The sequence below is a fragment of the Lingula anatina genome, chromosome 5 (genome assembly GCF_051362555.1).
Source record: "Lingula anatina isolate TDL-2025a chromosome 5, LinAna3.0, whole genome shotgun sequence".
NCBI classification, from domain to species: domain Eukaryota; kingdom Metazoa; phylum Brachiopoda; class Lingulata; order Lingulida; family Lingulidae; genus Lingula; species Lingula anatina.
This window is the reverse complement of record NC_141771.1, coordinates 8,007,840-8,124,686: the sequence shown is the minus strand read 5'-3', so window position 1 is coordinate 8,124,686 and position 116,847 is coordinate 8,007,840. Positions and strand designations below refer to the sequence as shown.

The window sequence follows — 116,847 nt, the reverse complement described above, 5'->3', positions numbered from 1 at the left end:
GTTGTAAATTTACCTCAACCAGCAACCTTTTTTTTCTCAACAAAACCAAAAGATAATACCGGAAAGTGTTTCTATTAAAGACCTTGTGTTGTCTATACTGTATATGTTAATGCCTATATTCAAATCCAGACACTTGCCTAACGTTTTGGAGTTTTGGTATTGATTATTTTGACAAGTTCATAAACGTCAAAATTAGCATGAAAATGTATTTCATTCAGAACAACTGAGCCACTCTCTGCACCAAATTCGTTTATATGATTTAATATGCGCTACTCGATGGGTGTCAGAATTCCAATAAAGTCAAGGAATGCTGATGCAACGTTGGACCATAGGGTTTGATATTAACGAAGCTCAAGGTACATTCCAAACCCGCAAAAAGATGCCTTTCTCCTAAAGTTGGTGAAAGCAAGTGGGTGCGATACAAACAGATGCCAATTGACATGTGTATTCTGTATGTAAAGTAGGCTATACAGAGAGAGTGTAGTGTCCAAACACGTCATAAATATTGTAGAAATGGTGCTTTCTAGAACAATACATAAAAATAAATAGAGTACATATACATGTACTTGTAGCATAAAACTTCAGAGCACGAGCTGTACATTAGGCCTAGGTTATTTGGTGTGAAATTAAAAAGATCGTGTTTTTCAGAAAAAAAACCGACACTATCAAATTTTTAAGGATTTTTAAACTGGCATCTCATAAACTGTGACACTTTAATACTTCGGTTTTGTGAACATATCGGTATATGGAGCAAAAGTTCGGTTGATTTCATTGGATTTTGACTTCGAATACTTGTTTCAATTTTCAGGAGAACAACTATAAAACAACAATCTTACGTTTAAACCATACTGAAATTTCTTTAAGAGCCTTTATGAAGCAGACAAAATAGAATCACTTTTTGGTGCAATCTACATGGTCTCACTTTCAATGATACACAATGCCAACAGTGTTACTGGGTATCTCGCTCCAGCAAACAATTAAATAATCGATATATTATAACTACTTTAGATACATAATGTCCCATGTTTATTCTTTTACTTTCTTTTGATATAACAGAACGAACATTAGTCAGAGTCACTCTAACAAGGGGTGCTAAGCAGCCTGTATAAGTCCCAGGTCTTTTAATGTATTATTCCGAACAATCCCCGCGTTTCAGCTTCACCTCAAAGTCCAGCCAGGTACATCACCGATCAAAAGCCATGACGATTTCACTACATCGGAGATACTCTACGCGTGTACCTTTCAGAGTCCGCGAAGTCATTGGCATAAGCCAAAGCACCACCAAGCTTTTTCTCCTCAGGTCCATCAAAGGGCCTGGCCTCGTTCTGGTGCACGGAAGGATGGTCGCCATTGACATGAGGCCGCGGGATCTTCAAGCTCCGTGATCGCTCTGAATGGTGTTGTTGGACGTGAAGTTCATCGACGCTCAGGCTCAGGGGCCGTCCCATGAAGTCATGGCGTCCAACGTAGCGGTGTTCGCTGGGGTCGAACGGCTCGGAGACGGGATAGTCCACAGAGGGCGGGGAATGGGGGTGGCCATCGTAAAGAGATGTTTCGGCGTAGTGGCTCGAACGCATGTGGCCCGCGGCGTAACGCATTCGTTCCCCTGTGTAGTTTGCGTAAGGGTTTTCGCTAGCTCGCCGTCCGGGGACGCTCCTTGTCGTACCGTAGTAAGGGTTTTGTTGAACCAGTCCGTAGTCCGACCTCTGCGTTATGTCAGACTTATGGCGCTCGATTCTACGAACGCCGCCCTCGTCGCTTCGCTTTGTCACGGAGCCTGGCGGTGAAATCGCCTTCCAAAAGGCGTAGGTTTTGGCGGTCTGAAGGGTGTAATCTTTCATCCACGTCGACGGATCGGTTGGATTGGTAACCGAGGACTTGCTTTTCTTTTTCTTTTTTTGCTGGCGGCGGCGATGGCAGAAAAAGACCACAACGACGCCAATCGCGATCAGAAACACGGCAAGACAGCCCAGCAAAATAATGATGGTGGTCTCCGTCATTTCTAGTGAACCTGCTTTCTTGGGTTCATTGGCCGTTTCACCTTTCTCTGCAATGTTTGTATGTTAATTTTATTAAGAGTCCGTATCCTTTACTTTCTTATCGACTATATCCACTTGTTTGAAACATAACTTAAGTTTTTCTTTTACTTTGAATTACTGTGAATCATTATGATTGATCATGCCTTTTATTGCGTAGCTAACTTTCACCCCTTAAATTCTAAAAAGCGTTCCTTCATGCGATTGCTCTGATGTCTGTTAGTTTCCATTGAATAAGGACTTCCGTGGCAGTGCGTGCTTAAAACTGCCATTTAGACAGTCTTTATCTCTCTACAATTTACAGTAGTTTCTTTTTTCATCAAAACTGAATCTTGCTAAGACTCCAATGGGGAAACTGCTCTTACTTACCGTTCGTATCTATATTAAAAATGTCCCACAAATTTTCGATTGTTGTTGTGGTCATTCCTGGTACAATTGTGGTGGTGGTAGTTGTCGTCGTCGTGACGGCAAGGTCTGGATCTTTGTCTGAAATCAATTAATAATAAACTGACAATTAAAAAGGAGAAATTTGCAAGTTACATGTACTCTAAACGGACTCCCAGTCAATATAGGCAATCGAAAGCAAGGATCCAGGAATATAATATAATATTTTTAATGTACATTTGAATGTGGTATCAAAAAAGCCATCGTTCCACTACTACCATAACCAAAAGTTTTATTAAGAAGGGCTGACCTAAAGGAGTTACTCAGCGTGTTTATGTCAGATATAAGTTAAAATCCAGGCTATTTGAGTGAAGGAGGCAAAAAATTATTACATTTACTTTTGGGACACTCAGTGCGTTTAAGAAGACCATCCTCACCTAAACAGATGCCTTTCTTGGCATGGCTGCAACACGAGTCCACGGTGCGGGCGGTGCGATTGTAGTCCAGTTCTTTGTGGATCCTGAAAAAGGTGGATGAAATGGACTTTACTGTGAGTTGCCACACTGGCCTTCTTTCCAAAATAAAGTTACCTGCATGGACCGTAATACAGATTGACATATTTCATAGATTATGACACAACTGTGGATAAGGCATGTACTGGTATCACAGTTATGATAACAAAATAAATAAATAAATAAATAAATAATCTTCTTGAGGAGTTAGTATGAACTGTATGGAGGTAAAAAACAACAATTACCATACAATATGTACTAAAACATTGTATTGCGCATTGATAATAAAATGCACGGCTGGGTTCACAATTACTGTGAATATGCCTTCTGTATGCCCCTACCTGCATGTCGAGTCTGTGTAGTTGTAGGTGAAGGCAGCACATTCGCCAATCTTAATGCACTCTTCCCTGCAGCTGAACTCCGTCTGATTGGCCACGAGATCGCCGCCCGGGTGGGTTATGTCTAGATGGGTCTGGAAACAGGCGGCTGAAATTGGAATATTCAGGAAATAAGCGGAGAGATGAAAAATGTGTATGTTAGCCATAGTTTTTATTAATCAATTAATTAGTTAAAAATAAATGTATTATTTTTAAGTGGAATCAAACTTTCTGCAAAACTTTAATACTTTTATTTCTCATCCGATTATATTTTCTAAAAAAATTCTCGAAAGAAAATGATTGGCGTGGCACTTTTCATTCTGTACGTACATTCGCATTCTTCAACCTTCTTATAGTGAGTGCAGCATGGGTTGGTCGTGTGAATGTATGGGTCCGTTCTACTGTGAAGAAAGCACACATTTTGAAAAGAGTCAAAGTCACTTGCCGCGCAAGCGCTCTTTCTCATACATTCCGCCTTGCATTGCGCAGCCGTGAACGTTCCAATCTGCTTGAGTCCGTTTAACTGGGAGCTGCCGAAGTAAGTTCGCATGGCTTGTACCCGTCTTGTACATGCTGCAAATAAAATGGGGCAGATTGAATTAATTGGCTGAATTAATGTTGGACATAACGCCAGACGCTCATGTAACAGAATCAAGCAGAAAAAAAAACATACAAACGCTCACATATTAACTAGATCAATTTAGAACTTTGCTAGAGACGAAACTCTAGAAAAAATTTGAAAATGTTGTCAAAGCAGTAGGGTGCAATACCATTTTATTTATCTGAAGACCTGTAATACATACCTTTTGTTTTTAGGAAATGCATGTAATTTTGCCCAGTTAGAAAATTTGTGAAATAAATGATGTATTACGTTTCTGCCACCGAAAAATAGCTCTTACTTTTAGGTAACTGTGTCGTTGATACTCCCTTTTCGCTCTTAAATCTTTCACGAATATCTTCTGGCAGATCCACTGAATAAAAATACAGAGAGAATAAATCGGAGAAGTGTAGTTAAGTGATAGACAAACTAACCCTATGTGAAATAGAAACACGTTTATGCTTACCGGTACTGTTCTTTTTTTTTAATATAGAGAACACTTTTATAAAGTATCATGTACTGATATATGTAAAATGAACATTTAATACATATTTTATAAGATTTTATCAATGTGCGTTTGACATTTAGGAAATAATTAGTAATTAGATGATAATATTGCAGCAGTGAAATAAAAATAGGTTGAAATACATTAAGATTAGGGGCTCTACTTCAAACAATAAATGATAAAAGGGACGAATTGCTGAGAAGAACCCACGTTTGCACTTCGTCTTCTTGAAATGCTGACAGCACTTGTCCCTCGTGTGACTAGTTTCAGACGACCAGAGGTGGAGCATGCACTCTTTGGTCTCCCTGTTGAAATCCATCGCCTTACAGTCGGCCTGCAGCAGGCACACGGCCTGACACTCCATCTTGGACAGACTTTTCACCTGGTAGCCGCCATTTTGTTTGGCGTCATAGTACTGCTGTAGGCAGTCAACTTAAATGAACACATACAGTTTATTTTATTACTTTATGCAACACAATAGCCTTATTTCTAATATAGGTTTGATCTGGTTAAATTTGTACTTTAATCAAGGCAGAACCAGGGCAGGGCAAAGAATTAAGTCACGTGCCTCTCCCTAAGGTTTTGTATAAAGCCCTTTTTAGTTTATCGAGTAAAAAGAACCAAAAACAAGCCATTCCCATCCCTGGCCTTACACCTAGGCCTACATGTACATGCATCTTTCACATTAAAAAATAGTCCGCTGTTTTATATTTTGCATATTTATCTCTGAGTAATTAAGTAATGTGTTTTCTGAAAACATCTTAAAATAATATTTTGAAGGCAGTGCTACGTACTTTGTTCGCTATCTTCTGTGGTATCAGTTGGGACTACTTTTGTCGTAGTAAATACATCAGCGTCCTTTGGTTTGCTCTTGCCTCTCTCACTATGCAGAGGAGTACGGATGGCAGGTGTCGTCTGTTTTGATATCATATTTGAAGCAGTTTCCATTCTGTCGATGTCGTCCGTTTCTTCTGTCGTTGTCATTTTAGCGACTGAAACATCCGTGGTGGGTTTAATTGTGTTCAAATAAAAAGTTGTAGGAGATGTAAAAGGGATTTCTGTGACCGATGTTTCATTTTGTCCGAACATTTTTTCATATTCATCTGATCTAGACGTGTCGGGATTTTTCGTAAAGGCTGTTCCGTTTGGAGCAGTCCGCATTTCGGTAACATCTCCGCTATTGTTTACCCCGGAAGTCACTTTACTATCACTTCCTTCCTGTTGAGACAGACAGGGGACTTTCCGGAAGTGATAACAACACGTGTCATTCTTCACATCCTCTGCGTTTCTAAGCGCGTTGTACTTTTCACATGTTTGAGTTACCCTGTGATAGCTCACTGCTGCACAGTTGACGTCTCTGAGACAGAAGTCTTGGCATTCTTCCAAAGATCCGTGGGTCCCGATCACTGGGACCCCGCCCTCTTGTTTTGCATAATTGCGCCTCTCCAGACATACTGAAAAGTGCACAATAATATCATTTTGACCCGATGAAGTGGATTCTATTTGAAGTTGAAAAATAATAGTTCCATGCTGTGTGAATTTCATTGGAAAAAATGGTGCGTTTGTAATGCTTTTCATTACCAGATTACCTATTTTAACAGACTTAACTTTTTTTCATGACACATGAATATGCACCTTTCTTGCACACCAGGCAGGTAAGTCTTTTTTCTATCATACTAAACAAAATTTATTTGGATACATATTCAAATTTGACAGATGGCAGGGAATACACACTTGTTCATTCCCTGCTATTTTTTTTATTCAAAAAGAAATTGACCGGGCTAAATTCTGAGTTAACTAAATGAATTATGAAGACGACGTTTAATAGGTGATCGCTTAATTGGCCATTGATAACCTTTGCATAAACACAACAATGAAGATTTATGTTGTGTAAAAAAAAAGCTCTAAAAGATTAATTTAACCCTTCACAGCTAAAACAAACGATGGCTCTCCGTAACGATTGGCGACCGCCTCTATGAGCGTATCGCTTCCATACAACAGGGGTAGCGTGAAACGAGTTTTTGATTTTTCAGTAAATTTTTTCTTCATAGGTAATGATTTTAAAAATTCAACAACCTTACCTTGTGGATCCGAGGCCAATACAGTTGCTATACAAGAAATAAGAACCCAGATAAACATCCCGCACACTGGCTGCATCAAATTCCAAGAACTCCCTTCACAGCCACAGTAATTTCACCGCCATATGTGAGAGAGAAAGGTAAAAAATTGAGAGCGGCACCCGACTCTTTAGAACGATAAAACTGCCACGCTGTAGGCGCTACTGTACCGGTAGTGTGTGATAGCAGTGTCTCCCCCCAGGCCATCGAGCTATATTAACTATACACACACACACACACATTTCAACATTTCAGAAATTCAGCAGATTACCGTTTTTTCCTTGCAACCCACATAACCATATCGTGCGCACATATGAAGAAAAGAGCACATGCTCACAAACACACACACACACAAAGAAAGAAAAAATTATAAAAGCATTATACAATAACAAATAAAAAATACGATTGCACCGGTAATATCAATGTGCTTAACTTATCTCGCTTGCTTGGATAAAAATGCCATGGTTGAAATACAGTGTGCCGAACTTGACGATTGTTGCCAAGAAAAAGGGTGATATAGCGCACTGGTCGGGTGTCTTTGGACACTTTCTAAACACAAGTTCATGTGGCCCACAGCATTCTGAATGAAAAAGGTGCTATAATAACATAGTAAGATAAAGTAAAGCCTAGATGACATTTGAAATGCGATGCTTGTAATACTCTTTACTTACAGCGTCTGAGCGGAGTCGTACGGATTGAAAGCCATGTAATGTTAGCATGCGCGGCGTAGCAAGTACCTCCTTGCGATTAAAAGAAAATCGTACGGACAATTTCATCGCACGGCGCCCGTGTAAATGTAATCTAGGCTTAACATGTACGCAGTAGCGTGATTTATCTTTCTAACTACTATGCAGCGTAACTGTGCACTATGTTTCATTTTAACTGCCACAGAACTATACAGTGAGTTCTACATTTGACACCCCCACATTGTACTTCATTATGAAAACGCGTCGAGGCGTTTAGAATGCCAAATAAAGTCGCTTATTAGAACATCGATCTTTTTATTGAAATCGGAAAGGCTAAACTGATCTTTAGAAAGATTTGTGCTAGAGAATATCTTTTTCATTGACACATTTCTGTTAGGAAAATGGCTGTTCATTCAAGTCGCTCGCAAATGACACCCTGAAAACCTACCCTCTATCATGGCCGCAGATTAATTACGTGCTCTTCTCTCCAGCGCTCACAGTAGAGCAGTAGAGAATCGTGTCATGAACGAGCCAGAGACAAATCTGTGAACATGTAGTGACCCTGGAAGAGGGTACAGAAAACCAACGTTTTGTATTGAAGATCTGTGCGTGTGATTTGGTACAAAAATCACTTTCAATCATTCTTATGCTGACAGTTGTAATTTTATTGATTTATATGTATTTTTTTACTATAATAATATAGGAAGCTTATATTCATGTTAGTTTATATCATACATAAATACACTCACAGAACAAAAGACAACGGAAATGGAGTCATCATAAAATACATCTATACTCTGCCCGAGGCAATGAAACCGTTACTCTCAGCAGACATTAACAGAGGTCACAAAAAGGGACCACTTCCTCTGGTGCCTCTGGGCCTGAGCAGTATTAATACGGTGAGATTCAATATAAAATTTGATGATTGCACTGTCTATTTGTATTTGTTGATGAACCGAAATGTTTATTATTATTATTATTATTATTATTATTATTATTATTATTAGTCAATTGTCGGTTTTATGTTGTGAATGGTGAAACTGATCTAAATTAAAAAATGCATTTAAAGTGGATCGAACAATAGAAAAACATAATGCGGGTGTCCATTTGATTGTTCAGGTTCAGTAATTACCGAAAAAATTATATGTACAAGTAGTTCGACAGCCTATCTCTCTCTCTCTTTTTCTCTCTTTCTCTCTCTCTCTCTGTCCTAGTGCAATTACTTCCCAGTGCACAAAACCTGGCTGTGGATTTTGTTCTCAGCAAACACAATTTGGCATATCTATGCAATCATCACTACCGGCTGGGCTTGCACCTTAAATACAACAGGCCTTTTGCAGTTAGACGTCTGGATGTCGACTCCTTTTTTTTCTGAAGAGCTTACTCTCCAGAAAACAAAAGAATGCTGGAGGGCAAGCTCTTCAGTAAAAAAAAAAGACATCTAGTGATCTAGCTGCAAAGGCTCACTTGTGACTACTAAATAGAGACTCAGCTATTCATGGCTTTCAAAGGTTATTAATTTCGATTTTGTCTGTGACTTATGTACCGAGTCGAGACATGATTTCTCCACGTAATACTAGTGGAAAACAAAGAAATGCATTAACTCACTTTATATCATAAAAAGAAAAAATAAAAGTTGAATGATTACGTGTATTAAGAGATGCAAATAATTTGAATAAATAAATAAATACTAAAATCTACGCTTAAATCTACCTTTGTATACAGATTAATACTGACATGGTAACATCTGCATAATACTGTATAAACACATTGCTGTGTCTTGTTTAAATTCTTAAGAATAGTTTATAATAAATATGGTTAAATATAACGATAAATACACTAATTTTGGCACTCGATGAAGTTACATTTGAAACCGAGACAGACATTCTGATAAAACTATGCAACAATAAAAACCAGTACACTACAATAACATGATTTTGGTTAGACTGAAACAAATATGTGACTAGTCATATATTAAGTTGACAGAGCAAAACAACCTCGGTGATATTTCTACTTTAAAAAAACTCTTCCTAGCGAATTCAAAACGAAGTATCTGCCAGCATTTATACTTAATAATTTTCTAAATTAAACAATAAATAATTAACAATCTAATGATATACCAAGCTCTTAATGCCGTTTAAAATATTAATATCTACCAGCATGAATATGATAGATATAGACAGCTGTTAGCAACATTACGGCGAAATGTTGACATAATTTTATATCAGTTAAACACAGTGACGATTTGAAATGTGCTTTTCCCTCTGCAACCATAAGTCGACTTTGAGGCCAGTTTTTCCGCTGTTGCTGCCATCGATAACATGCAAAAACAGCACCATTTCCATTTCTACCGTTTCTGAATTATCTATCGCGCCACCTGATAATGATACAATAAGTGTTCATACTTACTACACTGTACCTTTACTGCTGCCTGGTGTGTAATTAACAAAGCTGTTGAATCTTCTATCACATCCAGCAATGCTGCGACAACCATCGCTACCACAACCATCATTGTTACAGTTTCTTCTGGTACAGCTACTGCAACTTCAATTGACGCCAGACCTACCGCAACAATAACTACTACTTCTACTACTTCTACTTATTTTTCATTTTAATCTGCCAGCTGTTGAAATAACCAGAGCAATAATTTACAACATACACCTCTGAGACAAACATACCAATCACTTTTGGTGATTATATGATAAAATTATGGCTGGATGTAGAAATAATAATAATAATAATAATAATAATAATAATAATAATAACACAGCACTCCCCCTGCGTAGGTTAGCTTGGTAAATAAACTATACCAGTGTATTTGATTAGCATTAAAAATTAAACTCTAAATGAATTAATTAAAAAAAAAATTCACGTGGCATTTAAATTCACCCGTGATGTTCAATCATGCAGTCCCCGAACTGTTCATTCAGTAAATAGTCTGGCGTACTGAGAACTTCTTGCATAAATGTGATATACTCAACAGTCAATTTAAGGGTCTGTATTCGAGACATTTTGTTCTCGTAGGGGAAGCTAGGCACGTGAAGGCGAAGCTGATCGAAGGCAGAGTTAAGGTGAACCATTCGCCGTCTTTCACGCATGTTGGCTTGAAGTCTTTGCGGGCGAGTAATGCGCCTCTTCCGCTTGCTACTTCCTCCGCAAGATTGTTGGTTCAGCCACTCCACGACACTATCATAATTCTTCGATCCGTCCCCCGAAATCTCCCCCGGGGTGGGATACGTGTCTGCACTGGGGAGGTTAGAAGCCTCTTCGCCAACCTTTGAAGATAACGCAGGTGGTTCTTCTGATGACTGAAAGTCCAGTAGCTGAAACGATCTCTCGGGAGAATGAACTCCGTCGCCTCTCGAGCAGGGGCTCAGGGAGTTGCTACTTGGAGAGTACACGAAGCGTCCGAATTCTTGCAAAGAGGCCTGAGTCTGAGCGCACGCGGAGTCGCTGAAATCTGACCAATACGTGGCGCTGCAATCGTAACTATCAAGAAGAGCGCTTAAACTGTCTTTGGCGCCAAAATCTTCCAAACTGAAATGGCCTTGACCTTGAGGACGAATGTCGTTATTAGACAACATACTGTTTGGTTCTCACTGTGGTCACACTAGGAGAGTGGTTAACTCAGTGTTAACCCTGTAAATCGCGATCGGTTTGGTATTTGCTGACTTTTGTGTACAAAAATCTGTAAAGAAAATATTTATCCGTCTTAAAAATATGTGCTTATACCTTTAAAACTGAATCAAGTTTAGATACAACAATGCTATTGGGCAATAAGGCTTAGTTGCTAAAGTCATTGCTTACTGTAAAACGTGTCGTATTTATCGAATATAAATTGTTTTAGGATTGTTTATATAAAATATTAGTGCATATTATGAAACAGCCAGCGTTCGCTCCATACAGCACGTTTTATATATTTAATTATTCAGAGGAAACGTCACTTTGTGATATAACTTATTATCTTCTTTGTAATAAGTTGTCATTGAGAGGAAATGTTGGATTGAATGATTTATAATAAATACAGGTACATTCTTAACAAGACATGATAGCCAGCAATTTGCATTAATTCACAAATACAGTCAAATCTGCTAGCAATGCAAATATAAAAAAAATCATCACAGCTATTATGGTTCAACACACAAAAAATTTTCATGTTCACCACAAACTGCTAAAAGCTTAAAGTCAAGGTGCATTTTACCGATCAATCTTTATAGGACAGGCAAAAAAGAAATGCCAGCATTAAAATTTAAGTTACACACTATCTTTCCCATTGTGAGCTAAGTGGTTTAATTTTGGTTTATAAATACTCTTCTTTAGAGGTTTTGAATCAATGAAGTCACCCCTTCGCATTTACCCTCTACAGTTCCCCATAAATACATCCGCAACTCTACGTTATTCGTGTTGGCATGTTCTTCATTGTCATCCCAAGCAAATCGTTTATCGAGCTTGGTTTTTCTACTGTCTTTTTTTCCTACCACAGTATTGGTATACTTTTGAAATGTCATAATCAATGTTCCATTTACCCATACTAATTTTACTTACCGGTAATAAACGTCGTGTTTTCTTGGACGGGAAGCACAACTGTTTAACTTCTGATGAATACGCCGTGCTAACAGGTATACTTTGTAGAGCTTCGCCGGCTCACGGATCACTCCTCGTGTCCACGCGATGCACTCATTTCATTAAACGCTCTGTATCTTCTAAAATTACGTCTTATCTCTGAGCCTTAATCAAGTCAACTGCGCTTTATATACCGTGTGTCATGGTTCATTACGCCGTGTCACCTTCGGTGCCCTAATCGTTCAACCCCGTTAACTTGTTGCACGCGCTAGGCCCATTAAAATGTCACGGGCCACGAGCAGCTGTCCCGGTGACAGACAGGTAACGGCTTCTTTACGGTCAACTTTAAGCGGTCATTATGTGGGGCTTGGAGCTGGAGGCGAGTTGGGGTGTTAAAGAAAGACCTTAAAAAAATTGCTACATGGTGAACCTCCGGTCATAAATGTGACGATTAAAAATGGACAAGATCGGGTGATCAGTCTTGGCATTTCGGTAATGCGCCTTGACTTTTGCTGGACAAGGCGCTGACCCCCTAAACCAATATTTCTATATTCTGATGAATGGTGATCCGCAAGAGCGTACAGACATATTCTGATTTCGTTATGGGGAAACTCAGTTTCTTAGCACCGGGTTTTTGCAATGTGATATTGCTTAAGTCTAGAAATACGACCATGCCAGCCAGTTTTTGTTCAATAAAACCAACTGCATTCCACTCCACATCCAACTGCAGCCGAAATAAAAAGAGATCTTAAAATGACGATAGATCAAATATATTATCCAATTTTTTTATTTTAAAAATTTAGACTTTTTAAAATAACCATGGAAAAGGCGTTTGAATTAGAAAAAAACTTTCGAATCGGGTATCGCTCAGGAAGTAACTGTACTTTCCATTACAGTGGCCACACCTCCGTCGCGTGCTCTACCTGTCAATCATTTTGTACCACCTCTTTCCTCCTCCGCCATGTGGAGACCTAGATCACACTTGTTAACAACCGTGTTTCTCTGAAGCATAAAAGTCTGTACATTAAAAATGATTAAATTCCGCACGTGTTCGAAATTACTTTAAATGAAGCGCCCTGGGCGATGACAGCTTTCCCGTTGATGTACTTGAATTTTCAAGATATCTGTTGTGATTCCCTATAGTATTAATGTATGGACATGGCGATTCGATTGAAGAAACATTTTTCTTGCAGACGGGTTTGAAAAAAATCTTTAATTTCACAACTCGAAACCTTCATTCCAAACACACATTGAATAATCTGGTGGGGATTTTTTTTAGATACTGATCATTTCAAGTCATTGTGCGGAAATTATTTTATAATGCTTTCCTACTGTAGATTCTCTATTTATTCATTTATTTATTTATTATTATTATTATTATTTTTTTTTTTTGAATGAAGTTTACTTAATCATTCATCATGATTCTTAGGCATTTCTATGATTTTCGCAAAACTGAGATCGAAATGATAAATATCCGATGTTCTTATGGCGTTCTTATGATGATTTCATTCCTATGATGATCATCATTCCTTTTAGAAAAAGGTCTAAACAGTTATTTTTGCCAATAATTGAGTGCACTGTATTGTTTTGACTTAGAAATACCATAGGTAGCTGATGTATGACAGACAGAAAACAAAAGGAAGGGAACGTTTATCTATCAATTTTATTAAAGAATCGATCGTCTGACAAACGCTTGGAAAGTTTATTGAGGAAGTGCGTTCCACTTGATTTGAACGCATCACCTGGAATGTCGTTTTTAATTAGTGGTAGTAATCACTTAACGGCATCATCATCTGTTACCGCGTCTCTTTCTCACCTGGCACGAAAGGGGCGTGCATCTTCCACCGCTCTTTTGTTTTAATGCAAATATCTTTTAATCGCTTAGCTTAACATCTCAAAAAACATAAATTTTTGCAAAAATGGTCGGGTGTCAACCGAGGAATTGAACGGTACAGTGTCACTACATCGGACGAATTTATCAGAAGGAAAATAATAAACCATGCATATTTTGCGTTTTTTAGAAAGTTAATGATTCGGGTGTGACAGCGCGTGGTGTTTACAAAGTATAATTTGAAGCAATTAAGACAGATGAAACGACATTAAGCAATTCTGATAATTGTAAAATTTCTTTTTGATATTTCCCTGAAGTATATTGGTAAAAGTTCGCCTTGCTTACAATGGATCTAAGGTCAGAATGAGGAAGATTCATTTAGCATTTAAACAGTCCAAATCATCATCGTATGTTGCTGGGCTGTTCACGCTGTTTAGCCTTTGCCTTTTTATAGACTTTGGTGTGTGCCTTTCCGAATTCGCTCGTAGCAAAACGCCTGAAACAGCATTTTTCAAATACTTGTAAAAATGCACTGATATACTTTTGTGAGGCAAATAATTGAAAACCGCAGAATCCAGAATAACAACCTGTAAAGCAAGGTGAAATTTGTGAGAAGACGTCTTCAAAGGGGTCAGAAGAGGAGAAAAAAAACGTAACCAAGAAACGGTGCTATTTTAAGCATGTCTTTTGGCCATGGTGAAAATATTTACAATCCTTATCCTGGAAGTTACGCGACGGACCAGTATGGAGTGGGACATTACAGCAATTGGGGCAACCAGTTATACGGAAATGAGTACAATAACCAAACTTTTTCTGGGCAAGAACATAACAGTTACAGTATGAATATAACCTACCCCGATACCACTACAAATGCCATTTTGCAATGGGGATTCGACTCTGGCACAACCAACACAATGCCTGTCTCAACTAACACAGCCGTTACAGAAGAAGTACCAACAACAGCGGGGCAAATCCCGTATAATTCTGCAATCACGCACACGGACTTTAGCCCGCAATTTCAACTCGGGGGGCAGAATTTGAAGCCACCAACGACACGCCGAAAGAGAAAAATCAACAAAATTCAAAGAGTGGCCGCAAACATGCGCGAGAGGCGGCGCATGACCCATTTAAACGCCGCCTTTGAAGAGCTAAAGGAAGCAGTGCCCACCCTCCCCCACGAGAAAAAACTATCACGGATACAAACACTGAAACTGGCCATGTATTACATTGAGTTTATGACGAGAACTTTACACGGGACGCCTTATCCGCCCTTTCCTACGACACGGTTGACAGAGAGTGGACTGCAAGGTGCTTCTACAACTAATTCGGAATCCTTCGATGGGTATAAAGAGTGGGAGGAAAATATAGACGACGAGCAACTTTAGTTTTTTCTTCATCAAAGAAAGAGCTACATGTAGCTCCCGCAGCACAAAAGGCATGTTTAATTCACACGGGGCATTCCTTCTTTCAAGTCTAAAAGTTGTCCGGCAGTATTTCGGTAAGAGCTCGCCTGCATTACAGATTATGGATTGGAAGTCACTTATTATGGCATTGTTGCATGAAATTGAATGCATGTCTGCATTTACTACTGGTAAATCTGTCACAGCGACTATAGAGCCACTCATTTGCTATTATTTTACACTGGATTACTATAATGCATTCTAACTACATCCGATACGAGTTGGCAAATGAGTTGGTAAAGGATAGGCATATACAGAGTATATCGTCTATAACATGTATTAACAATACTTGCATCTATTGTGAGTTTTTTTCTTAATTTAATCTACCTCTCTCTCTATGCTTATAAACTTTGCTTATAACTCAAGGAACTTGGGCGCGATTACAAAATTAGTTAAATTTCTTGGTGTTCCTGACATTGGTATCTTTAAGTTCAAAAGTACTGCTGTAGAACAGTTTCATTAGCTATGTTATTGTAATAGACTTGTGAAGATTCTTTTGTCTATAGCTACTTATATTTGTCTGATCTTACCATCCAATAACTTATCTGCTTGCAGTCAGACTTCATCAGGGAATGAGGTTGTGACAGGTGTGACAACCCATCACTCCCTCTGGTGTGCTATTTGGTCAGATCACCCTCCCCCCTTGCCTGCCCCTCCCTTAGGAGTGGGAGGTAGAGGTTGGGTAGATCACGAAGAGGACACCTGTCACAACCTCATTCCCTGATTAAGTCTGACTGCAAGCAGATGAAATATTGGATGGCAAGATCAGACAAATAGAAGTAGCTATAGACAAAAAATCTTCACAAGTCTAAAAGTACTTCTGATTTAAGAGTGATTCCCAAAAGTTTTATATTACCGAGACCAAATAATCATTCAATTGCTTGTAAGTATGTCCTTTAAACACATTTTTGAAGATATTGGTTTGGAGCTGCGCAGGCAGGTTCATAGTGATTTGGTACGGAATAGAAGTGTAAGAGAGCATGCTACAGTCCCGTAGCCAGCAATTTCAAAAAGCGGTGTTCTTTTTCCAAAAAAGTGGACCTTTTAAAACATATATCAAATATTATACCCAGAATGGACCTTTTCCCGATAAAAAGGGGGATTCTTTCGAAACCCATACCCCCCCCCCCCCCCCCCAATCTCTTGGCTACGGGCCTGTGCTATTAACGGCAACTGGCAAAGCATTCAGTCATTATAAGTCCAAGTGTGAAATGAGAAATAGCAGACTATTATAGAACTTTTTGTGTGGCACAGTAGCTGTTCCGCACGTGCTGCCGATGGATTTATTCCCCGCGCACGTGTTCAACATAAGCCCGACGCGATAGTTCTTTGGAAATGCGAAAGGAATCCGAATTTTTATAATGTTTTTTACGTATGTGACTACAACAGACTGTGTATCTGTGTCAGGGTCGCAATAAAAAAGAATCGGTACTCGTAACTGGTTATTATTTTTGTGCTTTAAATTCCTGTATCAAATATTGTGTTAAATATCCGTCAATATTATGTACATTGTTATTCCCCAGTATACAAAGCTAGAGTAAAATATAGTCCATATGGCTGTGAATTCAAATCACCTAGAAACCGAATGGGCTGTAAATTGTATAATTTGAAGTAAGGCTATTTCATATGTTTGTTCATATGCAATTTCAATCTGACCACTTTCTTGAAAGTTTCCTGTTTTAACTGAAATTGTCCCATATGTTAAAAGAGAGTTGCAATCTTTTCCCGCTCAGCTGACTTCTCTTGATATTATTTTAACGAGTTTAGCTGCATCAGTATAAAATACAACAGTGCCACACATTAACTTTCTCCCTGACTTGCACAATAAATCTCGTTAAATGAGTCATAATTGTAACAAAATATGTTCCCTTAAAAACCATTCACTTCAAGCAACAGTTTTAAAACGCCGCAAGCGCAAAATTACCCTGTGAGCGAAAGATTTCGGAAAGATTTTTAAGGACAAGTGAACGTCAAACTTTGGCCTCCTTCTTGGTAAAGGATTGAAACGGCTTGTCTGAAACGAGCACTTTGTAACAGTTTGGTTTCTCTTCGTGATCTGTGGACAAGCATCCACCCAGCAGTCGATTTTCATTTTATACATCTACTTAATATGGCTGATTCCTTGCTGAGTTAGACTTAAATAGCGTTTAATAGAAGAAATGGTCATGATGTCAGGGACTATGGGTCGAACTAGTGTCTTGATAACAATCACGGCAGTGCTTTCAGTGTGCACTCTTTCTTGGACACGTATTAACAGTCAAGAGGTGAGTGAAAAGTTTCTTCATTTATTGGTTGGTCAGTGTTTGAGAAATGTATAGGGTTCCTTATACGATCCATGCAATACGTATATGAACCAAAGTTAAATGGTTTTCGTATCATGATCAAGTGGAACTGAGACAGTTTGAAGGCATCTTAAAATAGAGTAAACCACATCAAAGTATATTGTCAATTTTGTATATACAGAATGTATTTATTAATTCATTTGTATTGTTGAAGTACGGATTTTACTCATATTAAGCAAAATACAATTTTACCGAATTAGGGGACCATTTCTTATCAATTCATACCGGTGTGTTTTCAGATTGATAATCTCACCACTCAGTGCAAAAACTATCAAGATTTGACTCCAATGCTGATTCATCTGCAAGCCATCTCGCAGCTTCTGTCCGCCCAAAACATGCAACTGAACGCTCAAAACGGATTACTTCGTCTCCTGCAGCAGCAGCTTTCTTCACACAGCTCCACCACGGAACACATATCCCAGAATTCCAACGCCGATATGGCGGCAATTCAAAAGCACGTGCTCTTAGTAGAAGAGAGACTAGGAATAACTTTGAAGCAAATGAATGCAGATATGATGATGTCCTTTGAGATACTTGAAGAAAAACTCAATAAAACTTTATCTTTGAATATCAACAAGAATAAAAACATCATCAAACCCATAGGAACTACAGAGTACCATACTTCCTTAAAGGAGGGCCAAGAATCCTGTGTTAGTGTGTGTACCAAAAGTAAGTATTCAGTGGAAAAAGTGAAAATACAACATGACAGGCCTAAGCATCTTTATCTTTTTTTTATTTTTTTCATTAAATATATATATAACACTTTATTTTTGTCTTTGGTGACAGACGTTATGGGTCTGTATAGAATGAATACTGGCTGAAGTTCATTACACTATATTTTTGCACCATGCCTTGTAATTGACCTCTAACGTGCTTTATTTTTTGTCCATTAGCTCCAGTTTTCCATGTCGAATCAGAACATGGACAATACAAGCTGACGTTCGCCAAAGCGCAAGCGCAGTGTGAGCTCTTAGGCGCGACTATAGCGACACCTATCCAACTGCAGGCGGCTCATGATGACGGTCTGGACGTGTGTAGATGGGGCTGGGTGTCAGACGGGACGCTGCGCATGCCTATACGTTATCCGCGCCCGGGGTGCGCCGATGAGGAGTCAAGGGCCGTTGTCGTGGCAGACGCCAGAAATGCTACCTCGGTAGTGCCACTGAATGGTTTGGCGGACGTCTTTTGTTTCAGACTTCAGATATAATAACTGTTTCCCATTCTCTCATTCTTATGTTTCAATATACTGTAAGAGGATATGACAGTTCTACTTACGCGCTCAGTTGGGGGTTTTATATTCAAGCCGTATGCTGTGGAAACAATTCGACCAAAACCATCCCTAATATTTTGTGTTTACCAGTGGGACATCTACTCCATTTGTTTTGAAAAGGCCTATTTCAGTTGTAGTCACATACATGTACACTGATAGCAATACATGTAGGCCTACAGTGCATTTAACATCAAGTCTAATGCGCAGTCAAATTTAGATTTATCTACAGAACTGGGACAAATTAGCTCGTGGCAATATTGCTATATCATTAAGCACACTTTCGTTCAGTCATATAGGCTATCTGGAAATTGTCTGCAATTAAGTCTCTGTTCAAAGCTCCTTTTTAAGCACAAGACACCTACAGCTGTTTTTGAATAAAACCCAAATGCGATAGAGGTGCCGTGTGTTTCTTTTTCTCCGTCTTCTCTGTGCTGACATTTAACACTTGGCTGAACGTAAGCCTATTCTATGGAGCATGTTTTGATAGCGTTTTAGATACTTTTCCAGAAATATTTGACTTTAACTTCGCCATGTTTCATTATTTCCTTAATAAGTCTGGATTTTTAAAAACATTTTCTTCAGTTGGCTATTTGAAAAGCATTTGTACGAGTGTCAATTTGCTCATATGCTGTACCTCATTCGTCAAAAGGAAAACGGCTTAAAATTCTCGAAGATAAGAGACATAGGAAGGTCTAGAAAGCTCACTTACAATCTTATTTATATGCTTTATTATCCGATAAGTAAAAATATGTTGGCAACGACTCAAAATTGCAATAGGTTTAATCTTTGTCATTACCCATATGCATAATCAATATTTCATTTAATAAAGCACTCTGTTTTCCAGAACAGGTCATGCTAAGTGATTTTCCTGTGCAAAGCACCATCTGTTCACTTTTCTTGACAAAATCTTCAAATTAATCTCAGCAAGTATTTCCATGTACTGGTAACTGTATGTTATGAAATAAACACAATCATGGGGTTTTCCTCTGAGTTTCTATCACTGAGAAAGAAAAATGGCCATAATCGTCTGTTGTTGACTTGGAAATAAACCCCGATAGATAACAAAAAGGACAAAGTTATTAAATACAGGTATTTATTAATTATGTAGCTTACGAGTTGTTCTAATTGTCCTATACGCATAAACAGTATTTTACGGCCCTTTTATCCTTAACAATAAGATATGTAGAATTATCATAAATTTGTTGATACAAGTATAATATTATTCTAATTCATTATAACTGGTAGAACAGTACTTCAAACAGAAAATACGAACAAGAGATAAATAATAATTAAGATTGTCTTGAATAATGGTACTGCAGGCCCGTAGCCAGCAATTTCAAAAGGGGGGGGGGGTTCTTTTTCTGAAAAAGTGGACCTTTTCCCAGAAACACTTCATGTACTTAGATCAAATTTTAACCAAAGTGGACCTTTTCCCAGCAAAAGGGGCGGTTTTTTCGAACCCCCCGAACCCCCTGGCTACGGGCCTGTACTGTTTAATAACTTGGATTGAGCAACTGTATTTTGTTTGGATTTCGTGGAAGGATTGTCGCACGCTTGAGGCAGTAATGGTTCCTTTATAACGGTAAGGAGGAGCAGCGTTTGGCGCTTCAGTAGAGATATGCATTTGTCTTTCTTCCAAATTTCTCCTTGATTATGTTGACCAAGAGCTGCTGCCCATTTAATTTGATTTCGTTGATAGAATCTGATCTCTACCATTTATTTTTAGTCAAAATGAATAAAAAATAAGATTGTCGAGAGGCTATATCCCGTAGTTTTTTTTTCAAATATATATAATCAGATAATTATAAAGGGCCTCCGTCTAAGGAATCCTCTAAAAACGAATCACTAGATGTCGCTGCGGGGCTGACGCACTCATAAGGTTGCCAGACAACAGGTTTATGACCCTGCTCCTGTTCCTTCTGTTGGAGAAGAGTGTGTATGTCTTGACCCGATAATAACTCGGTCATGAATGAAATGTACAAGATAGCCAATCGGAGCGTCTGTATCCTTGACAGTCGTTTCTCGTGGGGGAAGCTGGGAACTCTGCGCCGCAGACGATCAAATGCTGTGTTCAGATTTATCATTCCTAGGGTGAAGATGAGAGAATTAAGGGAAATTTTCATTACACATGCACTGGAAAAAATTATTTACTGTCCTACCTTCTCTGACTTACAACTTTGTCACTGTGCTTTGTATAATGTTCTTTTCCACAAGCAAAGCGTTAAAGGATTATATATACACAAAATTCTCAATGAACGTTTTATTATTATTATCATTAACGGTAACTAAAATGATATATCGTTGAAACAACACAAATAGCTAACTCTGTATAATCAATTCATGGGGATACAGATATCTAGGACACTTAATATCTTCAATATATATAGCATAAAATTATTGCTTGTATAAATAGACATGCAATGGTAACGTTTCATAAACAGTGCCACCATATATCATGTATAAATAAAGAGGCAGTGAATATAAACCTTGACTAAAAATCAGATCGCGTCAAAAAGGCTCAGCTACATCTAGGCGTTTGTCTTTGAGACTGAATTTCAATCTATATTATAAATCAATTTGTGTTGGATTCAACACTGTAGGAGATGGAAAACCGAAGAAATGTGGGATGCGTAGTGTCAAATAAGTCTCTTTCTCTCACGCACACAAGCACACAAAACTACACACACACACACACACTCACACACACACACACTCACACACACACACTCACGCATTTCTTCTTACTTCGTCTTTCCCTAATGTTCGCCGCTAAGCGTTGTGCGGGTGTCGTCTTCCGTTTCCTTTTAATAGCCTGTGTCGAGAGACCGCCGTTCAGTGCCCCGGGAATTTGTGTGAGACCAAAGTCACCTGGTCGTCCTAGGGCCCTGGTTACAAGTAATAATAATAATAATAATAATAATAATAATAAATAAATAAATAAAAACAAATCATTTTTATGGAGCATTGCGTGCCCAATTAGCAACCTTTATTTTGTATCACCTTTATTTTGTGTCACTTGATGAAGGCAACATTGTTACCACACCAAATCAGTTTTCCATTTTAAAATCGTTTCGCCATACAGATCACCAGTTTTGATTTTCCTTGAATAAGGATTTCTCCGCCAAAACAACAGTGACCTGATTTTTTCAATAGGAAAAATGCAAATCACCTATATTTATGCAAATGGAAATATATCACATAACAGCAAAGGCTACACTATCCCAAATTTATTAGCAGTCTAAATTAGCAAAGGCTACCCCAAATTTATTAGCAGTCTAAATTAACTAAGTTTCCGTCTTCATGGTTATCGTTTAATACTATTTCGTTATTTTTCAATCAATCCCGTTTTAAAAAGACACTTGTCAGTAGATTTAAGATAAAAAAAGTGTTGATATATAAAATAATAGATTGAAAGTACTTTTAAGGCAAACAGTGCTTTATTCATGAAGAATTTCATATCTTTACATAGAAAACAAAAAGGAATTAGTACATCTTGGTGTTTAAATGATAGGGAATTTCAAAAAAAAAAAAAAATTAGAATTTAGCTATACGATAGTCAAACGCTCACTGTGTGCGTTAAACTGTATAATTCAACTTACCATGAGAACATGCTGCCGTCAGACTTGCCGTCCCATATCATTGGCGTAGACGGCGTAACGTTAACGTTAATATTCTGCCACGGCGGTGAGGCGTACCCCTCCGTTCCCAGCGTCAGTGGCGTCTTCCCGTAGGCTGTCTCTGGCCCTGGCGTCGACATGAGGCGCGGTGGTGGTCTAGCGTGGTAGTCGTAGGTAGGAGCGTAGTTTGAAGACCGTGCGTAGTCAGGTGTCGTTACATTGCTTATATAGGAGTTCGTATTCACATAATACGGGTTTGTCGTTTGCGTGGAGAAGTATTCTGAGAAAGCGCTGCTTCCTGTATAATTCGAGCGGGCAGCGAGTGGATCCATATCGAAATATTGCACGTTAAATACTGGTTGTTAAATTTTTATTTCTTCTCGCTTAATTATTTAAGAAAGTTTACTGCGCAAATTCGTGCTTGCGCGAGAAAGATACGGGTGCTTAAAGACTTCTACATTCAGCGATACTCCAGTTAATCCATAAGATTTCTAGGTGCTTTTTAAACATAAGGGATATTTACTTTTAAGGTCGTGATGTGGGAGACCCCTAACCAATTCTTTGAAATGAACAAAAGGTATTATTAATGCTGTAGAGTAAACCGATCTGATAAACGCACGATTTCGGCAAATGAGGAAAATGACCCCTCTGTCGACTAGGATGCCATATTTTTTCCTGATTTCGTAAATGTGAAATATCTTCGCCTATATATTATTTTCAGCTTATAATGAGCACGTGATATCAGATGCAATTCTCACCATCCAATGACGACATCACCGGGTGCGTTTATTTTCTTTGCATTTTCCTTTCGATTGAAATTGTTTTTTTTTTCTTTGTTATGAACTTCACTAGTTGCTATCACAATGGTTCGTATTATTAGTGTGCGCTGTATTGTGACATAAAATTATGTCGACAAAAGGCAATAAACAATAAAGGCCGAAAGCATAGCAGGCAGTGTTCGTAAGATGCGGGTAGCACTCACACGCTGGCCAGCGGCGTCCCTTACCCAATTACAAGTCACCGCTGCGGTTGAGAAGTGTCAATTGCCTGGAATTGTTCCTGACTCCAATCTCGCTCTTCTTTTAATGTTAATGTTTACACAGGGCAAAGGCTGGTGCAGACTTGTGGTTTTTCCTCACGCAAACGTATAGAAAGAAGAATCATTGTTTGGAGTTAACTTGAACGTATAATTCAAATCACTGCCGATCAAGTTAAGATTTCGGGAAAAAAAGTCATCTAATTTTGTGATAAAAATGTGTAGAGGCCTATAGGAGTTTTCCTTTGTTGTGCGATGTCTTCTTACAGCAAGAAAATAATTCTCTCGGGGTATACGCCCATTGAGTGGAATCAAGGAGAAATTTCCTGCTGGTGCAAGGGTTTCCTTATATTTCGTCTCCCGTTTTCTTCAATACATTTTTCATTGTTCAAGTGTATCCTGCGTTTAGCGGGATAAACTGGAAAAATAGTGTTTGTCTGAGGCGAAACAGTCAGTCTTTTTCTTCTGCTTTATTTAATTAAATCTTATGTACATGCTGACAAAATTGTTTCGAAATACTCCCACCTTTTTATACTTTAATCGTAGAGCATCAGCGTGAAGAACGGGATAAGGAATGACCTGAAAAAATATATTTCAGATTATCTTAGCTCTTTGCTGATTTTCAGTCGTTCGTGATGACAATAAAATAATTCCTATGGTTAAGTTCTTCGGCTTCCTTCCACCGATCCTCTTTGTGTATTCTTTGTTTCGTACTTCTGCGCCAATCTTGAATTTCGTCTGTACTGACGGATTAGATAGTTATCAATTTATTATCACGTCTTCGCTTTCTTTTCGTCTCTCCCTCCGTATCATCTTTCTTCGCACAAATTAGCTCGTTGGCATTTTGAACCGATTCTGGCATAACTTGTTATTCTTATTTCTTGCGAAGGTTGCGGAGTATACCGAAAACTGAACTTATTTTGCCATCATCTCAACCATTTTATCTCATGTGTAACACGGCACGACTCCTTCCACCATTTTCACCATAAAAAAACCTCAACGTTCGACTCGCCTCAACTTATCAGTCGCACGTGCTATTGTAATGGAGGGCATATCTTTCCTTAATTTTTTGTTTCACGTCATTTAATTCCTCACAAGCGTCATATTCTATTCCCAGGACATATTTCTGTGTGTCACATGTGTTCTGTGGCGACTTATGTGCCCTAACTACATCACCACACCCTGGGCTGGACGCTAATCTACACACAGATGCATCTCGCTAGGCTGGATGTGTGGCGCAGTGGTTTTACTTTTCACAGTGTTAAGTTTCGAGAGAAAAAAATAATGAACGAATAAATTTAACAAAACTGAATAAAAATGGAGTTTAATTATGAGAAATACTTCATACAAGAATTACTTTCTAAGCAATTTTCGATGTCGTTACTTTAATACCAGTATTAACTTTTAATTTTCTCATAGATTTAAAAGACTGCATATTCATCAATCTGGCCCTCGTCAATATTTTATCAGTTCAAGGTTTCTCACGGCAATTTACTAGTGCCGATATGAGCTCAGGCAGCTTCAAAACTTATTAGAACGTGTAAAAGTCTAAATACAGTCAATAATAAAATTCGTCTGTTCTTTTGCCATTGTGATAAAGGCTAATACGTGCTACCCCCATATACTACCATGAGATGTGTGATACACTCAAAATGTGCTCACGCGAAAATCTGACGAGCGGAGTACGGTCTTTTTTTTATTATTCACAGCGTGTGGCGCTTTTCTGGTATAATTTTTGTTAGGTTTGTTGAAATACCTGTGTTTGATAGTGTCCGTCTTTTATTTTTCAAACTTAAGGAGCTTAAAGAAATGAATCCATCATAGGGGCGGATCCAGGGATATTTTCTGACAGTCTTCCAAATTATCTTTGCTGATCCATCCTACATTTTTGACCGTCTTCCGACAGAAAAAATAGATACCCGTCGACGTAAACTTGGAAATCTGACCGTCTTCTGGAAGACCCAGAAGACGGTCTAAATCCGCCTCTGCATGATCATTGAGCTTCATATTCTCTCTCTCTCTCCTTTTTCGATATACTGGTCTACGAAAACACTGAAGTGAAATTGAAAACTTTATTATCAACAGAGGACAATAAACAGATAATGACCCCTATAACGGCTTTGCCTGAACAATTATCACTATTCACACAGTGTCATTCACCTGGTAACAGGCTGACATCGCTATTTCTTTGATGTGAACAGCCTGCTGTAGCTCGATCAGGCAAGGTTAAAAAAGACTAATTATTTAACACAGCGACGCCGCAGTAGTTCAAATATACTGTACCAGCACTGCGCATGTGATATACAGTATAACTCTGCATAGATGAAACAATCGTGTAAATCCCCAAGAAAAAGACTTAACACATTCAAGTAACAGAGTATCAACATCTTTCAAACACTTTATAAAGGTCTGGAAGGTTCGCGATTTGTAGAAATGAGGCATTTTCTGCAAATAATTTTGGTGGGTATAAACTAGTTCGTATGGCAGGGTAGATGACATGTTCTGTGGTCCACTTCCAGGATTCACTGGAGTCTTCCTGGAAAATGAAAACAAAATGAATAAATGCTGTTCTTTTAAAACTAAAAGACGTGTGTGAAACATGTAATAGATTTTTTAATAAATGCAATGGGAGGACTCTTTTAGACTCAATATTGTTGAGACTGTGTAATAACCATAATGGCTTAAATGCGCCATACTTATAACAATTTTATTTTCATAGTTGTGCAACTGGTTATCAGTAGGGTGAAATGCAAAGTTACTGATGTGGAAGATGTGAGGTAATGGGAGTATACAATGTGCATTACAAAATGATTAAGATGGACATTCAAAATCTATTTCACTGAGTATTTCACAGCACTCTGTAATACCTTATATTTTTTATGAAATCTCAGAATGTCTACATGACTTATCTTCTTTAACAGTTACTGTAGAAATGTGAAAGCTGTGTGATTATTGAATTTTGTTTTATTTTGAGGGATTAAAGAGAGTAAATGACTTTTGCATCTAACCTTTAATAGCTGGAAAGAGTCCTTCTTCATAGCATAGAATTCACTGGTTTCTCTGGCAAAAGTTTCAAAGCATTCTTTTTCTGTATCCCATTCCACCTGAAATAACAAGAAAATTACTACAATTCCAATAATGGTGACAGGACAAATTAAACTATGTATTGTATCTATTTAACAATTACAGTTTACCTAAAGCAAAATAAGGTCAAAGAAGAAATCTGTATGGAATCTCTCTCTCTTTCTCTCTCTCTCTCTCTAGAAACTCATCAGAGAGAAAAACAAATGAAATACAAAAATACACAAATTAAAAGCATAAAATACAATTTTTGAATAAGTTAAATATTTAATTTAAAAGACCACTTTTGCTTGTTAAATAGCAGGCACCAGCAAATTCAACATAGACTCTGTTGCTCAGTGAGTTTTACAGGGCCCTTTTTCAAATGCCTGAACCACATTAAAAATAACTACAACCTGTCTTAAATAACTACAACCAGTCGTCAATACTTGTGAGCTGTCTAAAATATTTGAAAGCAGTCATAAATGTGCAACCAGCAGGGGCGGATCCAGGAATATTTTGTGACAGGCTTCCGAATTATCTTTATTGTTCCACCCTCCACTTTTGACCGTCTTCCGACAGAAAAAAATAGATAGCCGTCAATGTAAACTTGAAAATCTGACCGTCTTCCGGAAGACCCAGAAGACGGCCTAAATCCGCCCCTGACCAGTCTTTAAAACCCTAGAGAGATGGTCTTGAATCTTCAAACTTGCCTCAGTGGCCAGTCTTAAGATGTACATGGGGAGTCCATCCATGGAGGGGACATATTTGTCCAGCAACAGAGGAAGGGTGTGAAGATGGCCATCCTATAAAGAAATGTTAATTGTAATGATTATTATAATAACTGTGGGGCCTTTTTCTCCATTCTGTGCTCCTTACCATGAGAATCTCAGTACTATACCAAGTAAGCATATTTTTTTCAAGCTGCAGCAATCCTGACTGCCCCCCCCCCCCCATGATGTAATTATGTTAGGAGCAGTTCAAGTGCTTTTATAGCGATACTGTAACATGTAATAAACAATAGGGTCCTAGATGCTATATATTATTTCAGCCGACTGAGACAGTGTACAATAATTACTACACATTTTCAAACACCACTTTTTCTCATATTTTCCTTTCCTTTTTTAAGAGTAATTATTTACACAGAATCATAACAGTTTTCTTTCTGACATGAAGCAACCCTAACTTTTCAAAACTTTTGAATCACAACAGATCTCAATGTTTCTAACCATACATTTTTGAAAAAAACATTATGCTATTTCATGTTGTTCAAAATTTGAGGAATTATCCTAAATATCTTGTTACTAAAATTAAGCTGTCACAAGAAGACTATAAACACACCTCAATTCTGATAAAGTCCAGTGTAAATCCAACCTGGCAAGGACATAACCTACCTACCTCACTGATCTCCATGGAGAAATAATCTTCCAACATTTCAGCTCTGCTGACCAGGAAGTCCTTCACATAGCTGGCCAGGTCTTCCTTTGGTCCATCTGTCTCCGTCCACCCACTCTCTGGACTGTCCAGGGCCAGCATGGCCAGCTCATACAGAGAGGCAGGCTCCTATATTATGAAGTTTAACATACAGTTAGATGGGTGGCCAACAAAATGATTTAAATTTGACAAATTATCAAACAGGGGTGGATTGAGGCCGTCTTCTGGGTCTTCCGGAAGATGGTCAGATTTTCCAGCTTACATTGATTGGTGTCTATTTTTTTCTGTCGGATGACGGTCAAAAATGGAAGATGGAACAAAAAGGATAATTTAGAAAACTGTCAGAAAATTGGATCCCCCCAAACATTTTTAATCGTATTATAATAATAATATTTATTCTTGCAACTCTAAGTTGGATAGTATATGATGTTGTACTATAAGAGAGCGATAAAAGTAACTTAAACACACTGTGACGTTATCTACTAAAAAAAAACAAATATATCTAATCAATCAGCCTGGAAATGTTCTCATTTACAAATCAATTAATATTTCAAAATGTGTGAATCCTACACAGCCATATAAGGTGAAGAACTTTTCAAAAATTTTCAAACTTGATGAAAATTTTAAAGTAAAAAATTTACTTTAAATAGTACTTACAGACAATCTCAAACATCCAAAGTTTCCAAAATCCAATATGATCAGTTGGTAAAACAACTCTTTGCTGAAATAAAAGAACAAACATTTACACATAATGGGATGAAATTCAATTTATACTTCTTACGTTTGAAAACAGATTTTTCTTATTCAGTGTGATTTTGTTGATTTGGATGACAGAGATTCAGTAATTTTTTCTAAATGCTTCACAGTGAATGTCATTATTTCACAAATAAAACATTTTTTCAAAAGAAAATGACACAAAATTACCTTAATGTTGTGGTGTTAACCAGGTACAGTTTTGTCTGATGTTGTAACAATGCCCGTTCCTCATTGACACACCCAACAAATGTGTGATGCTGAACCAGTTCTTGGAGACCTTGAAGAAAGAAAGACATGGAAAACAATAAAAGCTGTTTTTTACCAGATATTATGTCTATTTTCTAACCTAGGGCCTGTGCCTACAGCCAAATTGTGAAGTTTAAATTTCAAATGCCACAAAACAGCATTGTTTTAAACTCAAATGACTAAATCTGAAAACATTTTACTGGTGGAAAACATTTATTTTTACATTTTCTGTTTCTTGGATATGCTGGTCTCTATGCCAGCCAAGTGAAAATGACAAATCTATTATGAAGATTGGACAATAAACAGGGACTGGGATAAGGTTTTGTACTTCTCATACTCCGTTCTATTGGATAGCATTATTCAAAGTTTGTGAGTGCTGATCAAGAGTTAATGGAAAACTGAAATTAATCTTTCAAATTCACATTTTGAAGCTGAAAGCCATGCACATCTGTAATAAAAAAGGAATGTGCTGATAGTGCACTTTTTTTATCAATTTTAATGTGCATTTATAACTATAGCTGGATAGTAGCTAGTTGTACAGTGTTGTTTATCCAGTTAAGGTGCCCAAAAAGAGCAAAGTTTTGGTGCTGCTGACTCCTGCTGCCTTGGAAACTCTGTCTGATGACCATGAAATAACTACTGCAGAACCTGTAACAAATTGTGGGAAGACTACCTGATAGCAACTGTAGTCGGTAAATGTGAGAGTTGTGTCATCTGTCAACTACCACAGTAAGTTAGGGTCAGGCATCATGCACTGCAAATACGTAGTACAACTACCACAGCGACTAGAAGTTCTCCTCTCATTTACAAGAGAGGAGGTTTTTGCAAAGAGCATTATCTAGGAATTTATGTTTTTCTTTCATAATAAAAACATCCATTTTTATTTAGTTTAATTTTTTAGTTAGCTGTCAATATTAAGTGGACACTTTAGTTCAAAACTTACCTGAGTGGACATTGTCTTTGATATCTTTTCTCAGTGCTAGGACACTGGTCAGTTTGATTTCCCTTCTTTGGGTTGTCTCAGTGACAGCACTGCCCTCTGGTGGTTCTGTCTCCACATCGTCTCCTTCTTCTTCTTCTTCTAGCACCCTTTTTCTGCAATAAAAACTAAATATCTTGAACTCTGTATTAAAACATATTGGAAATTAACATACAAGACCTCAAAGGTTGCATGTACTATACAGCAAATGGCACCATACATAAATTATTCTTAAGTAAGAAAAAAACCCCACAAAACTGCAGTGTCTTTACCAGGTACATTAAAAATAGAATCACTCACTGACAGGATAATAAACAAACATGAACTGATGTTTTATTAATTCAATATGAAATGATATATTCAACTGTACAAATCACCTTGATGGAGCATCTGTTGCCTTAGTCACCCCCACATCACCTGCCGAGTTATCTCTTCTGGCAACCTGACCATTGCTTCCTGTTTTTTGAAAGAAAGCATCCAGTTTCCTCTCTCTGCTGTCTGTGCGAACCATTTGGTGTGCATAAACTTTGGGTGCCCCTGTAATGTATTTTTTAATAGTAAAAACAATAAAAATTGTAATAAGCACCTTTTTTTGACATAATACCTCTTTTCTACCATGCTGTTTATGCAAGCTTTGTTTTTTCACCCTCTTCTCTTCCCACATTTTCTCTCTTTTCTCTTTTGATACAAAAACTGTTTTATATAATTATTTATATTACATGTGTGTGTCTGATATGACAAAAGTCTGAGGCATGTTTGCTGGTACACTTTGGCTCCATTACATAGCAGAAGACTTAACTGGAAGTTGAAAATTGTTTTTATGAATGACACAGAAGCATGTTGACATCTGGTAGATTACATGTGCCAAGAATGGTAACTGCAGATAATGTCCATAACGCACATATCAAGTGGGTCTGAACATGCTTAGATGCCATTTTCACTTCTCCAAGTATTTCGTGATTTTTTCATTTGTGAAAGGATCACAAGTGTTTACAAGTAATATCTGTAAACCATATGAGATGTAATCATCACATTTTCAGTCAGTGTGAAAACACCAGTGTGAAAACAATATTATACCTCAGATTTTTTATTATTCATTATTCTCCTTATTTATCACCCTCAGAAGCCAGCAAACAATCGAAGAAAAAAATAAATTCCATGTTGTTTTCATTTATTACAAAAATGGGGAGATAATTCTGTAACATAACTCTTTTTCATAACATAAAGGTTACAGAAAGATCAATACTGATAACTGAACTTTCCGATATTATGACTGACTATGGAAACTGTTGACACTCAGAAAGCTGCTATTTACATAAACTTGTAGATTGATTATCATGAGTTTAGATTTCATTACCAAGCTGTTCTGCGATTGTAAAACCTTTTTTTGTTATGGTTTTTCTTTTCTCAGTGTATCCAATGGCTCTACCATGTAATCTATGCCTATGTCTATGCCAGCGTGGTATATCTCGTCTATGAATAATTTATCAATCCTAAAATACCAAATTGGCCACTCCTGGATTTGATCAAGAAGTTAACATCAACCTTTGGTTTAAAATTTTCTTTTGAAAAATAAAAATAAAAAGAGACACCTAGTATAAGAGCAAACAAAAAGACTGCAATGATTATCATACAATCTCCTAAAACAAACTTCTAGTCATGTCAGCAAAATATAAAGCACTATTGTTTTGATTTTTCTTTGATCCATTGCAATTCAATAATGATTTACGTACAGAGAAGCCATTTATTCTCTGCATTTTTCCATTTCCTGAAATTAATACCTAGAACCAGGCAATCTATCAGATACTCGTCAGTCAGGAAAAAACTCTTGACCTATGTACATTGTTATCTAAGAAATATAATGTCAACATGTTCAAGGGCAACAGGTGCTCCTAGATTTTTTTATACTCATTTAATATGTGCTTATATTTTATTTATCTAATAGTCAAACTGTATTTATTTACTTGTTTTTTCATTTACTGATTCATTTATTTACTCAAAATTATCTAACTGTGGTATTCACCTAGATTTTTTTCCTTCTTCTTTTTTTTTTTTTTTGCTTTATCAATCCATTCTTTTCCTAATTTCCTCTTCCCTTAAAGTCATAAACAAATGACTTGAAAGAAGCAATTAATACCACTTTTTTCAATCAAGTGTCTGGAAAGGTAGGCACGCTGTTGCCTCATACATCATTTGTCTAACACAATGTAGAAACTCTTTTACCACTTTGTTATCAGATGAAATGGCCCAGGTAAAATCCATACAATTTTGACAAACATGTTAACAAAAAATGCTGGTATTAAAACGATATAATATCATGTTGAATCAGAGATGTTTTTTTATCTGCTACATGGGCTAAAGAGCACTGCAAGTCTGAGCTTTACATTAACAGAATACAATTTTCTATGATCAAAGCCTACTGAAAATGCTCATCTAAGTATTGCAGAACAAATCCTGTTCTCATCAGTTGGGCACTAAGTGCATGTCAAAAGCTAGGCTAAGTCTCAGGACAAATAAGTGATTGTTGTATCACTAAAAATATGTATATAAATCATTGGTCTAAAAAACCAAGCACTTTATCATTTATTTTTGTAATGCAGGCTCAAAAACCCCCTTTATCTGCACTTGTAGACTACTAATAATACAACTTTGATATATAAGTGTTAAAATCAACCAAAGAGGCTATAAGCTTTCTGTCAATTCAATGACCACTTTTCACAGACTTTTTCAAATTAATACCATATTGATTACTAAATTGTTGGAAAGAAAGCATGATAACGGGTGCCCTTCCCCCTCCCTCCAAAAAAGCACTCACTCTTTCACCCCATTTCCATAAATTTTTAGATCGATCTATCCCTGTGGGGAGTCTCACTAGATTACTGTCAGCTTGGCTGGCTTAAGCGTCTGTCCCGCCTACTAAAAGCTGTAAGGGGGTAATTAACTACGGTGCCCGCTTGGCTGACTGCAATTTAGCGTGAACCCCCAGGGAGTTAAGTTGATCTAAAAATTAATCTTTAGATCGATCTAAATCTCTGGGAAAGCACCCTTTGACTGGCCTTTATGCTCATAAATACTGTATCATTTTTATCATTGTTGTTGTTTATGAGAACATTTATATATTTACATGAAATTAATAATATGTTACATGCTATTTTCTTTAAATTATTTCTGTAACACTTGTATCTATGTCAATTAAACATCAATAAATAAATTCAGTCAGTGAGTGAATACATATTTTGGACACTTTGTATAATGAGTGAAGTACCTGTGTCCTCCTCTGTTTTCTTCTTCTCAGAGATCACTTCTCCAACAGAAACAGGGGCTCCTGGCAGCAGTGCCTACAACATGGTAATTACTTCTTTAAAATCAATTCCCCTAAATCACAAAACATTTTGGATTTACAAGGTAATTACTTCTTTAAAATCAATTTGTTTTAATCACAAAACATTTTGGATTTACAGGGTAATTACTCCTTTAAAATCAATTTGTCAAAATCACAACATATTTTAAATTTACAAGGTAATTACTTTTTCAAAATCAATTTGTCAAAATCACAAAATATATATTTTTTAATTTACAGGGTAATTACTTCTTTAAAATCAACTTGTCAAAATCACAAGACATTTTGGATTTACACTATCCTAAAAAAAAAAAAAATGAAACGGAAATTAAGCAATTTTTTGGTCACCAGTCAAAGTGGTGGCACTATTTAACAAAAAATAGTACTACTGTAACATATACATCTCTGTAATATCTTCAGTTTTAACATTAAAAACTGACTTGTCTTTTACTTGTCAGATTACCTTCTAGCAAAATTTTTTGAAAATCACTTTAAGGACCTAAAACCTTTTAAAGAATATTTTCTAGTAATTCTGAACTAAACCTCTAAGACTGGGTTCCCATGCCTAGATCGAACCAGCTGGATCAATCTAACTCCCTGGGGAGTCTCACAAAACTGCTGTCAATTAACCAGCTTAAATGTCTGTCACGCCTACTGAATAAGCTAAGGTGTAAAGATTATTACCCCCTAACAGCTTTACTAGGCATGACAGACATTTAAGCCATCAAGTTGAAAGCAATTTAGTGGGAATGTGGGAATGGTCCCTAATATTTACCTGGGCAAAGTATGTTCTTGATGCATTGGAGCCAAGTAGTTTGGTTTCGACACATTTCTGTATGCTTTCTATGATGGCGTCTTCATGGAGAAAATGGACCTCATGCTTGGTAGGATGAACGTTTACGTCCACATTGTGTGGGGCGATTTCCAGACTAAAATGAAAAAGAATGTGTATATGAAACCAATATTAATGGATGTATGGATAGACTGATGTATGTGCAAATGAATGAATGAATAAATGAAAAGATGGACAGATGAATAGAAGGATGAATGAAAAAATGCATGAATGATGGATGGACAAAAAAAAAAAGGTCGATGAACAATTGACCAAAACTGGATGGATGAATTGAAAGTGTTTTCCTAGGCTAATTCTTGAATTAAGCCCATTTTGTTTTCATTTTTTTTTTTCATGTTTTCATTAATCTAGTTATTATTGGGTTGCTTTTGGTTTGTTGTTGAATAGAAAATGTTTCTTGCTGATGAGACTTCAAAAACAACTACATGTATGATGAAATCAATGTAATCCTATATCAATCTATGCATGATTCTTCTCAGAGGTATTTTCATTTCATTCAGTTGGCTGTTTATTCAATGACATTACATAAGCTAGAGGATAAATTGATGTTTCAAAGACTTAAGAGACCAGCACACAGTATAATGTCATTGACTGATTGCCCAGAGGAAAACACAAAAACCTTTGAGTACTAACCGTGAGTGCCGTAAAGACAAAATGTTTTACTGATAAATACACCACCTTTAATCTTTCTCAAATAAACCACACCTTGGCAAAAAATCTCAAGCTCAGCACTAAATATTAATGAGTGTGAAAGTACTATTTACAAAGCCATGATGGATATCCTGAATGCTTCAGATCTAGGTGCTACTAACACTAACATCCCTGTACAGCACCAGGAGCTTGAGAATGTAATCAAGACATTGTTTTGTTCTTTAGCAACGCAATTGTACTATTAGTATATCAAAATCTGACATTCAAAGAATGAAATTTTACATATTATTAAATTAAATTTACGCAGTGTTTATATTACAAAAAAAAAAAAACTTCATAAATTTAAGATGATTTTCTCTTTTTTTTTAAATTTTGAGATGATGTCAGGTAGGTGGCCACATTTGATTACTACAAGTATAAACTTAAGGCATCTGAGAATTAAGGAATGTTCTATGGAATATTAACTTGTCAATGACTTCACATCCACATGTATCAATCTTTGTGTTACAGTGTTGTGTGACTGAAGTCTGTCACTCAGGGTGCTTTACAGACAATTAATCATCAGAGAAACTCTGTCGAGCTCAGATTCATTTGAGATTCATTTCTATTTCCACTGTTGGGTTCCAGTGACTTGTTCTCTTGTCTGCTTCCTGTAGCTTTGATCTGTTCTTTTCATCCCCTGACAGTAACTGTCTACCACCTCAAGCTTAATTATACTTAAAGAAAGATTAATTTTGGAGAGAGACATAGAATATCTTAGTATGATGGCCATTTTTGACTTGATCATATTTGACACTCCGATAGGATACTGAATGGCTCTATGACTGGCTGCCACCTTTAGCTATAGTCTTTGATTAGGAATATCATGCTCCACACACTGGATATTTTGGGAATGAACAGTTTGTTATACACATAGGTAACATTTTAAATCCTCCTCATCTATCTATTTATGGCAACTATGTTTTTTAAAATCTGATCCAAACGGATAAGGTTTCCCAAATGTTCAACTTGTTTGTATCTGATTCAACACAAAGACTTTGGATTTGGAGGCTAGTTTTAAAACATGAGACATATTCTTGGGTTCTAAGAGAAAAGTGGGTAGAAATGGCCTGGCAACTGGGGGTTTGTGGTCCCATAAGGCAAAAAAAATGCAAACAAATTTGTTTAATCATGTCTGAAGATCCAATTCAAGAACTCAATAGCAAGAGCCTGATATCAAAAATGCAAATATAAATCCATTTATTCATGTGAACACAACACAATATCATAAAATAAACAAAAAAATAATAATAATTTCTGTATGTTTGTATACCACTTTGAGTTAGTTGACTTGTAAACTGAAAATGAAGTTTAGAATTTCCCCCCCCCCCCCAAAAAAAAAAAATGTTGACTTTTTTCCCTTTAATTTTTTCCTTGAAATATATCGTAATCAAATATTAAATCTATCAAATAATAATAATAATAATAATAATAATAATATTTTCATTTCCCTCCTACTTTTATAAAAGATTGCAAACTCAACCAGTTTTGCTACAAGTTATTTTAATCCTTTATCATTATTTACACAGCAACTGTAATCTTAGCCTTTTTTATTTCTTCTTCCTCTGACATTTTATTTCATTTAAATAATTATTTTCCATGTACATCAACATTAGGTACCGTACATATCTCAATTGTGGGGCAAAGTGAAGACCATAATGCACTCAGTTTACCTGTTTATCTCTACTGATAGTGATCCAACCTCTCACTAGCAAGTTACAAACAGTGTAACATATTCGCATAAAAATAACTATTTTCTATTTAAAAATCTTTTCCAAAATATCATTTATGAGAGTACACTTGATCTAAGGCCTGCAACCATTCTAAATTGGTTATTATCTTTTTCTGGCTCATATCCTTCCAACCTATGCTCAGGGAAATAAACATGAGCCAGGGCAAAAATGTAACCTGAAATTATCTATTTTTTACACCTGAACAAACAGGAATGCTCATAAATATGTGTCCCCTGCTGATTGTGTGGGTTTCTAACACTTTGGCTTTTGCATAAAAACTTTTTTCTTTGTAAAAGGATGTTTTCAGGTAATAGCCTTTAAACTGTAATGGTTTGAGCCTAAAGCACACCACCAGGAAAACATCACTGGGTAACCAGATCACTTGTCAACCATATCACCAGTCAACCGCATCACCAGTCAACTGCATCACCAGGCAACCATACTACCAGCGTTTAAACTGTACTGCTCTGAGTCTGAAGTGCATCACCAGGCAACCACATCGCCAGGCAACCATATTACTAGGCAACCACATCAACAGTCTTCAAACTGCACTGGTTTGAATCTAAAGTGCATCAATAGGAAACAACATCCCTTGGCAACTACAACAACACCAGTCAACTACATCACTGGGCAACCATATCACCCATCAACAAAATCACCAGTCTTTAAACCATACCGATTTGAGTCTGAAACCCATCACCAGGCAACCACAACACCAGGCAACCATATAGATGACCACATCACCAGGCAACCCAGTGAAATAGCTGTCTGGGCTGCGGTGGGACATCTTAGGGTACATACTGGACGGCCCCCTTCACAGGTAAGCTTTAATATTACAGGTATCCTTTCTGGAATTTCCCAGCCACATTTAAGAAGCAACAATGAAAAAAAGGAGAATATAACATTTTGTTATTTGGTTACTCACTTATTAGTCAATACTAAAAGAAGTGACATGTTTAAATAACCAATTCATCACACAACTTATGAGTCACTATGTCATACTAGCACCAAACACAACTGATCTCAAGATAATCCTATCTGTAATTTTCACGCCAAACAGAAACTTCTTCAAGAAAAAAATTTCCTACTCATGAATCAGCTCATGGCCAGTCGCATCACTTGGTTTTGATGTTTTAAATTGTAATACCATATCTAACTTTGCTCATCTGCTAAATCTTATATAAAATGTCTAGTAAGATTCACTCTGAGATTCTTTCTATGAAAAACAAAGGGAAAGAAAAGAAAGATAAAAAAGAAAACCTAATCAATATGCATTCATGCTCTAGTTGATGTCTTGCAATGTTGCAATGATAAGATTTCCATGGCAGACTCAAATAAAACCCATAACAACATTTATTTTCTGACATTTATACATTTCTCAGATTGACTGACAAAAAACTAGCACCTGATCATAAACTCTGTTGACTGTTTACTTTGTGCATTACTATAATTACAGCAGCTACATTTCTTTTCAAAAACTTCTGTCCACCAAATAATTTTTACTAGACTATTTTAGACAAAATTACCAGATGGTTGCATGTAAAAGAAATCAAAACCCATGTCGGTATCCTTCTGTACACCTTTCTTTCCCAATACCAAGTGTTTGTTTTTTCTATATTTTTTTTTTCATTTTCTTTGGTGTAGTTTTACTGTCACGTAAAATAATAGTCAGCAAAGCTTAAGAATTATGGAGATTGTGTAAGTAATAAATTACAGTAAAGGGTGTTTCGCAAATACTTATGAGTGTTTTTTCTTTCTGTTATTTAAGATGTGCTTTCATAAATGTACTGGCTAGTATTATGTAGTCTACTGTTAGATAAAAGTCATTGTTCCAGTATTGAAATACACCATAATCAATAAAGGAATGAATGTAATAAAAATAAGACTTGATAAAGGGAATGTAACATTACCTACTGTGAACGGGAAGAAAAACTTTCTTTTCTTGTTGGATTGGAAAATGTCATCAAGAAGGTAACAAGATATTAAGCTATCACAGATAAAGTCAAGGCAATTCTGTGGTAAAGTTCTCTGGAATCATTGTTGGTATACATGCAAATGTGTTTAGGCTTGTATTACCAAGATAACAATGAAAAAGTTTCAGATGGGACAAAGTTTTATAAAATACTGACTGATTCAATTGAAATTAATAGAACCAGCAATGGTGAACTGTATCATACTGATGAAATGCAAAATTTGTGCAACTTTAAACACACACACACATTAAAAAAAAACAACTTCACCATGTAGTTACATGTATTATGAAGCTTATGCACCAGCACACACACACAAAAAAATTCACCTCAACCCTATCAAGCCATACACAAATACAAATGATAAAAAACTGAGTGAACATTTGCCTACGTCACCTTGGATTTCAAGATATCTGCCTTCAGCTGCTATCAGTTCTCAAGGTCTTTAATCTTTTGGGTCAATCTGCCATCGTTCATTAGCTAGGTTGCTCAAAATGAATAATACATGTATCTGTAACAGACTAAACGTGTCATTCCAAAATAAATGTGTCATTCCAAAATGGGTCTAAATGTACATGTAATGATCAACATGTTTATCAAATATGAGGATCTGAGTCCACATTTAATCCATCTCAATTCAAAATTATACCTTCAAAGTCATGTTTCTCAAACTTGTGTTTTAGAACTTCATATTATCATTGTGGTATTTTTGGATGAGGTTTCATTTTATTTGATACTTATCAGTCGAATGCACATCTGAGATGTATAGGAATGCTTACTTTGGCAATACACCAGCAATACCAACTGAGCACAAAAGTGTACAACTAATAAAAATTTGCATGGTGGTCAACTTTAAAGTGCAAAGTCAATACTGCAACTGAAAGAAAAATTAAGGTAGCATAATGTGCAACAGTTGTTATTTATCACTGATAGCACTTCTGTCTGTATCTCTGTACATCAGTGGCTTACATGTTTGCCACCAGGTGTCACTGGCATACAGAACACAGTATCGACAAGACTACTCCACACGGTAAGCAGAAACAGTAGTCTTAAGTATTTATAATGACACCACTGACAGCAAATAAGAAAGAAATTTGTTAGAAAAACTATGATTATTTTGATTATTTTTGTCAAATGACTTAACAGTTTATTAGACATTTTAAAGCTGATCTGAGCAATTACTTTTCAGTGCAACAGAAACCTGCAAACACTTTCATATATTTAAGTGATCTTCACAAGAAATAATCACACTGAAGAACAGATCTCCAATGGTAAAAGTTGACGTAGGCAATCTTTAGAAATATCCACTATAGAAGCCATTTGTTGAAGGAGCGTGTATATCTGCTGGATTTGGCATTCTGTGGTCTTGTGGTAAAGTTACATGTAACCAACTGGAAGATAAATTTCACAACTTCATGTTTCTAGACACCCACTTTTGTTGTAATTTTCACTGTAATTTCACTCCTCCAACTACAGCTTGGACTAGATCAATACTTCAAGAGCAGCAGCAGAGATCTCAATTTAAGGCACTAGAACAGATCTGGCTGAAAGTACCAGTAAGTATTTTTTTCTTTTATGCAATAAATGCCTATATATCAGTACAGGCCCATAGCTTGGGGGGGGGGGGGGGGTTGAAAGAATGTCCCTTCTGGGTAAAATTTTATCTAGGTACATGAAGGTTTCATTCTACATATACAAGGTCTACTTTTTCAAGAAAAGAACCCCTTTTTAAAATTGCTGCTTAGCGCCTGCGGTATTTGATAGTGGGCCAATATAAGAGATAATGCACCTCACTGGACAGTTGTCCCAATGGAGTGTACATGTACAGTGTGCAATGAGATGATTCTCTGGAGAAGTGCCCTGTTGGGTATAATGCTCCACAGTATGTACTCTGGGAGGAGCATCTTGTTGGGTTACAATACTTTGTAGGTCAGAGGACAGGATATTAGCCAATCAGGTGGAACGTTTCAAGACTACAGTGGAGCATGTGTGGGTGTGGGTGCTTCATGAGAATGTGCATGTACCACTATAGGGGGCACTGGTAGCTCGAGCATAGCACCCCTGCAAAAAATTTGTCTCATTTAATGCTCACTTTCGGTTCTCAATCTGTCCTATAACATAATGTTTTTCTCTTTTACTGAAAAATGTTTGTAATCTGTTCTCAGACATTCTAAAGGACTTCCCAAAAACAGTTGTTGAACTGTTACATTCATTACAGAACAACATTAGAACTGTAAAAAAATACACCAAATGTTCTAGAATAGATTGAGAACCGTAAGTGAACGTTAAATGAGACAAATTTTTGCAGGGGCACGCTGGGTCAATACCCTTCTGGAACCTCTCCATGATTTGGCTGGCTGTCCTGCTCCTGTTGATCAGGGGGTCAGATTAATAAGCAAGGGAGTGAACAGAAAACTGAAGCCTTTATTATCTATTGGTCTACTGAGAAATGAAGACAACCAAATCATATATTTTTCTTTGGTACTGATCAATTTTCTAATTAGTGCTCTTCTAATTTTATCCCATGGTACTTCTAAAATGTTTCATCATTTCTTCCACAGACGTTCACCAAAATCTAAGCTCCTTGTTTATTCTTTTTACTGCTTTTGTACTATAAGGCTTTGTGGAAACTATTGATCCGTTTGCAACAAAATTAGCAATGAGAAATTATTATTATTTTAATGACATCATCTGATGGTTTGGTTTATCAATTAGCTGAAAACACACCTTTGTAATTAAAAATAAGCTACTCAAAACATTTCTCTATCAAAATAAAGAAAAATGATCATTAGCTACCTGCCAACCATAAACAGGGGTGGGGGATGGGCAGGGGTGTTGATCTACCTGGTCCTTGCCGTTATTCCTCCTAGCAGCCAGTTAGTAAAAAACATCTGCTCAAATCAGTCTGATGAAAGCTTACATCCAGGTTGGCTATAACCTAATGGTATGAAAACATTTCAACTTGTGTTTTATAATTATCGTATATGTTCTATCGAAAAAAAAAAATTAATCACCCTTACTAAGATTTCCATCACAAAACTTTTAAAGTACATGTACACCACAAAACAGAAACTTAAGGCATTTACTAGAATTTTTTCCACAGTTAAAGTACTATTCTATATGTGAAGACATGCTAGGACAATTGCAAATTTATTGCCTAAGATTATTCATAATTATATACTTAATGCACGCAAGCAGTGCCTTTGTGAATCAAATTAACTCAATTCACAGTCTTGCTCCAATGTTCTAATCTCCCAATTAGACCCATCTTAACGGCAAGGCACAAGCACTGTAAAACGAAGCTAATAAAAGAAGCATTAATTTTTCTTAATGATTTTCTTAAATTCATGGACGTCACACATCCTCTAAAATGATAGAGATTCTGGAACTAATATGTATGTGGTCTTTATCTACAGCTCCCTCATTACCTCCATTGATTTCAAATTGGACACTTTTTACAGTAATGAAGAAGCGTTTGACATGTTCCACTGGGTCCAGTGGTGCCACCTTTTGTGCAGCTGGGATCCACCATGAATTTTAGGACTCAATCCCAATGAAACTATCGTTCTACATCAATCCAACCTCAAGGGGACTCATGCTGAATGCAGTCAGATGTAACAGATTAACACACCTAGCTCTTGTTCAATGGAAGGAGGAGGCATGTTAATCTGTAAATCTGATTGCATTTATTGAGAGTTCCTGCAGAGTTTGGCCAATCTATGTTGAAAGATAAGTTTTGTTGGGAATGAGCCTTTACTGTTTATCCATGATTATGTGTGTTGCAATAAAAAAATACATATAGGCCCTAAGTGGTAGAACACTAGTGTAGGTACAAACAGAATATACTTCTTAGTTCAGTTGAGCATATAATTCTTATTTTCTTCCTTTCATTCACTTTTTAAAGTTAAAATAATAACAAAAACAACAACAACAGTAATTATAACAATAATTATAAATAAATAAATAAATAAATAAATAAATAAAATGCAATGTTATTAACTTGACAAATCTTTTCTTGAAAATACTGATCCTGCAATGTATGCGTGATCACCTTTTATTGCTATAAAATAAGTAGCACACCTCAAGATCATGCTATGTTTGGTATTTTGCATATCTATTAAGTACTCACAGGTCCTGGAACAATTTTAGTTGGTAAAATAAATACAGGAGAATGATATTTGAAAACTTAATATTACATTTTTGTCATGAGATGTTGTTTTCTAGCTCCATTTGGGTAAGCTGTAGCAGTATAGTGCTCTTGATCTTAGGTTTTTCAATTGAATAAAAAAATGCAACAGTTTTAAAAATAGCCTGTCAGTAACATGTGTTTGGCAGTTGTCCTGTGGCATAAGGTGCCAGGTTATTTAGTGCAGTCTCAGTATGGCCTTTCTATCATGGTACAGAAGATGCCCTGTGTGTATTAATATCAACAAGATCACATTTCTATCATAGTTGATGAGTTATGTAGGAATACAAGTAAATACTAGTATGTACATAAACACAAAATTTCATTAAAAAAAGAGATTTTTAGATAATTTTGCAGCAGGGCAATCTTAAGATCTCCAGATGTCTATTAATGATTTTTTTATCCAAAACTAATAAATGATAAAAGATTACCATGATTATTTTCCGTAATTTATCAAAAAAGACAGGATGTCATCAAGTTTCTTAAGGGAAATTAGTTGCTGTAGCACATTAGATCTAGAAACTAAAGAGTTTAATTTCTTTTCACTTAGCACTAAGAACCACCTGGTGCATTTCATCGCTCTCTTTCATTATTTTTCCGTGCAAAATTGATTGCCAATGAAGAAATTCATATTCAAAACAGGACTGGCAAGCTTGAAAGTTGAACTGAATTGTTATAAATAAAAATCCAATATACTGACATACGGAAACATATTTAGCAATATGTGAGGGAATGAATGTGTTACAATGATCGAAATATTGCAACTCATAACATACCAAATCTTTGAATGAGAAGTAAATGCCCAGTAATACCCTCCAGTGCAATTATCTTATGTTCATCTTTTTTTTTTTCTGCCATATCTCAGTCAGAATACAGGCATCCATTAATAAGGACTCACACAACTGCTGTCATTATTATAATTATCAATACATGTATATATACCCATGTTCCACAAAAGTAAAGCTGCATACAAGTTAATGAAAAAAAAATCTAAGAATTGATTAAGAAATAAGATGCTAATCTCTTAATCAGAATAGTCTTTGAATGTTCAAAGTCCTTATTAGATGAAGGACAACATTTCATCACCTCACAGTCTTCACATGCCCACGTTATGAATAACTTTCAGACTAGAAAGAATAGTATCTTCCAAATTGTCAGGAAATCAGACCCATGTTACCATGTTATGTTCATGGTAAAAAAGCAAAATTTGTAAATGTTACGAAATATACAGCAGAGTTTGCTGTCAATGCACTGGACACATTCTGAAGAAGCCTTTGGTGAAAGGAAGTTATCAATCAACTGAACTGGGCTGCATCCACTCACCTTCCATTAAAAGGAAATGTGAAAATGAGCTGCATGTTGTACTTGTCAAGTTTATTATCAGGTTTTATAGTGGTGCAATGCCATCTTTTATAAGTCTAGTATCATTTTGTTCAGTACATGCTGACTTGTGGATCAGTTGCAATAAATATTGTGTTACAGTGTATACATATATTATTGAAATCTAAATTCAGCTTCTATTTAATAAGAAATAAGATGTTCATCAATAACCTACAAGTATATCACAGGCCCTTATGTCCTTGCGTTAACAGTCTTTGAATCTCCAATATCTTATTAATAAAGTAAATCCCACAATATCAGTTTATTACATTTTCTTGCAAATATCCTGTTGTGATTATTTGGCACTTCAGTAAAGCAGGGGCAGATCCAGAGATATTTTCTGACAAGTCTTCCAAATTATCTTTGTTGGCCCATCCTCCATTTCTGACCATCTTCCAACAGAAAAAATTAGATGCCCATCACTGTAAACTTAAAAAATTTTGACTGTCTTCCAGAAGACCCAGAAGACGGCCTCCATCCACCTCTGCTAACAGAGCAGAACATAAAATCAATTTAACAAGAGGTGTTTGTCAAGCACACATGCCCCTGGGTGGGCCAAATTGTTCTCTATATATTTGTTGAAAAAGTTTTTTCTGTTAAATGTCACTGTGACCTTGACCTTTGACCTTCTGACATCAAACAATACAGGGGTCATCTGTGCATGATGATAAGCATCTCTACCAAAAAAATATCAGAACCCAACCTGACCAAACCATTTTCTATTCATTGGTCAGATAAGGTTTTAGTGTACAAGGTCAATGTGGGATTGAACTTTGACCCACTGCCCTCAAAATCCATAGGGGTCATCCACAAATGATGACAAACCTCCCTACCACATATGAGGGCCATAGACTAAATGGTTATTACGTACTGGACCAATCGATACACCAACACTTGAAATTTGAAAGCAATATACACTGCTTCTTCCAAGGGGGGGGATTATTACTTATCACTTGAATTTTATGTCATAACTTCTACTTTTGAACTGTAGTAAAAAATAACATATTTGAAGCCTTGATCGAGATAAAAACATTTTGTAATACTGCACAATGCAATTGCATGACATTGCGTAACTGTTATCTTGTAAGTACATGTACATCCACATGTCAGAGACCATTCCCACAGATATTTAGATTGATCTATCCCCCTGGGGAGTCTCACTAAATTGCTGTCAACTTGTCCGGCTTAAATGTCTGTCACGCCTAGTAAAGCTGTTAGGGGCTAATTATCTTTACCCTAGCTGATTCAGTAGGCGTGACAGACATTTAAGCCTCTTGAGCTGACAGCAATTTAGCGTGAACCCCCAAGGAGTTAGGTCGATCCAGATGGATCGATCTAAATCTGTGGGAATGCAGCCTTAGACTTATATGGTCAGGAATATACTCAGTCAGACTTCATGCAGTCACATGTACAGTTTGTCATTTATCTTTTTCACAGGAACTGTGTAATCAGAAGTGAAAAACCAAGACTGAAAAAGAAAGGAAGTTTCAGAAATAACCAGTCTGGAGTGGTGCCTTCTTCCTGTTTAGAGGTATGTATGGTAATTATACTAGACTAAGTACATATTCCAATCACATCACTTATTCAATTATGGTCTCTTATTTTAATTTTCAAGAAGTACCATTTCCGGTCACTCATCGAAATGTACATGTATTAGCCAAAGGATGAAATCCACTACCTCACTTTTGACACAAATCCATCTATTTTTTCAAAACTTTTGAACCAATTTCTTTTTAAGTAAAATGGAAAAGCAAAACACTGTTTTGTGGAAAACTGGAAATAAATTTTGTTCAAATAAATAATGTGAAATGGTAATTACCAGTACAAATGGTAATTACAAATTAATTTTTTATAACACCTCTAGATGACATATTTTTTTCTTTTACTTGCCATAGGAGAATCAGGGGCGGATCCAGAGTTATTTTCTGACAGTCTTCCAAATTATCTTTGTAGATCCATCCTCCATTTTTGACCGTCTTCCGACAGAAAAATTTAGATACCCGTCAATGTAAACTTGAAAATCTGACCGTCTTCCGGAAGGCCCAGAAGACGCCCTAAATCCGCCCCTGAGAATATTACACATTCAATTAACTTTGACTAAGGCCTGCAAACCAGCATTTACTGATCAACCTCACTCTGAGTCAATAATTGTATAGCATTAAGTAATTGCCTCGGGACATATCTTTTTTTTCTTCTTTTTTTAGAACACATGTTCTGGTGCAGTAATGTAGGAAAAAATGTCTTGTAATGGTATTAGATTAACCTTTGACAGAACGTGCATGAACCAAATTAAATCTTGTTTGGTTTTCAGTTCAATAAACAAGCCTGTGTAGCTGATGTATTAAAAAAATGTAACTTAATTTTCTCCATGTTGTACTAAGTCTGGTACATGTAGCTATTCATGAACAATAATATGACGCATAATGCCACAAGTCTATTAGCTTATGGAATATCTGATGGATACAATCTATCTTTGCTTCCTTGCAGCTTACTGAATTTAGAACAGTCACTATAGGCCGCATTCAGAACAAGTCCACAGATCGCATTACACAGTATCAGACGCGACACCGCTCTTGCCTAGTACACGATGTAATAGTGACGATTCTCAGCGGGGTTGAAAAGCATTGCATCACCACTCAAAATTTGTTCAGGGTATGATACTGTGTAATGCGATCTGATACACACCTTGAAAACGGGTAGTGTGGTCTGATCAACCGGTGAATTCTGGATCATTCGGTGCTGAGTCTGGTAGTTGGGTAGGCCTGCAGACTGTATATGGCTGACCAACTTCAAAGCAATGTCACCTAATCCCCTACTGGATTCCCTGCCACCCACACTTAAAATCTCTGCAGAGACTTGCAATTTAAACTCCGAGCCGATATTTAATTTGTTTAGTTGCTAGGCCCTTTCAGGCCTGGCATGTGTGGTAGGCGGGGAGAACATAAGGGGTTATGAGGCTTAGCTTTTAAGTGGGGTCAGCCACATTTAATTCACAGACCAATTAGTTTGTGGATCATCTGTTCAGAATGCAGCCATAGTCTTGTTAAATTAATGGTTTACGTCAAAACCAGTCTAACCATAGCTTTAAGGCCAAGATGTCCTTTAGGAAGCCCTTAATTTTTAAACAACTCTTTGTAGCTCAGGTTGTTATGTGCAGTATTAAATTCCTTGTTCTTAAGCTTAATAACTTTCAAAGCATATGAGCTCTCAGGCTTTGAAAGTGTTGAGGAGAATCATCATCTCCTAAATCAACCAAATTTATCACTGACTGCAATAAATCTTGAAACATTCAAGGCAAAACAAACGCCTCTTCTTCCCCTTGCTGGCGAGAGACCCGAGGAAAGATGGTTTATAATTTCTGAAAACTTGCACACTTCTGACTTCCTACATGGGACTGTATTTGTCAGCAACATGATAGTTTTGTTTCTTTTCCTTAAAACTACTGAACCACTTTCTAATCAAAATAATTAACTGATCTATAAAAACGTGTACCTCTCGAAGGTATAAATATAGTGTAAACTGCAATTCCAGAACAGTTATCACAGCATGCCAAGAACAATTTTTTTGTAAAATGTTGAGGTATCTAGGGTCATAATTCAAAAGCAATTTTAGAAAAGACTTATAATATATTACTTCTGGGAATGGCAATAGGAACTGATGTGCAGGGCACATTCCAGTTTTATCAAGAAGTGTTTTCTGAATGAAAGATCTCAGGGTAACAGGTACATGCAGAAATAAAATGAAAGGTTATACAAGGTAAAAATGATGACTTGTCCAGTATGATTACTCTCAACATAAAGAGTATTAATATTAGTGCATCATGTAATGGTAGCAGTTCTATTGTCAATCCTTCTAGAAAAAAAAAGTATCATAAATCTAAGTAAATTATTTAGAACATTTTTGGGTTCATTCAAACACAGGTAAATGGGTAAAATGAAAATGCAGACCTTTTATCATTTCAGATAAATGCTTCTTAATTCCCATGTCTCAAAATCTAAGAATTAAAACAATTCAATCATCCATTCTATCAAGTGCCTAATTTCCTGTCACAAGAGCCCACTGAGATCAAGGACTTCCACATGTTTTATTCCGCATACATACTACCTTCCAAGCATCACTGAGGGAAATGTATCAAGTACCTAAATGATTGCAGAAATTATTTTTCATATTTTTTTTAGTTGCCAATTCACATAATTACCATGATTCATGATCATACTAGAGATTTACTGGCAGATGACATTAGCAAGAGAGAAAGGCTTATACATTTTTGCAACATACTGTCTGTGTTTCTTCAGAGATGGCAGATTACAAAGACACACCATAAAACCACACACATCCAAATTTGTGGTGACTAAAAATTTGATGAACTACTTAATTTCTATCAAACTAAATGTATTCCAGACTGGTCCCATATATCAGACTGAGTATACCTCACTGCCAACAAAGTGTTATACATGACTGTATACTTATTAACCAGTTCCTACAATACATCATTCTATTTTTCTTGCAAAAGAGCCAATGGTGCTTATCTCAAAACGGTCCTTTTCTGGACATGCACAGTTTAGCACCATTTTTCATATGCTCATATACAGATACAAGTACTTACAGTATCATGTTCACTGACAAAATGATGACAAAGCAAAATTTTATGGAACAAATTTTGCATTTAGAATGTTCCACAGAACTGTTCTCTCTTTTCTCCTTTCTACTGGTAATGGAAAGCCATTGATTTTATACCAGATTAAATCAAAGAAAACTGTTTTCAAGAAACTGGTAATTTTATGTTCTTTTCTGCCAGGTGACATGGAGGTTTGGGGCCAATGGTGCCAGCTTCTACTGTGTACATGCATATTTTCGACCCTCCATATTTACACGACTTTTCGGATCAAATCTGATAAAGGGTACTACACCTATAACAAATGCTCATTTGGGTAATATCCAGATTTAAATTTGTGGTTCATAAGATTGGTATGTGGCATAGTCACAGACCAGCGAAACATTAAATTTTGTGAATGGTTTAGAAAACTTCAATCAAATGCTGCTAATTTAAAAGTTTTGATGTGACAATTGTAAACAGGCATGAAAATTAACAAACTGGTTCCAGACACCTCTGAAACTTAAGCACTAGTAATGATGTATCAATTTCATTTTTTTTTTTTTTATAAATATGGATTTAATTTACACACTACACATGCATGCACACACACCCAAAGCTACCGATATCTCCAATCACTGCAGGTTTCATTTATTTTTTCTTTCTTCCCTTTTGGAATTCCAAGTGTTTGTCCAGTGACTATAATAAGATCAGTCACAACAATTAGCTCTCAGCTATAGGCTGCAAGATAGAGCAAATAGCCGTTTGAAATGAGGATTGCTTTATATTTGTATTAACTGTCTTAAAGTTAACATTAAAAATGGCTGATGCTCATCAAAATGCTTAACCAAATGTTTTTTTTTTTTTCGTTGCCAAGGGCAATGCCAGATAATACGAAAGTCATGTTATAACAAATATAATGACAAAAGGGTCACCTTGAATCATCTGACAGTATACCACATATTCTCATCATTTTGATAAAGAGATCTTTATAACATTAAGGGTGGCAGTAATATAACATGCAAGTCATAGTTTTTTTGGGTATTTTTTATGTACAGACACAGATACAGCCGTCACCTGTGTCTGTTGTTGCTGTCTTCATTGTCGTCGTTGCCGTACACTTTAACCAGCAATAACACAATAACTGGAAAACTGTTTTACCTTTTGGCTTGAAACTTACAGAACTGAAGAATATTCATAATACCCTGGTCAAGTTTGAAAACCAGCATGGTCGGTCCATTTTTATAGAAGTTACGCTGTTTTTTCACTTTTTTCAGCATATATGCAATACCAATAACATGATAAATGGAAAACCATTTTACCTTTTGGTTTGAAACTCACAGAAATGATGAATATTCATAATACGCAGGTCCAGTTCGAAAATCAGCTTGATCGGATCATTTTCACAAAAGTTATACTGTTTTTTTTTTTTTTTTTTGCTTTTTTCTGCATGATTAAAATTCAGTGTTAACTGACTGTGCTATTATAACCATTATTTATTATTGCATCAAAATTGACAAAATGACCTATTTTTGCTTCTTTATTTTCTGTTTTTTGTCTGTACATTTGACAGCCTTGCTGACTTGTTTTTTTTTTTTTTTTTCAAATAAGAATATTTGCTGCATACAGAATTGTTTCTGAAGAAAGGACAGATGACGCATGTACATACTCCAGCAGCACGAGTACAGCCCCAAACAATTAAAATGCAGCAAGCAGTTGACTCCTTCACAAGATTTATTTGAATTTCCACTGTATTGAGAAACCCTAATGATTTTTTTTTTTCTGTGTTTACGCAGTAACCGATTTGTCAACAAATCAATGACCGCCAAACAGTAATAATAAATATTTCCTTTGAGTAAGTATTCTGTTATCTATTTTGCAAAGAAATCAATATGTCACTATGAGCTTATAGGCCATGCAATAATAATGTTCCTCATCTGTCAACCAATGCAGCCTGAAAAACAGATTGCTTATAACTTGGGCTTTGTTGATTGTTCTTTCCATGTTTTCCTGTTCTCTCCAGTATCTACATTAATGGTGGTAATACAATAGAAACATATACTTCAAAAGATCTGAGAGGATCTATTCCTCTGAAGAATATAATTTTGTTTCAATACAACCTTTTGCCTTCAATTTGATACTTTTGGTTAAAACTGATACCTTATGCATTGTGTAGGAACTGAGATTCATGCCATGTTTCTGTTTTCATTCCAGAACTGTTTGTTGACTTATCACGCTACCGGAAGTCACTGAGGTTTCTATAAAAGATCGCATTTAAAAACATTCAAAATTGTGAAACTATTTCTTATGAGGTTGCCATTTACAAGAAATTATCCAACCTTAAGATTAATGACCTTTTTTAAATGTTTTATATTGGCAATGCTTATGCATAAGGTTCTATGTCTCATCAAAGGAATTAAATGTTAGCTAACTGACAGTATGTACATGTAGCACATATATCAGGGGTGGATCCAGAGATATTTTCCGACAGTTCCAAATTATCTTTGTTGATCCATCTTCCATTTTTTGACCGCCTTCTGATTGAAAAAAATTAAATACCCGTCAATGTAAACCTGAAAATCTGACCATCTTCTGGAAGACCCAGAAGATGGCCTAAATCTGCCCCTGCATATATACCTACTAGTACCAGGCTGATTTCTACATTTTTTAGGGGAAAAAAAGATACTGAATTCCTCAAACATATGAGTGGGAAAATGTTTATGCCTCTAGCTGGGCAACAGCTGAAATGGCACCCATCCAACATACTCAGTCTGTTTACTCTCTAAGTGACTTTTTTTATTTTTTGAGAGTTGACTCTTTTTTTATACTGACTGTACTTCAAACATAATTTCAAAAAGGATTCAACATCATGATGAAAGTGTTGATATCTATTTAAACTTTTGGCACAAATGCAGAACAGTATGGCATTGGGTGACATTTAGTTTATGTCAATGGGGGCGGCCTTTCTAGACTTCTCTGAAAGCAGTCCAATTACAGTAACTGTCACACTAAAATCTTTTTTTCCCAGTCAACCAATCTTAGCATGACCCATGTCAATGAGCTATCTAATGACAATCATGCATCAAGTCAAAATCCTTACAGTGTCATCTCAAGGTCATTTTAAATGACAGAAGTAATTAAGACCCTTGACATTTAATTGGCACCAAATGGTGACAGAGCTGATCATATTCCATGGCAACGCCCCACTGAGATGGGTCATACCCAGTAGGTTGGACATGACTTGACCAGAGACTAAATTTGTTTTATTTATTGGTTTTAGGTTCCCATGTTCCAAATCTACAAAAAGAAAAAAAAAAAGTCTTTGTCCAATATCCAAATGAGAACGTGCAAGATGATCAGGTGCTGTCACACGATAATGATAGATTAATCTATTGGGCTTCATGCTGTCACACACACAATTTGATTTTGGTAATTCCTTCTTGGCGTGTTATTCCCTTCAGTATTTTTCCTAGAGAGTCTCTTTGATTCAATTATAATAACTCATTTTCTACACAGAGAATCATATCACAACAGGGAAGACAAGGCTCATCCAGGGGCTGAGCTCACAATATAGGCTGACAGTCTTCCAAAAGCCATGATTTTATTATCACATCAGGGGTGGGTAGCTAAGTTGATAAATAGAAAAAAAAAACATCTTTCTCTGAAGAACCCTACCTCTCACCTCCCATTTAATACAAAACTGAAGACTTCCTAATTAAAGTTCCTTTCTTGCATAAAAAGTGTCTATACAAGGAGTCCCAAGTCCTATCCCAGTGTCCTATTGATTATTAATATTAATCTAAAAGAGTTCATGCAGCTTTTTATCGTAGTTGTCCAGAAGTGACAGTCACTGTTATGTGAATGAAAGCATACAGGAGACGCAGACATTTGTATGTGCATGGAACACAACAAACATACTGCATGTGCATAGGTTCATATGATTGTGTGTAGCTACCAGTATGTCATAATAATAGTTGCAGTTTATTGTAGAAGGTACTGGTATGATATGCTGGATCTTTATGTCTTGGCAAATCTCTCATCCTATACCAGACCATAGTTTTCACCATGACATATAAATACATGTTAGTGCAACACATACATTCACGCATGTAAACATGCACACACACATGCACTGACACACATACAAACACACACACATATTAAGACATTCATGGAATCACCAAAGAATGATTTTGGCATTAAACAGTTTACTGTCATCTTGGAAAGACACACCTGTCGCAGAGACACGTTTTCATGGTCATGTGATTCCATGGCCATGTATCGTTAGCATCATGCCTGTAACTGATCAACCCACCTGAGGTATATAAAGGGATGCATGTTCTTTGGGAGGTAAGCCACATACACAGCTTCAATTGCCTTGCGTAGAGCACTGGAATCAACCAGACGGTCTGAAATGAGAAGTCAAATATAAATAAGCAAGAAAGGCAAATATTATCTCTTGCCAATTATTTGGTGATTGATTTCATATTATTATAGATAATTAAGGCAAAGTTGAGCAGAGATCTTGTACGTAAATTACTCTTCCCACTTCATTGACAGAGGTATACTAAATAAAGCCAACTGTCACCAAGAGGTTTTACTAGTAATATTTGTAACCTTTTTAACAAGTAAATGCCTGTTATAACCTGACAGAGGTTATTTTTAGTGAATGACCACAAGGTAATTTGTAGAAGAGGGGGGTCCAAGATCCCCCCCCCCCTTCCATTGATAGAGTGCATTTCAATATATCTGGTAGTATATCTCTGTAAAAGAAGCATGTACATGCAGTGGTTTATTCCCTCTGGATGGCCTTGTGGTCAGAGCATGTGCCTCCAGAGTGGGAGAGGATGGTGAGTTCAACCTGTCCAGGGATATACCAGTCCTTAGTTGGTGGTACCTGGTATATCCCCGCTTGGCACTCAGCACTTATGGGTTGAAACAGGGGTAAAGTTCCTGGTCTTTTATTCATTTGGTAGCTATCAAAACCTCCTACTCCAGCTGGGCTGGACTGTATGCTCCCCAGGGAGATAAGAACTAGTCTGTATCATGGCCTAAAATTTCCTGATCTAATGTAAGGGACCATTCCCAGACCCTATCGTACTAACTCTGAATCAATCTATCTCCGAGAGGATTCTTGCTTAATTGCTTTCAGCTTAAGCAGCTTAGATGTCTGGCATGCCTACTGCTAAGGGGTAATTAATTATTGTTTAGTTGCTTCAGCAGGCGTACCAGACATCTAAGCTTCTCAAGCTGAAAGCAATTTAGTGAAAAACCCTCAGAGATGGATCAATCCTTTTAGATGGATCTAGGTATAGGAACCCAGCCACACTGAGAGGGATGTGGTGCGCAGTATACCAGGAACTTTGACTTTTTACTTTTGATTGTCTTGGTAAATTACCAAACCATAAATATTATAATTAATTCATAATAACTACTAGTATTAGATACTTGGCTGGGACTGGACTTCATCAGATATTTTCATTCACCTCAGCTGTTAACAATTAAGACAGGCTGCCATAAAATGCATTCATCACTCCAACAAGTAAATTGAAATATGAAATGAACAAAACTGCATTGATTGCAACCCACATACCATTCAGGTGGGGGGTCTTTATGTTCGACAGACATACCTGAACATTAATTGTGGAAGCACTGCCAGCTTTAATTTATTGTGTTCAAGAACTGCAACTAAAAAGGTCAAACTGGAATGGAACTCCGTAAAAAAGCCATCTGGACCTGTCATTTCCTGGGCCTATTTTTCTTAATTTGTGCAAATATCAAGCACTTTCTTGATCTTAGACTAGAAGTATGCTCCTTCTGTTGAAAGTCACTGACACAGGTACTTTTTAAGTATAGTTTATAAAGGAACCATCAGTCTAGAGGTGATATGTTAATCAAATAAATTTATATCTTTCTCTGGTTATGCAAATAACCAAAAAGCTCATATATGATATTATTTGAAAGTAAAAAAGTCCTGAGAAACTATACAGTACATGTATTAGGAGGCTGTTTACTATCTCTGCCACTGTGTTTACAGCAACCTTTCAGTGATTTTGAAGTTAATGATCTGCAACTTACTTCAGCAAATTGTTTTCCTGAGAAATCATTCCTAATTTGTTTTTTAAACATGCATGAAGTTACTGCTCCGCCAAGTACAATTTCTCTAAATAAAAATAGAATTACATTTGCTTGATATAGAAAGATGTAGTTATTTTTTTTCCATCAAGACTAACAAAATTTGATATTTTCTTTCTTTAAGATGCAATTTTCAATTTGTCTTTATTAGGAAAAAATGGATAGAACAAGAATTCAAATGTGACATGCCATGTAAAATGTGAAATGAAAAATAGTGGAAAATAAGAATGATTCACAATAAAGATGAGCAGAGAGGGCTAGTTTGGGGCCAACCAGAAATGGCCGATTCCCCTTATAAAGTACATTCCCAGATAAGAAACAAACATGGAATCTGACTTTATGACCACAAAAGATTACTCTGCTATGGCAGATGGGTGTCAAAACAATTGTTTTGTTTTCACTCTCTGAAATTTTGAAAAAATGCCCTTAAAGGAGGATAGACTTTTACATGAGAAAGCAGAAAGAAAGAAAGACTTGGACCATTACATATAATTCAATAATATAGCTCTATTCTATAGAAATATTTTTGACACTGATTTTACTTTTAATAAACAAGTCCGATAGTTTCAATATTAAGTGCAAAAGTTAACAGCAAAAGACACTTACGATTGATGAACAGCAAAAATATGCATTTTTTCACTGAGTAGTTGGCATTGCTGATGTATCCATCAACTTTAAACGTAAGTTTGGAGTCCTCATGGTGTACTTCAAGGAGTTCTCTGAAGAAAATATATATAATTGGTGAAAAAGATGAAACTATGATCACGTAGCACTTCTATATATATATATATATATATATATATATATATATATATATATATATATATATATATATATATATATATATATATATATATATATATTTTTTTTTAAATGAAATTAGAATAGATTTGTAATACATTTTAGGAAATCTATTTTAAATTTGACTATGATAAATTATGGTTACTACCAACACTTTCTGAATAACACAAATAATTTCTTCAAAGGCTACTCCATATTATAGCAAAAGAATTATGCAATTTTTACAGTAACTATAATCATTATGGTTACTAATTTGCTTTGTAAAAAAAAAAAAAATAAATAAATTAATTAATTAATTAATTAATTAATTAATAGTTTTACTTTTTACCTTAATATTCTTACATGAGATTTTCTTTTCTTTTATTTATTCATTTATCACTATATTTTTTATTTATTTATTGCATGAAAAAAAGACATTTTAATACTAAAGCACAGAATATAAAAATATTGTTATAAAACCCAAAAAAGTCCCCCTTTTTCCAAGAAGCACTTGATAGCATTGACATTTAACTTCATGTTGATGTGATATTCTTCAAAATCATCAAGTCCGACAGTCCTTTGATATACCGTATTTCTATAGCAATGTCATGCGGAAATTCATCAATCTTACAAACATCACATAGGCAAGTTCTCAGCTGTTCTTTCTAAAGTCGTCTAATTTTAAATAGGCCAGGTTATAAAACTGAGAACAGTCACACCATCTACATATCAATTTCTCTTTCAGTTGACAGTTAATTGCTTAGTTATCATCCTTCGCCTACAGGTGTGTCCACATAGAATGGATTCTATACGTGCCTCCTCCATTTTAAAATCATCAATCAACCACGCTTGTAATATTAGGGCTCATTTCCAATTAAATCTTCATTCAAAGTACATCGATCTAACTCAGCAAGACTCTCGCTGAATGTAAGCAGTTTAACAGATTAACATGGCCCCTGTTGTTTCCAACGTACTCGTGTAATCACCATCTTTTGGGTATTCTACTCCATATGTGTTAATCTGTTAATCTGAGTGCATTCAGCAAGAGTCCCTGCAGAGTTGGATCAATGTAGAAAAAGTATCATTGGGAATGAACCCTTAGACATTGTCAAGTAAGAATATTTAAAGTGCCATTACTTTATTTTTTATGTTTTATTCTTCCATTGGCATCACAGTTGCCAGCAGAACATGCTCGAAATGTTTAGATATGTGTGTAAATGCACAAAGTTGGCAAATCTGTGTTATATGTACAGTCTAATGGCATTTCTGCCTTTCTTTCATTTTTCTTCCTATCTTGCCTTGGACATACATTGCAAGTACCCATTCCCTGCACATAACTTTTTTTTTTCTTCTTGTGCCATTTTATTTTTATTTCAATGTCTGATTATATGTTTGCTTTAAGAAATCTTATAATGTATTGTGAATTGCCTTCTTTCCTTTCTGTATGGATTTAACAAAACCCTGACCACTCTTGTTAATTTCCAAATTTAATAAATATACAAAATACACATTACAATTTCCAGACTACAATTTCCTTCAGCTTCAGTTTATGAACAACTTATACTTGTAATAATTATCCCCAACACCACTTAAAGAACCAAGGGCACTGAAGGCATATTGAATCTAAATCAAGGGAAGTTTCCTTCAATACATTGCTACGACCTGACAAATCCCTTCAAAACAGAGTCCCTGGGTACAGTTATGAACGAATGAATGGATCCATTTCAGAAAATTGGGATCTGACATAAAAATAAAACCCCAAGATGGCACTTGAAAAACCTCAGATTTATTCCCAATGTGTTCCTTATTTCCAATATGGTCTTATTAAATTCTTAAAATTATATCTAGTTTCTCCACAATTGGTTTCTTCTTTTTTTCCCCTATTTTATAAGGCTAACTATACATTTAGGCACAAAAAAGCAGAGTAAAAGCAAAATAGTTTAATCAAAATGTTGCAGCTAGATGACGTTTATAAATATCTAAGGAACACTGCACATGCCGCTGTGTTATATCAGATGCAATGATATAATGAAAAAAGCAGAGACAATATGTTGCATGACTTCCAAAGTTAAATCAAAAGTGTAATTATGATATTAAGGCCAATCCAGGGCAACAAACCAGCTGTGTGCTTTGCCACGTGCTTTGGTGCAAAGAAATTAAGCAATTTACGATTAGCTTGTTGTAATATCAGAACTTGGCACAAGACATAAAACGACTTGAAATGCAACAGCGTACAATGCTATTCAAGATACCAACAGTCTGTTGTCTTGTGTGAAAACATTCACGACGCATATTTTTTATGGTGATAATTGTCATTAATGAGAATGATAAAGAAGCATGCTGGATACTCAGCCACTGAGTTGTACTGTTAAAGCATGTATAACAAGCACAAGCTTATTAGACTTTCAAATTTCAAACAGTTTATTTATGTACAACTTTTTTTTTTAATTTTAACATTATTATCCTATTTTGTCAAACTTCTGGGAGAAAAACTCACTTTTTGGAGTTTTATAATAATATCAACTTTAATCAGGTATTATTATCAAAATTTTGTTGGGTAAGATACACAACATCTAAAATCAAAAGTTTATTATTATTATTATTATTATTATTGACAGTTAAGGGCATCCTTTATTTTTATAGTCAAGCAAAGGAGTCGAAAAAAAATGCTGCTCCTCAAGAAAAAAATCACTTTGACATGAGAATCCCATACAGAATACCTTTAAAAGGCTTTAATATTCTTCTGGGGCAAAATACTTCTTTATATAAATAGCCTATAATCTGTATCATGAGAAGAAACACTTCAATACTCAAAAGCAGTCCTTTTAAGTATTTCCCCAAAGAGTTTTTAAGTTGTCATTTGGACTACCAGTCTTCTCAGAAGACAACCAAATCAATATTTTCAATGATGGCCATAAGGCTTAAATTTTTTTGCATAACAGAATGTTTATAATTGCTTCATTAGCCAGGACAGGTTGAAGGGCTAGAGGATTTCTAGAAATTATTTTATGTGCCCAGATTATTTGATGAGTCAAGAAAAAACCAATTATACTAACTTTCTCCAAGCCATCATTAAACACTGGCCACTTAATACGCAAAAAAAAATCCAAAGTGCGTCACCAACCCCACATAACAAAGGGGCACCTCCTCCTCATACTTCCTACTGGCACTGAGTAAAATATAGAAAAGCTGGTGATTATATGAGTTAGAAACAAGGAGGCATTTTAGTCTGCCAATCTGATTGCATTCAGCGAGAGTCCCTGCACATTAGCTAGGTTGACAAAACCCATCGTGAACAGTCCCTAAGACCTGTTAAGTAACAAATTAAGAAACAAGATTCAGATTGCTTCAGTTTCTACACTGTGCTTTAATGAACACCTGTAGCTCAGATGCCTAGTTAAGATTGCATGGTTCATTGTTTACTCTTTGAATTCAGAATGCACAGCCAATCTCAAGAGAACACTCTATTGGCTCATATTCCTGCAAATTGTAAGGATGATTTTCAGTTAAAATATCGATATCTCAGTAACAGCAGGGCATGGTGCATTTTGCCTTCAAATATACACAATAGAGCAAGGTGGGCATTAATGTACAGAGTCAGCCTTTTTCATACAAAAAGCTGCATCCCAGCTATTCAAATCATTTTCTACATGATCACATGTATAGTGAGATCCTTTGAGAAAATGCACGCAACACATAAAGTCTTGCATTTCCACGTTGAGAGTGCAGCTACCAGCTGTTTACAGACCGAGTGCCATTTTTAACATGGAAAAGGTACAACCTCAATGCTTATCATAGCCATTTATGAAGCAACGAAAACTGTGATGTTACGTTTTACATTAAACACCCTTAAATTATTAATCAAGCATGGAACATTAATTTCTTGGTGAAAAAAAAAAAGAGAGAGAGAGAGAGAAAGGCCTTCTCTGCAGTCTTAGTGTCTATGTTTGTAAAAAAGCGGCATACCTGGCTTACCAAAGAATTCAATTTTGAGTGTTTAGTCCTTATGAAAGAAAAATAAACTAGGCATTTAAGGAGAAAAGGTTATTGACTAAAAATAAACTAACTTGGTATAACGCCATCCCCCCACCAGTCACAATATTTCAACTTTTTAGACTCTCTTGAAAATTGATTAAACATTCAATCTTGCTAATTTGGTTGCCCTGTAAATACAATCCTGGGTAAATTATTGATTTTGGCAAAGGTCAATATGTTGTTTTACAGCTGGCTTTAAAAAAGTGAAATCAGCCAAGACTCTGTTATGGCCAGAGTCTACAACACAACGTAAAGTCAATAACTGTTTAAATATTTGAATGTCAATGCCCTCCAATTAAGGACCGCATCTATTCAAAAGTTTGTCATTTGACTGATCATTTGAGTTATTTGATTGGTCGAACAATCTGCCAATAGGCCATTAGTGAGCATCAAGTTTCGTGAGGACGCCTTCAGTGAGTTTGATTGTACTCCTCACATTCCTGCATATTAGATCATATTTTATGCCTATTAAATAATGACAATAATATTAATAATATCACATATAGTGACCTATATCAGTCCAAATCTGTCATGGTATGAACACACCTTTGTAGTAAAAATCCCATTAAAAATATGTCTCATATAAAGAGCACATCCCTTAAATGTCTCCCCATCTGATACCTTTATGTGTGGGACTACTGAACAAATAACCCACTGAAATCAAGCACTCGTGTTACCTTAGTCTCACCTGAAAGTATGCACCTTAAGAGTGCCATAAAGCAGTGAAACGGAACCAACCGGCATACTGCATATAGGGCATATGTAAGTTCACATCTGAATTACAACATTATTATAGACATCTTTTAATAGTTTCAATTTTTTTTTTCAGGAAAATTTGTGTGCATTAACCATAGAAAAAATTCCTCTTCTCCACCTCTGTTTTGGTTTAACTGTTGCCTATTAACTTTTGTCTGGTGTATAGTTTCATATCACTGCTTACTTGGAAGCAAGCCCAATTGCAACAACGCAGCAGCAACAAAATATGTAACTGCATGCTGAATAACGGTTATATATATTTTATGTCATTTCAGGTAATTGTCTGGAAAATCTCTCTGTAAATTTGCGACAGGAAACACTCTGCACCACCTTTGTTACCAACCTACACTGACTTCAACTGTTGAGGAAAAATAGCTAGAGGACACCACTTACTGTTGCGGACAAAAAGAGCTTTTGTGAAGAAAGGCCTCCAAACTACAGGAAATACAAGGTTTGTACAATGTATGCGCTTACGGGCTAAATCCATGTTAAGAGGGTTTTATAATGTTACCACTCAGAAAGCATTTCATTTATTTACTCTTTCACATATTCAATGCCTTGATTGAAAAGACGTTCTCGCCTAGTCCAGATTTAAACTTCACTCTGGGGCAGGCAGACTTAAAATCAGTCCAGGTAAGATACACTGATAATTCAATCTTGCATTGGCACATTCAAAATCAGCCTCGGCATTTATTCTCCATCACTGAGTATTTAGGTCAACTAATGACTGTATTTTAGAAGGAAAAAATGATAATGAGCTTTAAAAAATTGGTTGTCAAATTACATATAGACAGGACTAACAGTTCAAAAGAATCCCTACAATATATGTAGGATAAAATGCTCTGTAATCCCTTTTATGCAAGATAGGATGCACTTATCGATAGATGCAAATGGCTTTATTATGGATGTTATTAATCTATTCATAATTTAAAATTGTCTGTGACTTAGATTTCAGTTTGGCATAGGCCGATTTTAAATCTGTCTGGATTTCAATATGGCCTGCAAGACATAAAAAACATTTTGATCTTACTAGAAAATTGTTTTTCTTGTTTTATTATTTTGTTTTTTAGCAGTATTTCACTTGTGACAAACCAGTACATGATTGCGTGATGGCACCTTGGGCATTGGTAAAATAAAAGCTATTAATAAAATGGTTTCGTGCCGTAAAGAGCAGATGGTACAGTCTGTTGTCTGAAAAAAAAAAAAAAAAAAAAAAAGATGTTACAAACACTTGTTTAAAATCCAGTGCTAGCTAGTCTAAGATTAGGACCTAGTTTAGCAAAATTAATCTAATGCTAGCTAGATCAGGAACTAGTTTTAATTAGCAAAATTAATCTAATGGTAGCTAGACCAGGATCTCATTTAGCAAAATGAATCCAATGCTAGCTAGATCAGGACCTTGTTTAGCAAATTTAATCCAATGTCAGCTAGATCAGGACCTCATTTAGCAAAATGAATCCAATACTAGCTAGATCAGGACCTTGTTTAGCAAAATGAATCTAATGCTAGCTAGATCTGGACCTAGTTTAGCAAAATTAATCCAATGCTAGGTAGAACAGGGGGTTGTTTAGCAAAATGAATCCAATGCTAGCCAGATCAGGATCTCATTTAGCAAAATGAATCTAATACTAGCTAGATCAGGACCTTGTTTAGCAAAATGAATCCAACAGCACTGTCTTATAGCCTAACTTTACAAGCTACCGGTACCTGTGCAACTCAAAACTAAAGGAGGGTGACGGAGATTGCTATATTAGCTGTGACATATTTAGAGAGAGCATCTGGAACATAAACACATGGTCGCATGCATGCACGAACATTGCATTATATAATGTGTGATTTTATTAGAAGCAGCTCTGCTAGAAATTAACAGCATTCACCACACACTGACACATCCATAAAGATACTCCATATAACAAAGAAATATGGAGAATTAACTGTATCTCAGAAACCCTGAAAGTAAGTTCAGACACACTTAAGCCCTGTTGAAATTGTGGCAATCACAGTTGTCCCAGCGGCATGTTGAATTGATCTTGCATGTGAACCTACCATCATTGCAATTATCCATACATTTTAATTAATTTTTCAAAGCTTAGTAAGTTGTACTGAACCACTTATGAAAAATTGTCATGTCTTTAAATATCAATGGGGCTATCCAGATTAGATGACCCGAGAACTGACACACACACACACACACACACACATACACACACACACAAACACACACACACACACACATAAATTGATGACGAAGGTGCTGGGCCCTCAACATGAATTTTGGTTAGCTGGCTATCTTCTTAAAAATAAGTATCAGATTCTGCAATTCTAGTTGTGAGCATTTTATGAACAAGTAATCGACCCACACTAAATGAAGTTGACAAACCTAAATTGGCAATTAACACCACCCAGAACACAAACCATTGTTAAGAAAGTCACATTTCCTCAGAGGCTTAGATAAAAGGCAATAAAAAAGATATAAGCCTTTTAGATTCTTGGAGAATTCTTTCACATGACTACGCTAAAAGTGACTCAATGGAGCCCAAATCTGCTTTTGATTGCAATCTGATATGCTTATCTAAGTGGTTCAGAGTTGGTAATATTCTGGTTCCTTAAATCTATATATTTTGTTATATATATAAACCAATGTGTGTGTGTGTGTTTATGTGCACTACATTATTGAATTGCTAACTTTTAAGTTATATTAAAATATTAAATATTAAAATATTTATATTAAAATATGTTAAAAACACACTCACTTGTACAAAACCACAAAAGTACAATCTACTATAAACATAGACCCCATTCCTAGAGATTAGATTGATCCAACTAGATCGACCTAACTCCCTGGGGGTTCACTCTAAATAGCTGTCAGCCGAGCAGGCACGAGTTAATTACCCCCTTACAGCTTGTAGTAGGCGGGACGGACATTTGAGCCGGATTATCTGACAGTAATCTAGTGAGACTCCCCACGGGGATAGATCGATCTAAAATCTATCGGAATGCGCCCATAAAGGGATACATATTCCCTCCATCACCTCATTGGAGTGCTGTACATGTACACTAATTAATATTTAATGCCATTACCATTACAAAATGTAGCAGCAGCTTTAGATTCTGATAATAATTTACAAATAGAAGTAGAACCAGTGGGATCATGGAAAGGAGTGATGCTTCCAAATATGCCATCAAACTTTATGATCCTATTCACATACCTAGATCAATCTAGCAGGATCAACCCATCTCAGAAGGGTTTCTCACTAAATTACATTAATACCCCGTTCACACTATGCTCAGTTATCCGGATAAATTGCGAATTAGGTCACAATTCGAATAAATGCAGTAGTGTGAACGCAAAAGGATTTTTGTAATGCGCATTTTCAAAATCCTGCAAGCGAGATGGATTTCTAAGCGCGATCCGGATAACTTACCGGAATAGACACCTGTACAGATCTAACTGCGCATGTGTGCAGATAAGTGCGGGTATCTATGAATGCTTGTTTATTACTTTAGCGATTGCACCAAACGTATTTGGAGGTCACCACTCAATACAACATGAGGAAACAAACTTATTTTGCCATCTTATACTTCTCAAGAATGCTGGAATGTCTTTAGAGTTGCATTTGTCGTCACAAATTTTTGTTGGTATTTAAAGATTTCCTGTGCGGCGCATGCGCGAGTGTTCAAAACAGGAAGTTAAACCTGAAATTTTCAACGTGTAATTCGGTTTCGCATTAGTGTGTGTGAATGCAATACTGAATCGAATTCCTCACGAAAAATTCGGATTATAGAAATGCGCATTTTTGCAACTGTAGTGTGAATGGAGTATAAGCAGCTCTGATGTCTGGCACATCTACTGAAGCTGTAAATTAAGGGGCTAATTAACCATTATTTAGCAGCTTCAATAGGCATGTCAGACATCTAAGCCGCTTAAGCTGAAAGCAATTTAGCAAGAATCCCCTCGGAGATGGGTCGATCCTGCTAGATCAGTCTAGGTATGGAAATGGGGTCTATGACATTGAAAGTGTAGAAGCTATAGCTAGAGGCCAAATCACGTTCCCACTAATGGACACATTGGGTTGCCCATATGCAGAACACATCAGGTTCCTAACACTTATTGAAATAATGACCTCACCTGTACAACCCCTTCACCTTATCAACAGCTGATCGATTTTTATGTACTGAAACATTTTAACTAATTGAGGCCAATGCTATGGAGATGCAAGTCCAATTGCTTACACTAGTGTAGCAGGTGTGCCTGATATGGTCTGAATCTGCAACTGTGGATCAGAAATGGTCTTATATGGCCATAAACATTACAGAAATTGTCTTAACATGACTGAATCTGTTCTTCAGATCAAAATTGAACTTTGTCCTGATGAGTAAAATCATTATTGGATTGACTGAAGTAGTTAAGCCATTATCTTCCCTCACATATTCAGACCAAACAGGGACTGGCTTCCCATCCAGACGCCAAGGAATCAAGCAGAAGGTCATTGTGTGAGTAGCAAAGGGTGCTCTCCTGCCTGTTAAGTGTTAACTGCCTAATTGCTGAGAGGTGCTTCAGATACTGTGATAAGCTTACGAAGCATTCAGATAAATCCATGGTACCAGCTGGATCAAACCAACTCTGTGGGAGGTTCTCCCTAAGTGCAATCACTGTAATCGGCTGAAATGTCTGACACGCCTCCTCTAGTTGCTATGGGGTAATTAACTCAAGTTACTCAAGGAGGCATGTCAGACAATTAAGCTTATTAAAATGATTGCACTTTAGTGAGAACCCCCAAAGAGTTGAATCGATCCAGTTGGTACGATGTTTGAACCTGGATGAATTCTTTGATAACTTCTGAGAAAAAGAGTGACCTGAAGTTGCACATTCAGACCGTTTCAGGTGCACAAGTTTTGAAAAAATTCTGAACCTGGATGGAATCTCTTGCACCAGTGTCTGCCAGAATTGGTCTGGCCTAAGAGTCACATGCAACACTGTATGCTGTACTGTAGAGGGGTATGACAATGATTGATGCTGCAGTTTTCAATTGAGATGGTGATTTATACAATTTATTAATCCTATCGTATCACCTTTCAAGATGTGTTACGAGATCTTTCCAAACATGATATGGTCTGCTAGTGAACAACAGAATCTACAGTTTTACATTTCTGCCTCACTTGTAAAATTTATATCCAGGTATGATGGCTATCACAGACAAAGAACAATTAGGAAAAATAGGTGGGGTCATTTGGTCAGATGGTCAACTTGAATGCAAAAACAACGTAGTGTAGGTTTGTGATTTTTTTTTTTTTTTTTTTTTTTTTTGTAAAACTCATCCACAAGTGACTTGGTACAAAGTCTGTATGTTAGCTTACTCAGATTGCTTTTAATTAAGACTTCATTTCAACTTCAGACATTTTGTGAAACAGGAGACTGAATTTTTTCTCTTTTTTTTCTGTCACAATACGTGTTCAGCACCTGTGTCACTGTGTGTTCTTATTTCAAACAGTCATGTATTACCAAAAGTCTTTCAACAATAGTTTTATATGATCCTACTGAAAATATCTATTTTTAAATTTCCTTTGGTACAAACCCCTTAGGTATAAGTATCAAATTTAACACTCTCATGAATAATTCCTGGTAGCTTCATGTGAAAAAAGTTTTGCAACAATTGTACACGTGAGATGAAAACACATACCCCACATTTTTTTTTTTTTTGGGGGGGGGGGATAGAAGAGCCCCTAATTATGACATTTCATTAAACCAAGGCATTTTTCCCTCTTTATTGATAAAATCAGAAGGAAGCCTTTCAAGATAATGTTTGTGGCACTGATTCCCAGTACCAAGTCTTACTGTAACAGTTATGACAGAATAGGCATGAAAACAGTGTTGATAGATGTTCAGAAAGAGGAAGACCTGTTAGATATCATTATCACGGTTTTCACTCCCATAATCCTTTCTGTTACATCATCAGCTCAAATGAACAGATTGGCATAGACATATTTCTGAAGTGACAGCACTATCTCATAACACGACTGTCATGATGTTTATTTCCGCATCTTTCACCAATTATATAATGCCTACAGAGCTCTTTTAAGGGCCTTTTTTTTTCAAAATGAGAATATTGTTTTCCTCTTTTTTGGCCTGCCTGCTATGAATAGTAAATTACCAAATATGTGTGAACCTTTGAAAAAAAACTAGAATTTTTTTTTCTTTTTTTTAAATTTAAATTAGTAAAAGTCAGACTGTATTCAATAAATTTATGTCACAAATGAAAACTAAATCTTGGAATGAGACAGAAAAAACATAGCAATCTGGAGATTCTGTTACTGACACAAGAAACTGGGACATGGTCTAAAACCTGGAGGCTATGTGGCAGTACATGTTATTTTGCAGGAAACCTGCGCAAAAATGTTTACTGTGGTATCACTTCATGCATAAGATCATCCAAGCATATGTGTAATCTAAGGTATCCATGCCTTTCTTTCCATGTGGATACACTCGGTGATATGTGAGGAGCTTCAGGGAAAACATCAAGCGTAAAAATATTGGATTACTTGAAAAAAGTTAATTTCACTTGAAGGCACTCTATGCGGGATTTACCTGCCAAAATGAATTTTCCTCCATTAGGCAAAAACCACTTTTTTCCTACTTACAAATTGTTGCTAGACCCATCCCTGTACTTAAATTCAATGTTTTATTCTTCTTTTAATGTACTGATTTGGCTTTAAATGAGATGGAGGTTGCAGAAGTGAAGGTGTACTTGGACTTTTTGTAATAAACCTTTTCATACATATGGAATGAATGTCCTAAACTAATATAATTTTATTGCACTTAATTCAAGCTTGGGCCTGAAATATATATACAGGACCTTACGTTTTTTTTACTTACTTAGCGGATAATGCAATTTAGAGATTCCAAGGTTCGTGTCAGATTTATGTAAGGTCACACAAAGAAAAGTCCACATAATGACCAGTTAAACAATTTATTCACTGACACTCTGTAGCTACACAGGGGCGGATCTAGGGCTATTTTCTGACTGTCTTCCAAATTATATTTGTTGATCCGTCCTCCAATTTTGACTGTCTTCCAACAGAAAACAAACTAGAGGATCAGAGAGGTGATACCGCCTCCGGATATTGTACCACCAGCTGGAGTAAGCGCGTTTGTATGGACCCCCCCCCCCCCAAAAAAAAAAAAAAAAAAAAAGGGACACCACCACCAGTCTTGTGCTTGACAAGCTTTATAAAATGCAATCTAGAAGAGTTCTCAAATTATGCAAAAAATGCGAAAAAATATAACTAAAAATGGTACAATCAAGCAGATTTTCGAATTGACCCGTGTTTTCCTAACATTGATCACTCCTGTGATTTTCTAGACAATAGGCCTATTAGGCCAATGTTTTGTCAGTGTTGCATATATGCTGACAAAAGAGAAAACCTAGTGGCAACACTGGGCATATCTCTGCTAGTTTTGAAGATATGAGGGGCAGGAAAATATGCAGTTCAGTTCAGTTCATGGTGAAAAATTAGGCCAAAGGTCAATTTCAATGTGTCACAGTATATGACCTCCTATTCTAGTCCAATAGTAACCATGGGCATTTCTTTGACAATTTTGGAGATTTAAAGGCCAGAAAACATGCAAAGTGCAGTGCATCATAAAAAGTAGGTCAAAGGTCAATTTCAAGGTCACAGTTAGATAGCCAGTATATGACTTTCTGTTTAAGTTCAACAGTAACTTTGGGTGTATCTTTGCCAGTTTTTGAGATATAAGGGAAAGGAAATTTGCAAAGTTCAGATTATGGTGAAAATGAGGTCGAAGGTCAATTTCAGGGTCACAGTTAGATTGCCAGTATATGACTTCCTATGCAAGTTCAATAGTAACTATGAGCATTTCCTTGACAGTTTTGGAGATATAAGGGATAGAAAAGTTGCAAAGTTCAGTTCATGGTGAAAAGAAGGTCAAAGGTCAATTTCAAGGTCACGATTAAATTGCCAGTATATGACTTCCTATTCAACTTCAATAGTAACTATAGACCTAACTCTTCTAGTTTTGGAGATATAAGAGACTAAAATGTTTCAAACTTCAGTTAATGGTGAAAAGTAGGTCAAAGGTCAATTTCAAGGTCACAATTAAATTGCCAGTATATGACTTCCTATTCAACTTCAGTAGTAACTTTGGACCCATCTCTTCTAGTTTTGGAGGTATAAGGGGCTAAATGTTACAGTTTTAGAGTACAGTAATGTGCCATAAATTTCCTACAAAAGAAATTAATAGAAATAAAGAAAAGGTCATTTTGGTTGAAATTCTTGAAATGGGAGGTGCTCAGAAGTTCCACCGACTGAGACAAAAAAAAAAACAGGGGGTTCAAGTTGAGACTATATGTGACCTAAATACAAGAGATGGGCACTCAGGGCCATGCAGTCTAGGAGGAGAAGCGGTAACGATGACTTGTATCCCACCCTGCAGAGCCGGCGGAGCCGTACAATACGGGTCGGGACTAAAACCATGATACCGCCAGCATACACGCTGGTGGTACTAATTAGATACCTATCAATGTAAACTTGGAAATCTGATCATCTTCTGAAAGACCAAGAAGACGGCCCAAATCCACCCCTGCTACATATTCTAAGTGAAGTCTCCAAATCCTAACCCCCCAAAATACTTCTTCTCTGTGCTCCCAAGATCGTTTTTCCCAGTCTCCCCCTTCTCTCTTTCCCCTAAGGTATCAATTCTGCTTGCTTATATACTAATTTCTTATCTAAGGTGGATGCACGCAAATCTTTATTACTTATAATTATATGGTTAATTTCTTACATTGGCATTATACAAAGAGGCCGCAACATTACTCAAGAACTATTGGACCACAACACGTTACAACATACAGCCTCATAAAATATCTTTTTGATCTTTATGTCAGACACAATACTTTGACCTTTGATAAAAAAATAAGCACCATTACATCTGTCTTCTGTACTAATTCTTTACCAACATTTTTCCCCTTAAGTAATAACACGAATTGTGTGCAAACGCACTTTCCACCTCTTTAGAATGCCAAGTAATTTGTGTTAGTAATACTAAAAATCTGAAGCAACAAGATTTTTTGCAGTCGGATCATATGCATGCATGTGGAAAAGTTAGTTGCCAATAATTCAGTATTTCTATCCTGTATTTTTTTTTTTCTTTTTTTTTTTTGTGCTGTAAACTTTATACTTGGGCATAAGCCAGGCAATGGTTATGCTTTTGCCTTTTTTTTTTTTCTTTTCTTCCTCTATAATTTCAATTTTGGACTGCCAATACTTCAGATTTCTATTATTGTATATGACAATAAGTGTATTATTGTGTATGGGCCTAAAAGATCCATCTCAAAATGAAAATGAATTTGGTCTCCCAATCTCAAATCCTGACAAACCTCTGATAAGGACTTCTCCTTGTTCCTTTTGTGTCTTCCTGTTTTCAACCACATCGACCCCTCTCTTCTTCCTGCTAACATTTCCAATTTAATCTTAACAAGTGATTAATTATGTTGATTTTGAAGTTGATATGAAGAATAATTGTGTATTTCACAGCAGATAACTTAATACATGCAAAAACTATGGGTCTTACTGGTCATGATAAAATGATAAAATTTCCAAGGACAGGAAGAAAAAATTGTGTTCAGTTAGTCCAAGGGACCAACAAAAATTTAAGGAGCTACCATCACTGGATATGGATTAACAGTCAGTTTGGCAAAAAGTCCTTTCAACAAACGTTTCAACAAATGTGTCATTACTACTGGTCTGAAAATTTGTCTGTCTGCTTTTTTTTCTTTCCTTCTTTTTTCTTCAGTTTTCATCGTGTCTGCTACTAACAACAACACACGCATGGACTGAGAAAAAAAAATGCCCTTGCCAGATCACACCATATTTCATGCTTTACGTAATTTAAGTACTGCCCCTTAGCACTATAATATCCACATACAACAACTCTTGGCAAAATAACAACAAAAAGGTTGCTATTGTGGGTCAATTTTCTGTAACTTCAACCATTTTTCTTGAGGAAGTTATTATTATATCACACTTTCTGAAGGAAGTGTAATTTGATTCTACATATTTTAAAGAATGGATGAAGTATTCTATAACCCCACTAGGTAGCTTTTTTCTCTTCCCTTGGTGAAAAACTAATTGGTTTCAGAAGGATATCGGTATGGAGAAAGTTCTGTGTGTTCTCAGTCAGGGACCATTCCCAGACCGTATCATACTAACTGTGGATCGATCCATCTCCTAGAGGATAATCTCGTAAATTGCAATCAACTTAAGCGGCTTAGATGTCTGTCATGCCTACTGAAGCTGCTAGGGGGAAATTAATTATTGTTTATCAGCTTTAGTAGGCATGCCAGACATCTAAGCTGCTTAAGCTAAAAGCAATTTAGCGAGAAACCCCCTGGAGATGGATCGATCTTGTATCGATTTAGGTCTAGGAACTGAGTATTAGACTGGTTATCAGAACAAGTGAAGCAATCAGAAACCAAAAGCATTAAAATGCTAATACCATAACCCTGAAGTGCTAATAAAAATCAGAAAGCAATAAACCTTTTTTAATCCTCATAAACATGATAAAAAGCATGTGCTAGCAGTACGCTCACTGAAACTATCTTCTATAAAAATTTGAAATCAAGTGTTGATTACCATTTGATTATATCTAAAAAAAAGAATATGCAATTTTTGATGAGTGGTAAAATTGTTGGAGACTGAGCTTACAGCATCTTGACCTTTATTCTGTCATACAAGCTCAAATATCTGGACACATGTCATCTTCTTTGGCTAGGAAAATATAACTTAATATTGAGTTAATTGGTAAACTCAGAAGAAAATTGCAAATACAGCTTTTGAGATGTTTCCCATTCCCTCAGGTTAAGCGTAAAATGTGTTTATTGGTAAAACAAAATATGTGTCAATGCATGCCCACGCTTCAAACCTATGGGTGAGAAATCTGTCAACTAGAAGTCAATTTAATGCTGTTGTTTTAGCAAAAGGTGTTTTAAACATCCACCACCTGCAAAGGTTGATGCACTCGCTATAGACACATGCATTTGTAACAGGGTACCAAGAAGCTGTCACTTCAATAATAACTTTAATTCAAAATGCCCTTCGAGTTCGTCTCCCGAATTTTAAATTTATTCAAAGATTATGTATCATTGTTTAAGGATATAAATCCATAAAGTATTACTATAATCACAATACAAAGAAATAAAAGACACCATTTTTCAATATTAATGACTGTAAAATGTGCACAGAACAAAGAGTTATATGCAAGACCCACCTCCCACCTCCTAATGATAGACATTGATTCATAAAACCCTGAGCTTTCCACAATAAAATTGACTCCTCCATGTCACCGCGATGTGCCAACACAGTGTGGCGCATCTGCCCGAGGTTATCTATTTTTGTACCAGTCTTAAGATGCATCTTTAAGTACCACATGCAGAGCATCCAAGTATTCAGTAGCAGGAAGACCATGGGGCATAGACGGTTCTCTGAGTGTGAACTGTGGTAGTTTTTGATATACAGTTATACAGTACTAGTATATATGCATACCAATATAACCCCTGAAGAGGGAAGCACTGGAAGGATTTGCAGTATAGCCAAGTATGGTCCCAAGCCTTTTTAACAAAAAAAAATTATAATATTACAGTATATTTGGAACACAGAAAATAATAGCCTCTGTTCTGAAGAGAAGTTTTGATTTATTACCATTAAAGTAAATTTATAAAGTAGTCTCTGAATTATTTAGTTCTTATTCTTTTTTTACAGGATAAACCATCACACCTTGAATGAAGATCCTTTACAGGTAAGCAAAGCTCCCTTTCTTATTTTATGGCAAATGTGTTCTAAATAGATATTACTTTAATTATATAAAGTACAAACATACTATGTCTTAGATTCTACATATTGTACCAACATAAAATACAACTTAAATTATTAAATTCTGAAATATATCACTTGGATTTTTATAATGCTCTTTTTTCATTTGTGGTTATATATTATCAGATTTGCCACCTGTAATGTGCCTGAGTATCAACACACAATATAATTATGACCTACTTATAATAAAAACCTCATCTTCAGTCAATATCCCATGAAGTATGAACAATGCAGTAGCTGCTTACTAAATTCAAATAGATATTTAATGGCATTTCCAATAACTATGTTTTGTGATTCAAATTCCATAACTTTAAATAGGCAGCAAAGCTGGCAAATATACAGATTGATAAATCAGTACAAAGGAAAAACTTAGACAACACACTGCTATAACAAAGTGAAGACAACATTAAAAAATGATTCAGAAGCTATCTTATCAGTGAGAAAAGTAGAGAGATTTGATATTTTGCCATTATGGACATGCATTACATAAAACAGGATTACAAAATTATTATTTTTTATTACTTATCTTAACAGATTATAATTAATAAACCTCTTGTTTCAAATCTACCCATATCATCACCAGCTTTTCTGTTCTTGCCATTATGGGCATACATTACATAAAACAGGATTACAAAATTATTATTTTTTATTGCTCAGCTTAACAGATTATAATTAATACGCCTCTTGTTTTAAACCTACCCATATCATCACCAGCTTTTCTGTATTCTACTCAATGCCAGGAGTCATGTTAATCTACATCATGTTAATTTATCTGATTGCATTCTGGTAGAGTTTCCACAGAACTGGATCAATCAATGTACCTAGAATAATAGTTTCACTGGGAAAGAGCCCATAGAAATATCAGTGAGCGATATTGGTGTCAGAAACAACAGAACTGCAGTCTCAGTTCCAAAATCAAAAAGGTTGCTTTATTCAATTTCAATCTGATATTTATTACAAACTACTAGCCAATATAACATTTTTTCACGTTTATCTCTTTTACTTTCCATTGAGAAACTCTGGAAGATAACTTTCACACACACCAAATGAATGCCATCATATCTTTTACTTTTGACTTCATTCAAGTATATGTGAATAGAATACTTGAACAGTCCCTCAGCTTTGAACCCAAATAAACCTTATCATAGAAACATTACCAATTTTACTTCTGGTACATACATTATCATGGCCTTGTACAATATAAAATAATAATAACAATAATAATAATAATAATATAATACAATTCATGCATTACCCTTCTGTAATTGGTATTTGCATTACCAGTACGTAAATTACCCTTACCTACAAGCACAGTGCAAAAAGACACATTTTACATTATTTCTGTTCACCAATTTAGGTCAATGCATTCTTTTACTGATCTCCCAGCACTACACTATTATGACATGTTCAGTGCAAATATACCTGTCCCCTGGTGTTAATGTTCTATGCCACTGGTCAAAGGATCACCATGGTAACACCTCTGTAACCTGACATTGGTCAGAGCTACAATATCCTTTTAGAAGCCATATTCATTTGTAACTAGTTTTTAAACAAAACTTTATCTATTTTCTTTATTTTTTTCTTTACAAAAAAGTAATTGGGGTGTCTTCAAAAAGAGACTGACCTAGACTTTATCTACTTTCCAGTGATTTTATTTTTTAATATTATGAAGTAACATTAGTCTTTTGTACTGAAATACTTAGTTTAAATTATCTAGACTATTTGTCTTCAAAGATTAACAAGACAGGTCGGAACTGAAACCATGTGTACCGCCAGTGCCTACATCAACGCTGGTGGTACAAATTAATCATTTATGGTAAAATGGCGCACTACTGACTGAATATCTAGACCTTAACAAGTTTTTGTTTAACTTTGTCTGAACATACTATATACTACACCTTAGGTCTATTTTATAACTGCCTTCCTCATACATCTGTAAAGTTTACATTAAAGAAACAAAAAAAGAAAAAAATCCTCTAGAATATAACACTGTAATTCAATTATTTACTTAAGTAAAGCAGTGACATGTTTAAATATCCAAATCTACACACAACTTTATGGAGGGTAGAGACTGCCATTTAGTAAAAAAAAAAGTCCAAAAATATGGCGTGGTGCCCAGAGGGCCAATTAGGCCAATGATAATTTTGGCTTCCAAAAAGTCGAAAATCTGCCGACAGTTGAAAAAAATCTCGTCCCTGTTTATGAGTCACTCTGTCACACTAGCACCAAATGCAAACGATTTAAAGAATCAAACTATCTTATCTGGGGATTTCCTGCAAAATTCAGTTTTCCTTCACGAAAAGGCTCTTATAATACATAAACTGCTTTACCACCCCTGCATTTGAATTGGATGTTTCATACCAATTAATATCTAATCAAACAATTTAGATTTGAATGACCCCCCCCCCCCCCACACGTCACTTAGACCCAGCTTAAACCACACTTAAACCACATTTCAGAAAGAAAAATCGACGTCATATACTTTTCTTATTTATTTATTTATTCATTTTTTAAGGTATGTATTGGAAAAAATAAGTAGCTTTGTAGGATATGCAGACAAAGAAAATATAATGAATTTGGAATATTTCCTGCAAATGCTGAAAATATACTTTTAAGTTTATATAAGGTTAATTAGCTCAGGATCTTAGTGTTGCCTACATAATCCTTATCACATGAAGTGTCAATTTAATGAAAGGAAATCCTGTTCCTTTAGTCCCACTGCGTGATATCAGTGTCATAGAAAGTGTTATCTAATATGCCAAAGAATGCTTAGACAACAGAACATGCTATGAAAATGAAAATTATGCCACTAGGTACTGTAACATTCATACTGCCTGAACATTTCACAGACTGTGGTATCACATCTGTTTACTTAAAAAAAACTTGTGTAAACACTGAAAAATAGTGAAAAGGCACATCACTTTTTGGCAAGCCAGTGGTACATCACTTTAAATTGATTATTGTACACGTACTGAAGGCCCTGGCACATTCACATCATGTGGTAGTTTCCAGAGATAGGGACATGGTGTCATAACAACTGAGTTTTAGTTTTTTCCCCTGAAACAGTGCTTACAAAAAGATCATTTCTTGGTAATCATTACATGTCATTGAGATGCACATGCCAAACCATGTGCATCATTATATAAGACACATGTCATGTCATGTTTTGAGCTTCTTCAAATTTAGTAACTGCTTATTTTAAGCTTGAGCAAGAGCTAGGAAATTAAATTTTTAACTAAATCTATGCATTTTCGTACTTAACATGATTCCCACAGTGAAAAAACTAACTATACACTGTTGTGTTTTGATTTGACATTTGATTGAACAGTTGTTTACTTGGTAGAGTTGCGCGATCCATTGGTAATTCTGTTAATTATGATGAGCTGGTGAGGGTGTAGCATGTATGTTTCTTAGAGTTATGATATAAAAAGGCACTAGTATTGCAAATTGATTCAATTTGTTGAGTGATTTGATTTGTGGTGCGATTTAATTTGGAGGCATCAATATACACTATGACCAGTAAAGATAATCTGCTCAGTGAACACATGGTATTTGCACGTTGTGAAATCTCTGACTTCGGAACTCTCATCTGTATCTCTCGTAACTCTGTCTGTCTCTTTTTAATAAATTCTCTCCATAACTCAGTCAAGACCTCTCTTAGGGAGCACTTAGAATAAACTTATTGTTCCTGCAGGGTTGTTCTATCTCCATGGGAATTTTCAGTTATAAGTGCAGCCAATGTAAACAGCTTAATTGTCTGATATGTCTCTCTGACCAGCTAAGGGATAATCAAGCTGAGGGCACAGAAACTACTCCCTAGCTTCTTCAGGGGACTACATTGAGCCAATTCAGAGTAGATGATCCTTGGATCTACTGATCTGCGGATCAAATATGGCAGACTCTATATGAAAGCAAGACTGTTAAATCCCATAATGGTCTCCCCACCATTTAACAGATTAAATCTCGGCTCCAAGGTTTAATTTTTAGGCCCCAACAAGAACTACGCATGTGGAGGCCAGGAGACCTTGCAGGATTTAGCGCTCTTGCTTTCATACAGGGTTCACCATATTTGATGCGCTGATCCCATAGCATGTGTTATGAACTGTCAGTTTATTGTTTATATTCTAGTACCTTCTAAATGTTTCAAGTCATGTGTGGAATAGCACTATGGAAGGTTCTCCAGAAAGTTCTAGATTTGTGAAAAGTATACATATAGGACGAACAGTGAGGGAGAGTGACCTTTAATAGCGAGAGACTTTGAGAGACATTGACAGCGGACTGTGAGCAACTACCATGTATTTCTCTGGGGAGTTGTTTTATTTATTTACTGTGTACTGGTACATGTTGGACTTAGAGAAACTGTTACTAGTACTGGTACAGTCTGAGTGAAGGACTTATAAGGACAAGTAACAAGATAAGGACAATTTGCGATAAGTTTATCTTTGCAAAATTATATTTACTTGGTTGATTTCATTAAGTAAATACATTGTTAAAGTCTATTAGTGGATTAGACAGCAAGCTTACTTGACCCTGGGACTAGTTAGTCCCTTATTCTGAATGGGGCCGTATATAGTATTAAACATTCATATTCCTATCACCCCTCATACCCTTATACAAAACAGCACCTTTCTTCACCAAAAATGAAAAATGGCATAAAAGGCATTGCAATATTTAAGAAACAATCTCATTTTCTAAGAATTCAATAAACCTGAGCATTGCAGCTAGCAGCCAATAAACACAGTTGTCAGAAAGATAACGATGACAATAAGCTTCAGTAGAGCCATTATAGCTTCACCGGCAGTCCTATTACCTCACGAAGAACCCTACAAATGCCTCATGGTCAGTTGACTCAAACTTTGTAAGACTGTTTCCCTTGAAACCTGAGAAATCATTTTCTTTAAGCCTAAACAAAATGAGATATCAGCATCTTTTACTGCAGTGTAAGTGACCAGTTTCTTTGAAATATGCCTATAGCAACAGTCCTATTATCTTAACCAGAAATCTTCCAAGATGCCTCATAGTACATATATGTTAGGCTTACTAATTATAACTTATTATGGAAGCATGACCACACTGCATATTAAGTAGTGTGTTGGAACTGCCCCTTACTGCTCCAATCTGTCTGAAATAAATGTTCAATCTTCCTTGTATTTGTTTTCTGGTTTGGCTGCAGTTATTTTTATGTACACAGGGAAACCTTTCTTTTGATACTTTGAATGAAATTTTTCTACTAACAGCAATAAACTTCATTTGCATTTAAATTCTGAATCACTTTTTTTTTCAGTGAAAACAATTTAAACATGAGATAAAAAATGGGGGCGCTTCTGAATCTGTGTGTGTGTGTGTGTATGTGTATGTGTGTGTGCGAACATGCTTGTGTGTTTGTGAGTGCTCACATGCAAGAGAGGGAGAGAAAGAGAGAGGGAGTGAATTTAAGATTGCTTATATTATCTTCTACACTGTCAGAACATTAAAAAAACAGTGTAACATCATTTGATTTCAATAAAATCCCCCAGCATAACCAGGGAATTACTTATCAGTCTCATAACTTTTCATTAATGATAATTTCACTGTCGTTCCTGTCCATGCCACTTTGTGCATTGCAAACTACAGTGATATTCAGGTACACACACAATGACATTTTCATTAACTTGTTTACCACCAGAAACAGATGGTATTTGCCAGTAAGTGTCAGAGAAAGATTGAACCCTTGCTTCATAATATGAATACAATATTTGCTTTGTTACTTATTACTTACTCAAACACTCTATGACAAATAGGGCAGTTTTTTATTCAATTTAAAATTAGTTCATCCCATGCATTTAATAAATAAGAGGTTATTTTTTGATATTATCTTTATAATATTTCAAAAATTAATCATTAATGTCAAACCAGATTCTCAAGTATAAATTTAACACTCCTTGACTGTCTAAAACACATTCATCAGTTGTGCAATTAAAAATAAACATTGAAATTCTAGATCAAGCATGGAGCCTTAATTCAATTAATGCCCTTCAGAATGAAGTTTTAAATTACATTTAAGAAACCAGTTCTCAAAAGCATTTTCATTTTAAAAGGCTCTTATTGCTCTTTCCAACAAAAAAAAAATTTTATAACTTGAGATATGATGACAAAGTTATTAAATTATAAGCACACCTTCTATAATGGCTTTGCATCTTATAAAAAAAAACCCCTAACCAACAAACAAAATCCTACACTGAATGCCAGTTGGTGTGATGTAGCAATCCTAGTAAGGCAACTATCACACTAGTGTTATATCCTTGAAAAACTGAGCTTAATACTGCGTTCACACTATGCTCAGTTATCCGGATAAGTTGCGAATTAGGTCACAATTCGATTAAATGCAGTAGTGTGAATGCAAGAGGATTTCTGTAATTCGAATTTTCAAAATCCTACAAGCGGGGTGGATTTCTAAGCGCGATTCGAATCAGTAGCTGGAAGTAAACAGTGCAGAGATATCTCTGCGCATGCGCAGTACATGGCGGGAAACATACTTTTCTCAGAAAGCCTACTACGCGTGCCAAATAAGTGGGGTTGTCCAAATATTCTTTTTATTTTGCTTTACAATGTTTTTCTCGAGAAGAAAGCGGAAAAAATTCCAGAGAAATAAACATGTAGTTATTGTCGTCATATTTCGTACTGCTTGATGCACCGCATGCGCAGTTGTTTACACAGGAAGTTTCACCTGGATTTTGGCTTTGCCGATGCGGTTTCCACTTTACAGTGTGAACACAATATGGAATAGAATTTCTCACGAAAAAATTCTCATTATAGAAATGCACATTTTTGCAATTGTAGTGTGACTGGGATATTAGTATGAGTATACAAGTGCTCATTGGCAATCTTTTCAATGAGGATAATAATGAGTATTGTGAATTTTACAAATATACATATTTTAACATAATTTTCTTACATTGGTTAAATGAAAACATTCCTGCTGACAGTCAGCCTATCCTATATTGCTACTGCATAATTTATTTTCAAACCACCACAAAATGCTAAGAAGAAGAATAGTCTTAGTGATTCCAAAAGTATGCACTGGAAAGACTGATAATTTTTACCCAATCTCAATAAAAATCAGGTCATTTCTATGTATATTAACACTTTGCTTATTGGGTTAGTAGTTAGTTGTGCCTTAAGTCTCTCTCTCTCTCTCTCTCTCTCTCTCTTGATTCAGACTAGATGATCCATGGACTAACTGCTCTGTGGATCAAATATGGCTGACCCCATTGAAAGTGATGCCACTAATCCCCTAATGGTCTCCCCGCCTACCACACATAACTGTCCTATAGGGGCCCAGGAATTAAACCTCCAAGCCAAGACTTAATCTATTTAATTATTCGGTCCCTACAGGCCTGGTATATGTGGTGGGCGAAGAGACCATTAAGGGATAAGAGGCATCAAGTGAGGTTGGCCATTTTTGACCCGCAGACCAGTTAGTCCATGGATCATCTATTCTGAAAGTCTCTCTCTCTCTCTGTCTCTCTGCAAACACTTCAATTTATTTTATTGTCAATACCTGAAACACTGTTTATACATGAGATCTCAAAAGCAATAAAGTGATCATGGTCTTAGATGCATCTGTCCTACCCACAGCTTTTGGTTTAATTGCAATTGCTGCAATCTTGAATTACAAACTTCCATGTGAGCAGGATTTTTGGATTCTGACATTCTGTGACACTTTTGTTTGCAGCAAGCATGAAGTTATTCAGATTTTGTGGTTCTGTAGAGGGGATAAATGTGATAAACAAACTTGACTAACTTTTTTTAAGGGTGCAGTACACTGCTGAAGTACAAAGATTTGAAAAAAGTTTGAATGAAACTAAACCATGCTGACCCTTCATTTAAAGACTACATATCCCCTAATTATCAAGGGGCATTTTGCTGTGTTATAATAAATTCATGTTGCTAAACTGATGGGAAGGGTGTTAAAAACAAAATCAAGTTTGGAAAAGCATCCTAGCCAAAATCAAATTGTTGGAAAGCATCACAAAAATTATCAAATTACCTCAAATAGTGTCATAACCAAAACCTTATTCTTGGAATACAAAATCTGAAATAACAAAGAAAAAAATCAAAAACAAAAACATTTTAAAGGAAAACCTCACAATACAAGTGACATATAATAAATAAAATATTCTTTTTTGCTTTCACACAGGTCTTGCTGTCTGCACCATCGCTATGTATAACGCACATTGCTCACCCACAACAGGAACTATAAGTACTGTGTGTGCGTCATGAGAAAATGACCACCAAAAAAGGAAGTCCAAAAATTGGTCATTATCAATGGTTCATTATACAAAAGTTTCTTTTCCTTTGTTAGGCTTTGTTAAATCTTACATTATTCGACTATAAGTACTGTATGTGCGTCATGGGAAAATGACCACCAAAAAACGAAAGTCCAAAAATTGGTCATTATCAATGGTTCATTATACAAAAGTTTCTTTTCCTTTGTTAGGCATTGTTAAATCATACATTGTCAATACTTGTGACAGTGGCTACTTTGTAAAAAAAACATCACTGCCCTCACATGTGGCACTTGTACAAAGGATGATGTGTGTCTTTTCGCAACACTTTGTTTCACAAACAATAAATTCTAAGATGACATGTAGCTTGCATGTTCAGTTAGAAAAAGCATGAAATGTGGTTAAAAGAATTCACCAAAAGGCAACAAAAGATGTCCTTCTGTTCGAGAAATATCTCCAGTCCCATGGTAATTAAATCTTCTCAGTTAAAATGTCACAATGGAATAAAAGGCATTATCATGTCATGTGGGAAGAGAGAAAGCCTACTCCATTATGATGGTTTTAGCTTTCTCAACTTAGGTTTAGTTTGACTCCTCTACGATGAGAAACTAGGAAGGACACACCAAAGATATCATTGTCCACTGATAGATTTTTTTTTTTTTTTTTTACATCGAGAATTCCTCCTTAACATTCTTTTTTGAATGTTTTGTTCTGAGAGGTCCTCAAAGTGAAAAGACACTTACAGTACTGTTAGGCTTAGCGTTTGACATAAACTCCTTATTTACTATCTTGCATACATTATTTTTGATCACAGAGATCAATCATCAATGTTCAGTGCCTAATTAATAAAAATTAAACACGTCATCTTACATGTGATGTCATTATTGGGATTTTGAGGTAAAAATGGAATTATCAGTTTCTCACATATCTCTCTAACCTGAATACCTACAAACACCGTTTCAATGCCTATTTGATAACACCATTTAGTACTCCAAACCCTGTCATAAACGTTTTAGTTCAGATTTTATAGTGGATAAAGCAAAATAATGCCTTTGTTTAATGAAAATCCATAATTAGGGGCTCATAAGTCCATTACAAAAACATTAAAACCAAAATGGCAGCACAGGATTGAAGCCCCTAAACTTTTGGTCAACCATGCCAATTTTGGTGATAAAATCTTGTTCAGGGATAAAATTACGTACCATAATGATTGCTATCTCACTTAAAAATAGAAAGGTGTTAAATTGAGGCTAAAACTTTGAGTTGTCTAAGTATGGTTATAAGTATCAACTAAAAATACAAACGCCAACATTTCATATTTTCGAGGGGATTTGTATCGTTTAAAGTAAGCAAAAAGGAAGCTTCATTATTGAACCACCACTGCTGTGCTGGGGGTACACATGGTTTTAGTACCAACCCATCTCGTCCGTCTCATCTGCCGGCTCCATTGGCTCCACCACCACATCACTATTACTGCTTCTCCTCCTGGACTACAAGAGCCTGCGTATCCATCTCTTGGAAGTAGATCACATAAAATCTCAACTCAATCCACGTAAATTTTGGACTTTGTCGGTGCACGGGTCTAGTTGAATAAACAGATGAAAGAAAAACCCCATTTTTGTTATCTGGATGATAATAAACCCTTACAGCACATTCAGAATAAATTTGATTCATGGATTAACAGATCCATGAACTAAATATGGCCGACCCACCAAAAAGCGATACCGCTAATCCCCTGATGGTTTCCCGACCTCCACACACACTCTTGCTCCAGGCCCCTAGCAATAAAACATCAGAGCCAAGATTTCATCCCTTTAATGGTGCATGTGGAGGCAGAGAAACCATCAGAGAATTAAAGCAGCTTGCTTTTTAGCTTGGTCAGCCATATTCAGTCAGCCGATCAGTTAGTCCGCAGATCATTCTGCTATGATTGCAGGGGGCTGCAGCAATAGTCCGAAGATTCAATAGTCCGAAGGATCACTGGTCCGAATGTTTACTATAGAACCTTTGGATCAACGAACCCTTGAAAAAAAAAACTGAAGAAAATGTTACCATTTTTCGGACCAATGAACCTCGGACTATAGAGACGCCCCCAATTGCAGTACCCTTACAGTACCATCCAGTGTGGTACTAAGATAAGCCATTACAACTGGGCTGTAACTGAAATGTTATGAGATCTGGAATGATGAATGAACAGATTTGTTTAACGTTAGTCTGATGTCCCACAGTAATTTCCTGGCCGAGATTGCGCCATTTCCACTGACACTTTATCTTCATTCAATATGATCGTGTTCACTAGGGCTTCAATAAAAGTGTCACAAGGCTAACTCTGCCCAGAAAATGGTCTCACTACAAGTATTTGGGTTATACGAAATAAACAATCAACCACTGCCTATCATGTTGACCATTTCAGAGGGGGTAGGGGGGAGCATGAGAAGTATCTACAATTTTAAACCACTAATACTAGGCATACCTCTTAATAAGACTGGTCTATTTTGAGAGAGGGACAACTCAATAACTTGGTAATGACACCAGAGTGCTACTTGAGAGTCCCCCCCCCCAACCCCTCTCCTTGTGGCAAATTCAATTAACTTGCCTTACTAGCAGAAAGTGAAGTGGATTAAACTTACCTTAAAATACAATTTATTTTTAATTTATCAACAAGATATGTGGAATTTGCCCTTTCATTAATGTCTTTTTTTTTATCTTTTAAGGGTCTCATCTCTAGAACAGAAGTCTTATAATCATTCAGTATCATAAATATCTTTTTTTTTTCTCCACATGTTCATGATGGAAGGTTTTATACTTTATACATCTGAATATGTCCAAAGCCATATTTGTATGTCTACTTATACTGCAATGCTACTTATCTTTCCAATTTAGATCTCAAAATAACAAGACAACTCTTCAAATATAAGTATCTGTTGTCTTCATTTCCTTCAGATATGTACAGGAAGGCTTGGAGGTTTAAACATCTGGTTACTAGTAGGCATTTAGAGCTACTACATCATTCATAAACCATTAAATCCAAGTGCAGGGACATAAGTGGAAGAATTTTTTTTCCATGGGAAAATTAGATTTCAAATTGATGCAAAAATCCCCAAAAGGATAACTTTTAAATTAACAGAACTGATTTATTCTTGTGGTTACCGTACCTTCCCAAATTTGAACAGGGAGAAACTCCACATTGAAGCCTATTATACAAGTAGCAGAACCCATGTGAAGCTGTCTGTTCAGCTTGTGTAGAATAAAACTATTTCCCACAACTTAAGCAGCACCAAAAAGCAAAATATTCCTACTTTTTAGAAAAAATAACTACTTTAAAGCATGAGGCATGGGATAAATGAAAATTATGTAAACATTAATTAGAGGAAGATAATTCACAATATTTGGCAAAGCAATCCCCCACCTTAACTGCAAGTTAGACATTGGAAGCAAGGCTACAACACCTTCTTAGTTGAAACTTACTTTCTAAATCAAATTTAAAGTAAAAAGGTATAAAAATAATGGAAGTAACATACAAAAAACATTCATATCCTATCCAGTTAAATAACCTTTAGAACACTTCCTTTCTCATTTTAAGTTGCCCAGTAGCTAATCATAAATGAATGAATTAATCCAATAAACTGGACAAAAAGATTACAGGCTGTTCAATTTCCCCTGATGAATTGCTGTGCAAGACTCACACTAAACCAACAACTGGTCCAGCTTGCTTATAACAAGGATTCATCAAACTAGCGTGTCCTGCATGGTTTGTCCGCCTTTAAGTTGCATGAATGCGCCATTCATTTTATATATAATAATAAGTTATTTATTAAATGGAGTGTTTTTCAGGACACAGAATAAAATTGTGATGGAGTAATTGCTCATTCCATTTTTTATACCGCATGCCAAATGGATGTCATTGTTAACATCTAATCAAAAGACGCGTCATTACGGGGGCGGATCCAGAGATATTTTCTGACAGTCTTCCAAATTATCTTTGTTAATCCATCCTCCAATTTTGACCGTCTTCCGACAAGTAATATTAGATACCCGTCAATGTAAACTTTAAAATCTGACCGTCTTCCGGAAGACCCAGAAGACGGCCTAAATCCGCCCCTGCATTAGGCCATTTAGAAGACTTTGAGTCATTTGACATCAGATAAAGTGTGGATAATTTTAAGCAATCAATTTATTTACTGTTCATACTTAAGACATAGGAAAATATTTCATAAAAACGGTGAACATTTGAGTCTTTTGATTACACTGATTCTGAAATGCATTCAACTATAGGTAATCTTAAGAATTGTTCTCAAATAGATGCACAAAAAGGGTTTCCTGATCACTTTAAACAGTCACTCACTGCATGCATTTCATTTCACATATGCTACCTATCTAAATGACTATTTACTTTGTAAAATATTAAAATTTTATTTTAAAAACTCTAAATTGATGAGTAATAAACTAGAATTAGATGCAAAAGGGCTTTGCATACTTTTTGTGTACTTTTTGGAAAAAAATAGATACATAACAGCTGTTCTGTTACTGCAGTGCAGCACAATTTCAAGATGTCCTAGTTTATATTCTTTAAAGCTTTAAAATAATTACTGGAATATCTCTGGGGTAAAAAGCAAGATACTATTAGGTTGAAATAACACAATAGCTAATTAAAAGATGAAATTTAATTTACTTCTGCATCTAAAGACCAAACCACATTAAGCTTCGGGATAACATTTTGAATCAACTGTAAATTGTTTTACTTAAAATCAATATTTTTTTCACAGAGGATAGCACAAGTACTGGAAGGAAGACAAAAAACATGCTCAAAGGCAACATGCTAATAAAATCAATGGTTTTTGAATCAAAGAAATGCTGAGGAAGATAATTCCACATGCCACATATATTCACTGTTTGCTGCAAAGGATCTGCTCATATCAAACAACTATTCTGACTTATGTTTTAACAGGTCTGTAGCTGGGGGTGGGGGGGTGGGGGTGGGGGGGGTGGAGGGGGGGGTTAAAAAACTTAAAAATTGTTCTAGGTAATAAAACAAAGGTTTCAAGGTAAAAAGTCCACCTTTTCAGCACTCCCCCCATTCCTCCAAATCTGAAATCACTGGCTGAAGAATTTAGGCTTAAAAGTTGACTTAACTTTAAGGTTAAAATTATTACTAGTAGGTTACTTTTATCCAAGATAAATCTGTCATTAAACTTGTATGAAATTCTGCACCTAATTTTTTATATGATAAAAATAAAAAAGCTAACTTTATAACAGCTTTGTTTTAGAAGAACACTACAACATTTTCACCCAAAATTGCAGTAGACCAATCATCTTTTAATATAAACATTTAGAACAACTTTCAATTTATTGTTCTTTTGTAAAGCCTGCCTATGACTAATTATAAGTGACTACAACTCATCTTCAAAGAGAACACCTATACAGTCTCACACGAAGTAAACAGACTATATGTCTAGTACTCAAAATACAACCTGCCAGACCTTTCATTTAAAGCTCTGATTCCGTTTATAGTCCAAAATGTCATCAGTGTCATTTGCTACAAGAATTGTGCACACAGTTGCAACTATGTATAAAAACCCATGTGCCTGTTTTATTACGCTCAGTTCTAGTCTATGATCAAGTCATGCAATTATTATTTAGGATTATATATAATGCAGTTTCTGTCAGTAGGTACACGTGTACATGCAACAGTTACTATAAAATATAAAAACCACTTTCAAGCATTGTTGCGCCTACTTTCACGAGTATGTCCTCTTTTCCAGGAAACATGACGTCAGTATCAATCGCTAAAAAAAAATCACAGCCACTTACCTGTTTATTGCTTCCAGTCTGTGATCAAGGAACAAATAACGAGATACAATTAGGATGCATTTTCCATCAGTAAGTACATGTACATGCAACAGTTGTTAATATAAAACGAAATAAAAAAGACGCTTTCAAGAACATTGCACCTACTTTCAAGAGTATGCCCTCCTTTCCAGTAAATGTGACGTCAGTGCCATTTGTTAAATAAAATATGCACACAGTTGCTACTGTGTATAAAAAGCCATGTGCCCGTTTATTGTGTTCAGTTCTTCAAGTCTATGATGGAGGCAAATGATGAGATGCAATTAGGATACATTTTCTGTCAGTAAGTACATGTACATGTAACAGTTACTAGATAGTCACATATTTCATTTTATTTATTTATTCTCATTTATTTTCTATTTATTTATTTATTTATTTATTTATTAAAAGAGGTAGAGGAGAAAACCAAAACAAAGAAACGCATTAATGCAGAATGCAGATAAAAGCATTTATTTAAGATGATAAGACCGGTGTTAAGAAAACTAAATTCAAACATTAGAGAACAAAGGCAGTGCTCTGTGTGCAAAACCTGACCAGGACTGTGTGCCGGGTTTGAGCAATATGGGGGGAATGGCAGAAAGAATAATATTACTTGTATCTGAAAATGATGAACATTTTTAATATATAAAAGGTTGGAAGAAACAAGATGCTTGAAGTAATATACTTATTAGCAATAATATATTTATTTAGATATAATATTCATACAAAATGTTTAGTAGACTTTACAAGGATAAATAAACAAAATTAGATAAAATAGAATAAAATAAATAAATAAACAGCTAAAATATTAAGATAATAAATATGTAGTACAAGGTTAGGTCTACCAGTTAGATTAGTTATAAAACTTTTTAAAAATAAAAGTTTTATGTTCTTTTTTATTTGTTTTTAGTCTATAATTTTCAAGTACATTGGAAGACAAGTGATATCTACAAGCATCACTTCTAGTAATTAATCTTTTTCCATATCAAGGAACATTCATTTGTTATTTTTCATTTATTTACTTTTTTTGTTTATTTATTTCTTGTGAAAATTTGCTGGAGGACCAAAAAATAGTTAATTATACTTTTAACCCAAATCAAAATAATAATGTTCTTAGTTATAAATTAATAGTGAAATATTCACTGCGGATCAAGGGAGCAGTTCCTTAATGACTTGACCTTATCAAACTTTTAAACACATAATTTTATAATCACAAAATCATATTTCTATACAGCAGTTTTTGTGGTGCTTTTACTGTAAAGTATAAAACTTAAGTGTAGCCTGCTTTTTAATACTGCTGCCACTACTCAATAAGAATGTTTTAATTTTAAGAAAGTATGTCATAAAAAAACTCAGTTTTTGTAAATTTACAATTTCCCCCCATTGAAAAGGTCCAGTACTTACCGTATTTGAAGTGTGCTCAGATTCCATGTTAAGATGTTTTTTGCACCTATAATTTGCCCCTTAGGCCTTTTCTATTTAGAAAACCTATCAATATGTTTCCAAGCCATCTACTTAAAACCCACTCAAACTAATTGATCACTTGACACCCTGACTTGAAGCTAAATTCCATTTTCTTCTATTTCCAGCATCATGCAAAGGCAAGATCAGCAACAAAAGTGATTAAATTCAAAGAAAGTGCACTTTAGTCAATCTCAGAAGTCCAGTTCAAAGGAAAATCATTTTACAAATACAAGTGTGGCAACAATATTGGAGGTGAAGACTGTGAAGACTGTACCACATTCCAAATTTCAAAACACTTACAGAGTTGAACGGATCCATTAACTGAAACTCAGAATTGGTTAAACATGAAACAACATAACTAAGTGCTGGGCTACTGTCAATGACATCAAATTACATTTCATCAGTCTATCTGATACATCAGATTAGCATTGAGGTTCAATTCAACTTTAAAAAAAAAAAACAAAACTGACCTAAGCTTTTGTGAAGAACGCATGCATTTTAACTAAACGATAAAGTACAGACGATCCCTCATCCAAAGTGCAGATCAAAAAAAAAACAAGAGGGAGTAAATCCAACAGGAAACCACACAAAGGTGGGAACAATATACAGAAAAGGGCATACTCAATGGGATATCGCATACACATCTGGTGCTGCCAGGGAGATATCTAATGAGAAACTGATTACCAATAATCTTGGCTAGTCTGTCGCCAGCCTAGAGTGGTTGGCATCCTCAAGTGCATCAACATAACGAGGTGGTGATGATAAACTTTGCCGTATATAACACTTGAAGTTGTGGAATGCACAATCACTAAAAACAATTCCACTGAAGGATATATATATATATATATATATATATATATATATATATATATATGTATACATTGCATATATTTACACTCTGATAGAAAGTGAGGAAGTTATCTGCACAGACATCTTCAATGCAGAACACTAGAAGTTTTGTAGGCAAATCTGTTGAAGACATCAATATCAAAAGCTCCTATTGACAGTTGAAGTCTCCATGTAAGAGCAGCAAGTTTCATCAACAGATGCTTTCCTGTAATCCCAAGAAGCTACATCAGTGATTACGCTATCAATTTGAAACTAGGAAACTTTGGAGTTAGACTGTGTAAAACACAAACTAAACGCTCAAGCTTTAAGGTCTTGGGTTCAAGAAATTTAGGAAAATACAGTGCATGTTTTAAAAAAAGTGTCCTTCATTGCAGGACTATAGATATTGTTTTTCTATTACGTGGATTACTTTTTTTAGCACCAACATGGTTTCTTTTAACACAACAACTTTAAGTGAACTCAACATGAACATTACAATGGAAGACAATCAGTCTGTTCTTGACAATAACGGACCAGTATTCGAAGTAATGGACTACTACAACATGGACATTCGGGCGGAACTTATGTTCAAAAAGCCCCACAAAGTCATTGCCCTCATTTTCAGCTTCATTACAATCATGGTGAACGTTCTTGGCCTCATTGGCATAGGGCACATAAGAACAGAGACTGGGTTCGCCACGCGCCTTCGTCTGGTGCTTAGCCTTGGATGCGCTGACATGTTGGTTAGCCTGAGTATATTCCTGCACATCATCAGCAGGATCATCAACCCCATCTACACAGATTACAGCTTTGAATACAGCCTCCGGCTCCAGTCCATCTGCATCAATTCTTTTATCAAAGGAATAATGATAATGGCCAATATCATCTCATTATTCAATCTACTGGGGATGGCTGTGGATCATTTTTTAGCCATCATGCACCCATTGAGGTACCAAGTCCTAATGAGCAGGCAGCGGATCACAATGATGTTATTGTTCTTTTGGATTGTATCTGCTGTGTTTGGGTTCTCCGACTTCCTGTCGGGTTTTGGAGATTTTGAAGAAGCTGCCGGAAATAACACCAAGTACAATTACTGCGAGCACGTGGACAAAAATAATTACTACACTGAATATATAATGTTTGCCACTGCATTTATATGCTTCATCATCATGCTTTACATTTATGGGCGAATCTATTGTGAGGTTAGAAAAATTCACCAGAGGGCTCCACCTCTGCAGCAAGAGTACAAGAAGAATCGGAAAGCCCTCCTCACAACTCTCCTCATTTTGGGAACATTTGTGGTTTGCTGGATTCCGTACTGTCTCTTTGAGGTCGCTTTAGTCATCATGGTGGACACGAATATTAACGCCCTCAAAAGTTCCTGGGAGACCTATTTAATAGCTAACGAATATCTGCACGATTTACTTTTGTTGAACTCTCTGTGTGATCCTATCATATATATCATAAGGATGAGAGAAGTGAGACACGGACTGAAGTGCTTTTTCAAAAAGCTGCCGTGGTGTCACCAGGACGGGTGTAAAAAGTGTGTCCACAAGCACAGTCAAATGCGCTCCCTGAATCAATCCAGCATGAAAAGGAATGGAAAATCATCCCCTCCCATGAGCTTCTCCATGGCAACCTATGTGCCGTCCTTGGATACCATGACCCATGTATAATTGCCATTGTTCTGCTGTGACCATCACCACAGCTTTCCTGAGTAATAAATAACAGTAGATTTGTCTACTAGCTTCAAAACCATGATGAAAGTCAGACTTAAAGACAAAGACATCTTATCCCAAAGGATATCACCTTTATTTAATTTTAATAGTTATAAGGGGTAAAACTGTCCAATCTGCAAAGAATTAAATCAACTGTTAAACAGATTAAATATTAATATATCAGTAGACATATGGTTCCATGCTTAATGTCTTTATGTTCATAATTCTCAATTTTTCTATTCTCATCCTTTCTTTCATTTCTCCATTTATTACAACTTCTTATTTCAGTTCTAGTATAATTTTATCTTTTCTATATAATTTATAATTAACATCATCAGATACTGAACTAATAATGTAATGCAGCAACTATGCAAAGTTGTGATTGATACCAAATTGGAGAGTTGCTGTAATATATTACAAGTCCAGTTTCAGATTATTTCTTAGCAAAAAAAAAAAAAACAAAAACAAAAAAACAAACAAAAAAAAAAAAACACTACTGGGTGAATCAGAGCATTCTCTCTCTCTCTCATTATCAAGATAATCATTTTCATTTTTTTTCTGTTTTTGTTTTTTAATAGTGAATGTCCAAATTTCTAATGTAATATTTTTCTTATTATTGTGTGGGCAAATATATATATATATATATATGTTGGTTATGTATTTAATTATTGGTTTTAATTGAAATTAAAGGTATCCACAGAAGGATTTTTGTTCAAGACACATATTTATCATATTATCCAAGGGTAAATGGCATTTTCCCCTGCTTTACCAACCTTTACTCCTACCTCCCACAACTACTTGTTGCAACTCTAACATTTTGGGAAAAAGCAAAAGATCAAAACGTAAACTTAAGAGGTTTATCCTGATAAGCCATCCACTCCATTGACTTTATTTCCAGATATAGCAAAACACTTGTGATTCTAAATGCTATTTTCAAACTGTGTAAAGATGGCTGGCTATGTAGGGGAAAGTAAATATGATTATTTTTGCGATATTAAGACCCCCATTTAACTATGATCATCTTATATTTTAAAAGTTTAAAGTGCCCTCAGATAAGTTCTACAAGAAGCAATCCATGCACTAGAAATGCACTTTAAATCCTACATTGGATACCTTTGAAATTAAAATTATTTTCTTTTTTTCAAATTGTGTTGCGGTTGCTGATGCTTTTGTGTTAACTGGAATTTTTGAATCATTAACATCTGTGTTTATTTTATAGGCTCACATTCACAATGGTTGTCATGCAATTATATATAATAAGAAGAGATGATATTTAGCTCCACTTAAGAAACCTTTCCACAACTAGAGGATCAGAGAGGCGATACCGCCTCCGAATATTGTACCACCAGCTGGAGCAAGCGCATTCGTATAGACCCCCACATACACAAAGTAAGGGACACAGCCACCAGTCTTGTGCTTGACAAGCTGTAAAAATGCAATCAACAAGAATTTTCAAAATATGCAAAAAATATATATAATTTAAAATGGTACAATCAAAGTTAATTCATCGTAAGGTAGGTCAAAGGTCAATTTCAAGGTCACATTTAGATTGCCAGTATATGACTTCCTTTTCAAGTTTAATAGTAACTATGGACCTATCTCTGCCAGTTTTGGAGATAAAAGGGAAGCAAAATTTGCAAAGTTCAGTTCATGGTGAAAAGTAGGTCAAAGGTCAATTTCAAGGTCACAGTAAGATTGCCAGTATATGACTTCCTATTCAACTTCAATAGTAACTATGGACCTATCTCTGCCAGTTTTGGAGATGAAATAGAAGCAAAATTTACAAAGTTCAGTTCATGGTGAAAAGTAGGTCAAAGGTCAATTTCAAGGTCACAGTAAGATTGCCAGTATATGACTTCCTATTCAACTTCAATAGTAACTATGGACCTATCTCTGCCAGTTTTGGAGATATAAGGGACTAAATGTTATAATTTTGGAGTTACCATAATGTGCCATAAATTTCCTACAGAAAAAATTAATTAAAATAAAGAAAAGGTAATTTTGGTCAAAATTCTTGAAATGGGAAGTGTCTTGAAGTTCGAGATGTTCAAATTTGATGATATAATGTCATTTTTGACCATGAGTTGTCTGCTTTGCCAAGCCTTATGTTTTATTTTTCTGGAGTTCAAAATTTATTATCCATTACCGTACTGCGCATTTTGCTTTCACCACCAATATATACTTTTTGATACAGCGTAACTTTGGAGATAGAAGGGAAGCAAAATTTGCAAGTTCAGTTCATGGTGGAAAGTAGGTCAAAGGTCAATTTTAAGGTCACATTTAGATTGCCAGTATATGACTTCCTATTCAACTTCAATAGTAACTATGGACCTATCTCTGCCAGTTTTGGAGATAAAAGGGAAGCAAAATTTACAAAGTTCAGTTTATGGTGAAAAGTAGGTCAAAGGTCAATTTTAAGGACACAGTAAGATTGCCAGTATATGACTTCCTATTCAACTTCAATAGTAACTATGGACATATCTCTGCCAGTTTTGGAGATAAAAGGGAAGCAAAATTTGCAAAGTTCAGTTCATAGTGAAAAGTAGGTCAAAGATCAATTTAAAGATCACAGTAAGATTGCCAGTATATGACTTCCTATTCAACTTCAATAGTAACTATGGACCTATCTCTGCCAGTTTTGGAGATATAAGGGACTAAATGTTATAATTTTGGAGTTACCATAATGTGCCATAAATTTCCTACAGAAAAAAATAATTAAAATAAAGAAAAGGTCATTTTGGTCAAAATTCTTGAAATGGGAGGTGCTCTGAAGTTCGAGATGTTCAAATTTGATGAAATAATGTTTTTTTTTTTTGACCACAAGTTGTCTGCTTCGCCAAGCCTTATGTTTTATTTTTCTGGAGTTCAAAATTTATTATCCATTACCGTACTGCACATTTTGCTTTCACCACCAATATGTACTTTTTGATACAGCGTAACTTTGGAGATAAAAGGGAAGCAAAATTTGCAAAGTTCAGTTCATGGTGAAAAGTAGGTAAAAGGTCAATTTTAAGGTCACATTTAGATTGCCAGTATATGACTTCCTATTCAAGTTCTATAGTAATTATGGACCTATCTCAGCCACTGCTGGAGAAAAAAGGGAAGCAAAATTTGCAAAGTTCAGTTCATGGTGAAAAGTAGGTCAAAGGTCAATTTCAAGGTCACAGTAAGATTGCCAGTATATGACTTCCTATTCAACTTCAATGGTAACTATCAACATATCTCTGCCAGTTTTGGAGATAAAAGGGAATCAAAATTTGCAAAGTTCAGTTCATGGTTAAAAGTAGGTCAAAGGTCAATTTCAAGGTCACATTTAGATTGCCAGTATATGACTTCCTATTCAAGTTCAATAGTAACTATGGACCTATCTCTGCCAGTTTTGGAGATAAAAGGGAAGCAAAATTTACAAAGTTCAGTTCATGGTGAAAAGTAGGTCAAAGGTCAATTTCAAGGTCACAGTAAGATTGCCAGTATATGACTTCCTATTCAAGTTCAATAGTAACTATGGACCTATCTCTGCCAGTTTTGGAGATAAAAGGGAAGCAAAATTTGCAAAGTTCAGTTCATGGTGAATAGTAGGTCAAAGGTCAATTTCAAGGTCACATTTAGATTGCCAGTATATGACTTCCTATTCAAGTTCAATAGTAACTATGGACCTATCTCTGCCAGTTTTGGAGATAAAAGGGAAGCAAAATTTGCAAAGTTCAGTTCATGGTGAAAAGTAGGTCAAAGGTCAATTTTAAGGACACATTTAGATTGCCAGTATATGACTTCCTATTCAAGTTCAATAGTAACTATTGACATATCTCTGCCAGTTTTGTAGATAAAAGGGAAGCAAAATTTGCAAAGTTCAGTTCATAGTGAAAAGTAGGTCAAAGGTCAATTTCAAGGTCACAGTAAGATTGCCAGTATATGACTTCCTATTCAACTTCAATAGTAACTATGGACCTATCTCTGCCAGTTTTGGAGATATAAGGGACTAAATGTTATAATTTTGGAGTTACCATAATGTGCCATAAATTTCCTACAGAAAAAAATTAATTAAAATAAAGAAAAGGTAATTTTGGTCAAAATTCTTGAAATGGGAGGTGCTCTGAAGTTCCAGAAGTTCAAATTTGATGAAATAATGTTATTTTTGACCATGAGTTGTCTGCTTTGCCAAGCCTTATATATATTTTTTTTCTGGAGTTCAAAATTTATTATCCATTACCGTACTGCACATTTTGCTTTCACCACCAATATGTACTTTTTGATACAGCGTAACTCGAAAACCGTATGGAATACATAAAAACGGAGACCACCTCCAGTGTTGCGCTTTACATGCTCTACAAAATGCAAAAAAGAATGGGTCTCTAGCATTAACGGTTCCCGAATTAGAGACAGTTTTCAGTTTCAGTATCTTATGGCCGCGACTCCCGTGAAAATGCACCGATTGACCCCAAATTCACGGAGATGAAAGATGACCTGAAGGGTAACAACTTCCAATAATATTTTTGGTTAAGTCTGTGTGGTGTCTGAATAACAGGGCAAATAATTTTTTTTTCGTAAAAAAATTAATTTTTTTGAAAATTTTGGCCCGTTTGACCTTGAAATAAAGGTCAAAGGTCAAATCCAAGGGCATATTTGAAATCTACACATATGACTTTTGGAAAGCCGTCTGTAGAAATTTTTCCCATAATTCCTTCCGTAGGGTAGATAATTAGCATTTAATTTTGCCATTTTTAGACAAGGGTGCATTGCAATGAGTGCCACACCTAGACCCCAATACCGACAAAGCCCAAATTTTACGTGGAACGAGTTGAGATTATAGGTGACCTAAATCCAAGAGATGGGTACGGGGGCCCTTACCGTCTAGGAGGAGAAGCGGTAACGGTAGCCGTCCGGCGGAGCCGGCGGAGCCGGCGGAACGATCCGGACGGGACCGAAACCATGTGTACCGCCAGCGCTAACGCTGGTGGTACAATAAGTGTTATCGTATAGTGATACAACTTTACAGACGTATGCACGCTTGGAGAGGTTCTACCAAGTAATTACACTGCGGGGATCTTTACTCCCCTTCCAACTTTTCAGCAAGTTCCCATCCTTGTTAAGATAGAAATAACTTAATTTTCTGTGTCGGGTGTTGGGGCTCAGTAAGAGGACACTTTCATGTAAAAATCAGGCTATTTATTCATCAGTCTTTTACACCACTTGTTGCTGTATTGTTAAGTTATATGTATATCAATGAATGTGGAATTTAGTTAATTGAATCAAGTGGACAAAGTAATTGAAAATCTCATTGCCAATGAGATAGTTGAAAAGCAGCCTGCTTGCTAAAGTCAACTTCAAGTTTTGCAATATTGCTGTTTTGACTTTCTGTATTTTTTGTGGATCTACATACGAATTTTGGTGCTGTACATATATGAACAACTTCATATTAGAAAACTACATAAATCAACAGACCATGCTGATTCAAAGAATGCAACCATTTACCAGTATGACTACTGGTTGAATGGAGGCAAAGTTTAATTAAAATTAAATCAAAAGGGGCATTTCATACACTTATTTGTCTTAAATATATTTTTTCTTTCTATTTTGATCATGAATGGTCCACATTAAATTGTATGTTTCAGGGGAAAGAAAGATATTGGAAATACATTTAAGCAATAATACAAAATTGTCATACTGTATGTGTATCAGTTCAGCTTCAGATAAGTGGTTAGCAAAAAATAAGTACTTCAGATAAGTGGATGTGTATCTTGAAATTACTGTTTTCAAATTAAGCACTCAACAAGACAAAAATGGCAGCCATTAATGGCAGGCAAATCTGTAAATTTCTGTTACCAATATTCCACTGATAGCGACTTTAAGCTACAATCTATACTGTATTTATTGGGAATCAAAATTAAGTTACCTTTAAATAAAAAAATATGTACTGAAAGAAAACTGAATAACAGCATATAATGCTTGAAATCATTAAAATAAACAATACTGAAACAGGCAATTTTTATTTACAATTGATTTAAGTGGCAGCTTTAAAAAACTAAACAGTAATTACCTTTCTGTTGTAAGTAACCCTTGATTTTAATGTATAGAACTTTTAAGATTGTATGAAGACATTATTTTATTGTGTTATGAGATATTGTCAGTCGAAAAATATGAGTAAAAAGTGTATATCTTGCAGATTCCTTTGCTTTTTGTTTTGTGTTATTGTTTTTAAAGGTATCCCATCTGGGATTTTCTTGCCAAATTAATTTTTTGGTCCAAGAACTTAATTTTCTCCTACTCACAAACCGTTACTCAACCCATTCCCACACTTGGATTTTATGTATTATATAATCTTAAAAAATAATTTAGTTTTCAATCTTTCCCTTAATGTTTGGACCCCAATGTCTTTTGCTACATTTCAAAAGAAAACATTGACATCAGGTGCTTTTACTTCAGGGGTTTCATTGATTTGAATGTCTGCATTGGGAAATAAAAGTAGCTTTACAGGATATGCAGGCAAAGAAAATATGACTTTGGGACATTTTCAAATGTCAGTAGAATACCTTTTGGAATCATAGTAGCTGTTATAAATTTATCTTCAACAGGATCATATCAAGGACATGTTTTCCACTGTTTGTCAAAGGCATCCTTTTCTTTCTCAACATAAACTTTGCAAATGTCAATGACGGTGTAAATTTCCATGCAATCTGATCATTAAGGCTGTCCTTTGGGAAGAAAGCAATCCATTTTTCTATACATTGTTTTAACTTTGTAAATCTTTCAAGTAGAAGGATTAACCGTTCTTTGTCCCACTTTGAAAGAAATGATGTTATTTCATTGTCAATAACACCATTTAATCTAATCAAAAAAAGAGATAAAACCATCTTTCAAAAAGACAGAATTCATAACCGTTTATAAAAGACCTATACACACAGCACATGACGTGTTAAAAATGCCAAATAGATCGTTTTTCGATATTTTTATGACAGATGAGCAAAATGGTTTTAACAACAGCCAAGGTGTGAATTTTTTTGTTAAAAATTAAAGCATGCACACATGTATGTCCAGGATACCAAGAAAAGACGACCCATCTCCAAACCCCCCCCTCCCCAAATCTCCATCTCCAGGCACACAATTATATCTCTCAGACTGATTAGCCTCGCACTTTCGGACACTGTCAGCCCTTACAGATGGGTTGTTCTAAGAGAAGTGGACCTATCTTCAATGCAAATGCACCATTAGATAATTTCTTCGATAACAACATCTTAAATTGCCCACTTGTCTTTTATTAATAGCCCATCTTGTGGGAGCACGTTTTCTATCAATTTATTAGCAGAGTTTTCTAGAGAAACAGAAGTTAAAGACCAATTTCATTAAATGTGTATCTGAAGCATGACACACTCATGCAAGTTTCCTATCAAGAAATAACCATAATATTGGAATCTTTAATTGCACACACACATCTGTCACACAAATGTTCACTTCTTTAAAATAACATTAAACAATTTAATAACTAACAGCACTAAAATATTTTAGGCAATTTTGAGAGTCCACAATGCACCTGTACACCTGAATGCTACAGACATTTCTTTAGATAGAACATATTCTGTAACGACATTAAATATCTTTATCTCAATAAAAAAAATAAAAATCATAAGAAATCTGACACATTCACTTTGGCTTTCTGCCATGTTGGGATATTATATACATTCTTATTCAGTTACCACTTACAGGGATAACAACTGTTCTAAAAATATCCATATAACAGCAAAACAGTGGTTAATGCATTTATTATGAAATTTGTGTTTGCCATCACATCACATGGACTTCATAGGTGGCTTCTCTCTGTAGCCACTATAAGATATTCAAAATTTATAGCCATTATAACTATTCAAAATTCCATTCATTCAATACCTCTTTATATCATTGCCACATGCTAATAAAGGTTTTGATAGAATCGCTTTTAACTTGATAGCCATGTACCAGTCAATAAATGGATGTCTAACTGTGCAACGCAGGTTTGAGAGTTTGAAGTTTCTTGAATGACGACCTTCTACTAGACAGCCTTCCTCCTGTTTTATTAGATTATTACAGGTTATTACACTATTTAATCGGACTAGAACAAACTTCTGTCCCTCTACAGTCAAATAGGAACCTTTCTTTTTATTTTAAGGAAATTCTTCAAACAAACTTGTCAAATTCAAAGTATTTTTTGCATGCTCTGGTGTCTGATCAATCTTGCAAAAAAAAAAGGGTATACTGAAATACAAGAGTTGCATGTGTATAATCAAATAATAGTAACCAAAATATTGATTTTCTCGATTCCATTTCTAGACTTAATAATAGGTGTTACGTGTCTCTGAATCACATAATGGAATTTCTGGTCTTTCAGTGATCAAACTAATCGCAATCACCATTTCAATAATCTATTCATGTCAGCAGCTGTTGAAACAGTTGTTTTCCTAACTGCACTTACTGAACACTCACACCCTGAATTGAATATTTAGTAATAATCTACTTTATACGCCAGCTTAACATGCTAATATCGGCATGCAAATGATCATTGGTAGATAATAAAACTGACTTCCCTTCAACCGCAGAGAGGTCCCACTCTCAACCTCAGAGGTATTCCATGCAGAAGGCTCAGCTGTCTCACGCTAGTATTCACTTTCACAAAAAAAAAATTCATCTCTAAATTAAGCGTAGCGTAACTCTGTCAGAAACGCAAATGACTTTTCTTTTCAAACCAAATCCAATGGAGCTCCCAAGATACTTTTAAATTAGGTAAAATCATATCACATTTTAACCCAACAATTGAAATTGAAAGGAAATGAAAAATAAATGATTGAAGTTGAAATTAAAGCACCTGCTCCTTGAATTTGTGTTCCATGTTATCTTTAGCTTTCTCTTTTTGACCTTTTATTGTGAGGGGAAAAGAGTATTTTAAAATTGTGAAAACATACATTGACTAGTTTTGTTGAGACTTAGTATGAGTGTATGTCATCATCATGCAGGTAAAAATAAAAAATCCTTAAATGTTCACGCCATAATATTCCTCTAAACTGTAATACACACATTAATAAGTCATGCAACAAGTCACTAGGTACAGTAAAGAATAATACATTCGACATCTGTTATCAGATAATGTCATTTTGACATGTGGAAATCTAGTCATGTAGTTCAGAGAGATGTGACCGGATAATCAAAGAATTAATAACCTCCAATCATTGTCAGCCAGTTGGCCATAATTGGAGATATTATATGAATGTGAATGTACATGCATGTATAATAACTATTCTATGTATGACTTCCACTTTGTTTCTCTGCATGTCTATCTTCGTACTCTTTGTATATCTGTCTGTCTGTCTAGCTGTCAGCCTGTCTGTTCAGGCCCGTAGCCAGGGGGGGGGGTTCAGGGGGCTCGTACAAACCTCCCTTTTTTTGCTGGGAAAAGATCTGCTCTGGGTTAAAATTAATCTAGGTACACGGAGGCTTCATGGTAAAAGGTCCAATTTTTCACACACACACACACACACACACACACACACACACACATACACACACACAGCCTCAACCCCCCACCCCCACCCCCATCCACCCAGGAAACTGCTGGCTAGGGGCCTGCATTTGTCGGTTTGTCTGGCTGTCCGCCTGTCTCCAGCGTTTGTACGACTGACCAGATACCTGCATTGTGAAAACACCATGCCACCATCAGCTTAACATAAACAATCAGTCTGAGCTGGACCATTAATGATACACAAACAATACCCCCACTTGCTACAAATGTAGTGTCAGACATGAACCTAGGCTTAAAAAAACCCTCTGAACATTTATCATGGGACACAACACCTAACCTTGACAAATCTCAGCAACCATCAGAATAGAATTTTAAAAAGTGGAATTCCGCTTTTCCACAGAAAAAAGACTCATGTCTGCAGTGTGCAATTTAGGGGATTAAAACCTGAGAATATCTTCCAGATAAAAGACCCCACCTCCCCATACCTGGCGACACTGGCTCCATATATAGTCCTGATGTTGTCCAGTGGTGTTGAGCCCTGGGGGGTTCTCACATCCGCCATGCTGTCCCCGTGCTACAGGAAATAAAGCTGGGAGTTAAAAGTTTATATTGATTCTATTTCTTTTTTTGAAAATTTAATTCATACTGTTGTGTGTGTACTTATATATTATATGTGTGTAGCTAAATTGTCAAACATGGCACAAACTGCTTCATTCTTGCTTTCAGTAACAATGGACATTTTAGCTGGGATGTAATTCTATTTTGTTCATTTGAGATCATATTTATACAAGCCACATGAAAAACTGATTTATGTTATTCAAGATGAAACACCCCCATGAAATGTCAATATCCAGAAAAAAAAAACATAGTGCTAAAAATGTAATTGCTTATAAATAATACATTTATGGAAGTGATGAAAATTGAATTGAAGTATTATGTTCATATGACATTATAAAATAAAAGGGAAGAGAAACACACACATATAAAGTAAAATGACTACAAATTTACCTTCTTCAAAGTAAACCCAACTTTAGCATTGTGGATGGCATACCTGTTAATATTAATATTAAAGAACAAAATCAATGATTAGTTAAACTAGTGTATGACTACCTTACATTTTACTTATCAAGTTTGATAAGAAATGTCCAAATATCAAATTCAGTGTCTTAAAATGCATAATAAAAAATGAGACAAGCTAAATAAGGATCAAAGGAAATACTGTTACAAAAACTAGTGCCCTTTTTGATGTTCCTTAATCCTCTTTTTACTGACATTTGAAAATTCTTCCTTTAGACCATTTATTAAGAATCCATAATTAAAAATGAGATAAGCTAAATAAGGATTAAAGGAAATACTGTTACAAAAACTAGTGCCTTTTTTATGTTCTTTAATCCTCTTTTTACTGACATTTGAAAATACTTCCTTTAGACCATTTATTTAAACCATCTGCAATTTCTCTATGCTTACAATCAAGCCACCGTGTCAATGCACAGCAACAGCCTGTGAAACTCCTTATTGAATGAGAACACATCCAGTGACATGAACAGTTGAGATGCGTCTCAACTATCGCATTCACAATCTCCAAACAGACACAATCTTCAACCCAGAACTTGGAGAAGGAGTTCAAGTATAAGTTTTCACTCACCTAATGCACTGCAACCTGAGAGGTTTTTTTCCTGATAATTTGGTCACATGACAACTTTATCAGTCTATGGCATATGTTGTTTCATTTTTTTCATTAAGTTTCATTTCACCAACTTGTAAATTCATTCAGCCCAATTTCATTTCATAATGCTATCATTCTCAAATGGCTCACTTATCCATACTGCTCCATTCACCTACCTGTTCACTTCACCTACCTGTTCACTTCACCTACCTGCCCCCTTCACCTACCTGCTCACCTCCCTTACCTGCTCACTTCACATACCTGTACACATCCCCTACCTGTTTATTTCCCCTACCTGCTCACTTCACCTACCTGCTCATGACTTCCACAACTTTGGAATGCTCTTCAGCTGGACTCCTCAGTGCTTTTCTTCTTGTAGTTACATTGTAAAATAAATCTTCAACCTATATTTAAATACAAATTATCACTTATTAAATGAAAAAATATGTACTTGAAGATTAAAGGAAAATGAAATCATTTAGCATGAAATCAGACAAAGTCAAATTTTTGGCTTGCGACAGCAGTGTCTGAAGGATTCTATTCTAAATGAAATCTTACTTAGTTGAACCATCCTTTCTGCAGTTAGACTGTGAAGATTTTGATTATGAACTGTCAGTGAGAAAAAAGAAAGGAAAACATCCCATATCATGAAATACATTACAGATTCTCAAAATTAAAACTAATACTGTCACACCTCCCTTTAAAATATGAAATAATTTCCAAGTATTTAAGAAATTTACTTTGACTAAAGATAACAGACAATATCTCTGATGATTACAAGTACACACACCTGCATTAGGAAGTTGGCGCAATTAAATCACCATGCCAGATCAAAATAGCTACATTTCAATGGTGATAAAGTAAAAGCCTGCAGCTGTCTGCTCCCTGACATTGAACACTACTTTAAATACTGGGGCCATATTCTCGAAACTTTGTAACTTACAACAATTTGTAAGTTACAATCTTTTGGGAACACGTCCCCTGCACGACAATACTTACTGTGATCTGGGTTCCTACATTACCAGCACAAGGCTTAACTGGGGCCTTCAACTTGCCATCACAGTAACTTCCTCTGGAAATAATAAATCCATAATTCTAGTAATAGAAATAAGAAACAACCTGCTCATCTATTTCACTTTAAAAAATAAGAGAATAAATGATACAGAATGAATAACTAAATAAAACGCTTTTTGAAAATAAAATTCTAAGCAAAAAACATTTCATTAGCTTGGTAGTTGGATCATAAATAACCTATCAGTATGAAGGTTTTTTCGACTTGTGTTTGACAATTATCATTTATAAATACAATTCTGCTTGTAATATGAACTAAGAGAATGGATGCAAATTAAATATTTTACACACCTGTATGCACATTTGGAGTCAGCTGTTCTGGTTGTTATGGTAACATGGGCTACATGACTTATGGAAGCCAGAGCCTCACCACGGAAACCATATGTTGCTATGGCATTCAGATCTTCAAACTTGTTTAGTTTACTGGTTGTGAACCGCTCACAAACTATCTCCATATCTTCTTTCTAGAAGTGGTTATAATTTTAAGGATTTGCTCATCAAATGACATGCTTAGAGAAAAACAAATTCATGATATATATTTAAAGGTGTTTTGCTGGGTAGTTAGAAAGATGGATTCATTTGCAGTATCCCCCCTCCCCCCCCCCCCCCCCCTCCCCCAATTAACAAATAACTAATCTTAATGTTTATCAAAATTAAGTTATGCAGTAACTTCAATAAGTGTCTCTGGTATTTAAATAAATTTGGAATAGTTTAGAAATTATTTAATAATTTTATCAACTTTTTATTAAACCTTCAAGCTATTTGACCTATGAGATTACAACAAATTTTTCACCATTTTAATGGCCCTCCTCCCACAATTTTTGGATATCATTTAGTTTCCTGTAAAAATCATAATTAAATTTGTAAATGAATTACCAAACCAATATAATTAAATACAAAAAACATTGCAGGGAGTACCCTCACAAAATAATTATGGTGGGGGGAAATACTGCAAAAGTTCAAAATTGATGCACCAAAATCTTCATCCTTCAATTTAACTCTGTTACAAAACATTAACAGGTAAAATCATGAATACATTATATGTGTGTGTATGCATACATCTTACCCTTATTCCTGACCCATTGTCTTGTATCTGCAACAGTTTAAGTCCTCCATCCTTCACTGTCACTTGAATGCTACTCGATCCAGCATCCAGGCTAAACAACATAAAGGGTTATTATCACATGCCATGCTTACAGACAATAAATTACACATCAAAATGACGCTCAAAATGACATGAGCAGCAAATTTTACCCATTCATGGATATTCTACACATTTTCACTGTAAACGCTCTTTGTTATCAGGTGTTACTCTGCTGTATAACATAGATACATTATGCATACCAAGGACTGAGGATATATGGCAGATCAACCTAGATGTTAACTTACCAGTTCTCTATCATTTCTTTCAAGCCATTGGCTGGACGCTGAATCACTTCACCTGCTGCTATCCTGTTTACAACTGTCTCATCTAGTCTTCTGATTATACCCTCAGTAGCCATGGTCAGTATGTTTCGTTTAGCTTTCAAATGTACAGAACAAAGAAAAAAGTGAAAATATAGAGGCCTTCTGAAGAATAGTTATGGGGTATCAACTATAGTGACGGTGATTTCACTCACCAATTTTGATTATGACTTATTTAAAAACTTAAGCTACTAATATTATAAACAGAAAGCCAATATGTAGTTTTGTGATGTCAACATATCCACTTTAAGGTGAAAGCAGCAGCACTTATATCCAGTATGCTCTCAAAAAACGTCAAGTCTTTTATTCTCTTTCTTCATTTGTGGTGACACATCATTGTCTCTGCTACATGTATTTGGAATACTTAAAGTTAATACAGATTGAGTTAAGTTTTCATTAATTTTTCAGAAGAAACTTCAACCTTATTTGGAGGATTGATCAAAGTCACTATATACCTTAAAGTGTAGAAAACAAAGTCCAAGAATTACAAGTGAAAAGGGTATAGTGCAGTTTGCATTCGGTCGGCAAACTACACTAGCCCGGTAAGTTACTTGGACGCCCATACGCGTCCATATTATCCATCCCTGCTGTTCAAGGAAAGCAGCTCACATTCTATCACACACTGCATCAAGACCATATAATACTGACCCTTACATCATCTAATAACCTGAGTAGAGCGTTTTTCTATCGGAATCCACATGCTACATTCGCGCCACCTTCCTGTAAACAAGTCATATTCACGCCTCCTTTTAGAGGAAAACACAGTTGATAACAGACCTCAAGATACGCCATCTTCTCAGGCTAATATTGAGTCTTTGCTTGTTAACAGCATAATGAACATGCTAATTGGCCAGGTAGTTTACAGGTGGTGTCATAGGTTAAGATATACAATAAGTGAAAGAAAAGACTATGCTCAATATCATTTCATTCGGGTACAATCCACTTTTTTGTAATATTAAAATGACCACTTTACTCTAGGTCTTCTTAAAATTTATACAAATGAAACATTGATAAGCCTACTAGTAGGCGTACATGTAGCCAGTGGCGGATTAAGATTTCTGGTCCCCTCTTCAAATTAGAATTTTGACTAGCTGAATCATAGTTCTAAATGGTACCAAATGGCACCGTTCGCCCTCTACAATAACCAAAATTTTCGGGGCCCTTCAGCGGGCCCCGAACCCTACTCCTGGTTGTGTGTGTGTGTGTGTGTGTGTGTGTGTGTGTGTGTGGGGGGGGGGGGGGGGGGGGGGGGGGGAGGATCTCCTTCGCATCCGCGGACCCCCTTCAAATAATATGGTTTTGCACCTGTTACCTTTCCCTGATACACCTTTGATTAAACTTTTTATACTTTAATAGATATTTTAATCAATTTACTTTGATATATATCTATTACATTGTAGGCCTATTCAATTTTAAAAATAAATTACTTTCCCTTTAAATATGTATGCATTAATCTTTAAACATTATCCTCAGATGAATACAACTATAAATCATGCTGTTACCTGTATTTTCATTTTCTTTTACACTGAGTTTAGGCCTATATTTGACTTTTGGCTTCACCTATGACGTTAGAGAGCACAATGGGGCGGTTTTAGTTTTAGCAACCCCATTAGAGGAGGGTATCATTAAAAAAGCAGCAAATGTGTACAAACAGGTTCGCTTTCCATGTAAGCAATTGCGACCTTACCAATTTCGAAAGAAAAAGGAGATTGGCAAATAATTCTTCTGAACGCAGTTTACAGGTGGTATGACGTGGTGCTATGCCATGAAAGCTACTGAATAACTCAAGTTAGCTCTCTTTAAATGATAAAATTGCCGGGAACGTTCCTAGTAAGATTAATTAAGATGCTGTTCTTTTAATCTTTTTTTTTTCACGGAGTTTACGTTCGATTTCACCTGTGACGTTATAAAGCACGATGAGAGCCAAAGCGGTTCACAATTTGGCGGTTAGAGTTGTGAGTGGTCTTTGTCAATATTCAGATGTCGACTGTGGAGTTGCCCCGGGTATTGTATGACCATATGTTCAGTCTTGATAGCAAGGCAAAAGGGGGGATGGGGGCATAAAAAAACGAAATGTATGAAATAAGTAAAGCAATAGCGGCGAAATGACAATTGAAAAATTACTGAAAAACTCTTCTTGCAGATAACCCAACGAGCAGATCTTTTATTTATTATCAAAGGCCAATATGGCATGTCGTGTAAGGTATTGACCCAATGCAAGTGTGACCTGTTGCGTAAGTAGTTGGTGAAGAAAAGAGATCAATGACCGCCTAAGTATCATTTAAAAGACTAAAGTGAAGAGAAACGAAATATAATTGACGACGCAGACTTCATGATAATGACATCACTAACTCTGAACTGTACCGGCATTTTTTTGCAAAAAGTAGTTTGCCCGGACCCACGAGAGCCTGCGTTTGTGGGGCTATCTCGTTACCGTGGTGAACTGACATGCGTCACCTAGGATTCGAACTCGTAACCTGTCGTTACCATGGTTTGCTGATTGCTTGGTATGTTTTTTACAACCAAGCACGCTACCGACTGCGCCGTGAGAGAACCGCCCACCCTCCGTACGTGCGCGTTTCCTCTTATAGTAGGCTAATCAAAGGCAATTTTTAGAAGTTGTTTTCGAGCAAGAGAAGTCATCTTGACCATCTTGGGATTCGAACCCGCGTGTGGTGTCTAGCTGTACGTACAAAACACGGCCGGGTTACCACGGAGCCATTCAAGTTTCGTTGGAAGATCGTGGATCAAATAGAAACTTTCTACCTTTTCACAGAGAGGGCCAGTTTGGATGTACATGCATATCGATAGCCCGTGAGCCGTACGTATGTATTTGATCCCGCTCAACGCCAGTCCATAAACATGGTATTATCATCAACGCTGCTATAGTTTGTCATGTTCAAGAGGACTTGTTTGAGAAGCCGACAAGGACCGTTCCTACATAGATTATTAATATTATTATTATTATTATTATTATTATTATTATTATTTTATTTTTATTTTTTTACTATGACATTGTTTTATGCTTAGATTAAACTTTGGCTTCGCCTATGACGTCAGAGAGCACAATGGGACGGTTTTAGTTTTAGCAACCCCATTAGAGGAGGGCATCATTAAAAAAAGCAGCAAATGTGTATAAGCCGGTTCGCTTTCCATTTAAGCAATTGCGAACATGCCAATTTCGAGAGAAAGATAAGATTGGCAAATAATTCTTCTGAACGCAGTTTACAAGTGGTATGACGTGGTGCTATGCCATGAAAGCTACTGAATCACTCAAGTTAAGTCTCTTTAGATGATAAGACAACCCTGAAAGTTCCTAGTTAGATGATTTAAGATGCTGTTCTTTAATCTTTTTTTCACGGAGTTTACGTTCGATTTTACCTGTGACGTTGTAAAGCACGATGAGAGCCTAAGCGGTTCACAATTTGGCGGTTAGAGTTGTGAGTTGTCTCTGCCAATTCAGATGTCGACTGTGGAGTTGTCCCGGGTATTGTATGGCCATATGTTCAGCCTTGATAAGCAAGGTTAAAGGGGGGCGGGTGCATATAAAAAAGAACAAATTGTATGAAATAAGTAAAGCAATAGCGGCGAAATGACGTTTGAAAAAGTACTGAAAAACTGTTCTTGCTGATAACCAAACGAGCAGATCTTTTATTTATGATCAAAGGGCAATATGGCATGCATGTTGCTGGGTCGTGTAAGGTATTGAACCAATTCAAATGCGATCTGTTGCGTACGTAGTTGGTGAAGAAAAGAGATCAATGACCATCCCCGCATAAGTATCATTTTAAAGACTAAAGTGAAGAGAATAGAAGTATAATTGACGACGCAGACTTCATGATAATGACATCACTAACTCTGAACTATACCGGTATTTTTTGCAACAGGTAATTTGCCCGGACCCACGAGAGCCTGCATTCGTTTTCGATTGCGGGGCTATTTCGTTGCCGTGGTGAACTGTCATGCTTCACCTGGGATTCGAACTCGTGACCTGTCGTTACCATGGTTTGCTGATGGCTTGGTATGTTTTTTGCAACCAAGCACGCTACCGACTGCGCCGTGAGAGAACCGCCCACCCACCGTACGTACGAGTTTCTTCTTATAGTAACCAAACGCAATTTTTAGAAATTGTTTTTGGAGCAAAAAAATATTATTTTGACCATCTTGGGATTTGAACCAGCGTGGGGTGTCTAGCTGTACGTCCAAGACGGCGGAGTTACCGGAGCCATACAATCTTCGTTGGTAGACCATGGATCAAATGGATACGTTCTACCTTCTCACAGAGAGGGCCAGTTTGGATGTACATGTGTATATCTGCCATAAATATCGATTGCCCGTGAGCCGTACGTATTTCATCCCGCGCAACGTCAGTCCACGAACATGGTATTATCATCAACGTTGTTATAGTTTCTCATGTTCAAGAGGACTTATTTGAGAATCCGACACGGACCGTTCCTACAAAGATTACTTTTTTACTATGACTTTGTTTTATGCTTAGATTAAACTTTGCCTTCACCTATGACGTTACCTAGAGAGCACAATGGGGCGATTTTAGTTTTAGCAACCCAATTAGAGGAGAATAATCATTAAAAAAGAAGCAAATGTGTACAAGCAGGTTCGCTTTCCATTTAAGCAATATTTTGACCATGCCAATTTCGAGAGAAACATAAGATTGGCAAATTATTCTTCTGAACGCAGTTTACAGGTGGTATGACGTGTTGCTATGCCATGAAAGCTACTGAATCACTCAAGTTGGGTCTCTTTAGATGATAACATTGCCGGGAACGTTCCTAGTTAGATTAATTAAGATGCTGTTCTTTTAATCTTTTTTTCACGGAGTTTACGTTCGATTTCACCTGTGACGTTTGTAGTGCACGATGTGAGCCAAAGCGGTTCACAATTTGACGGTTAGAGTTGTGAGTAGTCTTTACCAATTCAGATGTCGACTGTGGAGTTGCCCCGGGTATTGTATGACCATATGTTCAGTCTTGATAAGCAAGGCCAAATTGGGGCGGGGCAAAAAAAAAAAAAAAAAAAAAAAAAAAAAAAAAAAAAAAAAAAAACAACAACAAAATTTATGAAATAAGTAAAGCAAAAGCGGCGAAATGACTTTGGAAAAATACTGAAAAACTCTTCTTGCTGATATCAAAACGAGCAGATCTTTTATTTATGATCAAAGGGCAATATGGCATGCACGTCGCCATGCCGTGTAAGGTTTTGACCCACTTCAAGTGTGATCTGTTGCGTACGTAGTAGATGAAGAAAAAAGATCAATGACCATCCCCGCCTAAGTATCATTTTAAAGACTAAAGTGAAGAGAAAAGAAGTATAATTAACGACGCAGACTTTATGATAATGACATCACTAACTCTGAACTATACCGGCATTTTTTTGCAAAAGGTAATGTGCCCGAACCCACGAGAGCCTGCATTCGTTTTCGACAGTGGGGCTATCTTGTTGCCGTGGTGAACTGACATGCGTCACCTGGGATTCGAACTCGTTACCTGTCGTTACCATGGTTTGCTGATGGCTTGGTATGTTTTTTGCAACCAAGCACGCTACCGACTGCGCCGTGAGATACCCGCCCATCCTCCGTACGTACGAGTTTCCTCTTATAGTAACCAAACGCAATTTTTAGAAATTGTTTTTGGAGCAAAAAAATATTATTTTGACCATCTTGGGATTCGAACCAGCGTGGGGTGTCTAGCTGTACGTCCAAGACGGCGGAGTTACCACGGAGCCATACAATCTTCGTTGGTAGACCATGGATCAAATGGATACGTTCTACCTTCTCACAGAGAGGGCCAGTTTGGATGTACATGTGTATATCTGCCATAAATATCGATTGCCCGTGAGCCGTACGTATTTCATCCCGCGCAACGTCAGTCCACGAACATGGTATTATCATCAACGTTGTTATAGTTTCTCATGTTCAAGAGGACTTATTTGAGAATCCGACATGGACCGTTCCTACAAAGATTACTTTTTTACTATGACTTTGTTTTATGCTTAGATTAAACTTTGCCTTCACCTATGACGTTACCTAGAGAGCACAATGGGGCGATTTTAGTTTTAGCAACCCCATTAGAGGAGGGTATCATTAAAAAAGAAGCAAATGTTCGCTTTCCATTTAAGCAATATTGCGACCATGCCAATTTCGAGAGAAACATAAGATTGGCAAAAAATTCTTCTGAACGCAGTTTACAGGTGGTATGACGTGTTGCTATGCCATGAAAGCTACTGAATCACTCAAGTTAGGTCTCTTTAGATGATAAGATTGCCGGGAACGTTCCTAGTTAGATTAATTAAGATGCTGTTCTTTTAATCTTTTTTTCACGGAGTTTACGTTCGATTTCACCTGTGACGTTGTAGTGCACGATGTGAGCCAAAGCGGTTCACAATTTGACGGTTAGAGTTGTGAGTAGTCTTTACCAATTCAGATGTCGACTATGGAGTTGCCCCGGGTATTGTATGACCGTATGTTCAGTCTTGATAAGCAAGGCCAAATGGGGGCGGGGCAAAAAAAAAAAAAAAAAAAAAAAAAAAAAAAAAAAAAAAAAAAAACAACAACAAAATTTATGAAATAAGTAAAGCAAAAGCGGCGAAATGACTTTGGAAAAATACTGAAAAACTCTTCTTGCTGATATCAAAACGAGCAGATCTTTTATTTATGATCAAAGGGCAATATGGCATGCACGTCGCCATGCCGTGTAAGGTTTTGACCCACTTCAAGTGTGATCTGTTGCGTACGTAGTAGATGAAGAAAAAAGATCAATGACCATCCCTGCCTAAGTATCATTTTAAAGACTAAAGTGAAGAGAAAAGAAGTATAATTAACGACGCAGACTTTATGATAATGACATCACTAACTCTGAACTATACCGGCAATTTTTTGCAAAAGGTAATTTGCCCGGACCCACGAGAGCCTGCATTCGTTTTCGACTGTGGGGCTATCTTGTTGCCGTGGTTAACTGACATGCGTCACCTGGCATTCGAACTCGTGACCTGTCGTTACCATGGTTTGCTGATGGCTTGGTATGTTTTTTGCAACCAAGCACGCTACCGACTGCGCCGTGAGAGAACCGCCCACCCTCCGTACGTACGAGTTTCCTCTTATAGTAACCAAACGCAATTTTTAGAAATGGTTTTTGGAGCAAAAAATGTTATTTTGACCATCTTGGGATTCGAACCAGCGTGGGGTGTCTAGCTGCACGTCCAAGACGACGGAGTTACCACGGAGCCATACAAGCTTCGTTGGTAGACCACGGATCAAATGGATACGTTCTACCTTCTCACAGAGAGGGCCAGTTTGGATGTACATGTGTATATCTGCCATAAATATCGATTGCCCGTGAGCCGTCAGTCCACGAACATGGTATTATCATCAACGTTGTTATAGTTTCTCATGTTCAAGAGGACTTATTTGAGAATCCGACACGGACCGTTCCTACATAGATTACTTTTTTACTATGACTTTGTTTTATGCTTAGATTAAACTTTGCCTTCACCTATGACGTTACCTAGAGAGCACAATGGGGAGATTTTAGTTTTAGCAACCCCATTAGAGGAGGGTTTCATTAAAAAAGAAGCAAATGTGTACAAGCAGGTTCGCTTTCCATTTAAGCAATATTGCGACCATGCCAATTTCGAGAGAAACATAAGATTGGCAAATACATGTAATTCTTCTGAACGCAGTTTACAGGTGGTATGACGTGTTGCTATGCCATGAAAGCTACTGAATCACTCAAGTTAGGTCTCTTTAGATGATAAGATTGCCGGGAACGTTCCTAGTTAGATTAATTAAGATGCTGTTCTTTTAATCTTTTTTTCACGGAGTTTACGTTCGATTTCACCTGTGACGTTGTAGTGCACGATGTGAGCCAAAGCGGTTCACAATTTGACGGTTAGAGTTGTGAGTAGTCTTTACCAATTCAGATGTCGACTATGGAGTTGCCCCGGGTATTGTATGACCGTATGTTCAGTCTTGATAAGCAAGGTCAAATGGGGGCGGGGCAAAAAAAAAACAAAAAAAAAAAAAAAAAACAAAAAAAAAAAAAACAACAACAACAACAACAAAATTTATGAAATAAGTAAAGCAAAAGCGGCGAAATGACTTTGGAAAAATACTGAAAAACTCTTCTTGCTGATATCAAAACGAGCAGATCTTTTATTTATGATCAAAGGGCAATATGGCATGCACGTCGCCATGCCGTGTAAGGTTTTGACCCACTTCAAGTGTGATCTGTTGCGTACGTAGTAGATGAAGAAAAAAGATCAATGACCATCCCCGCCTAAGTATCATTTTAAAGACTAAAGTGAAGAGAAAAGAAGTATAATTAACGACGCAGACTTTATGATAATGACATCACTAACTCTGAACTATACCGGCATTTTTTTGCAAAAGGTAATTTGCCCGAACCCACGAGAGCCTGCATTCGTTTTCGACAGTGGGGCTATCTTGTTGCCGTGGTGAACTGATATGTGTCACCTGGGATTCGAACTCGTTACCTATCGTTACCATGGTTTGCTGATGGCTTGGTATGTTTTTTGCAACCAAGCACGCTACCGACTGCGCCGTGAGAGACCCGCCCATCCTCCGTACGTACGAGTTTCCTCTTATAGTAACCAAACGCAATTTTTAGAAATTGTTTTTGGAGCAAAAAAATATTATTTTGACCATCTTGGGATTCGAACCAGCGTGGGGTGTCTAGCTGCACGTCCAAGACGGCGGAGTTACCACGGAGCCATACAATCTTCGTTGGTAGACCATGGATCAAATGGATACGTTCTACCTTCTCACAGAGAGGGCCAGTTTTGATGTACATGTGTATATCTGCCATAAATATCGATTGCCCGTGAGCCGTACGTATTTCATCCCGCGCAACGTCAGTCCACGAACATGGTATTATCATCAACGTTGTTATAGTTTCTCATGTTCAAGAGGACTTATTTGAGAATCCAACACGGACCGTTCCTACAAAGATTACTTTTTTACTATGACTTTATTTTATGCTTAGATTAAACTTTGCCTTCACCTATGACGTTACCTAGAGAGCACAATGGGGCGATTTTAGTTTTAGCAACCCCATTAGAGGAGGGTATCATTAAAAAAGAAGCAAATGTGTACAAGCAGGTTCGCTTTCCATTTAAGCAATATTGCGACCATGCCAATTTCGAGAGAAACATAAGATTGGCAAATACATGTAATTCTTCTGAACGCAGTTTACAGGTGGTATGACGTGTTGCTATGCCATGAAAGCTACTGAATCACTCAAGTTAGGTCTTTTTAGATGATAAGATTGCCGGGAACGTTCCTATGATGATAAGATGCTGTTCTTTTAATCTTTTTTTTTTTTTAAGGAGTTTACGTTCGATTTCACCTGTGACGTTGTAGAGCACGATGTGAGCCAAAGCGGTTCACAATTTGACGGTTAGAGTTGTGAGTAGTCTCTACCAATTCAGATGTCGACTATGGAGTTGCCCCGGGTATTGTATGATCGTATGTTCAGTCTTGATAAGCAAGGCCAAATGGGGGCGGGGCAAAAAAAAAAAAAAAAAAAAAAAAAAAAAAAAAAAAAAAAAAAAAAAAAAAACAACAACAAAATTTATGAAATAAGTAAAGCAAAAGCGGCGAAATGACTTTGGAAAAATACTGAAAAACTCTTCTTGCTGATATCAAAACGAGCAGATCTTTTATTTATGATCAAAGGGCAATATGGCATGCACGTCGCCATGCCGTGTAAGGTTTTGACCCACTTCAAGTGTGATCTGTTGCGTACGTAGTAGATGAAGAAAAAAGATCAATGACCATCCCCGCCTAAGTATCATTTTAAAGACTAAAGTGAAGAGAAAAGAAGTATAATTAACGACGCAGACTTTATGATAATGACATCACTAACTCTGAACTATACCGGCAATTTTTTGCAAAAGGTAATTTGCCCGGACCCACGAGAGCCTGCATTCGTTTTCGACTGTGGGGCTATCTTGTTGCCGTGGTGAACTTACATGCGTCACCTGGGATTCGAACTCGTGACCTGTCGTTACCATGGTTTGCTGATGGCTTGGTATGTTTTTTGCAACCAAGCACGCTACCGACTGCGCCGTGAGAGACCCGCCCACCCTCCGTACGTGCGAGTTTCCTCTTATAGTAACCAAACGCAATTTTTAGAAATGGTTTTTGGAGCAAAAAATGTTATTTTGACCATCTTGGGATTCGAACCAGCGTGGGGTGTCTAGCTGCACGTCCAAGACGACGGAGTTACCACGGAGCCATACAAGCTTCGTTGGTAAACCACGGATCAAATGGATACGTTCTACCTTCTCACAGAGAGGGCCAGTTTGGATGTACATGTGTATATCTGCCATAAATATCGATTGCCCGTGAGCCGTACGTATTTCATCCCGCGCAGCGTCAGTCCACGAACATGGTATTATCATCAACGTTGTTATAGTTTCTCATGTTCAAGAGGACTTATTTGAGAATCCGACACGGACCGTTCCTACATAGATTACTTTTTTACTATGACTTTGTTTTATGCTTAGATTAAACTTTGCCTTCACCTATGACGTTACCTAGAGAGCACAATGGGGCGATTTTAGTTTTAGCAACCCCATTAGAGGAGGGTATCATTAAAAAAGAAGCAAATGTGTACAAGCAGGTTCGCTTTCCATTTAAGCAATATTGCGACCATGCCAATTTCGAGAGAAACATAAGATTGGCAAATACATGTAATTCTTCTGAACGCAGTTTACAGGTGGTATGACGTGTTACTATGCCTTGAAAGCTACTGAATCACTCAAGTTAGGTCTCTTTAGATGATAAGATTGCCGGGAACGTTCCTATGATGATAAGATGCTGTTCTTTTAATCTTTTTTTTTTTTAAGGAGTTTACGTTCGATTTCACCTGTGACGTTGTAGAGCACGATGTGAGCCAAAGCGGTTCACAATTTGACGGTTAGAGTTGTGAGTAGTCTTTACAAATTCAGATGTCTACTGTGGAGTTGCCCCGGGTATTGTATGACCATATGTTCAGTCTTGATAAGCAAGGCCAAATGGGGGCGGGGCAAAAAAAAAAAAAAAAAAACAAAAAAAAAAAAAAACAACAAAAAAAAAAAACAACAACAACAACAACAACAAAATTTATGAAATAAGTAAAGCAAAAGCGGCGAAATGACTTTGGAAAAATACTGAAAAACTCTTCTTGCTGATATCAAAACGAGCAGATCTTTTATTTATGATCAAAGGGCAATATGGCATGCACGTCGCCATGCCGTGTAAGGTTTTGACCCACTTCAAGTGTGATCTGTTGCGTACGTAGTAGATGAAGAAAAAAGATCGATGACCATCCCTGCCTAAGTATCATTTTAAAGACCAAAGTGAAGAGAAAAGAAGTATAATTAACGACGCAGACTTTATGATAATGACATCTCTAACTCTGAACTATACCGGCATTTTTTTGCAAAAGGTAATTTGCCCGGACCCACGAGAGCCTGCATTCGTTTTCGACTGTGGGGCTATCTTGTTGCCGTGGTTAACTGACATGCGTCACCTGGGATTCGAACTCGTGACCTGTCATTACCATGGTTTGCTGATGGCTTGGTATGTTTTTTGCAACCAAGCACGCTACCGACTGCGCCGTGAGAGACCCGCCCACCCTCCGTACGTACGAGTTTCCTCTTATAGTAACCAAACGCAATTTTTAGAAATGGTTTTTGGAGCAAAAAATGTTATTTTGACCATCTTGGGATTCGAACCAGCGTGGGGTGTCTAGCTGCACGTCCAAGACGACGGAGTTACCACGGAGCCATACAAGCTTCGTTGGTAGACCATGGATCAAATGGATACGTTCTACCTTCTCACAGAGAGGGCCAGTTTGGATGTACATGTGTATATCTGCCATAAATATCGATTGCCCGTGAGCCGTACGTATTTCATCCCGCGCAACGTCAGTCCACGAACATGGTATTATCATCAACGTTGTTATAGTTTCTCATGTTCAAGAGGACTTATTTGAGAATCCGACACGGACCGTTCCTACATAGATTACTTTTTTACTATGACTTTGTTTTATGCTTAGATTAAACTTTGCCTTCACCTATGACGTTACCTAGAGAGCACAATGGGGCGATTTTAGTTTTAGCAACCCCATTAGAGGAGGGTATCATTAAAAAAGAAGCAAATGTGTACAAGCAGGTTCGCTTTCCATTTAAGCAATATTGCGACCATGCCAATTTCGAGAGAAACATAAGATTGGCAAATAATTCTTCTGAACGCAGTTTACAGGTGGAATGACGTGTTGCTATGCCATGAAAGCTACTGAATCACTCAAGTTAGGTCTCTTTAGATGATAAGATTGCCGGGAACGTTCCTATGATGATAAGATGCTGTTCTTTTAATCTTTTTTTTTTTAAGGAGTTTACGTTTGATTTCACCTGTGACGTTGTAGAGCACGATGTGAGCCAAAGCGGTTCACAATTTGACGGTTAGAGTTGTGAGTAGTCTCTACCAATTCAGATGTCGACTATGGAGTTGCCCTGGGTATTGTATGACCATATGTTCAGTCTTGATAACCAAGGCCAAATGGGGGCGGGGCAAAAAAAAAAAAAAACAAAAAAAAAAACAAAACAACAACAACAACAACAACAACAACAAAATTTATGAAATAAGTAAAGCAAAAGCGGCGAAATGACTTTGGAAAAATACTGAAAAACTCTTCTTGCTGATATCAAAACGAGCAGATCTTTTATTTATGATCAAAGGGCAATATGGCATGCACGTCGCCATGCCGTGTAAGGTTTTGACCCACTTCAAGTGTGATCTGTTGCGTACGTAGTAGATGAAGAAAAAAGATCAATGACCATCCCCGCCTAAGTATCATTTTAAAGACTAAAGTGAAGAGAAAAGAAGTATAA

At 36.2% G+C, this 116,847-nt stretch overlaps 6 protein-coding genes across 14 annotated transcripts; 2 read left to right on the top strand and 4 right to left on the bottom strand.

Moving 5' to 3' along the window:
* Positions 1-1,022: 1,022 nt before the first annotated feature.
* LOC106164610 (uncharacterized) lies at positions 1,023-8,197 on the bottom strand. 2 transcript variants are annotated; one of them, XM_013542576.2, is made up of 9 exons: positions 6,494-8,197; positions 5,207-5,866; positions 4,623-4,844; positions 4,209-4,280; positions 3,640-3,882; positions 3,274-3,418; positions 2,858-2,940; positions 2,406-2,522; positions 1,023-2,047 (listed from the first exon to the last, which is right to left on the bottom strand). In XM_013542576.2, exons 1-9 carry the CDS (start codon positions 6,567-6,569, stop codon positions 1,212-1,214), a joined length of 2,454 nt encoding a protein of 817 aa, XP_013398030.2. In that variant the 5' UTR covers positions 6,570-8,197; the 3' UTR covers positions 1,023-1,211. The 2 variants fall into 2 exon arrangements, with proteins under 2 accessions (XP_013398030.2, XP_086870110.1); XM_087013984.1 differs by lacking the exon at positions 6,494-8,197 and having other exon boundaries at positions 1,026-2,047; positions 5,207-6,118.
* A 3-nt stretch (positions 8,198-8,200) lies between these two features.
* Positions 8,201-11,936, bottom strand: LOC106164615 (uncharacterized). Its single transcript, XM_087013985.1, has 2 exons — positions 11,761-11,936; positions 8,201-10,903 (listed from the first exon to the last, which is right to left on the bottom strand). The coding sequence occupies exon 2, from the start codon at positions 10,797-10,799 to the stop codon at positions 10,101-10,103; it is 699 nt and encodes a 232-aa protein (XP_086870111.1). The 5' UTR covers positions 10,800-10,903; positions 11,761-11,936; the 3' UTR covers positions 8,201-10,100.
* Positions 11,937-16,938: 5,002 nt separating this feature from the next.
* On the top strand, positions 16,939-19,659 carry LOC106164629 (uncharacterized). The gene is made up of 3 exons (XM_013542596.2): positions 16,939-17,333; positions 17,651-18,080; positions 18,305-19,659. Exons 1-3 carry the CDS (start codon positions 17,229-17,231, stop codon positions 18,616-18,618), a joined length of 849 nt encoding a protein of 282 aa, XP_013398050.2. The 5' UTR covers positions 16,939-17,228; the 3' UTR covers positions 18,619-19,659.
* Positions 19,660-19,783: 124 nt separating this feature from the next.
* On the bottom strand, positions 19,784-23,519 carry LOC106164613 (pancreas transcription factor 1 subunit alpha). Its single transcript, XM_013542579.2, has 3 exons — positions 22,281-23,519; positions 21,427-21,566; positions 19,784-20,767 (listed from the first exon to the last, which is right to left on the bottom strand). Exons 1-3 carry the CDS (start codon positions 22,628-22,630, stop codon positions 20,484-20,486), a joined length of 774 nt encoding a protein of 257 aa, XP_013398033.2. The 5' UTR covers positions 22,631-23,519; the 3' UTR covers positions 19,784-20,483.
* Positions 23,520-25,392: 1,873 nt separating this feature from the next.
* On the bottom strand, positions 25,393-104,747 carry LOC106162134 (DNA mismatch repair protein Mlh1-like). 3 transcript variants are annotated; one of them, XM_087012834.1, is made up of 20 exons: positions 104,584-104,747; positions 103,861-103,993; positions 103,538-103,628; positions 102,763-102,935; positions 102,400-102,472; positions 101,713-101,804; positions 100,743-100,785; positions 100,220-100,308; positions 55,297-55,409; positions 52,871-52,964; positions 33,925-34,078; positions 33,075-33,147; positions 30,187-30,346; positions 29,774-29,925; positions 28,753-28,861; positions 28,486-28,549; positions 27,793-27,957; positions 27,108-27,200; positions 26,343-26,438; positions 25,393-25,870 (listed from the first exon to the last, which is right to left on the bottom strand). In XM_087012834.1, exons 2-20 carry the CDS (start codon positions 103,971-103,973, stop codon positions 25,715-25,717), a joined length of 2,103 nt encoding a protein of 700 aa, XP_086868960.1. In that variant the 5' UTR covers positions 103,974-103,993; positions 104,584-104,747; the 3' UTR covers positions 25,393-25,714. The 3 variants fall into 3 exon arrangements, with proteins under 3 accessions (XP_086868960.1, XP_086868961.1, XP_086868962.1); XM_087012835.1 differs by having other exon boundaries at positions 104,590-104,747; XM_087012836.1 differs by lacking the exon at positions 104,584-104,747 and adding an exon at positions 104,391-104,410.
* On the top strand, positions 39,590-91,546 carry LOC106169297 (melanocortin receptor 3-like). 6 transcript variants are annotated; one of them, XM_087012837.1, is made up of 7 exons: positions 39,590-39,951; positions 45,399-45,492; positions 60,537-60,712; positions 72,037-72,073; positions 86,177-86,294; positions 86,486-86,544; positions 87,830-91,546. In XM_087012837.1, the coding sequence occupies exon 7, from the start codon at positions 88,979-88,981 to the stop codon at positions 90,206-90,208; it is 1,230 nt and encodes a 409-aa protein (XP_086868963.1). In that variant the 5' UTR covers positions 39,590-39,951; positions 45,399-45,492; positions 60,537-60,712; positions 72,037-72,073; positions 86,177-86,294; positions 86,486-86,544; positions 87,830-88,978; the 3' UTR covers positions 90,209-91,546. The 6 variants fall into 6 exon arrangements, with proteins under 6 accessions (XP_086868963.1, XP_086868966.1, XP_086868964.1 ...); XM_087012840.1 differs by lacking the exon at positions 86,486-86,544; XM_087012838.1 differs by lacking the exons at positions 39,590-39,951; positions 45,399-45,492 and adding an exon at positions 60,189-60,267.
* Positions 104,748-116,847: the final 12,100 nt, after the last annotated feature.

Coding starts and splice junctions, on each gene's coding strand:
- LOC106164610 (XM_087013984.1), bottom strand. CDS start 5,990: ATGAAAAGCATTACAAACGCACCATTTTTTCCAATGAAATTCACACAG. Junction 4,281..4,622: donor CAAGAAGACGAAGTGCAAAC/GTGGGTTCTTCT, acceptor ATTTTTATTCAG/TGGATCTGCCAGAAGATATT. Junction 2,941..3,273: donor TACACAGACTCGACATGCAG/GTAGGGGCATAC, acceptor CACCTTTTTCAG/GATCCACAAAGAACTGGACT.
- LOC106164615 (XM_087013985.1), bottom strand. CDS start 10,799: ATGTTGTCTAATAACGACATTCGTCCTCAAGGTCAAGGCCATTTCAGT.
- LOC106164629 (XM_013542596.2), top strand. CDS start 17,229: ATGGTCATGATGTCAGGGACTATGGGTCGAACTAGTGTCTTGATAACA. Junction 17,334..17,650: donor CACGTATTAACAGTCAAGAG/GTGAGTGAAAAG, acceptor GTGTGTTTTCAG/ATTGATAATCTCACCACTCA. Junction 18,081..18,304: donor TGTTAGTGTGTGTACCAAAA/GTAAGTATTCAG, acceptor TTTGTCCATTAG/CTCCAGTTTTCCATGTCGAA.
- LOC106164613 (XM_013542579.2), bottom strand. CDS start 22,630: ATGGATCCACTCGCTGCCCGCTCGAATTATACAGGAAGCAGCGCTTTC. Junction 21,567..22,280: donor GACGGCAGCATGTTCTCATG/GTAAGTTGAATT, acceptor ACTTGTAACCAG/GGCCCTAGGACGACCAGGTG. Junction 20,768..21,426: donor GAACATTAGGGAAAGACGAA/GTAAGAAGAAAT, acceptor TCTTCACCCTAG/GAATGATAAATCTGAACACA.
- LOC106169297 (XM_087012840.1), top strand. CDS start 88,979: ATGGTTTCTTTTAACACAACAACTTTAAGTGAACTCAACATGAACATT.
- LOC106162134 (XM_087012834.1), bottom strand. CDS start 103,973: ATGGCTACTGAGGGTATAATCAGAAGACTAGATGAGACAGTTGTAAAC. Junction 52,965..55,296: donor ATTTTTGCTGTTCATCAATC/GTAAGTGTCTTT, acceptor TTCTCATTTCAG/ACCGTCTGGTTGATTCCAGT. Junction 34,079..52,870: donor CATCCCTTTATATACCTCAG/GTGGGTTGATCA, acceptor TTTTCATTTTAG/TCTGGAAATCGCCCCACACA.